The sequence below is a fragment of the Drosophila hydei genome, unplaced genomic scaffold (genome assembly GCF_003285905.1).
Source record: "Drosophila hydei strain 15085-1641.00,03,60 unplaced genomic scaffold, DhydRS2 tig00000250-arrow-arrow-pilon, whole genome shotgun sequence".
NCBI lineage: Eukaryota > Metazoa > Arthropoda > Insecta > Diptera > Drosophilidae > Drosophila > Drosophila hydei.
The window spans coordinates 391,975-513,870 of NW_022045696.1; the positions used below are offsets into that span (position 1 = coordinate 391,975).

General features: G+C 40.5%; 8 protein-coding genes across 18 annotated transcripts; 5 read left to right on the forward strand and 3 right to left on the reverse strand.

The window, feature by feature from the left end:
* Positions 1-18,437: 18,437 nt before the first annotated feature.
* LOC111603365 (fibrinogen-like protein A) lies at positions 18,438-20,782 on the reverse strand. Its single transcript, XM_023320914.2, has 5 exons — positions 20,501-20,782; positions 20,390-20,436; positions 20,218-20,331; positions 18,724-19,275; positions 18,438-18,657 (listed from the first exon to the last, which is right to left on the reverse strand). The coding sequence occupies exons 1-5, from the start codon at positions 20,612-20,614 to the stop codon at positions 18,516-18,518; spliced, it is 969 nt and encodes a 322-aa protein (XP_023176682.2). The 5' UTR covers positions 20,615-20,782; the 3' UTR covers positions 18,438-18,515.
* A 75-nt stretch (positions 20,783-20,857) lies between these two features.
* Positions 20,858-22,446, forward strand: LOC111603364 (fibrinogen-like protein A). Its single transcript, XM_023320913.2, has 4 exons — positions 20,858-21,079; positions 21,299-21,474; positions 21,529-22,134; positions 22,205-22,446. Exons 1-4 carry the CDS (start codon positions 20,978-20,980, stop codon positions 22,347-22,349), a joined length of 1,029 nt encoding a protein of 342 aa, XP_023176681.2. The 5' UTR covers positions 20,858-20,977; the 3' UTR covers positions 22,350-22,446.
* An 83-nt stretch (positions 22,447-22,529) lies between these two features.
* LOC111603363 lies at positions 22,530-38,569 on the reverse strand. 3 transcript variants are annotated; one of them, XM_023320912.2, is made up of 4 exons: positions 27,407-27,535; positions 27,015-27,198; positions 23,624-23,776; positions 22,530-22,768 (listed from the first exon to the last, which is right to left on the reverse strand). In XM_023320912.2, the coding sequence occupies exons 2-4, from the start codon at positions 27,153-27,155 to the stop codon at positions 22,616-22,618; spliced, it is 447 nt and encodes a 148-aa protein (XP_023176680.1). In that variant the 5' UTR covers positions 27,156-27,198; positions 27,407-27,535; the 3' UTR covers positions 22,530-22,615. The 3 variants fall into 3 exon arrangements, with proteins under 3 accessions (XP_023176680.1, XP_023176679.1, XP_023176678.1); XM_023320911.2 differs by lacking the exons at positions 22,530-22,768; positions 23,624-23,776; positions 27,407-27,535 and adding exons at positions 24,071-24,821; positions 24,876-24,971; positions 38,533-38,569; XM_023320910.2 differs by lacking the exons at positions 22,530-22,768; positions 23,624-23,776 and adding exons at positions 24,071-24,821; positions 24,876-24,971.
* Positions 38,570-40,869: 2,300 nt separating this feature from the next.
* Positions 40,870-43,239, reverse strand: LOC111603377. Its single transcript, XM_023320929.2, has 7 exons — positions 42,499-43,239; positions 42,333-42,440; positions 41,811-41,954; positions 41,677-41,745; positions 41,456-41,599; positions 41,323-41,382; positions 40,870-41,211 (listed from the first exon to the last, which is right to left on the reverse strand). Exons 1-7 carry the CDS (start codon positions 43,237-43,239, stop codon positions 40,870-40,872), a joined length of 1,608 nt encoding a protein of 535 aa, XP_023176697.2.
* A 9,539-nt stretch (positions 43,240-52,778) lies between these two features.
* On the forward strand, positions 52,779-74,824 carry LOC111603349 (keratin, type II cytoskeletal 2 epidermal). Of its 4 annotated transcripts, none has more exons than XM_023320891.2 (7): positions 52,779-52,998; positions 56,304-56,473; positions 66,050-66,157; positions 71,986-72,356; positions 73,694-73,838; positions 73,907-74,122; positions 74,187-74,824. In XM_023320891.2, exons 2-7 carry the CDS (start codon positions 56,336-56,338, stop codon positions 74,250-74,252), a joined length of 1,044 nt encoding a protein of 347 aa, XP_023176659.2. In that variant the 5' UTR covers positions 52,779-52,998; positions 56,304-56,335; the 3' UTR covers positions 74,253-74,824. The 4 variants fall into 4 exon arrangements, with proteins under 4 accessions (XP_023176659.2, XP_023176660.2, XP_023176661.1 ...); XM_023320892.2 differs by having other exon boundaries at positions 73,709-73,838; XM_023320893.2 differs by lacking the exons at positions 71,986-72,356; positions 73,694-73,838; positions 73,907-74,122; positions 74,187-74,824 and adding exons at positions 67,344-67,652; positions 68,195-68,220.
* Positions 74,825-76,585: 1,761 nt separating this feature from the next.
* Positions 76,586-78,081, forward strand: LOC111603357 (basic helix-loop-helix transcription factor scleraxis). The gene is made up of 2 exons (XM_030223671.1): positions 76,586-77,682; positions 77,749-78,081. Exons 1-2 carry the CDS (start codon positions 77,441-77,443, stop codon positions 77,885-77,887), a joined length of 381 nt encoding a protein of 126 aa, XP_030079531.1. The 5' UTR covers positions 76,586-77,440; the 3' UTR covers positions 77,888-78,081.
* Positions 78,082-78,954: 873 nt separating this feature from the next.
* On the forward strand, positions 78,955-81,475 carry LOC111603354 (augmin complex subunit dgt3). Its single transcript, XM_023320901.2, has 6 exons — positions 78,955-79,134; positions 79,192-79,520; positions 79,587-79,949; positions 80,003-80,668; positions 80,726-80,903; positions 80,981-81,475. The coding sequence occupies exons 1-6, from the start codon at positions 79,117-79,119 to the stop codon at positions 81,143-81,145; spliced, it is 1,719 nt and encodes a 572-aa protein (XP_023176669.1). The 5' UTR covers positions 78,955-79,116; the 3' UTR covers positions 81,146-81,475.
* A 4,574-nt stretch (positions 81,476-86,049) lies between these two features.
* LOC111603380 (mucin-5AC) lies at positions 86,050-119,523 on the forward strand. Of its 6 annotated transcripts, none has more exons than XM_023320935.2 (12): positions 86,127-86,195; positions 86,799-87,025; positions 103,985-104,048; positions 104,112-104,297; positions 104,459-104,973; positions 105,040-105,225; positions 105,287-105,552; positions 105,620-106,093; positions 106,159-107,142; positions 107,223-108,615; positions 115,545-115,670; positions 117,816-119,523. In XM_023320935.2, exons 2-12 carry the CDS (start codon positions 87,017-87,019, stop codon positions 119,112-119,114), a joined length of 5,502 nt encoding a protein of 1,833 aa, XP_023176703.2. In that variant the 5' UTR covers positions 86,127-86,195; positions 86,799-87,016; the 3' UTR covers positions 119,115-119,523. The 6 variants fall into 6 exon arrangements, with proteins under 6 accessions (XP_023176700.2, XP_023176703.2, XP_023176701.2 ...); XM_023320933.2 differs by having other exon boundaries at positions 115,545-118,496; positions 118,564-118,661; XM_023320932.2 differs by having other exon boundaries at positions 86,050-86,139; positions 115,545-119,523.
* Positions 119,524-121,896: the final 2,373 nt, after the last annotated feature.

The window sequence follows — 121,896 nt, forward strand, 5'->3', positions numbered from 1 at the left end:
AGGTCGTCACTCGGAATTTGGTCTGCGAAGCTATGAAACTACTATTGAATGCGCCGCAATGGGCCGAGCTTAATCTGACTGTTCTCCATAAGTATCCCTAATGAACTTAAGCTTTTCAGTGGACCAAGCTAAATTATAATTCAATACCGAAGAAACCCCATCTACAATCAAGTCTAGTCCCACATCTTTACAAAAATATATAAATAAATTTAATTGTATAAAGAAAAGAGAGCTCAGCCACGCCTCCTTCAGCCTGTTACATGCAAGCAGACTTAAACAACATACCCCAAACTCATAGTATTAATGGGTATAAAGTATAAAATGCAGTTAAGAGAAATCAGTTTATTGCTATGCAATCAGCAGCGCAATTTGCCGAGTTCTTTATTAACACAAGAATTCTTGGGCACATTTGTATATTGATATATCTTGCGATATGGCCATTCATGGATTTATTGATTCATTTTATCATGCAGACTTCACAGATTGTCAGTAGTGTGTAAAAGAAAACTAAATTTGCTTAAGTGGCGAGTCGCACTTCAAATGTTGTGTCAGCCAATGCTTAAAGAGAGGCTCACCCTGGTGGTGTGGATGAGTGCGCCTTAACCAACCGCAAATAAACAGCAATGCAAATGCAACTAGATGGACCGACATCGACATGTGCAAAAAGAGGAATTGGTAATTTGTTGCTGCACTGAGCCAGAAGAGCAGCTTGCCTGTAGCTGGCGTGCAGAGTCCATATTACGTGAATTTCGACAAAATGATTTTGGGTGCCCGAGCTGAATATCCTCATTAGCAGCATGTCTGCATCGCATAATCTAGTTACAGCGCCACTGGAACGCATGCAAATGCTAATGATAAACAAATTCAAATGGGCTGCTAATGATTACCCACTCGATAAAAAATGCTATGGCTGCGGGCCAGATTCAGATGCGGAAAAGTGCAACAAAGGAGCGCAAAGAGCATAGTTCATTAACTCAACCTAATGAATTCGATGCTTCCTCGACTAAGACTCCCCTCAAAATTGATTTATTAAGGAAGCTTTTGATTTAAGCTGAGCTTCCCTTGTGTTGTTGGCCAATTACTTCAACACCTATGCACCTGTGCGACTACGTCCATGCCCATGTCTATATGAATGCGTATACTTTATTTATTCTCAATTATGTCTGTCTGTCGGATATTGGGTTTGCCGACCTTTGTCCGTATTCGCCGAGAGGCAAAGCTTTAATGACGTAGCAATCTGTCGCAGGTAGCTCATGAAATTAGACACGAGTGTCCGGTTTGGGGGGTCGGGGCGAAGGCGGGCGTGGCGCCACGTCACGTGCCCCACTCTCCATCGGCCTCGGCCTCGGCCTACGGCGCATAATGCCTGGTGATTTGTTACGTTTTTTTTGTTGCCTTTTGTTGTCCCTGGAGATTATTTGGCGGGGCGCTACTAAAGCATTCACCTGAAAATTTTACAATGGCAGCGTGCGACCCATGGTCAACCGGAAGGCTGGCTGCTTGCCTGGCAAATTTGCCAGCTATTTGTGGTGAATTTAATTTAATATTTATTTAAGTTTTCAAGCAGCCTTTGTCGCACGCGTACGCCTTGATGGCATCTAAATACCCTTATAGCTGTGACTGGCGAACTATGTTCAAATATTATTATTATATTATAATTTTGATTTCTGATTGGGTCTTCATCTACCTTAGCTAATCTCTCTTGTTTGCACAGTTGTTAAGCTGTTTGCTCTGCTCTGGCTAACCAGTCGGCTACTTGTTCGATTGATTGCGCTCAGGACTTGGCTTAAGAACGGTGCTTCAAAGCAAATTGCATTCGTTCAGCAAGCAGAAGGCATTAAAATATTTGTTTATTTCATGCCTTAAAGTTCTAAAAATTCTGAAAAGCTTCGACTCGATGAACTGCGAATCGCCAGTTTAAGACATCTGTGTCTAGACTTGTGCTGTTGCTCACGTAATTAATGGCGCCGCTAAGAGTCGAATGATGTTGCCCCTTTAAGGGCGCTCCCTCGAGAGATGTTCGACTCAACTTAATGTCGCCGTCACATTCTAAGAAACAAATCCTCTTTGAGCTCGAAACATATTTTGCAGGCAGCCAGCAGGTCGCACAGATATCAAGTCCGAGTTCCAATTGCTGAAGCACATTATTAATAAATGATATATGTATAGAAGAGGGCACAGAGCATAGATGCCTTGTCCACTATCGCTGTACCCGTCTACCAAGGCCAGTCCAAGCTGTCAGTCTCTCATCAACTCATCAGCTCCTCAGCCTTCAGTCATGCTGTGCTCGAGGGATTCGCTTCTATGCCACAAATAGAGTATTGCACAGGTCGGCAAGTGGCCAGTGCAGTGCCATAATTGGCTTTGATTGCCCTCGCTGAGGGAGAACTATGTATGCAAGAATAGCGCTTCACAGTCAAGTCAAATACGCTCGACGTAAGTGCGTAATTAGGAGTTTCAGGTGTTACTACCTGCTTGCTGGGCCAATTCGTGAAATTGTTTATTTGCTAATCGTTAAAATGCAATGCAGAAAAGTTCGCACAGGCTTTGGCTTAGATGAATCGAAATAAATTTAATGCTAATGCCTGAAAAACACTCTCAAGCTCCTCGACTGCCATCTTCGAGTTGGTGGTGGCAAAGCGCGTGTGTGTGTGTGTGTGTGTGTGTGTGCACTTGTGTGTTTGCGTGGATGTGCGTATAATTAATGTGGTTGTTTTTTTTTTTTTTTTTGCTAGCTGCTCCACCCGCTGCGGCTGCTTCTCCGTGTGGCTGGCCGTTTGCTTTTGGTTACACTTTATTTCAAATTATTTGCTGCTTTAGCGCGCTGCCTCGATAGCCACAACAACAAAGATAACAGCGCAAACAAGTAAAAGCGCTTGGATTCAAGTGTGACCCAACTCTGCTATACTCTGCACAGCTGTGGCTAGGCATGGGGAAATAGTGACTGAACTGGGGCTGCCTTTTGGCTCGTTCTCCCACAGCCACAACTTGGAGGCTTGATTATAGAGACAATCTAGATATTGATATTCTGATTGAGCTTTATTTTTATTATTCAATTCAATTATATTTATTGTTTTATATATCGAAGCAGCAGATCCGAATATACCCGCTTAGCAGTGGGCGCGCAGGGAAACAGAAAAACAGCAACATTATTTTCACATCATTTAATTTAATGTGTAGCTAGAGGCTGGCAAAGGCCAGCCAGTTTGTTTGCTTTGTTTTATATATATTATTTCACTTGTGGTGTCGGCGGCGACAGCGGCTATAACACCAAACATAAATTCCAAGGCAACGCGACGTTCGCACTACAAATTTGTGTACAGGAACAAGTGGGACGTCGCACGACACGGCACGACACGACACCCAGTTTAAAAACAGTAATTATATTAAGGGATTTTTTATGCTAAATAGTATGGCTGACATATGTATGTATAGGCACACCCACACACCCTCACACATACACAAGCGTGTGTTTTCCTACGCCGTGGAAAAACCGAAATCCACGTGTATTCTGGGCGGCTTTGACTGCGGTGAGCCAGCCGACCGACTAGTCAGGTGTGAAGTGGCCTCGTCGCAGCATTGAATAATTACATTTTAATAGAGTGTCCGCCAAAATGTCTTCAAAACAATTTTTAACAGACTCCCCCACATAAAACAACATTAAACAACAAAACACAAGTATCCGCAGAGCGAATACCCTTCCTAGTACACGTAGAGAGGTAAACTAGACTTCATCAAGTGTAGAAAGCTTTCAATGGCTTCTTTCCTCACCATATATCCGTAGCTTTACCCGTAACTCCTTCCAGACATCACCGATCAATCTGACAAAATGACAAATTTGGGTTACTCTGAGGTAGGGTATGACGACGTCTTCAAGGACAGCGTGTGCCTGTGGTGGGACACTCCAGCTGCTTCAATAGCCACTTAATGCGCATTTACAAACTTAAACTTTTCAGGAAATGACTTGAGTGTGAGTCGTCATAGCCAAGTGTTACCCAATAACAAAGCCTTATACATGTGGGACGGCGACTTTAGTCCATTTATGGTACAAATTTCATAATTCCAGCCATTTGACATTTCACGCAATTAAGAATGTCGTAGTCGAGGGCCCTTTACTAAGTGAAGATAATGGCTAAAAGCTATTTTGTATTTACTACGACTTAATGGGTGTGAAGTATAAGTGAACCATAAGTATTATGGCAAAGAGAGAGGAAGAGAGAGAAAGACTGGGGAAGATATAGGAAAAGTGAGCTATGAAAAGAAATGTAGAAAGAACGAGATAGATGAGACGGAGACGGAGATAGAGTGTGAAAGAAGACGCTAAGCGGGGAAAGAAAGCGAGAAAGAGAAAGAAAAAGAGAGAAAGAGAGATAGAGAAAGAGAGAGAGAGAAGGAGAAGTAAAGAGAAAGAGAACGAGAAAGAGAAAGAGAGACTGGGAGAGATAGAAAAAGTGAGCTATGAAAAGAAAATGTAGAAAGAACGAGATAGATGAGACGGGGAGGGAAAGACAGATAGAGTCTGACAGGAAAGCTAAGCTGGCAAAAAGAGCGAGAAATAGAGAAAGAAAGAGAGAGAGAGAGAGAGAGATAGACTGGGAGAGAGATATAAAAAAAGATATAGAAAAGACAGGGAGGAATATATCGAAGGAGTGGGAAATTGACAAAGAAAAAGAGCTAGAAAGAAAGAGAGAGATAATGGGAGAGAGGGAATGGAAGAGAGAGATTGGGAGAGAGATAGAAAATGGCATAAAGAGAATCAAGAAGAAAGGGATAGTAGAGAAATAGAGGGAAAGATTGAGAGATTGTGATAAGAAATTAACGAAGAAAATAAGATAGAGAGAGAGAGAGAGGTTAGATGGATAGAATAAAGATGCAGAGAAAGAGTGAGATAAACCACAAGAGATACTGAAAAATCGAAAGAAAGGAGCGAGAGAATGAGAGAAAGAGATGGAGAGAAAGATAGAAATAGTGAGAAAGGAAGAGAGAAGTGGGAAGTGGGAGAGAAGAGGGAAAAACAGTAAGAGAGAGAGAGAGAGAGAGAGAAAGAGAGAGAGGAAGAGAAATGGAGAGACAGATAAAAAAGTAATAGAGCATAAAGGAGAGGAACTATGAGAGAAACAGTTAGATAGGGAGAGAATTACAGAGAGAGACACAAAAGATAGCATGAAAGTGAGAAGAAAAGAATAAGCAGAGAAAATTCGATAAAGATGGAGGGTAAGAGAACGAAATGTGAAAGGGAGTCAAATAGATAAAAAGACACATATAGAGAGAGACACATAGACAGAGAGAGAGCGAGATAGAGAGAGAGATTGATAAACATTTAATTAAATATTTGTTCACAGATCTTGACTTCCATATTGCACGTGGAATCGCATTGAGTTCACTAAACGTTTTTCTTTATAGAAGCAAATGTCTGTTTCATTTTAGGTTAATGTCTCGTATACCTCAAAACATGTCTCGAATTCGCTGCGTTCATGTTATGAGCAATCCTATAATATAGCTATTGAATATTTGAATACAACTGATTTGAGCTGCTGTGGCAGTCTTTCAGTTACTGCAATTGTGTGTCGCTGTGGCTGTGGCTGTGCCTACGCACTTAAGACGCATTTAAGACTATAGCCAAACGGATCAATGTCATATCCTGTCTGCTTCCATGTCAATTTAGTGTTGCTTCATTAACCCATTTTCATTTCGGGCTCAGGCCGACTAAGGCACACCGTGATAACTAATCGTCTTGTTATATTTGAGGTAAAGTCCCAGCCATTTATGATAAGCAGAAAGCTGGGCAATCGCCGCGGAACCCTGCTCACACCGCTCTGTTCTATGTTTGCTAGAGCATTCAGCTTGCGGTGTGCCGTGAAAGCTGCGCCTGCTCATGCTAAGCCTGGCGTGGCTTCTTATGAGGCTGAATGGCTATTTTTATTGGCCATAAAGTAGCCGGCTGAAAAGAGTTGCTGTAACTACCTTTAGCCGGACATAAAGTTGTGTTGCGTTGTATTTGCCATAGTCGGGAATCTACTTTTGTTAAAGCCGCTGGCTAAAGCGCACAAGATGTGCGCCGTGTACGAGTATAATAATAAATTTCATCAAGTCACCAAGTTTCGCAATATGCCACACGTACGTCATTAATCTTCAGTTTTGAGCTAAATTTGATGAATTAGTGGCCAATGCGTGGCCGAGCGCACAATAACCGGCAAAACAAACAAACGGACGGATGGCTGGACGGACGGACGGACGGATAGTTGGACAGCCGGAGGCATTAAGTTTGCTGAAGGTTGCTTTGCCAGTAAATGACGAACTTGGCAGCTACCGACAGCGCTGCTCTGGCAGGATATCAATAAAGCCAAGCGGACAGGCTAAAAGCCACACACACTCACACACACACACGCACACAGGCACAACTTCACACAGAGCAGATTTACTGAGGCTGCTTACGTTTGATTTGGGCTTAAATCTGCGAGCCGTGAGATTGAGGGCCGACCGAAAGAAGTTTAACTAAAATAATAAAAGTCAAACAGTGTACAAACAACTTTGGACTTGCGCAAGTGTCGGAGTGTGAGGCCGAGACTTTATTTGGCTGTGAAGCAATGTTAGACGCATTTTATGTTTGCTACATTTTGCTGCCGCTTACGTGTTGAGTTTAATTGATATTGTAATCATGGCAGCCAGAGCCCAGGAGAAGCACATTTTTATGGCTCAGTTCAAGGCTCAAATTGCCTTTCAATTGCTCTCATTTGCTATTCAATGTAAGATGGAATTTAAGAGCGATTGTTTGATAGGATTTTGCAATTCTAACTCCGACTCTAGCACGTCGGATCTATAGCAGTACTGGACTCATTGCCAGATGTAAGGAACTGCCAGTCCCAGCCTCATCTATTTGTGTGATTCATCAAAGCTAGCCATGCCTTGCCTTTGAGTTCTACTTTATGTAGCTGGCCAGAGAGTTGCCACTGAAGGAGCCACAGAGTCGGCTTCCTGCGGGGCAGCATAAGCTCAAACAGGGCATTGTTACTTGTTGACTTTGTGAGGCGACACAATTTGAATGCTCACATTGCGTCTAGATTTCCCTCTATGAATGCCATAATTTAGCTTTTTCTTAGTTTTTAATCTATTGTCCCATTTGTATACCCCTGCGCTCAAGCTGACTGCGAAGGGAATGCCCAACCGAAGCTCCACTTTATATTTGAAAACATTTAGCATCGAACTGCATTTAAATGTTGTTGACTTTCAGATATGCAAATATTAAGTATTCCCATGTATTTAACAATTATAATATTTAATTTTTGGATTGTTGACTCATGAGTGGGTATGTGGTAGTCACGCACCTTCGACAAAAAGCACTTTTAGTTGTTTTTAATTAATTTTTATGCAAGTAATTAAAAATGCCAGCGGCTTGCATTGTCGTGGCTAGTTTTTGTTTTGGTTCTTTTTGTTATGCAGTGCAAATATCATGCAGTGGAATAAGCATGAAGCGGGAAATTAATTACGTGCCCTCGTTGCGAGCGCACAAATCTCTTGCGCTTGTAGCCAGCCACGAAGATACCCTGCGAAGGCAAACAAAAATGTTTGATCAGCAGCCGACTCTAAGCAGGCTTCGAGCTGGCCACTCTCAACTCAAACTTGTTTCGCTCTCAACTGAATCAATTTGTTACTTACATTTCGTATGCTAACAGTTCACACATTAATAACAAATTGATTTGCTTAGTCTGTAGGATTAACCTAGTCGAGTATGCCCCAGCGAAAGGCACTGTCTGCTCAGCTCCTTGCTGTCGAAACATGCACTCGCTATTACTATATATGTATACATACATACATCCATGCATACATACATACATGCATACATATATGCATAGTATCTGTATAAAATACTATCCGCTGGGTTGCTTTGTGGTCATAATTAAAGGTCTCATAGTATATGACATCGAAGCGTGTGTTAATTCCGAAAGCGCACTGCGATCCCTTCTAGCTGTGGGTCAAGTCGGCGCACACGTAAAATTCTTAACCTATGAACACTTAATTCACATTTGATACCCAACAGTTGTGGCCTAATTGCAGCGAGCTTAAGAAATCGAATAGGCAAGCTCATGGATTATAGTTGAAACTTGATGGCAGACAGGGTGATTGAGATGCATGTTAATCTAGGTATATTATATAATATATATATATGTGTGTGCCCTCCAATATACGCCCATTATTATGCATGGGTTGAACAGATTGGAAAACAAAACAATAACAATAATCTATGTTGAGCTTCACAGAGATCGATAATAGCAAAGCTAAGGAATAGAAGAATCCAATATACTTTGTTAAAGAGTAGAAAATGCAAGCATTTATTTATATGGAAGCAGGCAACACTATTGAGGCATAAAATATTTATTTATATAGATGCCAATAGCATCTAAGCAGTCTAAGCCTCAAGGTGGGAGTTGGAAATGTTTCATTCTATTAAAGCTCAAAGAAGCCCATTCAAATGATTAAGCATAAAAAGAAAAGTAAGAAACTGTTCTCTCCGTGCTCTAAGAACTTTTGATCTCCAAGCAATAGAGCTTAGCTGTACGTCCTTAACATAGAGCATTTAATTTGCTTAAGAAGTCAATTGGATCCACATCCAGTTTTCAGAAGATGAAAACATTTAGTGTTTCGCTAAAGAAAACTTTAAGATGCATTCTTTGCCGAGGCAAAAGCTGAAAATCCAAGTTTTTGGTATTCTTATGTAACTCAATTTAACAAAAATAGTTATTTAAATTGGAGCGTTTCCATATGCTAACAGAATTTCTTTTTCCATGCAATCTAGAATTCTTTGCTCCGTTTCTGTTTCGGACGAGGAAGACCTTTACGCTTCTAATTTTTGCAACGCTTTCGGGTCGAGACCTGAGACTAAACGAAAATTACAAAAAAAAGTGGAAACAAGTACAGTTATTGTTGCAAAGTAGCCACGACTAGCAAATACCCTGAGCTGAACTGCAGCCACACTTTGTTGATTTTCTTCTTCTGTATTTGTGCATTCGTCTGAGCTGCAGAGCACATATAGAGGGGGGAGAGAGTGGGAGAGTGGAAGAATTGGACATGCTCGTGCATAGGTAGTTGGACTCCACATCCACATCATGTACGGTTGTTCTCGCTTTTCTTTCGCCATTTTTAATGGGTACCGTTGGCTGTTAACATTTCATTTTGTTTGCAAATGTTTTGGGCGTCGCAGCAAACATTTTAATTATGAGCCCAGTTTGTTCAGCTCTCTTGTTTGTGGTTATTGTAAAAAAGCCAAATGAAGAAAGTCATATGAACAAGTGGGCCGTCGTTACAGGTGCGGGTGCAAGTGCCGGGATGAGATGAGATGAATGTTGAATGTAGTCTGTACGTTGCCTGTGGACGTGTGGCTATGGCCGGCGCTAAATGAAAAACAAAATGGACGCGTCGCGGCGCATTCTGTGGCCGCCTGGCGGCGACGAAGATGCCAACAATGATAGGGACGGAGGCGACGAAAGTAACCAAATGTGAGACGGAGAAGGACAACAAGAGGGAAATAGAGCCGGAATGTGGGGCCGGTGATGGAGATGGAGTGCTACTCATACTGCCCTTATTGCAGTATTTACAATTCAGAACGTTGGCGAAAAGTCATTTTTTAAACAGCTTAAAACCAGTCAGAACTTAAGGCTAAGTATTAAATACCCTTGTGCTCGTATGAACTCTATGCGTATGCTTTCTATTTGGTCGATACACAGAGTTGAGACAGAAGAAAAATTAGTTTCAAAAGTCCTGAGTTTTATGGAAATTTAGTAGACAGAACAAATTTTGATACTAAAAGATATTCTTTACTCAAATTAAATGTCAAGGAAAATAAAAGCTGGACATATGACATACGCATAGACTCCATACGCATAGACTCCATACCAAGTTAGTTCTTTCTTCGCATTCTGCCTTGCCACTAATGCAATACTTAACTAACTTAAAGGCAGCCAGCCAAGAATATGTTATGCCAAGAATATGTTAGAAAACATATCCTAAAATGAATAAATATATATAATACTATCATTACAATAGATACAGATAGAGTTCTAGACATGCTCGTATTTCCAAATGCTGCTTGGAAAAGTTATTAGAAACAAATGTGACTATAAGATTGATTTATTATATGCCAACTCTATGATATAGTAATCGGACTATAATAATGCCAAATCAGTTTATTACATGAAGAGCCCAGTGCTTAACAATCGAACTTATGTCAGAACATGTTTAAGTAAGCTGAGTTTGTTTAAGCAGAGAGGGAAGAAAAGTAGTTGAGGCCTGAGGGAAGGGTATGTTTCAGTTGGGCACACTCTACTAGGACAGTCGTACTTGGTACTTGTTGTGTATGTGCTCATGTGCATGTATCTTACTTGTCCTTCTTTCTGCCTCTCTCTCTCTCTCTCTCTCTCTCTGCGTGTGTGTATGTAAGTGACATGTTAACGACGGCGCTTAAATGACTTTTGTGTGGTTTTTAGCCAAACTTCACAGCATAGCAGAGCCAGTCCGCGCTCAATGTGTGTCTGTGTGTGTGTGTTGCTTCTTGCGCTGCTCGTTTGCAGAAGCATTTTTCAATTTTATGGTTTTCAGATGAATTGCGTTTGGCCATAAGTGAATGCCATGCGAGGCCAGCTCCCCGTTCCTGATTTAAAAACGCGTGGCAACCGCGTCAGCTGCAGCAAACAGAGAACAAAGAATCAGATGCGCCCTCCGACCATTTGCTGCTTTGTTTTTATGGCAGACGCATAAAGTTATATTTTTTCCGTCTTTTTTTTGCCATTCCGTTTGTTTTGTGGCTCTTGCGGCATTGACTCTCCCAGCAGATCTAAACACGGCCGTCTGCCACTGGACTTCTAAGCCATTAATTAATATACTCGTCGCTATCCATCTATATGTTGTGTGCATAGTCGACTGATTGACTGACTGACTGAATGACTGATTGGTGAATGGGAAAGCCTCAACAATAGAAACTGCACAACTATATTGTTAGTGAAGGTCTATACAAGTCGAGTAGATATCTATTCGACCTGCCAGTTGCCCGTCAGTTGCCCATCTGATATGATCAGCCTCTTTGACCAGACTTGCCCAGACTAAAATGAATTTATATATCTTTTTGGAAATTTGATATCACACTAGATTTCGCATATTAATGAATGATATTTGACAGTTTAACAGCTGGCACTGGAGTAAGACGCTAAAAGGCTTATACCAAGATTATTCTTTCTGGCGTATTAACCTGCTAGGTCTTAGACGATTACTTTTCATATCTATCTACTGCACAAAGAGTTTGCACGACTAGCAGTAAATTCTGTAACCCTCTGAAATCTGATAAAATCATTAAAAGCCCAAAAATAACTTTTTCCCTTTCGAAAACGACTTTTCCCCATATTTTGCTGAATCGGGAACTCTAGCCTCTAATTTTTGTATTTGTGCACGCTCTATTCTCTTTATCTCTCCCACTCTCTATCTCTCTCTCTCACTCTCTCGAAAAGAAGCCTCTTCAATGTCACCAATATTTGTCTTAAAAGTCGTAAGTGTCGATCGAAAGTGATTTATGCGCGGTATATGCTAGTTGGGAACTCCGGACCACCAACCATGTCTCCATGTACACTTAAACCTGCCCTCAAAATCAAATGCATCAGGCGAAAGAGCTTTAGGCGCGGTATATACAAGTCGGTTAATCTGCAGAAGCAAAGATGTGTGCTTATATTTGGTCTTTATATATATCTAGAGAAGTATTTACTTTTCTTAGCGCTTTTTGCTCTTGCAGTGAGCTTTTCCATTTTTTAAGCCGTAAAGCAGACTTCACTTCATAATTTTTGCAAATTTCTGTCGGCTGCAAATGCCAACAAGGCGGATGGAGCATGTTCGACACAGTCATAGTCAGTTATCGTCATGCAGCATGGGTCTGCTGTCCGTATCTAGATCAAATATTGCCAGGCTAAAAAATTAAAAATTGTGTTCAAAATATTTGAAGGAATTCGGAGCATACAAAGCATAATTTAATTTTATACAAATGAACGCTAAATATTTATTATTATTAAATATATATATATATATATATATATATATATATATATACATGTATTTTTATTTATTTATTATTACGTATATTTCTCTGTATTTTTGCACTTTTATTGCAACTTTCTGCGTTTTCAACTTTGATATTTTCCGAAAATATGTAAGGAATTTCTCATGCCAAAAACAAGCAAGGGCATTTAGTCCTCGGCGTGTGAGGATTTTCTTTTTTTGCTTGTTGGCTTGAACCTTTTTCAAATGGATTTTTGAGGTATACTGATTTTGCTAGACAAGACCGACCGCCTTAGACCAGAGCCAAGACAATTTAGCTCATGGTCCAACTGTCTATCCAGACTTTTAACCGCATCGAATTAAATTTATATAAAACCGGTTTTCGGTTCTATGAAATCGATTAATATCGATATGTGACTGCAGTTATTTGAGCTCATGTAACAAATTCTTCTAAAGTATGCCCCATCATGGCACAGCTTGCAGGGTATCTGCGGGTCGCCCTTGGAGCACTCCAACTTGTTTTTATATTGTGGTAGTTTTTATTGCCCGGGCATTGCGCATATCGTCTGCTTATATGGCTGACCACACCCATCCATTAACCGCCATCTGCGTTGCTAATATTATAAAAGTTGAGAGCCGTTTGTTTGGAGTTAAGCGCGCATCAAAACAAGATTTGATGGTTATAGTTTTTAGATAGTGCAGACCTTCAAGTCGAGCTGAATGCCACAAACTAGACGTGTCAAATAAATACAATATCTTTAGCTGCAACTGGACAATGGGAGCACATAATTCTTGATGTAAATAAATCAGAGAATTTCATAAAAACTTGTCTCGCGTCAGTGCGCAATAAATGCCAAGATTTGTCTGCTGTCTGCTACAACAACAACAACAACAACAACAACAAATCATCATGCATCAACGTTAGACTATTTGCTCAACTGTTTTTGCTGGCTCCGGCAAAGGGCAAAACATACACTTAAAGCCAATGACCAAAATGGCAAAAAAAAAATAAATAAAAAAAAGAAGAAAAGCAACGAAAATTTGCGCTAAAAATTACAATAAACGGAAAGCTGAGCTCCGGACTCCGAACTCCGGGCCTGAGCGGATGGAGCGGAAGGAGCTGCTGGCACCGCCTGCTGCCACACGTTGACATTTCACGGCTGCTCCGTCTGCTGCGTCTGTGTCGGCATCGCAATTGTTTGGCTGTCAGCTTGCCTCCCGTTATTTGTTGCAATTTAAGTGACTTGGAATTGCAATTTATTGTTGCCTGTCGGATGCCCGAACTTGGCCAAGCCCATTCCAATTTTCCCAAAAAACCAACAACAAATAAAAGAATATAAGAAAGAATGCTTATGCCTGGCACGCCGAAGCTTAAATGCTCTTTGCCCAACATGCGTCCAAGAGAAGTGAAGATATCATGTGAACAAAGGATTTACCCAGCTCCAGAGCTCTCAGAAAATCAATTTATATTTAAGACCTTAGATTAATGTAGTCTTGCCCTTTTATAATAGATATTCCAACGCTTTCTACAAAATTCTCATTAGTTAGAAACTGTATAAAATATTACTGAAATATTAGAAAACAACTTGATTGAGCCCAGCTGCTGCATGGAAAATTAAGCATACCCTGCGCGAGAGTATGAAAAGTAAGTCAAAGATTTTTTCTCGCCACTGTTTGCCAGGGGAATACCCTGCATAATAAGTTATCCAGCGACACTAGCTAACAAGGCAGCATAAAACATTGTGCAAATTGTATTTTTGGCTGAAAGAATATAAATATAAGTTATAAATATTTAATATGATCTCAAGTAAAAAGTATATATGCAATATAAATGGTCTTCCTCATGGCTCGCATTGAGATGCCCTCGAATCCGCTTTCCGGCCTTCGCAACGAGCATAGGGTATAGTAAGTATAATAACTGGCTACCGCAACTGCTGCGCTCTTTCTGGCCACAGCGCTCACAAAATATAAGAATTTAGTGTAATGTAGTTTTTATTGCATTTTCATGAGTGGAATGCGTAGCGCGGCATTAAATCTACATACTCGCATCTGTTGACTCGCCCCGTGCCGGATTCGTTCACACAGCAGCATATTTTGTCTCAGGTAAGCTGCTTAGCTCCGCCTCCAGCCCATCTTCTTTTGAAAAATATGAATTAGTAATTCCTCCTTTTCCGTGCGAATCTTTCACAATGTATTTTTAATGTACACATCAGAGCAGAGCTGAAACAATGCGTAGAGTTAAGTTCAGTAATCGAAAGCTCTTTGTGCCACACGACAAAATAGGAACTGCATATTGGTTGATGTTTTTGTCAGTTGCATCCATCTGTTGACTAAAATATACCCTTTAAATACAGAAAACATAAAAGATACAAAATAAGCATTAGAAGAAGATAAGTATTAGACACTTCGAGCGTATATATTTTTGGTACGGCGGAGTCATTTTAAGATTCACTCTACTCAATTAGTAGCTAAGCCCATGTAAGTCTGTTTTTAAAAAATAGAAAGCCACGGCCGAGTACAATCGACTGCATAATACTCGTTCAACCAGCAATAGCAGCTACACTTATTATTTAAACCCACTTGACCCAATGGGCAAACAACAATTTGGCTAAATCGACTCAGCTCGTGGTACTGATTAAGCATATACATACTTTATGGGGTCTGCCACGTATCTATCATAAAATCCTGAGTTTACATATTAAATGAGTTTAAGGTTTTTTATTATTAAGTGTAGAGCCTGTACAATTAAATTTAGTACCTTAACAACACATGTATATATATGGAATTAGAGCCAAGCCACAGTCACATTATGAGGAATTAAAAGAAGATAGTTTACAGCATTCCCATCGTTTTGGCAAAGCCTTGTCGTTTAAGGTATTACAAAATTCTCGAATTGTATAGCATAATTGTAGAAACTAGGAAAAATGTTGCCTACTTTCAGGAATCTCGATTTATTAATATCGCTCAGTGGGCCTTGCAAACCAGCTCGCAGCTTATCAGACGAAGGCTGAATAGGTTTTTCTTCTACATCTTCTGAATCACAGGCAAAGCTAAAGCACTAGTAGAACAGATTAGAATAAGCAAGAAATAAGTCCAGACTTAAGATGTTTATGCAGACCTAGAGACCCACTCACTAGTTACGGCTCAGAGCGAAATGCGCTGTAGACTCAAAGACAATAGTGGTAAAATAAACCCATCTCAAGTCTTGCATAAGAATTTCTTTCCAGTTGGTATTTGACTGTGAGTCCACTAGGAATAGACGCACCTAAACAAGTGTCTGCTGCTAGTTTGAGTGTTCTTTAAGCAAAACTATAGACTAGGGACTGTGCGGGACTGGTGATAGTTTTTATGTATTTGTGGCAGTCGCATTGTGCTGCCTGAACTTTTTGACAGAGTCAAAATGTATTAAACAAAAGCAAACAGAGGCAGCGACAATGAATTGCTGCATCCAAATGGTTCGGTTCGCCTGCTTCTTTTTAAATTTTCATAAAACTTTTGCTCGTTTGCCGCTAATAAATTATTTTGCAGAAAGTTTTCACCGAAGGCGACACACCGATGTGGCGGCCACTAAGCTGTCCACAGAAGGGACCCAGCCTCCGCCCCAACACCAGCTCTCGCGCCAACTCCAACTCCAACTTCGACCCCAACTCCAACGCCAACTCTGGCGCTGACTATGACATGGATTCCAATTGCGACTACAAGTCCGAGTGCATATTGCTCCAAGTATTAGTACACGGGTCGTACACTAACTGAACGACTATTATAACGCTCGTTTGCGCCTCTTTGTTGTCCTCGGTGTTTGTTATTCCTGTGTGCTCGCTTTGTTCATAAATAATTTGCGCCACAACTCAATTTCATGAGCGTAAATCACAGTGTGGTCACTTGGTACTCTCCATTGGATTGGGCTCCGGCTTGTGCTTGCTTGGCCATTGGTTTGTGGGGCTTTGGGTTCGTGGCCCGTGGCCCGTGGCCTGTGGCCCGTACCCAACTCCGCTTTTTGACTGTCAATGCTGTTTATTGTTTCACTTCTTCTTTTCAAATAATTTTTCAACTTTTTCTATTTTTTGGTTCGTTGTTAGTGGCCATTTATCATACAATTCTTTATTTATGTCTGCCGACCGAGGCAACAACAAGCCATAAGTTCCCAGCTCTCAGCTCTAAACTTCTTTGTGTGCCGCAAAACTTTTTTGCCAAGCGCCTTGAGGGAGTCCGACCGAATCAACCGAACAAAAGGGAGGTCCACTGATAGTCCGGGGCTCGCTTTGTGCCTCTGTTGTTTGGCATGCGAGTGTTAAATCAACACAAAGTTCCGCCAACTTTTCAATTGGTTTGACAAATATAATGAAATTTACAACATCCCATCGAATATGGGTCGGCGGCATAAGATGACCAACAACAAAAAGAAAAAGCCGCCCCACCAGTGGTGCATATAACGAACAGAGGGACAAAAACCAAATTGACACCAATCTATGCACTAAAATCGTAGCCCATGTCATGAATCACAAGTTGTAACTTTGCTGCTGTTCGAGCCCAGTCAATTTGTAGCTGTATCAATTATACCTATCAATGTGAACTAGGGTATCTTCTTGTTGAGCATTCTGCCGACGACATAACTCTCTTTTGATGCCCACTGATGATGCAATTGGAACGACAAATGTTCTTATTTCACTTGACTTCCAACTCTATGGACTTAGTTTCTCTTATTTACTTACTCTTATTTGTGCCCTTTACTTACTGCCCAGATCGAGTCTGAATATTGCAAACTGGTGTGATCTGATGTGTTGGAAAAAGTGATAATAAATAATAAATAATATATCTAAATATCTCTTTAAACACACGATTTTTAATAAGCCCAATGGAAATCATGTCAAAACATTTTCGAATGAAGGAATATCGAGCGATAGCCCAGCTTCTTCTACTTGACTCTGAGATCGGGCAAAGAATAGCCGAGCCGAGCTAGAGTCTTGCAAAAGTCTGCTTAAAAGATATTACCTTGAAGCTACATCTATGCCGCAATTTATAAAAATTTCTGCGTTTCGAGCGCCAGCAAGAATTGCGAATGATTTAAGACGAGGTCTTTAAGCCTGGCAATATGTTGGCCTCGGCCACTTGATGAGCCGCCAATGCTGTTCTTCTGTCAGCAACAATTGATTCAGAATCATGAACAACATCTTCTGATAATCAACAACTTATGCAGCTGCTTCATTATAGCTATATTAAATAGCAGCACTATTGCTGAACCATCGCATCTAAGTTCCTTTAGCCAAATTTTACTTTTAGCACTAAGCTCGAGTTTCGGCTTTGGCCCCATTTTTCTATCACAAATATGTTTCTATGTGCTGCAGGTTGTTCTAAGCTTTCATATATAGACTTCCAAATTCAGTTCCATTGTAACTTCATGTGTTTCTATCACAGGGCACAGAGTTGTAGTTCATCAGAGTCTGAGTCATTCTCACTCGCATTTTAGAATTTGTATGCAAATGCGCAAAGTTTCCATCTCTCAAGCGCATCTCCTCCGATATATGTTATTGTTCTATAGTACTTTTTAGTATGCCCATCAATAGAATATTATTTGAAGTGAAAAGCTATTGTAATTACTATGATTAAAACCCGTTTCTAAATGCACTCAGCTGTTACATGATGTCACGTTTCGGTTTGCAATTCAGTAAAAGTGTAAATACTAACCGCAAAAATTAATTTAAAAATGAAAAGCAATTCTAGATTTGATTTTCCCATCTGACACAATTCCAAATAGCTAGACGTGCTCTAATATATTTTATAAATTTATATTTATATTTTACATATCAAGTCTATAGCTTTTGGATAGCTCGGGAAACTTCTGATTCCATTAAATACATATAAGTTCAGTACAAATTAACATACCTCGCGATTCCCAGAATTTTATTTATGTATCTGAATGCTGTAGTAGCTGAGTGCAGCTAGTCATGTTAGTCGAGGCTATCTGCTATAGACTGCAAGAATGAAACATATACAAGTTATATATGATCCAAGAAGTAAACACCCATTCCAATTCAGTCCATACATATAGAAGAGTTATTTCTGCAAAACGTCGCTTCGTCTCGCCTCTCACTCTTATATATCTTAACACATGCGAGCATTGCTAGAGACATCAACAGGCCTCCATGTAGACTTAAACACCTTATCAGACCCAGACTCCACTGCACACTCTAGACGTTTCCTTCGGCACAGGCGATTTCTCACTCATGTAAAAAAGCCCTGTTAAAATTGACATAAGAATAAATACTGCCACAAATTGATATATTCAATATTGGATCACAAAGCTCCCATTCTTTTCGCATTATTCAATATCCCAAATATTCGATACAAAGTGAACTTTACTCAATACAAAACATTTAATACAAATATAGAGTGAAGCAACTATTTATTGTGCAATCTAGCTCCACACAGAATATATTTTAAGAGTATTTAGACATTCTTAACTTAGATATGCAAGGCTGGGGCTACGTCCGCTTTTTGGGTCTGATTAGCATGCGTACATACCGCAAGGAGCCTTCGGGACCGGGCTCAATGTGGTCCCACAAGATGCCCTTATGAAAACCGATCTTTCGGCTATACTTGGGCTGGAACGTGCCAAACAAATTACTAAAAGAAACATATATATATATATATAGATATAATACATATAAGTCTAATTGAAGATGGACCTACCAGTGAATACAATTGAGGCCATACCACCAGGCACCCGCATGAATGCCAGCACAGTTCTGTCCGTTGTCGTCGTTGTCCTGGTCGAAGGTGGTGAACTTATTGCCAGCGTGATGTTGCAGCGCGTTGCCAGCATTTCCCTTGTAGGAGCCCAGCACATAGAGGAAATACTTCTCGGCCTCGCTGCCAATGCTGAACTGATCATAGATCGCAAAATACTCGTCCTTCTCATTGCGCATTTTGATGAGCAGCTCGTGATCGTCCCTGTTGGTCAGCCGATGCAGCTTCTCCAAGCCAATAAAGAACTCCGAGTTCAGCGAGCCGAAGCCGGTCTTATACGTATGCCAGTCCCGATAGAAGTCCTCGCTGCCATCGAAGCGATAGGCGATCACTAGCCAGCCGCCGTTATGCCCCTGCTGATCGCAATTCACATAGAAGGGTTCCACATCAGGAGCGATTCGGATGCGCACCTGGCCATGCTTCTGGTTGATGCAGTTGCGAGGTGTATCGTCCACTTCCCTGGCCACATTTGGCACGAGCGGCTGAAATGACATGCTAATGGGATAGTCTGAATCAACACATGAGAACAACAAAATGTACTAGGAATAAAAAAATGAAATTGATATCTTATCGAGTCTCGATAAGCTCTTTCTAAGCTAAATAAATCTCAGCTCGATCACATGAAACTACGAAATGTTCTATCTGTGTATTTATATAAGCCAGAAGAACTCAGTTAGATGAACGAAGTCGATGCCTACGGCAGATTGTGCTTGTTGTTGTTCCACGAAAATTCTTTTCCTCACAAACAACTTGGTCTAAGCCGTAGGCATAAAGCAAGTTGAATCAATAATTGTTCATAGGAACAATTGCCTGAAAAGAATTTAGGCAAAGAAAACGCTGGAATTTTCAATTGGAATCCGATTCAAAATTGTAAGAGTCCTTCGTCAACTTGTACAAAATATCACCTAAAATATTGTATCTATACCATATATAAGTATAGATATTTAAGGCTTCAAGTCTCAGTTAAACCTTATTAAATCGGAACAGATGGACAGACTGACATAGCTATATGTCATATATTATATTTCAGCTCTGCCACGCCTCTTGCTACCTGAAGTAATAGGAAAATATATAGTGCATTGTGTATATACTTTTGACTATGACTGTTGATACATGCACACAGCAATGTGATCCTTGTATAAACATATCTAAATATGTTTTAAAAATATTATTTGAAATTTATAAAACCTAAAGGCATCGACTATTTTCTATAGTTTGGATGCCATAAAGAGTTGCGAGCTATGCGTTGAAGTTGTGTTTTGGATGGCACAAGTCTTCCACGTCTTCCAGGTGTCCTTCGAGATTATCTAAGTGAATACATTGGCATATCGTGTCACCTGGCTAAACTATATAAATCACAGCCTATAGGACAACAAACAGACAAGTCAGACATTAATATCTAAGCGCTTACTGAACTAGTTGATTGACTTAACTTACATGCGTGATTCTATGGGCACGGCTGGCACTTGACTCTTGTGCTTCTCGATGAACTGTTGCACTTCGCTGAGATCCGCGCGCAGAGATTGCAGCTCGTCGGCCATGTGCTGAACTCTGAATGAAATCAACTGTGACATAAGCACAATGCTTGGCATGCTCAGACATGACTTACCGCATCAGCAGAGCTCCTAGCACGGCCGCCGGACAGCCGTCGGTGTGCTGCAAAATATGGAATTCAGGAGAATAGGTTCTTCCTAATCGAATCAGCTTGAAATGAACGTACATTGCGATAGGGCTCTATCGAGTTTGTCAAGATGTTTGTGACCACATTTCCGGGCAGCGTCGTCGACGGGGTGCTCAGACAGGTTAAGGCAGTGACCAGGGCTTCCAGAGTCATGCTGCCAGCTGGTAGCAAACGGCGCTGCAGCACGGACTTGATTCTAAGTTTGATGTGTAGGCCAGTAGCTCAGATAGCCAACTGCGACGTAATCGACCCTCAGTTAGTGTGCCACTCGTAGACTAGTTACGAGCCGCATGTGCTCAAGCTCGACTAAACTAACTTCGAAACTAGTTGCGCCGCCGACTGCATATAATTGAATACTCGTTTGCAAAGCGCCCGAGTGCATCTGAATGCAAAGCTTACTGGAAATATAAGCAATGACCTTTGCCGCCACCTCTGGAGAAAATAACAATCAAATAGACTCAACGACGGGAACTTCGAGCTTAGTATAGCCGCGCTGTGCATCTGAACAGGGCCATCATGGCGCAAACACTACAGCTGGATGTGCTGGTCACAATGCTGGCCTGCCTAACCACAACCCAAACCAATGTGAGCGATCCGATGCTGCCCCCCGACAATGTGGTGAGTCAGCTGACCAAACTACTCAAATTCTAGAAATGAGCTTAGATTAAAAGCGACAGTCAAATGCATTCCCCAGCGTGGATAAACAAGGTATTTACACAGCTGCACATATGCTTTAAGGCACAGGTAAACTGGAGTGCTGCTCTATGGATACGCAATTGTTTAAAATATACTGTAGAAATATTTAAAATAATATAAATTGATGCGTATCCTTTACAGACATCGGGAAACTGTCCACTAGCATCGATTAGCAATCTGAACACAAAGATTCAGTCGCTATCCGAAGAGCTGGCCAGTGCCAGACAGCAAATGGGCAGCCTACAAGAGCAATTGGTAGATCTGCTTCGCCGGGCTGTGCCTGTGGCTCCGTTGGACAAGAGCTTTAGCACGCGCATGTAAGCTGTCCGCTTTGAATATCTTAATGAGGCACAGCTCACACTTAATTCTAGTCTTGATGTGAAGCCACAGATAGTGGAGGAGCCTGTTGTGCCGGACGCAGCAGTATCAGCAGCGGCTGCGGGTCTAGGGGAGCCGACCAATGCACCGGGTACGCCGAAGAACTGTCTCAAGCAGCAACACGGCATAGTTCGCATTCGCTTGGCGGATAATACAGAGCCGTTCTTTGTGTTTTGTGATCAAAATACTCGGGGTGGCGGGTGGACGGTTGTGGCGAATCGCAAAGATGGCAGCGAGGACTTCAACCGCAAGTGGGCCGACTACAAGATTGGCTTCGGGCCTCTGACAACCGAGTTTTTCATTGGACTCGAGAAGCTGCACAAGATCACCAACAGCGAAGACAACGAGCTGCTGGTCGTGCTGGAAAACCGTAAGCAGGAGCAACGCTATGCGCTCTACGATCATTTCAGCATTGGCAGCGAGACGGAGCAGTATTATCTGAATGTGCTGGGCACGTATCAGGGAGATGCCTCCGATGCCCTGCGCCAACACTCGGGCAAAAAGTTTACCACCCAAGACAGAGACAATGATGAGAGCAGCGCCAACTGTGCAGTTGCCCAATCGTCAGCCTTCTGGTACAGCAACGTCTGCACTCTGAGGTAAGTTGAATTTCCCTAAATTTTCCTCAAATGCGCATTAGGATTTTAATGTATTCAATGTATTCCGCAGCAATCCCTTCGGCCTTTATCAGCCCCTGCTGGATCGCGATGTGGATGGCTTTAAGGGCATACTATGGCACGGCTTCCTCAATGGCCCCAAGGGCTCACTGAAGAAATTGCGTATGCTTGTGCGTCCACGATCCAGCAGCAGTTGAAGTCCTCTTTGCCATATCCCCGCAATACAATATATTAATAAATAGAAACAAACCTTTATTTTTGGCAGTACACAAAACCCAAAATATAATCATAAATATATGTATATATATATAAAAACACATAATATATAAATTCTTTACTATTTTCCCTTAAAATTTAGTCAAAAAAAAAGTTAACAAGGCAAACATGACTGAGCTCTGGTATATGATAAGCAATATATATATTGTTTGCTTTGCTGGCTCTTATCAAGTCATTCAGTAAGAGGCTAAACCTCATTTAACTTGTCTGCCTCTTCAGTAGTCGTTGTCGTGCGGCTTGTCGTTGTGGTTGTGGGATCCTCGTAGCCCTTGACTACCAGAGCATCGCCAAAGACGGGCTTGAAGAACAACACGAAGCGCGAGTAACGACGTGCAGAGTTCTTGAAAAGAAATTAATTAAGAGTAAATAGAAATTATATATGTATATATAAATCTGCCTAGTTCACGCTGCAAACTGTGTATGAAATGCTCAAGAATCAATGACTCGATTTTATTAATTATCCATAGGATCAAAGGAACAATCATATATATAAGAGACCTCCACTCTCGTAATCGTACTTCACTCGTTCTGCTGTCTTCAATACTAATAACATTTAGAAAAATCTAATTAACCTCCAACTTGAAAATATAAGCTTAAAGATTTTTTAAAATCTGATCAAATTTACAGTCTTAATATATACATATATATATATATATATATATATATATAATTGCAATAAATATTTCAATACATTTTTTTGTAATATTTGTTTGTAAATATTTTGTAATATTTTAATAAATAGTTGTTTTTTTATTTTTTTACAAATATTTTGTAATATTTTGTAATATTTTTTATAAATATTTTACAATATTTTATAGATATTTGAAAATATTTTAAAAATATTTGAAAATATTTTAAAAATATTTGAAAATATTTTAAAAATATTTGAAAATATTTTAAATATATTTGAAAATATTTTAAAAATATTTGAAAATATTTAAAAAAAATTTTGAATATATTTTGATTATTTTTTAATATTTTAAGAACTTTCTTATAAGCATTTAATAATTTTTTAAAGGTTTCGTGGCTTGCTTTCTTATAAACTGTTATAAGTATATAAATTTATAAATTATTTACCAATCTTTTTCGGAAACTTTTAAATATTATTTTTTTCCTAATGCATTTTACTCTCAGAGTTAGACTCGCTTCGTGCAAAGGGCTCTATTCTTCTACGAGAATTAAAAAAACGACTTACCATAATGAGACGGGAGAACGCTTGCGAGACTTGGGTGACCGTGCGGAAAGATTTGGTGAACAACTCGTCGGGCAACTCGAATGAGACGTTGGTGCGGTCCAGTTCCGGCGCGTCGCTTAGGTCTTTGCCACCGGCGCGGGCCCGTCGCTTGGTCTGGTCGAACAGAAGCCACGAAACGAAATCGAGAAAAGAAGAAGAAGAAGAGAGGATTGTGAGTAAGCCGACTTATCAAGGCATGCTACATATTAAACATAACGCAGACAAGGCCAAGGCTAGCGCTGTGTAGACCCCAGGGTTGCATTCAAAAATCGGGTTTTGGTTTCGGTTTCAGTTTCAGTTTAGGTTTTTCGTTTTCATTTAATGTCTGCTTGATACATATGTAAAAAATCGAGTGTTTAATTTATCGTTTTATTTAGTCGAACGTTACATTATTATATATATGCGCCAATATTTACAAACATGAGTACAATGCGTAGCGTAAAATAAACTTAGATATTGCCCTGACGACAAACAATCGGAAGCGTTTAACAAAATTTTGAACTTAAGTCTAGACTACAACGACAAGACAAAAAAAAATCGTACAAAATTTATATGTCAATGAAAGAGTGCGAGCATCAGAGGAAAACTTAGGACAGTTCGCTCCTCCAGAGTGTGTGGCGTGTGTGGTTGTGGGGGTGTGTTCGTGTGTGTGTGTGTGTGTGTGATATACATAAATTAGAAAACCTCAATGCAGAACGGACAAACGAACGATCCAGGCCAGGTTATCCAATTAGCCTGCCAACCAGTAGCCAGGTGCCAGGTAGCCAGTTAGATAGTTGCTCTAATAGCCCGCCTCATCGGAGTCGGGTGCTGGTGTTGTGACGCCAGCTATGCCATTCACACCGCCCGACGACCCCTGCAGTATGGGTCCCGAAAAGCCCAAGAACTTGGACACGATATTTCCCAGGCCGGCGTTGGGATTGCCATTGCCCGACGAGGAACCGCTGAACGCAGTTATGGTCGTCAAGACGCCGGTCGTAAGATCATTGGCAATGTTGCCAATGGAGCGTATCTTTGGCGACACGACGGCCGTGATCAGAGTCTGGAAGTCCTTAATTGGGACCGGGGCCTTAATGTCCCATTGCTTATTCTTCTCAATATTGGAACGATCCAGCTGCTCAATCACGCGTGTCTTTGTGTCTAGAAAGTTATCGATCTTCTGCAAAGGCAAACATTAATCAAAGATGACCACGCCCCATATGGCACTACTTACACCAAACACAAATCCGAGCACGGCATTTTTCGCCTCAAATGTCGCATCGGGCAGTTTTCTTTTGTTGCGCTCAAGCTCGCCGCCGCCTAACACCTCCTAGAATAGAATTATATAAGAGAGAACAGACACTAAAGAGTTTGGCATGTCAACATTCGAGACGCGTTCCCCCTGCTCCTTGCCAAATCAAAGACAATGAAACAGCTCCAAATGCTGTGCCGAGGAGAGCTCAGCTCACTCAGCTCAATGCCGCCTTGGAAATAATCCAGTTAGCGTAAAGGCTTTCACTTTTATAAATGTACATATATATATTAATATATACATCCCATTCTTAATATAGCGAGCTTCATACAAGCCATGTTACACAAAACCAATATACTCTTTTGTAGTTGTGACGCCTATAACAATGACTCAAATTGTGAATAACAAATCTCGTTAGACTTGAACTAATTACGCGCCTGCAAGAAAACCAATTGAAATACATAAATGTGATTACACTTAACACACACACACACCTGAATACAGCCACGCTTAAGCCACTTACGTCTATTCTTAGACCTTACTCTATTGGTATCGACTGGGCTTTGACATCGAGGCAACATTTCGGCATTCAATATAATTATGCTTGTCCATGCTTAAAATTCACAGCGTCATTGGCAGCCAAACGCGAAACACTCAATATGTATGCACTTCTCGACTGTGCCCAGCTCCAAATGGACTCATTTCTAAACAAGACGCATGCGCCAAATAGCCCAAAGTCAAACCGATTGTTGTGGTTGCTGTTGTTGTTGCACGATTAGTTTATAGTGCATTTGGATGTAGAAGCGAGCAGGTAATTAAGCCGTAGAGCTGATGATGTTGGCTTTTTTGAATAGCTAAAACAATAGACAGCAGCGGGGCCCTCATAAGGAGCAAACATTTTAAGTTTGTCTGTCTAAATATCAATGTCAATGGCGTGGAGAGTTGCGTTTATGCAGTTTTAATGATAAGCTGCTGATAGCTCAACTGTTTACCCATATCTCTAACAGTCTAACGTTCGATCTGCACAGGCATATATACATGCCTCCATAACATTTCACCATTAGCTGGAAAACTTCGTTTCTGTTGTAATTCATAATCGATTTGCAAATTAGCTATAAGTGAATATTCGCATAATGTTGTCAATTACTGAAGCACAATTAACAGCGTTGCAGTCGGGTGTAGTCGACTGCGCAATACCCAGCCACCTTGCGTAATCTGACTCTTCGCATTTCTGCAATATTTGTGCAGTGAAATCAAGTATGGAAACAAGATAATATCTTACTCAAGTCAATATCACAGCTCATGCGCCACTGGCAGCAGGTCGAGTCTTTCTTAACAAGCTTATACAGCTATTAGAGGTAAAATCTTATTTATTTAAGTTGCAAATTGTACACAAGAGAGTTTATTCTATCATCAAAATCGAATTCGAATTGAATTTCTCAGACATTAGAGCTCATGAGACAAGACTTTCATAGTTTGCATACCATTTGAATGAGACTGAAAATAGCTGCACCTCTAGCAGGCTGCGCGGTAAGCTTCAGTCGGGCACTCCCGAGTGTAATGCCCGTCGAACAAATTTATCATGTTGACGTAGGTCGCAGCACAATTCATGTGGCTATATATCGCGTTTACGCAAGCTTTCGTTTCCGGTTCAAGGTCACAATTTCGAAACTTGGATTGATAATTGGATTATGCAGTGGCGTAGATCAGATTAAAAACGGATCGGATCGGTTCGGATTGGAGAGGACTGAGTCAACAGTACGACTATGGCGGAAAGACAGTAAAAGCAGCGACGTCAGTCGACCACAAAATTAGCAAGTGCTCAGCTGCTGCTTACACAACAACAACAGCAGCAGTAGCAGCAGCAGCAACAGCAGCAGTAATAGCAACAAAAATAACAAAAGCAAAAGGCGCAACAAAGGGGCTTAACAAGTGACTTTTACGCCTCAGTAGCAACTGCAGCTGCTGCAGCAGCAACAACTGCAGCAGCAGCAGCAGCAGATGGTGGGGCAAAGGAGCCAACAACAAGTTTTGCACCTCTCATGACACAGTCGCTGCTCATGGACTGTTTGCTTCCTAGTTACTGTTTGCTGGTTGGTTGGTGTGTGGTGTTTACTTTACCTCTGCATTGATGGGGTTCAGATCGGCGGGCTCGCTGTTGTCCTGCAGCTCGAGCAGAGCCTCGGCGGGCGCCGATGTCGTCAGCTGTGTTAGGGCCAGCAGCAGCAGCAGCGGCATCATGCAACTCGTGGTAAACTGCATTTTCGTATGCGTTAGCTTTGATTATCCTGTTGCGTTTACAGATCTGACAAACGGAAACAAATAAAACAAAAAAAAGCAGAAAACAAAAGTTAAATAGCGTTCAGAGATATGTATTTGCAGGCGTAACACAGGGCGCATGCGCAATGTCGACGATGTTAGCGACCTTCGGCCGTGGGGGGCCCTCGAAAATGCTTTACACCTCTTACATACATATTATGTACACATATACTCTACACTCTATGGGCACGCACCAACTGAATTGTAGTAACTGAGCTCCGCTAGCCACAATTGGTATGCAAACTGAACAGCAACGAAGCGACGAGACAACGACAACACACAGACAGGCCAAACTTTTGGAGCAGCTGCCGCAGATATGCGATACTAGCACGTTCACTAACTTTAAGCAAATGACTGCAGACGAAAGTTACTTCAATGATTTAGCAGTGGCCAAAAATCGGTTACACAGCCAAAGCGCAGTCGTCGAAGCTTTTGCAGTCGACGTCGGCGTCCGCATAGACCTCATTTGGCCAACAGCCAAAAATACAAACAACAAATATACGTTCGCCTCTCGGCACATGCCTCTGTGTGTGTGTGTGTTCGATCATACACACGAGTGCACCTGCGCATGTGTTGCGTGTGCAGTACATGTGTATGAATGTGGATGTGGAAGACTGAGAAAACCGAATTGAATTTTATTGCGCGCGCGCGCGCGCTCGAGCTCGCATAGGCGTCAATGGCTCGGCAAACGGGGAATATCAGTATTCAAGGCGGCGTCGGCGGCGACGTCAACGGCAACGTCAACAGCAACGGCAACGGCAACGGCAACGGCAACGCTGACGTTGGCGCCGCTGCCAATGGTAGCCGCATTGAAGCTGCGAACACGTTTTGAGCGAAAACTTTAACAAAACAGCTCAATAAAGTGCAAAAGTTGTAATGAGCAGGCTGCAGAAGCAGCAACAGCAGCCGCAGCAGCAACAACAACAGCAACAGCAACTTGAAAGGCTCAAAAACCTCTTTAATTTGTTGCAGTTGTAATTGTTCGCTTGCTACTTGTTTTTTTTCTTTTTTTGCAATGCTCTTTTAATCTGAACTTTTGTTTTTTAATTAAAATACAAACTGGTCATACACACACACACACACACACACACATACATACATACATATGCAGAGCGCTACATTAATTCGTATGCGCAATCGGTTTTTTCACTCCATTCTTTGGCCAAGCGTAGACGATGACCACATAGATCGGCTCACACTTCACTTAACTTTATGCAGAAGCAGCTGAATATAAAAATCATTTGAAGTAAGCTCAAAAGGTCTCAATAATCGTACGATTTATTTGGTAAACTGCACACACCCATAAAAATGGTCATAAAAATGTTTTTGAATAATAACTGAACCCCGACCCCATAAAATAAAATATATATATGTGCTCTCAGCCAGTCTAACGAGCTGAGTCAATTAACTCAAGCCTGCCTCTAGTCAGCCTGATAATTTCTAGAACAAGACAATTTTGGGCTATCGTATATGATCTCAAATTTTTATATATAGTCTACACTCTCATTTCAAGCCAAAAGTCTTTAAAGATACGCTTTCCTAAAGATTTGATGTGTATATAAATAACATATATGCATATAAATATATATATATCATATAATATATATATATATATTTATTGATTCATTTAATATTATTTCATTTTTATATGTTTCTCCTTCACATATTTCAGTTATAGTAAGCTTCCTTTCTCACGTCAACATTAGCATTGGAAAAAAGTATACAAACATATAAAATCAGTTTTTTTAGTCTTACAACTTTGAATCAAAAGAAACTAAATAAATATATTTTAAGTATCAATAAAATTGAATTTATTCGATGGAACATTCAATGACATTAATTTTTAAATACCAGAGCTAGATCGTAGAAGGCCAAATCTAGAATACTTATTTTCACAATCATCACAATCATGACTATCGACGTTTTTGAAGATATATGGACCAATGTGAACTATGCTCTCTCCAAATGCAACCATTCTGCCAATTTACATCACCAGCCAACCAAAAATGGACACGATCAGTTAGATTTGACTAATAGAGCCATTAATTGAATAACTAATTTTAGCAATTTGCAAGCGTTGCTCCAGTGTAATTCGGTCTACAAACCAAATTCAACTAAACGCTATTAAATAAAGAACTGTTGCCAACTCAAATCTGTCAGCAACTAAAAAACCGTCTTTATCATGTTAACATCAAATAGGCATAAGGAACATGTCCTCTATCTTTCTCTACTAAACCCCGACTGCAAAAAAGAAGTTTATAGCACGCAAGCTCGGAAATATGATAGCATAGCATTAATATATATTATAAAAAAAGTCATAATATTTGCTTACAATTTCTCCCTGTGGCATACACTATCTATTCTCTCAGCAATTTTAATCAAAAGTCTTTAAAGATATTTTTCATTTGTTATATGTGTATCTAAATATCATATATATATCTTATAATATGTATATATATTTATTTATTAATTAAATTTTATTTCATTTATATATGAGGCAGTGCTCATTGCACTTGTACTGCAGATGACCTTAAACTGACTTCGATATGTTGAGCAGAGTCAACAAACTTTCGCTTAAGTGGACTGAAGACTGTTTCAAGTAGAAGACAACAGAAGTTCCTCATTTGAATGAACTCTCTTTTTACTCTTTTGATAATCTATGCTTGATAAACTTAGTAAAGTTCTTACGAAATACAGCAATATGTAAATCATTTGCTTTTTATAACTAAAAGTTAAAGTTTTTTAAATAACGTTACCAAACTGAAATGCTAACTGACAGTCGAAGAAACCAATATACTCTTTCTTTTGATTTCGTAAGCGAAGCGAAAGACACAAGATGAAGCGAAAACCATGCGAACTGCTGGTAAAAATCCCCAACAAGTGTCATCGTTTGTAGGTCGCAAGGTCGAACCAGTTGAGAGAGCAGCCAGCTAGTTGTATTCACAATTCAATGTCGATGTCGATGTCGATGTCGATGTCATAGTCGAAGAATCTGTGCTGTGTCCTACGCATGGAGCTATCTGTATCGCTCCTTTTATATTTTAAAAATATATATTTTACTTTTTAAATTGCAAAAGCTAGCAAATAAGACAAGTTTAGATTGCTTGCAAGCACCAAGCCACCAAACAAGTCGATTGTATTGACATTCAAGCTCTGTCAACTGGCTAAAACTTGTTTAGATCGGCTTAGGTATCAGCTGAGACTATGCTCTGGCACAGGTACAAATGGGAACATCTATTGCAATCTAAGCTGCAAGAAGTCAGTCATCAACCGACATTGATTTCGTATGATTCCCAAACTAACTTCGAGAAGAGGACAAAGGTATGCGAAAAGTGTATAACAAAATTTACAGACTTAGCTCGAATATTTCTCGAGACATTAATCGAAAGAATTGATTGCTTAGGAGTTCAGAGTTCAAGTCAGTCGTCGTTTTATTAAAGAATAACTTAAGATAAGATTTTTATTAATTTGCATATCTCAAATATCAAGCACGAGCCATAAAAGTTATAATAGTCTTAATGGTATTTTTGTTTATTATTGTTTGCTCGAATCCTTTTAAGTGTCTGCAGTAAACGAATGGGTTAATGAGCGCTGTATGAAAATTGAAAATTGCTGTCAGTCGGACACCTCAATTATGCAGAATGGCCATAACAACGTGCAGCGCCAGTTAGTTGGCCATCCGAGCTAATGTTGTTAAGTAACCCGAGCTTGGAACTGGGTGTCTGGCCAGCAGCTTGACTGTTGCTTGTTGCTGTTGCCGGTTGCTGTTGCTGGTCGCTGGTTGCTGTTGGTGTTGACGACATGCAAATGGGTCTTAGCACAGGCTGCACATCACAGACACATGTAACACATACTTTTGTTGTTTGTTTTTATACAGTTAATGTAGTCAGCTTAACGCATCTGCACACTCGTCATAGCGACTCGTTGGGGTATTTGACATGGTCAAGACCCCGGCGACGCTGGCAGTTTTAACTGCTGCAACGGCGCGACGTTGTTTTTATGCTTACATCGACATTTCACCGGCTGGCACATAAAACATAATTGCGACTCGGCTGATAAGCGCGTCCTTGCCCACTTAACCCGGCTTTAATAGATGCGTTATGCGTGCGCCAAAAGTTCGTTGCGCAAATGCTAAACGCTCGATGGGTCACTTGTATAATAAAATCATATGAAAACACTATGCAACGTATGTGTGACTGTGTGTATGTGTGTGTGTGTTTGGCGAATGCATATGCATGTTGCCAGTCATCTGCTACACACATTTTAGGGACCCAGTTATGGCGCATTTAATGTGTAGTAGCTGCAACTTGTTCTCCATTCGCTCGTCAACAGCCATAATTTGGCATTGCCCAATGCACTAGTCTCCGCTCGTTGTCTGCTGCTGCTGCTGCTGCTGCTGTGCGACGTACAAAACGATTGTCATTATACATTATTCAGTTGTTTATTAATGTCACATGCTCTCAAGTTCTTTAATGCATTGCGTTATACAAAATACTCAGTTCGGATCAGGGCTGCCGCAGCGAGCGCACAGATCATGATTATCTAACACAGGTCCATTGCCTAACAAGAATTTCAGCTAAAATATATTTAAGAAATTAAGTAATGCCCATAGAGTGCCCAAACCAGGAGAGAGCTCAACATTTTTACAAAATATTTTTGAGATATTCACAATTCAGAAGGTTCTACTTATGGCATGACTTGAGCTTGCAGCAGGTACTTGACAAGCTCATGAATTATCTTAATTATCATCAACAACTGCATGCCTTGCCCATCTGCCATTGGTCAGAACTTAACGCCTTTGTGCAGACAGCTCAAAATCTACTTATGAAAGTGAAATGAATGAAATGATACGTTCTTTAAGCTTAATTCACAAATTCTTTGTTTTATTATTAATTCAAATTTTCTCACATTCTTATAGAGAGCATTAATCAAACATATAATTATAGCTGTAGAGCCACTTTAATATCATAAAGTTAATCTTTTGCTGAGCTCTTTATATAACCATATCAAAGTGTGCCTTGTGCCTTGCTTGTCTCAATCGATGCCTTCACCTGCAAGGGTATCTGATCTTCTGTGTGGCTAGACTAGTTGCTTGTTCTTGTCCCATGAACAATGTGTGCATATTAAAATAGTTAAATGCAAGTCGAGGTCTGGCAGCTGAAGCACTTTTAGCCAGCTTGTTGAAGTCTCTTTGACTTGATTGCATGTATTAGTGTAAGTTTATCTCAAGCCAAACTTGATCTACGTATGACAGAAGCCAATGCCAAATCTCGACTTAATCTTATCAAGAACTTAACTTGCTCTCAAAGCGAATCAAAGTTCAAGCTATATACTCACTTGATGAGTACAGGGTATACCAATCGGACCAATGGGTATTCCCATTCAGCAGTTGCAGTTGGCAACAAAAGTAATTGCAAAATTGTTCGTGCTGCTCCCAATTACCTTCTCAGACTTAATTTGAATGGGCGTGGCAGCAATCGGCCAAAAGATTGTTTTTACTTATTTTATTACAGATTATAAAGTTTTGTTTTATAAAAATGCAAAGGTTAATTCTTAGTATATGTGGCCAGAGCTGAATTCTTGATGCCGATTAATCGTGTCTTGTGCATTAAGTTCGCTTGCAGCTTAACAATTACACCTGGTCAGCAAAAGTCGGCGTATAAAATGTGTTTGTGCATTAAATACTGGCTGCTGTGCGAGCTGTAGTTAAGCGGGCGTGCCAGCCTTGTTTGGATAATTATTAATTTAATATAAATAACTCTTTGAAAGTTGTCTCGCACCGAGCCGAGCTGCAGTTTCGCTTGGAGTAATTAAAGAAAATGATTTCATGCATTTGCTTTCCAAACTAATCGAGTGGAGGATGCCTTAGATGTCTTTTACTCTATTAGCTGGTTAGCATGGCACATCAATTGAAGAATACCTTAAATGAATGCGGGCATGCTCGAATATTAAATACCCTCAGAAGCATTCCTTTGCCTAGATGAAGAAAGACCACTCAACATGTGAGCATAGGACTAATTTTATCGAATACCTCAAGTAAATTAATATGTGTATTTTGGGCATACTCGAATATAAAATACCCTGCTCTCAGAAGCATTTCTATATGAAGACAAGCCACTCAACATGCGACTAAGGGAGTACCTCAAGTAATGGAATGATCGAATATAAAATACCCTACTCTCAGAAGCATTCGAGCTCTATAATTACAAATATTATTACCCTATTACCATATCATCACCAGCATTCCTATGCAATAATAGTGGAAAGTATAAGCCAACAGCCAAAGCTTCAACTTGAAGCTTTGCTCGTAGAATTACGCTGCCATTGCGAATTTTCATACCCTTTCAATCAGTGAAATGTCAACAATGGCTTTGTGAAGTGAACACGATTTTAAGTCTCCGAAGAGTTCTCTTTTATACTTATTATTTCATTAAGCCAATTGCTTCCAATAAAATTTAGATTTTTCACACGCTTGGCGAGCAGAAACCCTACTCCACGTTATCTAATGAAATGATATGATTTTTGGCCAAGTAAACGCTGTTAAACAAATTGCTATTTGGGTCAGAAGCTTGGATACTCGTGTGTACAATCCTCGAATAAAAAACTACTCCCATATAGAATAGCTAAGAGCATCTTCCTCAGAACTGGTATCTTCACAGAACTTTGCAGTTCGATGTCTATTGACCTGCTCGCCTTTAAATCCATATTGTAATATATATCAAATTGGACGAATAAAGTGAAATGCATTTAGTTAGTATTAATATTTGATTGTTAGTTTTCCATATAAAAGTTTCATAAAAAAGGGAATTATTTACATTGCTGACACAATTTGCTTTCGCCTCAATGCATATCCTAGATAATGTAAAAAGGCAGACAGAAAGGAAACGTTCTTATGGCACTTATTACACTTGCAAGTCGCAAAATATCCTTGTTTGCACATTCAATCGAGTCGAGTAAGAGGTATACCGGTTTGGCCTTTTTACATGAGTTCAGCACATTAAAAGTGTCTCTGAGGCACTTAATTTGCTCAAGGTCGCTGCTGACTGTTCGCCCTGAAGGCAATCTTAATTACAACTGAAGCTTCACTGCGTACGCAACCAGAAGAGCCTGTCGTTGAGCAACTGTGACAAGTTGAAGACAACTCGCACATTGTCATTGCTGTGAGGCGGACACTCACAACAGACTTCCAGCTGACAGTCGAATCAGATCTCTTTTAGAAAGGCTTCCTTTGCCATTTTCCTTATGAACACCTCCGCTGCCCAGCCCGCTGACAGCTGTCCAACACGAGCCCTAAAATAGGATTGCCAATACAATATCTCAGCGACAAGTGCAGCATCCACAGTAGCTGCCGCAGCAGAATCTACAGCGGCGACTGCTTCTACTCGTGTCCTTGAAGCTTGGCACACACAATTCCCAGACTTTGCTGCAGCTGTTCAATGTCAGCTTCGCAGCTCTGTCCGCTGCTTGAAGTAGTGCAATCTGTCCTTGATTCATTCTGACCTTGATTCATCTAAAAATAATGCTGTGAGCTTAACTTGTCATTAACTGCACGAAGCAATTAAGTAGCTCAGCAGATCCTTTTACAATATCCATAAGCTGAGCTGCAACAAATCGTGTTCTCAGATTCAGCAATGCCAACACAGCTTCTGTTCGATATAGAAGCCTCTGCAGCTCGTGGGAAAATTAAAAACAAATTGCTCTGGACCTTAACAAATCTGAGCTGAAGTTGTAATAAAATTTTCAATATGTATAGAGATAGGCGTGGCAGACACCGCAGAGTCTACTTATTGTTGATAAAGCTAAGTCGATCGTGACGAGTCACTCAATCCATCTGTCCATCTCTCAGATACCTCGAAAGCCACAAAAGTATGAGACTTGACCCAACTCAGTAACATACGAATTTGGCCATTTTTTTATTATCGATAATAATCGATCAATACATGTAATTTAAAAATGTTGAATGATTTTAATAATATAAGGCTTAGGGTATATTCTAGTCAGGCAGTTCCGACTAAAACAATTTTACTTGTTTTATAAATAGATGAATACATTTCATAATATTGATGATTCAGTAAATCAATTCATTCAATGCTTTCGATAAGATAGTTAACAAAGTCTCCAGATCAACGAGTCTTATATATATATACGAGTCTTATATATATATACTCGAAATATATATATGTACAAATACATAGCTCACTTCACTTATTTAGCTTTGATTTCCCATAGTCAGATATTGGAAATCTTTATTTCTATCCTTATAAAGCTAGCGACTAATGCCAAGGTAGAAGCAAAAGTATTGCAATTGATATGTTTTCATCGCAGAATCAGAATGCATCAATATCTGTGGGTTCAGTTAAAATATTAGGTCTAAAGTCTATGGGCTGGACCGACTGATGCCAGCTTTGATTGACTAAATTATAGTTCGCTCCGCTGAGTGTTTAATAAATGACGCACCAGCATTATATAAAGACAAACTTAATAAATTTACATAATGCGAAAAAAGAAAAGAAAAGGTAAACAATAAAAGGCAAACATAATAAATAACAGACGAATGTGTTGATGTAAAAACAAAAGCTAAGCGCATTGTTTTATTGCCAATTTGATAAGTTTTTCAGTTGCCCAAACTTTGATTTGCCTAACCAATTTGGGGGCATTGGAAAAAAACTTGAACGAAAATTGAGAGTATTCATTACGAAAATAAAGCCATCAAATGTGTTAAAACGGTCAATAAACTTATTGACCGACTTATGCTTATGCATACACACACGTACACTCAGCCGAGCTGAGATACCTGTATAGCAACGCCCCCTCGCTAGTTTGCCTTCAACGCGGGCAGATTGTGCTCCACTTTCATGGCATTTACTTTCGCTTTTTATATACCGCATACACACACACACGCACACACACTGCTTGCGTGTGTGTGAATACTAATCGCCTCAATACGAGGTTTTGTTATTGTTCAAACTGTGTCGACGCTTCTGCTGCAGCTGCTGCTCTGAGGTTTATCTTGATTTAAGCCATCGCAATCGAGCCCAGTCAACCCGATGAGCGCTCCAAACGCACAGTTTCTTAACGACCTTGAGACTGTTACCGGTTTCTTTAGCCCAACATAAACGTCTGCCTTTACCACTGCTCAATGTGTGTGTGTGTGTGTACAATTATGTGTGCCTTCATCTCTGACTGAGTGTGTGTGTGTGTGTCTGAGTGTGACTATCTGTGGCAGCATCGACGTTTTTATGCTCATCTTCAGCGCTCCACTATTGCATTGGTTAGGATCATTTGAAATAGTCTCAAGTTTTAATTGAATTATTTACCTATACCATTTACCTTTTACGGCGAGATCGGTCTTTGCAGTTGCAACATCGCTATGCCAACCAATTCCGCCCACACTACCTTGAGACATGCAATGTCATCTACCTGTATTCGATAGTTGTTAAAGAGTTCTAGAGCTGCGCTCGTATTCTACTATAGTTTAAATGAGCTGAGGTGATTGCTGGTATTGCTATAGGTAATTAACCTTTGCTAGTTGAGTTCAGTGTACAATAGCTGTGAGGTAAGGTAAGTAGCTGAAGCTCGGATGCAGTGAGTCTCTCTGCTGAACGTATGTAAATGAAAGTCAAACTGAGTTTTGTTTGCTTTAGCTATTGGCTGGGCCCGACTGGATATTGATTTGGGTGTTTCAACAGATGTATGATTTATTAATAAGGGTATGCTAATCAGAGCTGTCAAGCGCATACACACGCATTCTCTAATACACATATTTTGTTTTATATATTGTTTTTATTGCAGGTCTTAGCCATGGCTAACTGTTTGTGTGCGTGCGTGTGTGTGTGTATTAAAACTAATTTTAACATTCGCTGCGTGTTGCAATGCGATGAAAGCGTCACTCGTTTTGCAAGCTGCTGGTTTTTGCTACTGTTATTGCGCTTGCCACCAATGCAAACTTGGCTGGGACTGGCCCATTGCCGAAGCGCCGCTCGTTAGCAAGTTCGTTGCCTAAGTCATTTGATTTGTCACATATATACGTACTGGGCGAATCCGAAATTCAACTGATCAAAGTGAGAAAAAGAGTGAAAATATCAAATATATATGAACACAAAGCAAAATATATATTTTTACTGCATTGAACGAACCTTCAAGATGACCTAAACTCGGTTGTTCGGCCAATCATTAGCATTTGTATTTGGCCCAATGTTTAGCCATTGGCTTTCGGTCGAACTAGACACCATTTGGTATATTATTTAATCGACAATATTCACTTGACACATTTCCTTGTATTTAAAATCTTGGTCAGCTCTTTTGCTCAAACTCTTTGCTATAAACTCCACATATCCGCCTTCGCAAGCCGTTGACCAACGGATATCAGTGCTTTCGAAATTAACTTAACAGTTTGCTGATCACTCTATTTAAGAATATTGTTCATGTACCTGATATACGCAACATAACAGTTAAGATGGGATGCTGCTTTGCGGAAGGACTACCATTCTTCTTCTCCTGATAGTCATCTCTACTCAAGCTTAGAACAATATTCGGCAGTGCATTTTTGTATTCTCTGCTTTTCTTTTTCCTCTCCATGTTCCTTTTTCTCTCCCCCATTTTTCTCTCTCTTTCTTTCTCCAATTCTCTTTTTTCTCCATCTCTTTTTCACTAACTTCTTTTTTTTTCTCTTTCTATTTAGCTCTCACTATTTCTCTCGCTTTCTTTCTCTCTATTGCGCGCTCTCACTCCCTTCCTGTTCCTATTTATCTCTCTCTCTCTTTTTCTTTCCCTTTTTCTATATATATATACCCTTACTGTCTGTGCCTCTCTCTCTTTATTTCTCTCTCCCTCTTAGTACTTTCTTGTTTATCTCTCTTTATGTCATGACTGTGCTCTCTCTCTCTTTTTCTTTCTCTCGCTCTTCCTCTCTCCTTTCCCTTGTAAAAACTATTTGAAATTCTTCCCATTCACCTTGAGCTTTCCATTCGCTATCTCCCATTTTTATATTTATTTCTTCCAACTATATTCTATATTTTGTAACTTTCTATCATTTTCGCCTTTCACATGTCTTCAAAATTTGTTCCGTATACATATTTTGAATATATTTCAATTAAATTATATGAAAAATTTAACAAAATATATAAATATAAATAAATATATGTTATATATTGTTAATTTTTCTATAGACTAACTAAAATATATTTAAGCATTATATATTTAAGTATATTTATGATAAATATAAATATCAATATAGTGTAAACTAAGCATTTATAGTGCACTTTAGTTGCTGCTACTGAGCTGACTATAGCCACTTACAGACGTATATGTAAATACTCACCACATATATTTTGAGTTTCGCTGGCTGTCAAACTTTGTAGCAATGTGAACTCTCACTGGCACTTAGCACTTAACAACAACAATGCAAACAAAAACAACTTTAATATTTTAATAAAATATTTTGTAGCCTTTACGCAAAATCTTGCACTCAAATTTTCTTTTGCACATTAAGAATTTTAGTTAATAGTCGAAAATAAAATAATAACATTCACTAAAAAAAAAAATAAATAAACAGTGTAAACAGCGCCAAGGCGTCCGGAATGTCACTTGGTCTTGTGAAAGATTCACGCGTAACTGAGGCCGCGCAACTGACAGACGAACACGAAAAGAAATATGTAAAAAGCACAGCGCAGTAATAAGTAAAAAGCATGTTTATAATGTGCCCCGCACCGCCCTGCCCCACCCAAATGACATTGTTACATGCAACGAAAAGAAAGTGACAAACTATGCGCTTCACTGGAAAAAGCAGCTGATGTCAAGAGAGAAAGAAGCGCAGAAAGTGTGCGAGAGAGAGTGAGCGAAAGAGAGAGAGAGAGAGAGAGAGAAGCGGCAGCGGTGCACAACAATTGCGAATAGCATTGGAAATTGAATCGGAACAAACGACGACAATCGAACCAAGCCAATCGAACTATCCCATGCTGCTACCATTATCATTTACTCAGTGAAGGGCTGCAGAGCGCGCACTCGACTTAAGCGCACTGCGCGTCACATGAATAGGGCAGCTAGAAATGTGCTCTAAAAAATATATATACATATTTGTATATACTCTAAATATACAATGAAAGTTATTTACTGTGCTCAACGATCTAAATGATAACTATGCACTATGATATTTATATTTGTATATATTAATACCCAAGCTTCTGCTACTTCCAGTCAATTTTCTTAAATTAAATAGAAATTAACACCTGAGATATATCTTGTATTTATTCCCCTTCTTTAAAATTATTACTTTCTTATTATTCGAGCAAAATTAATCCCTTGATCATTTCTTAAGACCATCTATAGCAGGCTAAGCAATTTCCATGAAAAGAATAAGAATATGTTATATATATATATAAATTGTTACATATTTAGCTCTTGTATGTAACGAGAATAGGGCATACGAACAACGCTATGTTGACTCAGCTACTCACTTTGATCGAGATGGGTAAAATGGGCTCAACTACAGTAAGAGGCATTCTATCTGTTGCGCTAAATTCCCATTGTAAATGGACTTCCAGTTATATATGATACGTATATATATCTTAAGAATTTTCTACTCAATTGTAATTTAATAAACAATTCTGCTACTTATTTATTTATCATGCATCACAACTCTTAGATTAATTTTTTCCATTGCCCACTTTATAATAAATTTGTTTTTTTCCAAGCTAATCATATACGAATTAAATAGACACTGCAATTGACTTGATCATACAAATTAAATAGACACTGTTTAGGCAAGTCACTGCCCTTAGATAATGACTCCATCTCTAATGTGGATTATATATAGCTATGTGAACAGACTCTTCCCCATCTTAGCGCCAAATGGTATTCAAGTATCGCGCATTATATAATGTTTTTAGAGTCCAATGACTGTTGTCTATGTAGCAAAGTTCAGATTAAGGCTGGGCATAACGATAAACCCATTTCATAAATCTTAGCTAGGTAGCTCAACTCAAAGTTCCTGACCTTAGCCAACTCGAAGTGGGGAGAGTGTGGGTCAGACGAGAGGCTGGGCGATGTTGGTCTCAGGCCTTGGTTCTGTTGAATATAACACGCTGATTTAACCTGGCAATTAGCTAAACGAGGTGCACTCGAATGGTTTGCCTCAAGCTCACAAAGGAAATGCCAAATTGCACATGGCATATTTGCTGCATAACGACTACAGCAAACCCTTTCGATCTTACTGGCTGTTTGCTTAATTACAGCAGTGAGAGTGAATTTCACTTGAGCGTAACACACATTTCACTTAACATTAATGTTGGAGAGAATAGTTTAGAGTGGCTCGAGCCGGCGTCTTCTTACATCATCCACTCAACTGGCCAGCTGTCCGAGCTGCAAGTCGTCACGGCTTACGCACATCCCCTGCCAGTTAAGAGCCAGGCTAACAACAGCAGACACATCTATCCGCTTCTGCTCAAATAGTGCTTTACGCTTTCTTAACCGCTCAACTAAGCGACTATTTACTATTTAGCATTACCTTATCAGACGATTACAAAACCATGCAAATGTATCGACGGAACTAACTCTTTATTTCTTATGAACTACTTAAGCGAAAAACAAAAAAAAAAAACAAAAAAAAAATTGTTATTAATGCGTTATATGAAGATGCGACTTTCGGTTAGCGGCTGGCCTAGATTTCCGGCCACGACCTGTGTTCGGCTGGCTTCATGTGATGGCTGCTGCTGGCAAAGAGCCCCGTGGAGGCATGTGATGCACCGCCCGAGGCACCCAGCGCCGCATTCAGCAGCAGCCCCAGAGCACTGCTCACCAGGTGCGAGGCGACTTGCTTGATGAAGCCATTGGAATCAAAGCCAGCTGAGCCGTGGGCCTCCTTCTTCTTCTGGCGCGGCAACTCAGCGCTGCCGTGACGCTCCTCAGATGTCTCGGAGGGCCGCAATTTCGACTCCAAAAAGGCGCTCAGAAAGTTTTTGGTAAACGTAAATGGCTGTGGGGGTCCCTCGTCTTCGGGATCCTGCAAAGACAACCAGAGCGCAGTTATAGCCAGCACAATCCACACAGTCTGTCCACTCATCAAGGTTAGTAGCACAAACACAAATTTAATAATATCAAAAGGCATAAGTACTGCGCTCAACGAGGCCAAAACGGTTCCAACAAAGTTGCCCAGAAACTGTCCATTGTTTATCTGAAGCATGCAAATAAATGAAGATAGTCATCATAATGCGATTATCTAGCGCAATCCGCGGACTCAGACATACCGCGCCGCCACCACCGGACAGTCCATCGAAGGCCGTGCCCACGTACTGGCCCAGGACAGTGCCAAAGTTCTTGTTGCCCGCCAGTAGGCCGGACAGCAGCGACGTTGCCGTGCTAATCAGCGCCTCAATGTCCAGGCCGCCCGGCTACAGGTAAAGAAACCAAAGAGAAACTTTAACGTAAACGAGCTGCCCTTGCACCATTATCGTTGCACACAGCTTACGCCAAAGAGCGTCGAAATGAGGCCCGTCAGTGCGCCAATCAGGGCGCCCACATCCGAGCCGCCCTCGCCCTGCATTGAACAATGTGGTTAGTATTACACGATGCTCATTATCCGCCGCTGGCGCGTGCACTTACACCACTTAAGCTGCCGATGATGCCGACAAGACCGCCGCCACCTCCGCCGTTGCCGTCCGGGCCGTCGTCAAGCTCCGTGGAACTGATTTCATCCTCCTGCTTGGCATTGGTTTGAGTCTTGGTTTTAGCTGTAATATTCCGCGACTTCATAGGCGCATTAATGAGGAATTATTCAACTCTTTAGCTGAGATGGAAGTTTTCAATTAAATAAATTGTCGCGCTACTCAAAAAGACATTTCAAGCACTTGATTCATCTTTTTTTACGGTTAGTTTTGTTAGCCAGTAAACGCTTGATGGACGCCTAAAAGATACCCCCTAACTGGATTCGTTTGGAGTGAATTTGTATGAAAGCTAAGCCTTCGTATTGACCTGATTACTGTTTAGGGAGAAGTCATTGACCTGATATTCGAGACATAAATTAAGGATGCAGAACATCTATCTAGTCAGGCCCAGTAGACTAGTGAGCTTATTAGAGTTAGTCACACCATAAAGCTAGGTATAAGTGAAGCAAAAAGTACTCACAACATTATCCAGCTCATCGAACTCGTTTTCCGACTGAGCTGCGCCTTTGCTGTCGTCGTTTTTCTCGAACTGTTGCACCACCAAATTGTCCCGGAAGTCCGTCTCGTCCTGCATATTCATTTCGATGATCGTATAGCACGTTAAGCTCAGCACAAATGCTACTCACCTCTGCCAATTTGGACTTGGCCTCCAGCATGTTATCGATCTGGTCATTTATGTTTTCGGGGCTCTTTAGCTCATTGACTGCCCGCTTGTGGAGGACCTTGTGGCTGGCCTTGTCCAGTGGCCCGCCAGCTGTGGCATGCTTCAGTATATAGTCCAGGCTTCTCTCGATTTTCGTATCCAAATGACTCTTCATCTGCGGCACCTGATCCAGTATGTGGCAGCGCAGCTGCCCCAATCGCTTGCCCAGCTGCTGCTCCTCGCCATGCAGCTCCTGGCCAAGTGTCTGGAGCTGCAGCTGCTGTTGCTCCTTGAGTACTCTGTGCACTTCTTGACGGAACTGCTGCTCGCTCTTGTCGTTGCACAACAAGTCCATGGCGCTGCCGAGAATGTTGAGCGCGTGCTGATCGCGCGACATTTGCTGCTCGATCGCATCGATCTTTGGTAATATGTTGTGGCTCGGCTCTGTCTCGGTCTGCTGCAGCAGCTCCTTGATAGCCTGCACCAGGTGCTGCTCCATTTGCTCCTTGGTCTGGCGTGCGCCATTCAGCAGCCCCAGGCCCGTCAAGGCGCGCAGCTCCTCCGGCGGCAGGCTGCGCTCCAGCCTTTTATAGGCATTGATAGCGCGCAGGAATTGCGCTTGCAGCTTCACTCCGCCAGGCCGAGCGCTGGTGCCGCTCCAGGAGCAGGCGCAAATCAAGAAAACCAACAGCAGCAGCGCCTGCAGCTGCCCCGTGTTGTTCATGGCTTGATCGCTTTACTAAAACACCGCCCAGCAGTACACTGTACTTTATATATGAATCAATTGTCCACTGCAATCGTGGATGTCATCCGCTTCGTTCCGATCAATCCATCGATCGCCACAACTCTTCAGTCAACTTTTTTTCCGCTTAGCCGCATTTGGGCGTACCCATGCCTCCTCCTTCTCAACTCCTCCTGCCCTCGCTTCGCTGCACAATTTGTTTTGTATTGGGTAATCGTTTGTGCCCATAGCTATAGCAGCTACATATATAGCTATATATGACTTAGATATGTATTTTGTTGCCCAGTGATCCATGTCTACATTCGATTGCCCAACTAGCTCATGGTATGCAAATTTCCTCAAGTAAATAATTATTGTTTGAGCTCGAAAGACTTGAAAGATCTGTTGGGATATTCTTATAAGATGCTTAGCTAGACTGGTCTGTGCTTAATGTACGTCGGGCGAGTGCACGGAGATCAGAGTACTTGAATCTAGAAGTGTCACAACATTAGCCTCGATATTCTACCTTAATTGCCATTGCGGGAATGTACAAATTTTCCACTGTCGTTTCAATAAAATAACTCAAAATGTGAGGTCAAAAGTCGCAATCTGGCTCACCCCTTGGCCGGCAGTAAACGTGTCAACGAATCTACTTATAGCAGCCAGCTTAATATGTCACCCTCAATAGTCGGTCGTTAGTCTCAGCCCACTGTCAATCAACGACTTTTAAAGCATGCGATTTCAGATTGCCAAGTCTTCACGATAGAAAGAGACCCGACAATTAGTGTTTGGCTGTCAATCAATCAACATAAATCTATGACACTAATTGTACAACATTATCTGCATCGGTTAGGATCGCATTCACAGCGCTGTGAAATGATCAAATTGAAAACCAACTCAAGTCGTTTCTTTCTCAGCATTCTTGACTCTCAGCATAACATATCAGAAAGTAGATCGATCTGAAATGCAAACTGAAGCAGCAGCTATCTATTTCCGATAAGTATAATTGTTTAAGTTATCGATAACATCTAGCTGCTATATAATAAGACCTATCAGCAAATCCCAGCTCAGTTCCTGCATCACGTTCTACACAAGTGATGCCAGACTAGAAGTTGTGCTGCAGTAATTTGGCGATTCTGATTGAGCAACCCTCGCTTGGTTCCCTTGTTCCAACTTCAAGCTCTCAGCTAAGGCCAACAAGCCAAGTGAAACTTATGATTGAAAACAGCAAAGCCAAAGCGACAATTTCTAGTCTAGAATTATCCCAAGTCCTCTTTAGTCTGGCTGTTAAGTGCATCTATTTAACCTTCAGTTTAATCTGTTAACAGCCAGGCCTGGCTTGGAGTTCACATCAAAACGTAGACAGTTGAAGCTGAGCCCTGAGGACTACCTTCTGTCTTCCTGTGGTGCTGTCAAGAACTATAACAACTTTAGCTTATCAGCGAAAAAATGTCGAGCTTTTATCAATTTTATGTGACTTTTACATCGTTACACTGACGGCTTGGGCTAGAGTGGAAAATATTTACATCAATAAAATTTGATTTGATTTGATTTGATTTGTTTATTTCGTGATTCGCCGTCAAGCGCACAGGTAACTAAAAAGAAAAAACATTGTAAGCTGAAATTGTTATTGGGCTTTCCGCCGTCGAAGACGGAAGCGGAAATAGCGTAGCCAAGTCACGGTTATGAGCAATCAGCGGCGGCATCAGCACTTGACATTGCCGAGCCGAGCCGCACAAATTGCGGACCACACAAAGATAACAGCTTTATACTTACATACAACGACGCGTCGTTGGCTTTGGCTTGCCATTGAGGCTGGAGAGACTTAAATCTCTGAGCATTAAGTGTAAGTGCGGAGATGTCAATTAAAGGGCGAGCAAATAAACTAGTTTTTAGCTACGCTAAATGAGATCTGGCTAAGTGCCCGACCTTACGCGCTTCAAATCGAACGATAATCAAAAGATTATTTACGAGGAATTGCTAATTTCCAGTCTGCCTTTGTCTAGCTCAGGAAAGTGACATCTAAGCTTTATCTATGATCCAAAAATTGATCAAAAATATTTGAGATGTTCTGAGTTTCAGCAGCTGCATCTCAAATGGACAAACATTGCGAACGAGCAGGGAAAGAAAAGAAAACGAATAAAAGTAGGTGAAATTTTGCAGCTTTTTACTGACTCTGGAGTTGGTGGAGCGTTGCAAACGTCAATCGAATGTCGCTGGATACCAAATAGGAAAATAAGTTCAGCAAAATCAATTAACGAACAGGCTAAAGCCAGCCTGAAGGCCGCCAGCAGCTGGCTGGCTGCTTGACTTGGCCCGAACTTGTGGTTATGTGTGTGTGTGTGTGCGTGTGTGTGTACGTGTGTTAACACATATCTTTGTGCAAGAAATAATAACCTTGCCAAATCGTTTGACTTTGTTTTCATTAGTCGCCGAAGCTTGGCAAACCCAAGCAACACGCTGCATTGCAGCTTGACAAAAATAAAAAACCAAAACCAAAATAACAAAAATACATAATATAAAAACAAAAACAAAAACAAATAAAACAACAAAAAACTTATAATTTTATTGGCAAAATAGCTATAAACTTTGCACTGGTTTTAGCAATTTATGATTGCATTTAGTGTCTTATTGATAAGCGAACTTTGAGTTGTGGCAGGAATTAGAGCGGGGCCACACACACAGATACAAATTCACACAGCCACACAGACAGAGAGACTGAAACATATTGCCATCTGATGTGTAATACCTATAGAATCTAAGCTAAGTTGATAATTGTTTGGCAAATTGCTGCAAACTTCAAATTGACAGCAGCCAACGTTGTTATACCCTATGAAAAGAGAACTCTTCAAGTGAGCTGTATGCAGCCAGACTTAATATGCAGCTATTCAGATAGAGTTAACCTAGAATATATATGATATAAGTTGGCTAAGTTGGCTGTGCTTCGTAGCCTATAGCTCTGAGTATCATAAGATTTGCTGGAAATTCCGAGATAAAATGAAATTTCAATAGAGATACAGACCTGGCCGACCTGGCAGACCTGGCATGAAGCATACTTAGCCGATCAATAGGCAGTGTAGTCAAAACAGATGTTGTCATCGATGTCGGTCACGTGTGGCGCCATGCCATAGCTTGTGGCTGGAGCATAAACTCTGCAACGTTTATAACGCTTAATTGCTGTAGTTGTATGTGATTGAAGCTCGTAATTCAAATCATTTTTAAATATCTATGCATGAAACAATTCATATGGCCAGACCGCTTTTAATGCTATAGGCCCTGACTGTTCAGGTTTCTGGACAATATGCATTATATTGCCAAATGTCGATGTGGCCATCAGGCCGCAATCCCGCGCCTCCGGCAGACTGACACAACAAAGCCCGCATACAGAGTCAACACTTATATAGAGCGAGTGTGAGTCCATAAAGAAGTAGGACTTGCAAGACATTCGCTTTTGTATCTCAGCTCTTTGGCATGGCTTGAGCCATTTGCTGTCCAAGGCCTGATCAATTTTGAGTGATTTTCGAAAGAGTTTTACAACTCATCCCAGTGCACTTCATTTGTGGCTAAATCGCAATTATTTTGCTTAAATTATTTAACTTTCGGTGCAATCGATTGCCGGACTGGCGGAGCTCTGGGCCTTTCTAGTGCCTCCTGCCAACTCGACTCAAGTAAACATAAACGCCAACTCATTGGGAGATTTGTAATTGAATTTTTTCTTACCAAATCATTTCAATCAAAGTCAGACGGGCCAAAGCGAAACCAGATTTCGCAAGTCACTTAGCTATTCTTGGCCAGTCTAATTAGTTGACGCTCGCAGCTGACCCCAAGCGCTTGGCAAAAGCCGTGAAATGTCGCCGAGTTGCCGACTTGGACTCGTGGACCCAACGCAACCAATGAAGATAATAAAAATGTTGCGCGACAACTTCAAAATCAACGAGACAAAACAACAAAAAAAAACAGTATAAAGTGCCAACCTGATCAATATCACGCTGAGCCCTTCGCAAAGTCACTAAAAAGTCGAGGCATGATTAAAATCTGATAAATCATCAATTTTGCTCTGTTCCGTCACATGTGATTATCTGCGACAAGCAGAGGAAATGTGTCAGGAAATTTTATGATCTTAATTAGCACACAGAGCAGACCCAAGTTAACTCGATTTGTTCGATCGGAAAAAATCTTTTTGAAGTATATAAATTAGTAATTTTCATATGAATCTATAAAGACCTCCCTCAGTTATTCCAGAGTGCCTCAATACTGGGTAACTTCTAGTTGGACACGCTTAACTAGCGTAGTTGTACCTGATTTCTTTTGACACCTTAGTATAACGCCAGACAGACGAGATCCAATTTTCTGTTGCTCACTTCGGACTCTTAAAACGGGTCTAAAACTGGTACGTGGACTTGTGTGCCAATCACCCAAATGACAGCCCAGCCCCAGCAACAAGCCGCCAAGTTAATATTATGTATTATACCCTGTACTACTATATATACCCAGTAAAAAAAATCATGCTCTATTTGGACAGATGTATATTATTTGGTTGGGGGCGGCAGTTGTTTAGGCTACAGATTATTGACTCAGAATTAGCAGTTCAACGTATGCTTTTTTTAGAGTTACATAAGCTTAAGTCATAGTAAAAGAAATAAATGTATTTGTAATATCAATGAAATGAACTTTGTTTAATATAACATCTCAGGACATTTGACCAGTATGGCTGGCACTTAAGAGGATTAATCTAGCATGTTAATTTTTGCAGTCATCACAATCATAACCGTCGAAGCCTTTGAATACATATGAACCAATGCCTCCGTTGGCACATAAAACGCACCAAACATTAATTTATTGATGCTGTTTCGACAACGGTTTGTGACTTATAATCCTTTCTATGTATCCACTCAACCAAATATGGACGAGCAGAACCATCATTGCTAGTGTTGCTCTGGTACACATCTATCCACAATGAAATCTCAAGCCATACTCAAGAAAAAGCAACTAACAGCTCCTAAATGGGTTATCAAATAAAGCAGTATTGCGAATTCAAAGCTGTTAGGCACTAAAACAGGCAGCCTTTTCAAATAAATGTCTTCTTATATAAAGATTGCATTGACATAGCATTGCAAAGTATCTCTATTTCAAAGGATCTCTCAAGCCTTTATTGTGACTGAGACATAAAAAGCGATTCCTGCACAGAAGAGAGTTTTGTTCTTCCTTAAGCTGTCAGCTTAGATATATATATATATATATATATATATATATATATATCTATATATATATATATATATATTTAAATCTATCTCAACATAGTTTTCCGTCTTGTGAAACAACTTTTCAATTCAGAATGCCTTAGCTTGATTAAATGCAGAGCAATAAAATGGCCGACTTCGACGTGGCGTTGTCACAAACCGGAAGTTGGCAATCGTAGCCAGCCGATGTGTCGAAAGAAAAAAAGCAAATGAATAAGTAGGTAAATTAAAGCGAACGACATCAAGATCGATTTTTGGTTATTTCTGTTTTTGACTTCATTTGATTGGCTTTGAATGAAAATCGGCGCTGCCAAGAGATCACAGCGCGAGCTCTTTACCTTCGGCAACAGGTTGTGTGTGTGTATGCGTATGGTCTGAAGGATAACCAGTTGACTAGCAACAGTGGCCACAGTCACTAAATTTGCTCATGTCGCTGCTTTGGGTTAACGACACAGAACAGCGGCTTGTTTTCAAGATATGCATGGAAAACTACAAATTACGCATACGCCGCATATGCTGCTGGCTTGGCAACAGCCATAACGCAGCGCGCAGATAAACTATCTTGACGTTTTACGATTACAAAATGAAGGCAGGCGAGCAAAAATAAATCCGAATCTGAATCTCAATCCGAATCCGAAACGCAACTCAAACAAGTCGAAGTTTAAGTCGACCCACAAAATGTTGCATGTGTTTGAAATCAGTTTAAGGTGAATTAGATTTTCACACACACTCACACACAGAAGTCTCACGTATATATAGCCACTGCCTGTGCTTTGCATATGCGCAGAATTATGAAATTAGTCTCGGTCTCCATTCGCTGCCAAATCGAAATGGCATTAAATGAAAACTAGTAGCACAACAACGGCTGGAGCTGCCCGACTACTAAATACCTCGCACCCAAAGACCAGCTATTTTTAAGACGTGTCCTGTTAATAACAAGGTGCCAACCAATGTTAATTAAGTGTCACCAGATCTCATTTTCCCGAATTTGTGATAAGAAAGTCTTATTTTTGAGTTTTTAAATTTATAACTTATACTTTTTTTAAATATGATAATATGGAAAACTATTTATGTCTATTATAATGTGAATGTCAAATATTTAAAGTAAATATTTGATCTATATATATTTCATAATTTTGCAAAAAATATGCCCATGCTTGTGACTTTTCAGTGGGTTCAAGGTGCAACAACTACATGAACTTTAGCGCGCGTTGCGTTTTCGTTTCGTGAATGTTGCGTTTGGCTTGGGATTCACGTTGCCACGACTGGCTCATTCCCTGCATTTGCATTTCAACATTTTTCTATTCTTCACATACATTAAAAATCTCAAATTTGGAATCTTCTTCTGACAACGAAGTACAACTAATTCGGATGCACGGCGAAGAAGGTCAGTGCCGTAATAATAGGCTACGACATGTTTTAATGGACTTAATTGATGTCGATTTCAAATAAAAACATCCGCATTTCAAATATATGCAGCCTTTAAAAGTACAATTTTATTCATTAGTATTTATCTGACTGCATTTGACAGCCTCGCAAATGTGCTTAACAACATTCTTCCTTGACGTTTATCAGATTTATTTCATTCCAACAAAATTCCTTGTCTTATGTCTTTTGCTTAAATACAAAATAAATAAATAAGAAATAAAAAAATAGATAACTCTAGTTGATTCAAAAGCTCAATATAAAACAATATAAATAAACATAGAAAAATATATAAATAAAATTGAATATAAAAAAAATATATATACATATATATATAAATCAGAAAAAAATTATATATATATACATATAGCTATTATAAATAAAATGATTATTATAAAAATATTAGTTTTATAAGTTTTGCTAATACAAAAATTTAAAAATATATCACAATATTTTTATTTTCATAATTGAGCAATTTTAATATATTTCAAAACTGAATTAGTTGGCACTCCAACAAAAATGCTCTGCTGTCATAATATAAAATTATATTATTTATACTTTAGTACCTTTACTTTAAATATGAAATCCCGTATACCATATATACAGAACGACATTGTCATTCCATGCCCATATTGTCGATTAATTTATTTGAACTTGCATAAAACCAAAGCTGAAGATTCTATATATACTGTGTAGAATATAATGAATGCTGTGTATATATAATGAATACGCAGATTGGGAATATTCTGAATTTTGGGTAAAAATAACTAATTTAATACCCAATTGACAGCTTACATTTTTTCTCATTATTTTAATCTGAGTTAAACTAGATATATTAATTATGATTTACGATATACGATATGCGATATACGATATTCGGTATACGATATTCGGTATACGATATACGATATACGATATACGATATACGATATACGATATACGATATACGATATACGATATACGATATACGATATACGATATACGATATACGATATACGATACACGATATACGATATACGACATACGATATACGATATACGATATACGATATACGATATACGATATACGATATATATATACATATATATATACATATATATGATCATAATATATGATCAGAAACTGAACGATTGAATATTAATATGGTGCTATTGTAGTTGGCGACATGAAACTTAAAAATTATTAATGGTGTAAGCCCGCATCAGATAAAAAATCAGAGATTATATGGGTATGCTTAGGTGTCTGCTTTTGGGTAGGGTCGTAACTTGTTTTTTGTCATCGAGAGCTTCAACTTGAAATATGTACTCTCGTTACAAAAGGGCTAATATGTTTTATGTCTCTCATAGTTTAAGCGATACAAGCCGGAAATCGAGCATGGAAACTATTTTACTGAGGTCATTCAATAAAGATCAAAGTCGAATAGCTAAAATTATATTTAATTTTCCTTTAAGCAGCGGAAGTGTTTATCCCTAGAGCTTGATAATATTTCTAGCAGATAGTATTCTGAAACTTATCTGTAATTCGATTCGATCTGTGCTGTGTACAGAGTATCAGACAGTCGGAAAGTCTAACCTTCTGCTGTGTGTATTTAAATTGTCATTTGGGTGTGTTAAAACTATTTCAAGTTGTTAATTGGAAACTCTGTCTGTCTGGATCGTTATAAATCCTGTTCAACGGCTCGACTATATTTAATTATATTATTCAGTTCAAGTCATTTTTCTATCAAAGTGTTCCACTTCTTATATATACATATATCTGTATTATAACTCCAGCTAAGCTCGAGCTTAGCACGGGCTAAAGAGCTAAGTAAATGTTAAGAAAACAACGATTTGCTAAGCTGCTGAAGTAAAACTTCTTGAGAGGGAGAGAGAGAGAAAGAGAAAGAGGACGACTCAGACTTATATTCGACTGTTGTTTATGATTCTTAATTATATGCAGCACATCTTGAAAACCCGTATAGTCCCATGCATACATATGAGTCTATATATAGTTCATAATGTATGCAGACGTCTACAGATTCTTGCTCAAAAGTTGTTTTGCACAGTTAATAACGTTTATTAAAGTTGAAAGGGTTTTGAGCTGCACATGGAATGCGGAATTTGGCTATTCAAATGGGTTGAGTAACTAGTTAGTTGAGGATACTCGCAACAATGCAATCGATAAAGAAAACGCGGCAAACGCAACGGCAGACTAACGTTTATTACCACATGGACGAAGACGAACAAGAGCTAGCTGGGCATTAAGTGTACTACAAATCGTAAGGTGCAATAAAAATGCAAGAGGTGCGCAGTAAGATGGAGATGGAGATGGAGATGGGCAGCAGCTGCAGAGATTGTGTAAGCCTAATCCTGCCTGCAGCCTACACTAACTATCTGACAGACTGTCAGTCGCAGCAAAGTGCGCAGTTGCAGCCGCAAAGCGGAAATTTTGTTGCTTGAGCGGTTAACGGGCCAAAGAGATTCGCGAATGATCCATGCAGCCCCAAAAGTCTTCTGTGCGATTCCACTCAATGCTTCCACTCAAAGCGCAACAGCCAGCGGCGGCGTCCGTTGCTTTTCGGCTTTGGCTCACTTTCGTTTTTCAATTTTTTTGAGTGCAACGTCACAGTCAAGGCGTTAAGCGTCTGACGCCGAAACGCGAGCAGCGACCAGCAGCAGCAGCAGCAGCAGCAGCAGCAACAGCAACAACACCAGCAGCAGCAGCAACAGCTGCTCGCCTCCAAGCGTCTGCTGAGCAGAGCTGAGCAGCGTCAGCTGCTGCTGCTGCTGCCCGCTGCTCGCTGCTGGCGTCGCAGTCACTTGCGGCGGCTCAGCGCTTTGTTCGAGCTTTAGTCGCTAGTGTATGATAAAATCACGTTAGTAATCAATTGCAAGCTCACCAGCCAAGACCGCATAGCCAGCGCCAGTTGCAAAAAGGTCCCAAATATTAATCAAAAACCAAAAAAAAAAAACAATATATATATATCGAAAAAAAAAAGAAAGAAAAAACAAAGTTTGAAATCGTATATAAAGCATAACCAAATTATAGTATTTAAACAACAAAAAGAAAAGCGCTTACGTACTCGCCGCCGTTGCTACCCGTCGCCGTCGCACCAAACGTGAGGATATACTTTACACATACACACACAAGCACACGCATATACATACACTTACACACACACACACACATAACGTCACTTTGAGATAGGTAAAACAAACAAACAACCACACTGCAACTAATGCAAATGCAACAACAACAACAACAACCGCCAAGCCGAAAATAGTTACAACAAGCGCAAATTCCGCAAGTTTCGCCCAACATACATATATATATATACTTATATATGTATATAAACATACATAAAACAAGCCAAATCCGAAGAAGAAACGCTTAAAGTTTATGACGAAATTCATTTAATTAAATTTACTTTTTTTTTTTTTGCATATTTAAATAGTTTTTATTTTATGTTATTTTTTTATTTTTTTGTTTACATTTTTTTTCTGTGCTGTGCATATTTTTATTGAAAACCCGAAACAAAATTTACGCGTGTGTTGAACTGTTTTTTTTTTTGTATTTCTTTTTGTTTTTTTTATTCGGCCTATGCCGTGCCCATACAAATGGATTAAAGGGTATAAGAAGACCTTGCATTACGAACGAACAGACAAGAGCCAGGCGAACACGAAATCAAATGTTTATTCAAGCCACAAAATTGCCTAAAACAACAAATGCTTAGACTTCCAAAGAGATTTGATTAGATGAGCATATAGAGCCAGAAGAGCGAAGAAGTGATTTCAATGGGTATTGCCATATCACGGTGTTTGAATACACAGAGTGATGGAGAGGGAACGAGATATTAAGAGAGAGAGAGAGAGAGTGATAGACTTCCCAATCAAACTAATTGGAAATTTGATTCATTACTGCTATCCTAGCAAAGACCTTGAGCGCAATCAGCAATATCTTTCAGCTTGAAAGACACAGAAACTAGAGTAGATGATAATTTTTTATGTACATCTCAATGCGAATTGGTCCTAGCTCATGGTTGGGCTGTAGCCGAGTCAAGTAGGCAATCAAGTAGAAAAGTATTGAAGCTCAGCTCTGGCTTTCGAAAACTCAAAACTCTAGCCATGGCACGATCGCATCATTATACAAATTGTTTGGTCAATGCGAGGCTGCTGCTGCCGCCGCTTTAATTGCAGAGAGACAACGTTTCGAGGTGTACGTGGACAATGACAGGAAGTAGAGGCTTTGGCATTAATTAGAGGCAACAACAGATCGGCACAGCGGCACTGTAACAAAAGTGTGCAGCGTCACTGTGGGGTCCGTGTCATTCAAGCCACGCCCAGTTGCAAAATCACCTTCAGACTGTGTTGGGCTATGCCCCTTGAAAAGAGGCACAGTTAAGGGGTATCATGTACAAGATGAAGATAGAGCAGTTGCATGATTATGATATTATATCATTGTAGCTAGATACGAGGCATGTCAGCTCACACTCGACGTGCTCATAAATCAGTCGGTAACTACCAGTCGATCATGCTCACTTGGCAACTTTCGGCACTTTGCTGGTATTTATTCAATATATTAATAGACTAAACACTGTGCTCACCTTATAAGCAATACTATGTAGGTCATTTTCGAATATATATTTATATATATTTATATGCACATATGCATTAAGTGGCATTTCAATGCCGACCGACAAACGAAATCAGTTCAGTATACATATTTATTTATTGATGCCAAATTAGCAATAGTAACTGCAATTGTTAGTGTGCCAAAAAAGATAAACGATAACTGCTCGGGGCTCTAGTTGAAAAGTAAAAGCAGATACATTAAAATTTGCTGCCAGATGACATAACCATAGCAGCCAAGACGCCAAGCGGGCTTCGTTGTCGTTTATTGCCGGTTTCTGACAGCTCTCGCAGTTAACACTCCACGCTCTCCCGTCCGGTGTTGACAACCTTCACTCTCCCTTTCTACGCAGCCCAGCTTATTTCGGCTCCCTCTGCCTCTGCCGCCCCCTTCTTTCTCACTCTGTCTCTTTCCAACTTGTTTTGTTTCGTTTTCATTTGGCTTTTGGCGCTACGCCCTACTTAATAGTCGCTGACCGTTGGCCGTCATTGCATGTTGCCACGCACGACCAATAGTCAACTAACATAACTAATAAAAGATGTGCCCAGTACTGCGTTAGCTGTAGACCAGATGAAAGTTACCTGAGCTCGCGAGGATCCGGGTTAGAGTCCCAGGCCAGCACACGGATGTACCCGTAACTCGATATTCTCCCACCCGAAGGTCACTATAAAAAGCAACAAAACAGAAAATGAAAGGGCGTTGACTTAGGCGCGCCAACTAAAGTGTTGAGTCGTCTGGTCTAAGGTCTACCCACCTACCTGTACCCCTCCTCTGCTGAGCTAGTCTACCATTTGCACTGATCTCTCTATGTCTTGGCTAGAATTCCACAATAGCTAAAGTCTCTTGTTGAATTTGCTCTGCCATTTAGATACATGTTATAAAACATAAAACATGGGTCATCATCATTATCCATCTATGTAGCCTATTGCAGCTATCTCCCGCGTAAGATTGCGTTATAGTTATAGGGATATATCCATTATCTTTTCGCCACATTTCGTACACTTTTAATATCTTTATTTCTCTTTCGCCATCGTCTATTCAAAAGTTTAGTTTTTCCATTTTGTTGATTTCCAGCGAATTTCTGTAAACTCAGCTTAAAGCTTACACACACCACTCGCTTAACGCCGTCGGCGTCGCTGTCGACGCCTCTGCCAACGTCTACGCTGTCTAAATAAAATTACATAATTCTTATAGCGGCGTTTTGTGTTGTTATTGTTGCTGCTGCTGCTGTTGCTGTTGCTGTTGTTGTGATTTATAAATTGCTTTAACTGTTGTTGTTGCTTGGCTGTTGCAGTTGTTGTTGTGCACACTTTCCACACATACTGCGCATTACTCATACGACGTGTTGCCCAAGAAAGGTTCAATATTTAAACTTGACACACACTCGAAAGACACGCCTAATCGAGCCACTTAAACGACAGGGCACGTGTTACGGACATGCAAAAGAATTAAAACTTAGCTATTCAATTTGCTTACACCCATTAAACAGCAACAACCACAACAACAACAACAGTCCAGTAACAAGGCATTAGACCTTGCACCGACCCTAAAACGAAAAAGTACCCAAAGTCGAAGCAAATCCAATCGAGACTTGAAGATACTGTGCAAATTGTTGCTTCAACTGATACAGACTCACTCACACACACACACACACACACACACACACACACACACAAGACAGCGATTTCTTTAAGAATGACTTCAGTGCAGTAATCCTAAGCGAGCTTAAGTTTGAGAGTAGTCCAACTGGTCTGTGTTGTTATACTAAACACATACTTATCTTATCCATTGCAGATCCTCCTTTACACTTTGCTTTCAACAACAAAATGTGGCAGCCGAGCACACAGCATTTTCTGGCGCTGATCTTCTGCAGCGCCGTCTGCCTTATCAGCGCAAGTCCTCTTCCACTGCCCGCTGGCAATCAGGAATTAGATGTTCTTCAAATTCCTCTAGCTAATGGAAAGGTAAGTCGAAAACAAACTTCTATATAATATATATATATATAAATAATGAAGACTCAGGAACAGAAGAATGGATTGTGTGGAATAGACAGGCAAAGTCAAAGCTGCTCTAGAGAGAGAGGGAGAGGGATTGAGAGAGAAAGAGATTGTTAAATAGTACGAAATTTGAAGAAAATATTTAATGCAGTACGAACCTAATGACTAAGCGAACATCTTAACCTACTCTTAACAAACTGAAATGCTACTTCATTTAATCAAATATTTAATACTTGATACAAAATGAAGGAGTAGCATCTACTGTTAGTTAAGTGCCAGAGATATTATACTATAATATGAAATAAATAAAGAAATGCATTTAATGAACGGAAAACTGAACCCTAGTTGAGGTGTATAAAATCCTAGCCATATGACTTTTGATCATATAAATGAGCCAGGAAGCTATAAGAGTCAAGTGTTCAGTGTAGCCAAGCTTCCCAACTACTTGAATCACGACTTTATTATTGGCAAAATTGTATTCAGTTATTGAGGATATTTGCTGCAATACTTCCTAGTTGGTTGCCAGAGGAATGACAATGATCTTCAGCGGCCCAATAGTAGCTTTTTCGCTTGCGACTGTGCACGCGCTCACATTACGTATACGTCGTGTGCTCCTGCTGCCCTTTCAAGCAGTTGCTGCGCGGCAGAGCTGCGCAGTCCGATGGGTAGGCGAGTGACTTAATGGAGTCGGTTGTCCAACGAGTTTGTCGAGCTGGCAACAAATTTTCCTTTTACTTTTCGATTGCAGCTGGAACTGTGACTGGAGAAAATTCAGGTCTTGGGGTCTATATGCCACTAAAGCCGAAACCCGCGCAACCAGTTTGCCTGATACCAATTGCAAGGAAGTTGGCACACTTGTTACCAGTTTGCACGGCTGGCTTTAGACCAATGGACCAGACATGTCGCTCCGCCTTGGGTGTTGCCCCAATCCGCATAATCCCCGCTTCAAATGCATTCAATTCCGACTGGCTGCCTGGCTGGCTACGTGTCTGGCTATCTGTCAAAATGTCCATGTCCAATCACAGCATTATTTAATGGCCCCAAAACAATTATGAATTTAGAGTCCATTTCAGACTAATTTTGCTTTCATATTAGACAATTTAATTGCGCTTTCAAAATCTGAAAAAAAAATGACACAGCCCAAATTAACAGCCAGTGGATAATTTTTGCATCCAACGAAGCCAGCTGCAATTTGTCTCATTCATACACTGTGATTAGCACCTAGGTCACAGCTTAATTGTCGATTATGCACAGATTTGCTGGCCAAGACAATTGAGACAATTGACAATCAGCATATCCCAAACCAACCAAACCAAACAGAGTCATATGCCAATTACTGTAGCTTTATTGAGTTCTGTTACCCTGTTTGAGTTGGACACGAGAATGTTTAGTTTTTGGGTTGAGTGAGAAGGATATTCAAAAAGTTGAGGTACTCCTGCCTTGTGTATACCATTCCATATAGCTTAGGACGCACGAACGGATGGACAGATGGACAGATGGACAGTTGAAGAACGGACGAATGGATGGATAGATAGAAGGACGGATGGGTGGACAGAGGGACGAACGGAAAGATTTATGAATGGACGAATGGACGAACGAACGGAAGTACGGATGGAAAGGTGGATAGATGTATGGAATAACGGACAAAAGGAGGGGCGGGAGGTTGTACAGACCAAAGAACAACTGTTCGACTGTATATTAAGAGATACAAGGCGCAGGTAACTCTGCCGTTGATCCTGATCAAGAAAATTCGCAATTTGTGGACTTGGACACACCTCTTTGTGCGCATCACACATAAGCCTTACACTGTACTTAACTATTATCCTAGGTACAAAAGCTGTGTAGGCAGATGTACTCAGCTGCGCAATACTCTGCTAACACTGCCAGAACAATTCAATTTAACACAAGCAAACTTATTGCCTTACATGCTGAGGACAGACTATATCCTAGTCAAAAGTGATTAGTACAGTAACTTCTCACTTGCTGGCTCATACTATCTTAAGACCCAAACAGATCAACAAATGAAGATTCTCGATTCTCGACCTTATAGAATCCTTCGCGAAGACTTACATTCTATATTCTAGTGACACTTCCCGTTCAGGGTATTCATTAGCATTTGCAGTTGCTTTTAATTTTTTTAGCTATATAATGATATAACTTAGGCAAAGGCAATGGAAGCGCAGCGACTTTCATATGGAAACAGCAGAACCAGCTGAAGCAGCAGCTGCAGCAACGCGGCAGCTCAGACAATCCAACAATTTCCTCTGTGGGATTGCCCCCCAGTGACACACACAGCCAAGTCAGTTGCCACAGCTGCCTTATATAATCTTTCAGCTAGCTGCTCGTCGAGCAACAAGCACACATCACGCATACGACGCGTTGTACGCGACGCGACGCGACGGTAACCACGGCAATTGCAGTTTGTTGTTACCATTAAAACATGTTGGTAGTACGCAGTAGCAGCAACTAGCACGCAGCTATTATACTATATTGTTGTTGTTATGGTTGCTGTTGCCGTTGCTGCTGATGCTGCTATTGTTATGGTAGACAATTTGTTACTAGCTGCATTTTCAAGTGGCAAACGAGACGCGCTTGCCAGTCAGTCATTAAGTCGCAGCCGCTTGCGGTTGCCGTTGACGACAAACAGCGAATCAGAGTGTTCCAGTCGGTTGCAACCGACTGCGAAATACTCGTTTACAACATTCTAAGGAAATGGCAATTGATATTAGATGTGGATGATGCTAAATCGTTTGACAATTTGATCAATACCAGAGACTAAATATGTAATGGATTTTCTTTAACTTAATGCACTGAGTGCGCAGAGTTTGGCATATACAAACTCTTTATTAGACACCCAATATACCCTCTCTACTCTTTGAGCTGGTAAATGCAACAAAATATAGCTCTCAAGTCTGCTATAGCTCAGCCGGCTCTGGTTTACTATATGAACAATTTATTATTAATATATTCTCTGGGTTCGAAAATTTGCGGCATGATTATAAAATCTGTATTTGATTAGTTCAACTCAACAATGTCTTTTGCTGCATAATAAGTACATTTGTAAGACTAAAGTCAGGCGTGTCCAACTAGGAGATACCCTGCACTTAGCCTGATTTCACAACGAACATCCAATAAACACAAAAGTTAGTCAAGCATGAGCTTTCCGTAGTGTCGGACTCAAGTGTAGAAAAACCAGCTAAACATTCTTGCGTGTGTGTGTGTGTGTGTGTGTATTTTGTTATAGATACTCAGCTACATATATGGAGTAGGTATGTAAGTTCGAATGTGTTTTCAGATTTGGACTTAATACAAATATATTTTTGGTTAAAGTGGGCGAAGCGTTCGGTTAAACATTTTTCTCTTTGGGCTTATTTATCAGCTGTTTCCAAGTATTTATGAAACTGTTTGCCTTGAATAAGTAGATCGACTTATGGGGAACACGCTTACCCAAAACATTTGTATGTAAATTTATGTGTAATCTGATTTATGTCAAATGGCTTTTTATTAACACACAAAATGCAGTTTTTTTTTTCAAATATCTGTAAGATCTGAGATCTATGTGAAAATTAGCTTGAAATGTGACTGCAAGTTGAAACTTTGCCGAGCAAAGGTTGGAAATTCATGTTTAACTCAGGAAATGTTGTCTTCTTTTTAAAAGATTTTTGAAGGCGACTTCAATTTCAGTTGCAAAATATTGCTTAAAATATGAAGATGAAGTCGACAACTGCATGAATATATCTAAATTTGTTAAGTATACTAATTTTTAGTAATAGAGAGAGAGTCAGCTAAGGTTGTGTCAACAGCCAGACTACTAAGTGGTCAGCTTGTAGGCTCGCCTGTTACTACGCATATCAAGTTTGTTTCAAACTTTGTACCCGAGCGTTCTGCCACAGGCAGACTGCTCATATTCCACATAATGTGTGCGTCCTTCACATTTCAACTGTGCCATTATGCCGCAGCATGGGGCACTCGCAATGCGTTCCGAGCTCGATAATATTGTTGCTGCGTGATTTTAAAGTACTCCAAGCGAGTTAGTAATTGGACTTGGGCAATGTCTGATCAGCTCAGCTCAGCTCGCCATTATGCACCTCTAAGCGTTAACATGAGCATTTATGTATTATTTATAAAGGCAGTTAAGTTTATACACTCACGTATTGTGTAATGCAGGTCGATCCTTTAAATATTTAGCAGTTATTGCTTTTATATTAGTTTCTAGGCTAAGTCTGTCTATAAGCGCTAATTGAATCGGTTAGCTGATCATTTAAGCTGTCAGAAAAGCTTTTATAATATTTAGGCTAATGGCCACACACTAATTTGGTGAACTTGAGACTGCGAAGGCTCTCTGCTAATAGCCAGCTCAGCTGCCTTTGTTACCTGAGCTGAGGCAGTGTGCTCGAAAATTCCACCTGCAAGTGGGGAAACTAGGTGGAGCCTGGTCTGTGCCTCGTTTCTTTTCCGCTTCCAGTTGCTACACTGACAATTTACTACAGTTACAGTTTTTGATTCACGCTACAGTTTTAGAGCCACTTCCACCTTGCTTATAATTGAGTATGTGCTTCCCAAGATATCTTGACTATATCTCACATCTACTTTAGAGACAATATTTTTGCCTGCCTTGCAGAGTATCCAATATTCGTTGTGACAAAGTTTTCTTACTATTTATTTTTTATTTTTTATTTTTTGTATTATTTTCTGTTTCTCTCGTGCATTAACATATATTAAGTTGGTTAAGGTCAAACAACTTATCCGAACAGACACAGATTAATGTGTATCTTGAATTTTATGTTAATGCGTGGCTGAAGTTCATTAATGAAGTATGTTTTGTCAAATTCATTTATTTGTTCAGTCCAATAAAATGCGATGGTATCGAGGTGGCAAAGCTGAAATAATAAAATTGTCATCCAAACCAAGACATCACAATGGGTTAGTCTTTGGCCCTCATTTCTCACTCATTCATGAATTGGTAGTAATACTTGTCTTCAGTTCGCATTTCATCCATTCAGCTTAACTATACTTTCGGAATGCCGAGCCAGCTTAAGCGGAGTCCTCTTCAGTTGGCATCGGTTACCTTCAGGCCTAAGCCCCAACTAACTTTCAAACTGTTTCGCTATGAACTATTGATTTTTGCAAATTGTTTGGGTGAGGGTGGCGTAACCGCAAACAAAATATGGGGGCCCTTGGTCCGAAACTTTGAAAATATATCGCTTTTTGCGGTTTCCCAGCTAATTTACGTGGGCTTGCAATTTTAGCACTTTGTCTGATGCGATTATATCCAAATATATGTGCGCAATCACATATGTACATACATCTGTATATATTTTTAATTTACAGTCTCGAGCTTTAAAGGCCCTTGAAATAGCTCTGTTCGAACAAACAGTCGGACGAAAACATATAATAAATATAATTTTTAATACTACTAAAACAAGTAGTGATTAGAAAAATAATAATAATAATAATACTAAAAATAATAATTAGATGAGCAATAATAATTTTAAAAAATTATTTTAATAGAAATATTTATGGTTTTTTAAATTTATAAAAAATATGTTAATGTTAATTATAATAATTTTAATGGTTATATACAATAATAATATTAAGAGAAGTGAGTTAAAAGCTGGTTTAATATAAATATTTTAATTACTATAAATTATCATAGTTAATAAAAGTATTTTTTATTATTATTATAGATATTTAAAAAAATAATAAAAATATTTTTATTATTATAGATACTTATATACTATTATATATTAATAAAAACATTTTTATTATTATAAAAATGCTTAATAAAATCATTTTTAATCCTATATTATTATTGTGCTGATTCATAATTGATTTTAAAATAATGAAAATATTATCATTAAAATTATAAAATAAATTAAAAAATTAATATTAAAGGCAATATAAATTATATATCGGTCAGTTCGTCACTCTGACAGGTGTGTCGCAGGCAGCATTTGCCGCTTGCTGGCTAAACAGCCTCATTTTTGTTGCCATTCCTAGCCCCTTGGCACCTGTGCTGTTTCTCTTCTATAGTTTCCACTCTGACTGTACTGACAAGTTTCTTCATTAATAGTACAGTTAATGGTGATAACTCTTCAAGTGCTTGTTGGGTCTAGACTAAAATGTAAAAATGTTATTTTCTATTTAACTTTAATATTTAGCTAAAGTTTCCTAAAGCATAATTTGTATATATAATTTTACTATCGTAAACTTCTCTTATTTAAACATATTTCTGGTTGTCAACCACTGTGCATTAAAAATAATATTTTTTCCGATTACCTTATTGACAAGCCTCTTCCGTCCTTAGTATTAATTAGTATCCAGTTTAGGTACACAGCAGCTATGACTGGGGCTGCTATTTAAAATGCACAGTGTTTGCTTTGATGACGTCGCCTAGAATATATATATATATATATGTATACGTGTGTGTGTGAGTACTACTAAGTCTTAATTGTATTCGAGTGAGTTCGGCCAATTTGAAATTCATTAAGACTAGTAATAAAAATCAAACAACTTTGGCCCAAGAGTTGTTCCTCTGCTCGTTAAAACTTAACAATTGTCGCACTAAGTTGACAAACTGCTTAAATATGATAGATCATTAAGGGCAGTGGCAGGGGCATAGAGTGGGGCTGGGGTTGCGGATGGTTAGGTGACGGTGCACAATAGAGAGCGGCCGGCAGCTCGGAGATGACAATAGCAAAACAGTTTGCTGCCCAAACTGAGAAAAGTTAGTTTTTCTTTATAGCTGCGGTCGCTGCCGCTGGCATTAGCTTCCGTCGGTGTATAAAGGCAACTTCCGCGCTGACTTTTGAGACAATTAAACACATAACAATAACAACAATAACAACAGCTGAGGTAACTCTCAGATTAACGTTGCTCTAAGCAGCCGGCAGCCGGCAGCCGACTCCACCTGGGAATAGTATTGATAGTGGCGAAACAATGGACTCACATTAAAGTGATTTCGCTATTTAAAACTACTGCGACTTTATGCAGTATTTCACAGAAATCAACAACAAATGCATATTCAATGATACCCTACAGCCGAGCATTCAAGGCATGCTCGCTGCACAAGCTCGAAGCGAGTGTATTAGCTTTCTAAAATGTACGCTGTGCTCGTCTAACACTTGTGTCTATAGACCATAAGGAAATCAATTTTCAAGCTAACTCTATGATATTATGATTCCAATTAATAATCCAGAATATAAATATCATAGTTTTTAAGCCTACTTCAGTTGAGCTAACAACTTTTCTGAAGCACAGCCTACCTCGCTCTCTCTCTCTCTCTCTATCTGTCTCTTTCTCTCTCTCGCTCTCTCTTTACTTATGCCTCTCCTTTGGCAGCTTCCATTTGCTGCATCTTTATGCTAATATTATTGTTATTGATCTAATTTGAGAGTCACATTAGCACTCAGCATACCTCAATTGAGTCTCGATTACAAATCTTATGGCTTGCCTTTAGATAAGTAAACTCTGCTTACTATATAATTACAGTTATAATAAATTTTGAATGCAGCTAGTATTTAAAGTGATCGAAGTCAATATTAATAATATTTGAATTTATCCATATCGATATCAATGAGCAAATCAACTTGAAATTTGAAAAAAAAAAATAAAGCAATATTTATTTATATGTTATATATAAGTATAAATACATATATATATAAATTATATATAACTTTATATAACAGTTTATGTAACCAGTTTTTTTTTTATAATAATTGGGGTAAAAGCCATGAGAAATATAACGGCATTTGCTCTGGGAAAGATTTATGTAGTTTTTCGCAATTTCCTGGATTTATTGTTCGGCATAGCCAAAAAAAATTAGTTGAGCCAGTAGCAAGTCCAAGTTAAATATATTAACGATAAAAACGGTTAATATTTAGACGAGCCTCAACTAATATGCTCTTCATGCACTTGCTGCCCGAAAACAAATGGCAAAAAAAAGAATAAAATTCAAGTTGAATTGGTACCTGCATATTAGATTGCTGCTGCTGCTGCTGCTGCTGGCTGGCAAATGCAAAAACAATTGTTATAATAGGTAAATGCAATTATCGTTGCAGCTATTGCATGTCCAATGACTCGTGCTGTTGATTGTCCAAGTCATCTCGTACGGCTGCCGTGCAAATTGAATGCACTTAAAATATTTTTGTGCAATATTTTCTTGGACTTAGCTTCGTCGCAATTGTCATTAACGTTTACAACTTTTTGTACCAGTCATTTACCCGGGATCCCTCTCTCTCTCTCTCTCTATCACTCTCGCTCTCTCTCTACTTGTGTGTACCTTTAAGTAGAAACTGTGCAAGTTATAAACAACTTTTTGTTGTCCAGTGGCCAAAGTGACTACAGACTATCGAGCGGGCGCCCTAACTGGGACACTGAAGAGCGCTGACTGAGTGGAGATTAAGGCCGAGTTCGTCTGTTGAACAAAAGAGGAAACACAACTTGGCGGCTTACCGAAAGCTCACCAAAAACTAAACACTTTTGGGATCTCTTTCGAATACTCTGAAGCCATTGAGAGTAGTTGAAAAGGGATATAATTATGAAATCCATGAAACAGGCAGAGGCACGTCTGGGTTCAGGCTTAAAAGTTTACTCTCAAATCAAACAACTTCTCGAAGACTATAAACTAAAGGCTGCAAAGAATAAAATCTAATTTATAATTACCTTTCACTTTTATTAATGGGTGACCCAATAAGAGCAGTACGAAAACAGATGCATATCAAACTGAGGGAGTATTAGATATAGCATAGTTTATTGCTTCTGCTTAAAGCTATATGGCTGCCATTAAGTTTTAAAGATCATAAAGATTATTGCCGTCTTGAGTCTGCTGGCTATGCGTTCAGGTAAAGTGGTAAAGTGCGATTGGGCTGGAGCTCATCCTAAGTAGTGGGCTTGAGGACTTGTGGCTTGCCTATAAGCAAATGGAAAATCTTATTGAAAAAATCAATGTCTGCATGTATCGAAATATAGTTAAAGAAAATGGGTTCACTCTCGTCTAGCTATAGGCTATAATCAGAGCTTCACAAGCTGGCAGTATTGCCAAATTGGGGTCATTTGAATGCGCGTCAATCAGAGCTGCAATGAGAGCGTACTACAAACAATAAATATAGACAGCAGACGTAAACATATAAATGGTAAGGCTCTAAACAGATTTGCAAAGCTTTGGCTTTGGCTTTGGCTTTGTGCTCAAAATTATTGCAGTTTTGAGGTTTGATTTTGAAGTGTGCGTGGACTTGAGACGTGATTTCAACTAGCAGCCAGCCACAAAAAGACGCGACGAGACCACCGACTCATTGCCTCACTGTACAAAGTGAAAGTTCGTCAATTGTTGTCTGTGCTGTCTCTGTTGTCTCCGTTGTCTCTGTTGTCTATGTTGTTGTTGCTGCTGTTGCTTGTGGGCAGCAATCTCTGCGTTTTGCTGGCTCATTTTCTGTTCAGTTTGGGGCCACGATTTGTCTGTGTGTGTTTGTATTTTAGTGGCACTTGGCTTACGTAACGTGCAATACATTTAATTGAGTTTGTGTCTGTATTTTTGCCTTGCAGGAAATCGATGTCTTGACACTTGGCGCCAAAGATCAAGATCAGTTGATAGCCGATCGGAACAAGAGAACCATTGGACTGCTGCGCGAGCTGTTCCCCGACATAACAAAGGTGCGTATGATAATGGAGAATAACGAGTATGTCCCAGAGAAATCCCCCCAAAGCCCCCATGTGTATATCGATCAGGTTAGGTCTATATCGATTTAGATATTCACATATGTAGCTACGTAGATCTTAGCCGAAACGAACGCTGTTTAGCTATGCGGAGCGGTGTTCGGCTCTGTCATTGTTAATTGTTGTGTTGCCCGAACATTTCCTAGGAAATCAATACGCAAATCAATCGTCTAGTCAATAATATCTTGCAACGCGTCGGACCCGTCGTCTTGGGCACAATTCTCAATCCCGAATTAACCCAAACTGCTGCCCGCAAGCCCACTGCTGATGCTGATGCTGATACCGACGAACGTGACGTGGGGCAGCCGCTCGATAAGGATTACGAGAATCTACCCGATGAGCTCACCAACTTCGAGCCCGATAAGGACTTTGACAGCCAACCGAAGGACACTCGCAGCCCGTAGATTGCGTAGCTCTAGCTTCTATTATTGGCTTTCAATTGATCTATAAATCACCTATCAACTAGTTGATTATCTCATTTGTTCAAGCCGCATGCCCTCCCTATAAACTATACTCGTATCCGTATCTTTAACTAGACCTATGCCACTTCACTTGTCAGTAGTTTGTGCACGTATTCAATACCCTAAACTAGACCACCTATGCCTATGCCTCTACCTATGTCAACGCCTATGCATGCCACCTATAAAAAAAGCTTGACCAACTTTAACAAATACACGAAACCAAAACCAAAAAACCAAAACACCAAAATCCAAAGCCCAAGCCAAACAGTAATTTAGAGCACATTGAATTCAACTACACATGCATCAGACAATTGGCCAATCATCGAGTTGCAGTGCACAAATTTTTTAAAGCGCCTCAGACAATCAACCACAAACAGAAATAACCGCAACAGGCACCAAAAAAAAAGAAAAATAAATAAAAGAAAAACCAAAAATAAAAATAAAATAGAAGACCAAAATCGAAACAAAATTGTATCATCTCAGCAGCAATTCATGGACGCCAACAGCGGCTAAAGCACAAAAATAAAACATAAACAACAAATGAACAACAACAACAACAACAACAAGAACAAGAACAAACAATTATCATCTGAATTCATGGCAATTGAAGGCAGTTAAGCCTGTGACAGTTTTTTGCATACCTCTCTGTCTCTCATTCCTAGGAAATCGACTCGATTGTTAATCGCATTATAGCTCAAGTAATACGCGTAGCCGGACCAGGTCTGCTCAATAGCATTCTGGCCGGAAATCGCGGCCCGGGTGGCAGCACCACACCCTCCAGCAGCTTCGACGCAGATTTCGACGACGATAGCTTTGGCGACGATGATGATGATGATGCATCTGCATCGGCATCGGCATCGACTTCGGCATCGGCATCGGCATCCGCATCAACGCCGCCCGCCTCAGACGACATCGGCTCACGGATCAAAATTGATTTGCCCACAGTTGCGCCAACGACAGCAGCAAACAAAGTGAGTGCGCGTAAGAGGCAAGACAATGTAACAGCATCAACAGCATCATCATCATCAATATCAACAAGTACTAGCACCACCTCCACTACTACCACCACCACCACAAGCACCACCACCACCAGTCCCAGTCCTAGCCTTAGCCCCAGCCCCAGCTCCAGCCCAGCCAACAAGACATTAACAATTGGAACTGAGATGCCCGCCGGGCTGCTGTCACGCGTTCTGGGCATTGAGCCAATAAGCACAACAGCAGCAACAACAACAACAACAACAACAACAGCAGCAGCAGCACCAGCAACAACAGCAGCAACTGTTGCAACTGAAATGCCAGCAACAGATGCAGCGGCGGCCACTGTTAACTCCCAATTAGCACCTACCTCCGACATCATTACCTCCACCCAGTTTCCCACAAACAATGACAACAACAACAACAACAACAACAGCAACTACAACAATAATAATATCATCGATGAACCACAATTGCTTACAATTATATCCGATATAAATCGTTTATTAAACTCTACCAATTATTTTATTACAACCAGAGATAATTTAACAACATCTCCAACAACAACAACAACAGTGGCGCCAACAATTGACAACAACAACAACAACAACAACATTACGAAACTATTGCCCATCTATGAATAACAGCAAATCGAGACACAAAACACACACAACACTCGACAAATTAGCAACAACAACAACAACAACAAGAACAACAGGGCTTTAGGCCACATTGAACATTCGCTGTCCCATGCAATAGCCCCAGAATTGGAACTCATTCAAGATATTTACGCCGCAGCAACAGCAGCAGCAGCAGCAGCAGCCGCTTTTACAAGTAGTTTGCTCGAAAACTCACTCTGTTAATTGTATTTTTATTGTTTCTCTAATAAGCTAAGCTACTGGTGAAAGCAATTTAGTTGTCAACTAACTAATCATCAATATTAACATTAGCTCTAAGCCAAGCGAGCAAAAAGCAAGCATTTAGCCACATCATTTGTCAATAAGCCCTTTGATCGAAGGCAGTTGCCGAGCACCCTTTGAAGCCGTCTCTCAAGTGTTTTGTCTACTCTGCATCCCTGTATCTCTGTATGTATGTATGTGTGTGTGTTTGCGTGTATTTAGATGCACAATGTGTGTGTGGCAATTCGCTTTGTATAGTTCTTAGTCGAACAGCCAAGAACCGAGTCAAATAAACTAACCGTTCTCTAAAATGTACCCACCAATTGCACACACGCACCGCAATCCCGAACCACAACAACACACAACAACCCACAACATTGCACACCGCAAACCGCGCCCGAATCCAAATCCAAATTTGAATCCGAATCGGCATCCGAATCCGGCCCTAAATTGAAACCTGGTTGTTGTAGCAAATCGATGAGCAAGCGAACCGCATCATCTCCAAGCTGCTGCGCACCCTGGGCCCCACCGTGCTGCGCACGGCCATCCAGGGCAACAGCGCGAATGCCGCACGGCAAGACTTTGATGCGGACTTCACTGACGACGACGACGAGAGCAGCAAGAGCGACAGCTCCTCTTCAGGCTCCAGCAGCAGCAGCAGCAGCAGCGCAAGTGGCACTCGGGTCACCATCGAGCTGCCCACCTTTGAGCCGGACAATGACAACGAGATTGATGCCGATGAGAAGAGCAGCAGCAGCAGCTCCAGCACCACCATCACCATTGCCAGCACCACCGAAAGCGGCAAGCGACGATAATGAAATGTGCGTGTAATTTGCTACAACAACTAAGCGATGCATTCCAAAATTTCCATATAAATTGGCATAACTTTTAATGATTATCAAATTTTGTTCCGTGTTTTCAAAACAGCAGCGAAAATTGGCAAAAAAAACCACAGCAACAGCAACTGCAACAACAACCAACACCAACACCACCACCACCACCACCACCACAACCACAATAAACACTCCACTAAAAGCAACACAAAAAATTTAATTTGGCAAAATAGGAATCTAAATTTTAATGAAAATTATGTGAAATATTTTATTGAAGCGGGCATTCTTTGTGCACTTCAAAATCTTATGTTAAACCACTTTATTTACTAATATATGCCAAGCTCTCTTCAACTCTCCTCTATCTCTCTCTGTCTCTCATTTACTCTAAATCTCTTTTTCCTTTGAGACTCTATAAGTAAATTAAGTTTCTTTTTACGTATCTCTCTATACTCTTAGCATTTCAATTATTGTACATAAATCTCTTTCTTTATACATCTCTCCCTCTCTCTCTTTCTATGTATATATCCTTCTCTATCCATCTCTAACTATATATCTTTTTATATTCATATAAATCTCTTCTTCTATTACTCTTTCTCTTTCTTACTCTCTCTCTCTCTTACTGTCTTAATCTGTCTCTTACATTCTCTCCTTCTTCTCTCTCTCTCTCTCCCTCTCTCTTCTTATGTATATATATCTCTATTCAAATTTATCATATCTATTGAACTTTTTATATTCAATTAACTCTCTCTCTATATATATTACTCTATCTCTGACTCTCTTCCTCTCTCAATCTTCTTCACTCTCTTTTCCTCTCTCCCTCTCTCACTCTCTTACCCTCTCATTCTATCTCCTTCTTTCTTTTTTGAGCTTCTCCTTCAAGTTTTGAGCGTTCAACGCAGTTTTTTTTATTTAAATTTAATAGGTGATTTTTTTCTATTAACATTTAATTTGTATTAGTTGTTAAAGTCGTTGTACGTATGTCCTATATATCTATATAAATATATACATATATATATATCATTGTGTATATATCTGTGTATTTAAAATATACAAAAATAATTGTACTCGTTTGGCTTTTTGTTAAGCTTAAGTCTTAGTGTATATAAGAGCGTATTGAAACAACAATCGAACAACATTCATAACTGCACTGGAAACATTCATGATTGGGCTTACAATATTCACAGCTGCATTCACGATCTTCACGAACATTCCCTGATGCTTATCGCTACACGATTGGTAATCGACTCTAAGCAGACCGATCCACATTAGACCTCATTAGCTCGCATTCTCGACATCATCTAGGCTAATTTCGAGGCATCAGTCGATGCCAGTTGACCGGTTCTATCAAGTCACATAACATTTGAGCCCGAAACTCGTTGCAGTATTAGCCGGAGAAAGATCTTTACTTGCGACCACTTCATTCAAACTAAGTTTTCCAATGAATTTTGAGTACTATACGGATATAGTATTAGACAAAGTTGAGATTGAGAAAATGATCTCATCTCTCTCGAAATTGTCAATCAGATTTTAGAAGTTAAAACTTTCCACTTTCAAATCAGCACTCTCTCACTCTTTCTCTCTCTCTCTCTCCCTCTCTCTGTCGCCTTTCCACTCTATCTCTCTCGCTCTCGCTCGGATATCCATGGGCTAAGCTTAGAAATTTTGGGTATTCTGCTGCAGCACTTGCGCTCTTCCGCCTGTGCTCTCTGTGGCTTTATTGATTGCTCATTTGTCTATCTGCCTTTGTTTTCTTTTTTGTTTATTTTGAATCTTTTTTTCTTTATTTTCATGTTCCATTAAACCGATTCGATTTGTGCAAATAACCAAACAAAAAAAAACAAATAATAATAATAATAATAATATAAAACAAAAATGCAAAATGTTATAAAACAAAAAACACAAACAAACCAAATCGAACAACTCTTTCGCAATGAAATCACCAACTGCAATTGTAATCAATCGAAACAATAACGTTATAAATCGAAAATATTGTAAAATGTATACATAAATACACCAATTGCATTTGTGCACGTGCATTCTCTCATCAACAATTAATCAAATCGAATTCGAATTCGAATGGCAAATCGGATCCACAAAACAAATACGAAAACTGGCTAAAACCCAAAACTCATAATGCCAAAACGAAATGTGTGCAACAATCCCTTCAATAACATTCAACTCCCGCCTAACCTTATATAACTGATGAACTAACTAACACACACACACACACACACACACACACACACAAACACACACACACATACACACCTTGACCGACCGATGTCCGATGTGCCTGTGCCACCTACGCAATACTGAAAACTCTGAACTCATGCTACTTCACACACCCACACCCACACACATAACGGAACATTGCGCCAAATCCTGTGTTATGCAAACCAATCAATACACCGCAAAACCGCACACACACACACACACTTACACACACGCCAAATCGTAATGTCTCACACACACACACCCACACACACATACCAAATGCACATAATCAACTCCAAATTCGAAATTCTTTGCAATGCAACAAATGCCCATACAAATGAAATTCCGTTGCAATTCTGCGGGCCACCCTGTTGCGATCGCAGAGCGGCGCCACCGATACCAAAATCGATCTATCGGCGATCAATAAGCAACTCGAGGAGACCATTAGAGTGGCGCGTCAGGTGAAAGAGGCCGAGGCAGCGGCCGCTGCCGCCGCCCAATCGTCTGGCTCGCCCATCGCCCAGGCGCCCATTCCCCTCAAGTCCAACGAACCCATCCAGCTGAGCTTCAACAATGAACTCTCCTCGGTCAGCGCCGGCAGCAGCGGCACCAGCAGCGGCAGCATTGGAGCCACCGATGTCAAAGCTCTCAGCACCAACGATCTGCAGCTGTCCGAGTCCAAGTCCCCCGCCATCGACGAGCTGTCCCTGGACTCCGTGGAGGACACGGCCGATTTGGATGATCGCAACAAGAGGTAAGCGGCAGACCACGCCCCATTCGCCCACATACCACTACCAACTACCTGCCACAACAGCCACCTATCACAATTGGCCGCTTAGACACTGCATCCCATTGTCGATCCAATCCAACATGCACTAGATTCAAATTCAGATTCAACTGCAAACGTCATGTCATGCTAGTTAAATAAGTAGAGTATTCCATATATTCCATGGAGTATTTCTACCTGACTTTACAATACTATATATATATTATATATATCTATATAATCTTATATCAAAGGCGTTTTAAGGCTAATCCTCGGATTCGAAGCTGCTGTAGCCATCCCTCTTAACTCTCTAACCCCAGGAGAAACTTTTGGCGGTATCAGCATAAATTTCGCTAAGAACTACAAATATTTTTTAGCGGACTTTGCGCTGAATTCACATGCCAAACTGCGAAGGATACAGTTTTAGCCGATTTGTCAATAGGCGTAAACATATATATACTATATCTTTTTGATCTAGAGCTCTCAGCGCGAATAAATGCTCCAAATTTCAAGTCTCTAGCACTTTAACTAAAAGTTTCCCAGCTCAATTAATACCCGATTTATCAAGCGTATCGGAAAAATCTTTGCACTTTATCAGACGAGGATCCTCTTATATATAATGAATTCAAATCTAGCTTTAATATGGATATATATTGCATTCATATGGATATACGGACGGAAGGGCGAACGGATGGACTTACAGACGGCAGGACAAACGGACAGACGGACGACCACTACTCAAAACCAATATACTCAGCACTACGTGAATGAGCATTAAAATCAAGTTTTTTGAGGTCTCATATATTTTTTGGCTATGCAAATCGAAGACTACGCAATTCGCAGCTCTAAAACGCAGCTGATAAGTTGCTGAGCAAAGATGAAAGAAGCTGAAGTTCTTGCCTTAAGATGTTAAAAATATGTTGAGAAACTTAAATTCTGTGTTCATTGACTGCCTATTGGTTATATATGGTACTAGTTCGCCAAGCATCTATAGCATATATCATAGAATATCGTGACTATAAACCAATATATCCTTAGGCAGTAGAAGGCTCTCAAAACTGATCAAGATCTATGTTTATAAGACACACTCAGCTAAAGGCATAGAAATAACTTAAGTTTGTACAGACTTATATGGATATATATTTATAGAAATATATAGATTTATATAGAAATATTAGGGATCAGAAAGCATGTTGGATTCGTTGACAGTGGCATTAACCAATCGATAAAATAGCTGAAAATTATACCCAAGATACTCGACTAATCGCACACAATTTCCTCCACGTTTACTTCAATTTTTCCGAATTGCAATCGACAAACATAAGTAATATATTCAAAAGGTTCCTGAGCTTCGGTGGTGCCGGCCTGGCTGGCGGCTCTAGCGGCGGCGCAGCGGGCGCCTCGCCCAGTGGCAACAGCCTGGGCGGTGGCGGCGGTGGTTCCGGTAACTTTTTGCTGGACGTGGTGCGCGTAAGTAGAAACCGTCAAGCGCATGTCACTGGCAGCTGAATGACGCCCTTTCCGACCTTTTCGCTCAGCTCTTCTCGGGCAGCGTGCAGACCCAGCAAGGCGACGAGGCTGCCAACTCGGTCAGCGGAGGCGCCAGCAGCAGCAGCAGCACGGATGACACGGATGCTGGCAGCGACAGCACGCGCAACGCCGACGGCTACACCGAGGGCATTCCCGGCCCAGTGACGCGTCTCGTTGTCCTGGCCAATCGAGGTCTGGCTAACCTGGTGCAAGACTTGATACTGGTAAGAAACGCCGTCTCAATCCTTTGTTCGATCGATAACATTTGTGCTTGAACGTCTCTTGCAGCGCGTGGCCGCCACAAGCGAGAAGTTTGTGAACTTCAAGGCCAAATTGATAACGGCACTGATATAAGCCAGCTTGTCGATCCTTGGCCAACTCCTCACGGCCCTGCCTTAGTCAAGTCAACCCAATTGTACAGAGTCAACGCAGCCAACTGCACGCCCACATTTCAACACCAACCCCAACACCAACACACGCCCACGCACAACACCACTCGATACTCGTCCACTCGTCCATCACATTAACGTTGTTGTGTTCTTTTCTTTGACAATGGAAGCTCATCTACAATCTTTAGCGAAATTTCTATTTCTTATATAAATACATATATACATATATATATACACACGCATACTATATAACTCAAGCTCTAAGTAGAGAAGAAATGTTTATCAAAATTTCCAATACAAAAAGTGAAAAAAGAAAACTTTTTATTTATTTTTTTTTTATACGAAAATCGAAGAGGAAGATAAACACACGCCCACGCACACACACTTAAATACGATACGATCCTGCTTTCCTTTTTTCTAGAACTTTTGCTCTCGCTTCACTTTTGTAAATATTTTGCTATCTTAACTTAGTTTAAACGTTCGCGATTTTCCCCAAGGATTTGCCTCAACATATATATTTTTTCGATTACTAAAACAAAATCATGACTGTGGTGTTTTATTTACTATTATTTTTAAAAAATATAATTTTATATAGTCGATGTAAAGAAAAAACTACAAATTTCCATCCCACATAATATTTTTTTTTTATTTTTTTTCGCTTTACCTTTTTATGAATTAATTGAAAACGAAAACTCGAAACGCAAATTAGTGAAACTTTCTCAATTCGTTGACTACCTAATCAGGATATGTTTATACGGATTCAAGAGCACGAAGAGGAAGAAGAGAAAACTATTTTTAAAAGCAAACTGTTTTAAACTTATTTACCGTTTTTATTTACACGTAAGCAAATGTGTTTCTATGATTTTTAACAGTTTAAGTAAAATTTTACATGTATATAAAATAAAAAAGTTTACTTAAAATACACGCACAATGGCGGATCTTCAAATGGGAGGGGGCGAAAGACAGCAAATAGATCGTAAAGCTCCTCATCTATTGCTTATTGTTGACCTAGTCGGGAAGCTAACTTTTATAATAATAAATGCTTTCATTTGTCACACTCTGAGCTCATGGAAAGTCGCCTAACCGATCCCATAAGGCATATCAGGATCATATCGATTCAAGCTGTCGGAATTTAAGATTGGCAATTCCTTTGCTATGGATATCTGATCTCATTTGCTAAAGATCGATAAATATCGATAGTATAACATGGCTTTCATAGCTCAACTGTCCCTGAGCATACATCAATTATATATTACCGACTTTGCTTAACTCTCTATAATTCATTTCTAATTGTTGAGTCCCGTTTGGATGTCATTTTTATAACCTGCTGATTTTATTACGATCAAGCCGACAGAACTGAAGTTATGCAATCATATATTCACCACAGGTAGAACACGTAAATAAATATAAATATGTCAAAAAAGCCAGTTAGAGTCTTAGCAGCGTTTCTGTGGAGGCTTCAGGGTAGCTGCTAGTCGGACACTGCCCACAAGAGAACTCTATAGAGTGTGCAATTATTTTTCCAACTGAAAATTATAGTGATTTGAAAAAAAACCAATTTATTTGCTTTTTGTGGTTTTGTCTTTGACATTATCGTAGTTGAAGGCCGTGCATAAGGTCGTCCGTCAAGATGAAGGAGAACCACTCGAGCTGGCATTGCGACAGTTGCTTGTAGAAACAAATCGAGTGTCAATATATATTCAGATATGTAAATAACTTTGATAAAAATAAACAAGAATATAGAATAATATATCTAATAAAGGAATCGAAAACATTGAACTATATAAATATAGCTATTTTCAAGAGCTGGTATTACCTCGTTTTGGAGGTGTCCTCAAGAGATAGTCCTATAACCTGTATAAAATATCAATTTATAATTGACTCATTTGGAACAGTGAGCCAGTTGGCTGCATCCAAGAGCAAGAATTTAATTGATTTCCACACCAATATCTCACCGTTTGCTCAAAATCTATATGCATACGATGGATTTTGTAGAAGAACGCGATAATTATATGAAGTATAGAAATTGTTTTTACGTTTTTACATGCACATCAGGAATTATACACATAATATATTATATTATATATATCACCTATTTAGCTGACATTTCGAAGGCACTTATGCTCACTTAGCCTTTGTGTAAATGTAGTTAGGGTATATTCTAGTCGGGCGTATCGCAAATAATACTACTAAGATTACAATATTAATATCTCCTATTTTGACAGGCTTCGATTACGATATTAAAAATCTTTTGGGTATACAAAGTCCAAAATAACAATTCCCCTGAATATATTTTTTTGCTTTGAGATCATATAGAACAAACTGGGTGTTCCTATAGATAGATCGTTAGCAATTTCACTCTGGTTACGCTTTTCAGAGATTGAACTGCAGAGAGTTGAACGTGAATGTTGCGCGTGCGCCGCATGTGGCGCAAGCCGCATTAGCAACTAAACGCACTTTAGAACCACTTCCGGTTAGGGCTACTAGGCAGGCAGAACAATGCAAACAAACAAGAACCAAAAACAAAAACAATCAAATATATAATTTTAGTGCTTGCAGCGCTGATGATGGTCAGCGCAGATTGGTTGGATTTTGAGTTGAATGTGAAGTGGAATAAGAAAGAGAAGCCACAAATATGTGGCTCGGTGCTTATCCTGCGCCGCGTCATTTCGAGCGGCGTACGAGCAATTAAAATTGCACAATTTAAATGCTTGTGCAAGCGGCGGCACGCGTCTTGTGTGGCAGAACGGGACGGACGAACGGCCAATGCGGGTGTAGCCAGAAGAAAGAGGGAGAGAGGACAAGGAGCATTGCGTTTGTTTTGACAAGTGCGCACAAGTACTGTTGGGATATTTAGTTGTGTTGTTATCGTTCTTGTTGTTGTTGTTGTTGCTGCTGCTGTTGTAGTTACGGCTGGCTCTGTACATGCCAACATACATACATCAATGTCTGTACATACATATGTAGCTGTTCATGCACAATTTGTCGTCACTTGCGACGACGATGACTTAATTTGTTTAGCAGCAGCCCACAATTATAGCAGCTGAGTCCCAGAGCTGACCAAAGAGTCAGCCTCAGCTGCCGTCGGCTGCTCATTCGCACTCAGAGCAGCGTACAGCGTGCACATACACACATGTGGGCAGATTACCAAATATGAACATGGATATGGATATGGGCATGCACATGGATGCGGATATCAACATTAACATCAACATCGACGCCAGCGAAACCCTTGAGTTCTCATCGTATCTCCTGTCCTCGTTTGCCGGCGCCGACAGCAATGGCAGTGGCAGCAATGTGGGCGGCGATTCCGAGGACTCGCTTATTGGCCACGCTCGCAGGCAAGCACCACCTAGACAGAAGATTAATGCACGGGAGCGCCACCGTACTTTCAAGTGAGTTATCATTTTTGTATTAATAACGGAGCACACTTAATTCAATTGGTATTTACATTCGTTCAGCGTGAATGCTGCGTATGAGGCGCTGCGCGGTTTGATTCCCACGGAGCCTGTTAACCGCAAATTATCCAAAATCGAAATAATACACCTGGCCAGCAGTTATATAACGCACCTACGCAGCACATTACACGCAGGCAAGTAAAGTTATCACTTATTCATTTAATTGTCGCTTGTCCTAATACACAACTCTCCTCCCACATCCTCTCCCACAACCAGGAACCGATAGACAACCCTGTCTGCGTCAGAAGTGGGCGCACAAGTGCGAAATCGATGGCAACAGAGTTGCGGAGCGCGTTAACATTTGCACATTTTGCATGAGGCCCAAATTTTCACAATCGACGGGTAATTTAGAATAGTTTCAAGTTAAGGTAATAAAATATAATATTTAATATGTACATATATATACATATATATATGTTATTTGTAAATCGGGTTGCCTTCTACCTTCGCGCAATTTTTAAACGCCATCTGTGCACTGTTAAAAGTACTAAGAAAATTAAATGGTTAAATAAGAAAAATTTAATAACTTAAAGTTTTTTTAATTATAATTTTGCACATGAAATAGTTTTGAACGACCAACATGAAAATTATGATGTAAATGTATAAAAATTAATAATTAAAAAACAAATTTATACACATTTAATATTTGTGTAGCAGTTTTGCAACTGCTGATGTGTACTTTTTGGAAGATTAAATCAAATAAGTGTGCTTAGCCCATTTGTGTTCAATTTAATTTGTTCAGCTATTTAGTTTTTAGTTAGTAAAAAACACTTTTAAGTATGAAAAATATATAAATAAGACCATAACAGTGCCGTAATGAGCAAGGATGAAATGTCTTAAATATGCATATCGATAGCTCGATAAGTCACCAACCAACGTATATAAATTTCAAAATATAAATTGAAGAATTATGTATTAATATTTATATAGATTTGTTGTATATATATTATCACTCTTTTATCAATCTACTGCTTAATTTCCAAATATGAAGTGCAAACACATGTAGCAAGTCGCGAACACTACATTTGAAAAATGAAATTGAATCTAACGTGCATTTTTAGGTGTGTTCAATATTCGATAATAATTAAATCATTTAATCGATAGTTTGCCAATCACGATGGCTTACCGATAGTACAGAGATATAAAACTTTTATATCGATGTTTACTCACTTGACACTGTAAAGCCAGTTATATTTGACAGTTAATATTTAAACAATTAAAAATCGACTCGTTTTGGCACTGTTAGCGTCAATTTGGTATATCGGCTAAGCTATTCGATTGCCGTGTTTGGCATCACTAGCGCGTTCCCCTGTAAATGGTAGCGGGATCTATTTAATTTTTATTATATCAGTTTACTTTCGCTTTTCGAAAATGGGCGATATGCTAAATGTAAGTATATATATATCTGCCCATCTTGTATGATTATATGCATTGTCTGACTTTTAGAATTCGGAGATGCTTAAGAAGCTGGGCATCGACAGCTCTAATCAATGGATCATTTACGACGAACAGTTTGAGAAGTTTTTCAACTTTTTGTCAGAAAATATTACAGACTCCAACATTTTAACAGAACAGGAAGTACTGGAAAGTGAGGAAATGCAACAGCGCGGCACATGGCTGAACGAATCAGCGCGTATCCTCAAGCTGCAACAAATAGAATCGGAAAATCCTGGACTGCTAAAATACACGACGCATGACGTTGACGCACTTGCCCTCGAGGTGGAAGCCATTAAAGAAGCAACCAAGGATTATTTCATACTAATCGACGAAATGCAGTAAGCAATTCACTAACAACACAAAGCCTCAGTCTTGAATAGTAATACAGCTGCCATTAATTAAAGGAACACAAAGCACAGTCAAAGCAGCAAGCTAAGCGAGCTGGAGTGTTCGATTCTGTCATTGAGCAATGGGGAGAAGGAACTATTAGGCGAGTGTCAGACGAAGGCTCGTCAACTGGAGGATGTGCAGCGGGAGAACTCCAAACTTAGCGAGGATGCCAACAAGGGCTTCACCTTGCAGCAAGCTCCGCCTCTGTTCATGCACCAGCTGCCGCTCGAGCAGTACTTCCTGAAATGTGACTCATTCATGCAGTACTTTACGCTCTACATGAAGGAGAACTTCAAGATACAGGAATTTGCGGAACTCGAGGACGCCGAAGTGAACATGCAGCATTTCAATACCAATCTGGAGAACTTGCAGACGTCGTAAGTAGGACAAACACTCCATAAATGCAATAAGTAATACTATTTACGTACAGCATTCAGTATTATACACTGGAATATATAAAGGAGAAGGCCAAGGCAAAGGCCACACAGGCGTTGATTGATCACATCGATCTGAATAAAATTCACTGCATCAGCTTGGCGGACATTGTACGCGAAACACATGAGCTGCAGGTGCTCAACAGGAATCACCTGACTAGCACCTGCGACACTCTAATGAATGCACTTGCCATGCACGTGCAGCAGCACACGCAGCAACGCATTGAGCTGGTCCTCTACGAGAACACCAAGCTGAAACTGGAGCGGGCCATGCGTCGCCGCGAAAATGACAAGCAGTTAACGACTGTCATTTCCGATGCACTGTCCAATGCTGAACTTATTTGGATTGGGATACAATTGGACCTAGAGAAGAAGCGAAACTGTACGGACAGCTCCATCGGTCTGTGTATGCAGGCGCAGACTAATTGGCAGCGTATACAAGCGATGCGCTCGCTGAATGCCTGCTCCAGGGGCATCAGTGCACAGTTTGTTCACGAAATCGCCAGCCAACTATCAACACATCTCGGCCAGAACATTCGATCAACGGAGGCAAAGAGCTGCCTGTATGAGTATGAAAAGTTTGGCCGTCTCTTGACTAATTCTCTGCACAGCATGTTAAGCCGGAAGTCACAAGTATATGCATACGATCAGTTGGCCGAACTGTAAGTGCAAACGTCAGCAGTGATATGAGCTCATGGCTAATCCAATTGTATTTACAGCAAAGGTTTGGAGCAACTGCTGAAGCCCTTCGTTTATAATTCGCCGCTGGACCAGCCCATGTTAGAGAACGTTCGATATTTGTATCCCATGTTTGATGTTCGACAGCAGCAGCTGCGCTTCGAAGAGTCGCTTCGTCAGCTGCGTACTCAGTTCCAGGAAACGATCTTAGAGCGTATGGTTAGTCAGCAAGGAGAAAATATTATCGTACAAATTGAAAGAGTTTTTAACGTTTTGATATGTCTTTTCCACCGTAGGACAAGGAAAAGCTTTGGCGCTATAGTAAACTCTTGTGGATTTGGTTTCTTACCGATCCGCAACGCATGATTCATGCCATTGATGAGGTAAAGAAGAGCTCAGCCAAGATCCCGGCGCTAACGACCGCCATGCTGCGTCCCGTCGGAGGACTACAGCGCAAATGAATCCAACAGTTGCATGCACATCAAAGCCAATGCAATAATATACATATTAGCTAAGTTACAATATAAATAATATCAAATATTTATAGTAATGAAATCAGTGATTCTAAATTGCAAAATGTCTGATAGAACGATGGATATTGCATCTAATACCTAAGTACCTTAAATGAATATAAGTAATGTTTTGTTATCACATGAAACGAAAGTGAAATGAAATATTTGGCAACTCGAAGCTCAGCATTCTCTACTCTTCTAATTTGTGCGATAATCCGTCCCTCTCTAATTGAGTTGGTTTGAACCCCCCCTGTGAATGAAATAAAATATTTGTAGGCATGTTTTGTATGTTATTTTTATATCTTAACTTATTATATTTAAAAAACAAAACAACTAGATAGTAACTTAAAATCGATTAAAATTTCAAAAACAATTGAGAAAGCGCATTAATTGTTCTTATTGTTTACGGATAAATGTGCTTTAAAAAAAGAAAAGTAAAGAACTAATATTTTTTGTTAATTTAATTATATCATATACTCAAACTGATCGAAAGATTATAAATCGTAGTCATCATACCAGCAGTGTGTTTAAATACATTATACAAACTAACGTATAGTAATGGTAGTCACTACTAGCTATTGCAGTAGATAAGTAATCAATCACTTACATATAAGCGCTATCATATCCACAAATTAACTAACTACAAAATTCAATTGCATAAAGACATATAGTTTGCCTCTGTAAATATGAAAATACTGCACACATATATCATTTGATTGATCTAAGAGTAGTCTATTATTTGTAACTTATTGTCTACTTCATGTATTCTTATTGAATAACAATTTTCTTTTTATGTGTAAAGCACTGTCATATAAACTAGAGCCCTATCCTTTTTCACAAATTGCAAACTTCCATATTTAAATTCAAAACTTTCGACTAGCACCGCCATCGACAAGAAACTAAGCAAGTCTGAATAGCTGACAATGCAGGCTGATATGAATTGATGCGAATGCGTCATGAGGCCTAATGATTTATTTTAGGCATATGCTCTGAAGACTTAAAAAGTGTAATAAAGGAAAGCTAAATAAGCTGTAAAAGACTTAAATCAAATTCTCGTTTTTCATAATAGTCGCATTAACCAGAGACTTAAAGACTTGTAATCAAAGAACGAATTAATATCACCTGCACATGTGGATACTACATATAAATGAAAACACATTCTTATACTTTTTTATAGTTCACTCAAAAGATGATATTCACATATATTATTTTCTGCAAATCATGCTCGAGCTATACTCCATATAAATTTCGCTCTTAAGAAGTCAAAAGGCAACTGCGTCTCAGTCACAGTTAAATATAACACAAAAATCCTCGAACTTATTTTGTTACAAGCCAAATATGAATATTCAGTTTGGAAATGATAATCTTAAGTTAAAAGAGCTGTATCATTATTTACTTCCTTGGAGTTGTCTGTTCAAGAAATCATAAATAAATATAGCAACCGACTGCATAATACTTCTTTCTTAACGTCCCAAAAAAAAAAAAAGTTGCTTAATAAATTATATATTTCCTGATTTGTCATGCTATGGGCAGGGCAGGTCATTTATGGATCGATTAGTCGATTAAATCAACAACTGATTTGTTAACATAGTAGAAGTATATATTGATAGATATGTTTCACAACATGCCAGGCCTCCGAAACTACTCTTATCTTAAGTGTCCTCATATGGACAGACAGACAGAAAAACTAAACATAAATATATGAAAAGATATGCTATACAAAAAAGAATTTGAAGTTGATGAACACCACTTTTAGATACCGTTACTGTCTTGTTGAAATATTTTAAATTGATATAGCGAGTTAGTCTCGAGACTTTTCTGACTTCAGATGGCTATTCAAAGTGAATGGTGTAATTATTGGTCAAATAATTGAATGAAATTTTGTTGGCCAGTGTAGTTTGCAGAACTTATCATCGGCAATGATTGTTATTTCCTAATTTCAATAAAGGATGCACAGGTACACAATCGTGAGCAGCGGCTCATCCAATGTCCGTTGGCCGGAAGTAAGCTATCAAACACCTTGAGAGGACTCCACACTGGCCGATGCCTGCGATGCGTGCTTGGCATGTAATGTGCATGGGACGTGCAGCGGATGCATTAACCAGCAGCTCTTGCCACTTATGCCAATGTTAGTAACATCATAATTCCCCAATGGCTGATAACACCTCGCAACATGGTAGGCGACAGAGACATGCTCTGTTCGAAGATATTCTTAGAAATAAATAATTAAAATGAAGAAATGGAATGAAAAGTAAACATAAATATTAAAAACTGATAAAGTTTTCCTATTCCAATTTTGGTTATAATTAGCGTGTTTTTTGTTTTGAGTCTTACATTAAATTGGCAATATTCCGTTATTTGATAGCACATTAAATTTGGTACAGTTTGGTGCGCTTTGTGAACTGGCGAAGTCATTGGTTCACATGCCTTCAATAACGCTGACACTCATGATTGCAATGATTTTGAAAATTATTTTTAAAGTAACAGCCATGGCAATTACGTGGTCAAAATCCAATTAAAATATTAATGTCATTAAATACTTTATCCAATAAATTTAATTTTACTAATATTAAAATTATTTTTCCTAATTTTATTTTGATTTGGACTTATGTAACTTTAAACAGAACAAACGACATATGTGACAGTCGAAGAGAAATATGTCGAGGGATTCTATAATCCCTGATTGGTAACTGACTTACCTTGATTTGGAATATCTACAAGTGTGTTGATCTTGAGAGATATTCAAGTTAAAGTTGCTTTTGGAAACATATAAAAGATTATATAAATTATTTTTTATATAAAGTCCAGATTTTAGAATAAATTTAAATTATATGCTATTGATGATTCTATGTGCTCCATAAAATATTATTTAATATGGATCCAGCAATGTACACAACCAATATGCCCGTTTGCGCTAAGTGAGATACAAAAACGTCTCTCGAAATAAGTCTATTAACTGGGTGCATCGCTGAAAGCAAACGCAAATAGATATGGAAAGAGTTAGAGTCTGGGTGGGGGAAACGGAACTCGGGTCGATGTTGCAAAGTAAATAATAAAAAAATATAAAAAAAGGCGTGTGTGTGTGTGTGAAGGGGAGAGAGAGGAACCAAACAATAAAGAAGAGTAAAAGCAAAATAAATAAAAACAACCAAACGACTTGATAAAATATTTGAAATTCATTTCGCGCCGCCACTTCGATCGGCATTTCGATGACAGCATTTAATGGGTATTATGTAAAGGTTTTTTGTTGATATATTTGGACGTCGGCCAGCAGCGGTAACAAAGGTCAACCACACGCATGCGCGCCGTCGCAAAACCTGTAACAGCAGTTATACCAGCTATATGGCTGCATACATGATTTTTGGTTCCGGCCAAGCCCTAATATACATAAGTAACTCTGCCCTCCTCTCTCTCTCTCAAGTCAAGCAAGATTCATAACGAAGACAACACCTGTTGCAATTGACCCAGTTTAATATAAGACCCAAAGATGATTCCAGCCAAATGGCAATAAAAATATACTTTAATAGTCTCTAGAAATCTATTTGATTACACTGACAATACTTTTATTTTTATTGCCAATTTTAATTATTTTTATTTGCTTCCTTTTTGTGAAAGCTGAGCTTAAATACAAATCTTGCATTTGTGTGGAGCTCAATCAATTGTTAAATACTTTTATAAGGAGTCTACGAAGTCTTGAAATGTCTGAAACTTTATGTTAACGTCGAAAACATAGAAAACTAGCCTGTCGTTCAGATTCGTATCTGAATTATAAATAAACATAAATTATAGTTTGATTGATCAGATTATATGAATATATCATAATACCTCCATAAATAAAACCGGTTAAGTAAACTTCGAACTCAGAATAATTTTGTTATCATTGAAGGCCAACTACATAGCAATATATTTATCCATTATTAAAGTTTTTGTTAAAATTTAACATATTTTTTAAATATTTTTAAGTTGCTTTTTTGCCTGATGTTATCATTGGAAACATATACTCGTATAAGTCTGCTTATCCATGCCTTACCCAACATATAAGATTGTTGACAAAGCCGAAAAAAGGTGTTCTCAACCTTCATATTATTCATAATATATATGTATATCAAATTTTAGTTATATAATTTTTTCTTGTCAACTCTAAAAAAATCTAAAATCACTAAAATCGTCAAAAACGAAGCCAGATTTTTTCATAATTCTCTGCTTCGCACTCTACTCTAAACTAAAATTGAACATCAGTTTATTTGTCAACGGTAAAATTTTAATTTTATTTTAATTATGATTCGTGTAGAGCAGCAATACTATTTTTCTGAAGACTGGTGTTTATTTTGCTTGTAATATTTTTAAAAGTATTTTCTTCATATCACTCAAAAAAAAAAAAAAAACTAAAATATAAGTTTCTTATATCCTTTAAATATATAACGGCTAATCAGATTTGCAACAGCTCTCTGTTAGCAATATACCTCTGTTATATCCGTGTAGTTACAAGTGCATACATAAAAATGTTAGCTACTGTTGCATTTGAATACGCAATGAATTTAGCAGAGCTCTGTTAGCTGAGCTCTAAATCCTTAAACACATTTGCATACACAGCCAGCCAGCGCTGAAAGAATTTGCAAGACAATTAACAGTGATCCGTTAGATGCCGCTAACAGTAACTGCTAACAGTGCTCCTTTTAGTCACATATACACATATATAAGTACTGCTGCAAATTGAATTTGCAATAAAATTAACAGTGCTCTGTAAGCTACTAACGGCCGCTGTTAACAGCGCTCTGCCGACGTCGCACGTCGCGACGCTTTGCGGCTGCGCAGCTCGAAAAACGTGTTGTTGCCTTATGGCTGACGGCTGGCTGGTGCGCCTCTCAGCAATGGGCCGACAGCGCCTGGTCTACGCTTTTTGGCCACAAGCGCGAATTCAGTGCAACGGCAACTCTTGAACGGTAATGTTGGCTTAGCGGTTTTCATCCACATTGCTGGAACATTTGCTGATTAATTTGTACGCGAGATGAAATTCAAATTGAAATAATAACCACAAATTTGACTGAGATTGATTTATTTATTTTTTGATTATATTTTGTTTGTTTTTTTTTTTTTTTTGAGTTGTGTGTAAATCCAATAAAAGTCAATCACAATAATCAACTACTCAATGCGAAAGTGTTTTTGAACAGAAGCAAAAACAAAAACTGAAATGAAATCAAATCAAATGAAATGAAATGAATGTGCAGAATTGTGGTAAAAGCAACGCCTGCCGAAAGTGAAAAACTAAATGCGCAGACGCGTGTAACAGTTTTTGTTTTCGATCTGGTTTCCATTGTTGTTGCTTCAGTTGTTGCTGTTGTTGCTGCTGGCTTAGCGCTGGGCAGCAGAGCATAAACGATCGCAGATCTGCGCAGGCGCCGCCGATTGCACAAAGTTTTGTGCAGCAGCCGCAAGCCACCAACAACAACAGCCACAAATGTAACAACAATAACTTACTTGACCCAATTTTAACATGCATGCTCTTTTTGCTTTTGTTTTTGTCTCTGTTGTTTTTTATTTGGGTACAAACATTTTCGCAAATTTTTGGAAAATTACAAAAAATTCAAATTGATAAATGAAGAAAAAGCTTTTGCTGGTAGTAGCGCCGCCAAATAAGAAGGCCAGCCCGTTGACTGCGTTTAGCTGCAACAATCAACAAGCAATAACAGTTACAACATAAACGAAGTGGTCAAAATCGGTACACACACGCGCGCACAACACTCACACACACACACATACATATTGAACTGCATACAACAACTACGCTCAAAAGTTGGCCATAAAAGCCTCGCCGCCAAAATGCTTCCGGTAAGTTTTGCAAACAAAAACAAAAATAAAATAAAAACAACAAAGACAAAATCACTTTTGCTCATTTCGTCTTTCGTCATGTCATGAAAACTTGTTGCGCTTGTTGCGTTTAGCAGCATTCCAACATTCGAGTCGCGCTGATTATATGATCAACAGGATAAACGCCTCGAGCAACCTTGAAAGTGCCCCGAGGCGAAAGTTGTCGCCGCTCGGCCCATCCCAAGGGCAGAGCTGCAAACGGCAACAGTGCTGCCCAGACATATGCATACACATGCACATACATACCTACTCATATGTATGTCTCTCTGTCAGCCTGCCTGCGAGCTTGCTATGTAGATTCGCCACGCACATCTACATATCTAATTCGTATATCTCTGGCCAAAAAGCCAAATTCGAATAAAAAAATAAAGCTGTCAAATGTTCTACAACAGGTTTTCTGTAGACCGCATCTTCTGCTATATCTGTGTGCTGTTAATTTGTGATTTCGTTTTCAGTTTGCATTAATTTGCGTTGCTTAATTTTGGTCGAAAGAATTTGCGCTTCGATTGCATAATTTGTAGCCAGAGGCGAATGGCGCGCTTCAAATGGACATGTTCAGCTTTATTTTGTTATTACCTGAATAACGAAATACGTATATAAGAATTTAGACTGATATTGGTCAAGCAAATGATTTGAGTGAACTTACCAAAGCAGTGCTAAACTGATTCCTAACATTATTTTTTGACTAAGAGTTAAATGGCTTTGAGAGGAGCTCTATCCTTGGGCAGACCTCTAGGATCGCACACTTCTAGAAGCTATGTGGATATAGAGCTACGTGAAAGATAAGCCAGCTCTTGAAGTCTATCTATCTAAAGCGACTCAAAATATTAATTTTGATCGATAAAATGAAGTGAGTTATCGAAAATAGTGATCAGCTCTTATTGAAGTTTGATATGTAAGGCAAGAAGAGGGAGGACAAACAACTTTTTTCAAGCTTTTACAACCAAAAATCTGACTCCATACTGCAACTGGTACAGCTCTATTAAGCATTTCAACTTGCAGTCCATTTGAGAATCTGTAATACTCACAGCATCTGAAACTACTTCTTTCTTTCCCTAAGCGCCTTTGTCAGCACAGCTCTCCTCAATCTCTGTCAGCTGAACTTATGTCTCTCCTCAGACAAATCTCCGCAAAGCTGAATAGACAGAGGCAATCGAACTTTACTTTTGGATACAGCACCTCCAAGTCGAGTTTGATTCTTTATTAATAATTCCTGTTGATCTGTCTAATTATTGTTTTGATAGCTGTCAATTTCAATGATCGAGAACTTCCCGAGAGACTGTGAGAGTGAGGGAGAGACGCAGATGTGCTTAAGATTATCTGCACTGGCACTCAGCAATTCAACGCAGATCGCAACATCATGACATCATAAATACATATATCAATGTCTGGGGCAAAGAGTCCGAACTTTGAGCAAAAGCAAAGCTGCGCGAAAAACTAAAATAGAGTTAAAAGCTTTTCTAGCAAACCTAAGATTTATATAAACTTATCTAATTAAGAGACAATGCTATAAAGATATTTCCGTCTCTTCCTCTGTCGGTCTCAATGCAAACGAGGCTTTCAGGTTTTCATTGAATTGAAAATCAATATCATATCGGAACAATCGCTTGATTGACATTATTGAAGCGTGCAGCTGCAACTAAGGCAGTAAAGCCTTAATAGACAGCTAGAGTAACGTCTGGCTATCCATATCATAGCCTGTCTGAACTGCGTAATTGAGTGGCCAAAATGTCTTCAAACTCAAATTTGTTTATAACTTTTTATTTATATTTTATGGCTGTTTGTGCGGGCGAGTTGTGGGATTCCCCAAGTCATCAGTCATCAGTCATCGCCTATCGCTGACTCTTTCAGCTTTTTTCAGCTCTTCCCTTTACCACAATATTATTATATAAGCGGCGATTAATCGACCTATCTTAATTAAACTTTCCTGCTTCACATGAACTAATCATTTATAAATATTAAAAATTATTAAGCCAGTCGCAACTTCTGCTCGCATGGAAGCTCGCATTCTTTAGGCTAGTCTTCAAAGCCTTTCTGCATGGGATTTATTGGAGTTAGGAATATTTATTGTATTGATTACTTTCGCCGCAGAATTTGCTGTCTTACATAATGGCAGTCGCTGGGCTTTGTTTGGCCAGCAAACGCATTTCCCCATTAACACCTATTAAAAACTTTCGAACACGATTCCTACTCAGAAATCAAATTGAATTTGCCGTATTTATCTGTATCTGTATCTGTATCTCGTACCGAGCAGCTAGCGTGCATATTAAAGATTTTTGCCAGCAAAAAAAAATTTATTTGCCCATGTGCCGAGAGATATAAATATCAAAAGCATGCAATGCATACAAGCAAATACATACATATTTATAAACACATATGTATACATATATATACTTTTACTTTACTTACGTTCGATTTCGAATTCGATTTCGGTTTCGTTGACGATTTCTGATGGTTTCTTTCACATCCGCCTTGTGCGTATGCGATTGCTCATCACATCTGGCCAGATGCTATTGATGGCCCATCGACGGCTATTCACGGACCTTTAACTGTCATGCAAATTTTTGGTTGCGCATTTACACAAATAATAGCAGCAGCAGCTGCTTGAAGAAGATCATAGCTGCGCGCATGCGAAAATAAAATCATCGAACTAAACTTGTTTCGCTTTTTGTTTCTTTTTTTGTATTTGTATTTTTGATTTGTATACGCTTGGTAGTCAAATATTTTGGACAAGATTTCGGCGTTTAGGGCGGGGGCGAAACAAGTTTATTGCGACAAGTGTCCAAGACTGAAAATAGCTGCTCATCATTGGTTCGGCATTTGATGTCAGCTCCGAAATATGCGTGCGACGTGCGTAAACATATTTCAGCAACAAGCTGCATACGTGTGTGTGTGTCTGTGTCTGTGTATGTGTGTGAGTGTATTTCATGGCGACTCCAAAAGGCGGAAATGATGCACCTTTCAGTGCTGCCCAACCCTCGTCAGGTTTCTGATTGACTGAGGGCGTAAGAATGCACTTGCAGCACGGCAACACTGCCAACGCTACCTTTTATATAATCTCGCCCTCTCCCCCTCTCGCCCATGCACAGCTGCTTAGCGTGTGGCGTTTATTTGAGATTTTTTAATCGCACGCGCTTCTATCTGATAGCTGATTGGCGAAGCTTGGCTGGCTGGCAGCTTTGTGCTGATTGTCTTACCGGTTTGCCAATTAAGCCACGTCGCTTGAAACGGCAACAAAATGCCTGGCTCCATTGCTGCATCCACAGCTTGTAATGTATCTTCCAGAAACAACTTTGTTCAGCCCATGGCAAGCCGCTTCGTTACGTATGCAGCACAGCACACATAAGCCCAGCCGTATTTAGATGCAGACATGCTCCAGATACTGCTTAGATGTGATTCAATTTCAGTTCATTCGGGACTTGGGCCCGCATATTATTTACCCTTTTGCCAAAGCCGAAAGCCACGCATACATCCGCATCTCTGCACATGTGTGTGTATGTGTGTATGTATGTATGTGTGTATGTAGGCGCAGTTACATAGCTTGGCCTGCGTTTATAGTGCAAACCAGTTGCGCGACTTGGGCTTGTGACAAAAGCTTTGGGTTTATCTGAGCCAGACTCAGAGTGAAACAGTGAAGTATTCATAGCCAAAGTGATTTTAAGCAGATGTCTTTTCTAATCAACAAATCAAATTTGATCAAGATATTAACTTGGCTTGTTTTATAAACCCAAATTCCTGTCTATACTAAGCTGCTTACCTTACCAGCTCTGTTCACCTGCCTGTTATTCGGCTCGCTGGCAAATATATCATCACAAGATTTAGTAGAGACAAGTGAGAATCGAATCAGCTGTCGTTGATGAACGATCATCTTGCTCGTAGAGCATATTATAAGATTGTTCTGTGCTCCGCTCTTAAGCTAATGAATGATTCATAGTGATTCACTGTTGGCTGTTAGCCAACTGCGGGTGTTCAAGCCAACTTTTCCCTTCTTTCATTACCAAACACAATCGCTTTACAGCAAAAAGCATTTAGCATTAAGCAGAGTTCCCTCATATACTTAAGTTAATCTTTTTATGATTTATACATGCATCTGGGCTGCGCATATGGGCCTTGACAAGCTTTCACCCACACATTGCAACTTGTGGCAAGCCAACAAACTGCCTCTAAATGTCAAGAGTAGTCGCGGGAAAAAGACAATAAAAGAGCTTACCATTTGCCATAGATCAATATTTTTATGCTCTTTCAATTTGTCGAGTGACTCGAGTTTGAGGTAAACACATTTCTTTGTACGCCCACAGCCTGAGGCAGTTGAAATAGCTCGCACAATGCATCACTTGCGGATGCTCTTGCTCTTGGGCAGAGAGTCAACAACCTCGCGTCAACTGTGAGCAGAGTATTTGGCAAGTGTTAATACCCCATTGCCGTAACAACCGGCCTTGCCCAGGTGTTCTACTCTCACTTTTTGTCACTTTCGCATAAAGAATATCGCTCGAAACAGGAATGAAAAGCAAAAACATATTCCAGTTTTCGAGTCTATACAAGTCTCACGAATGTGTGATATATATATAAATATATGTATGTTAATAGACCTCATTCAGGTCGTAGAAATATGCGATAAATGTACTCTGATTGTGTTAACTGATTCTGCAGAGGTGTCTCTCTCTCTGTCTCTCGATACAACATCGATCAACAGGCTATGCTCGTTGCAGAGGTCAGAGAGAACAGTTGAATTTGTGTCACGACACACTCGCAACTGTAAATGTGCAATTTTTTATGGCTTGAAGGTCGACCTGCTGTGCGAGTGGAATTGAGGCAAAAGCAAAGTTATAAATTAATTTTTTAAGCAAAGCTAACTCGAGAGAAAACACATTAAAATTGCCTCGCTGCTGGCATTTAAACTTGTTTTGCTCGCGGCCTGTCGACAACAACAACAACAACAACACCAAGTGCTGGCTGCATGCAGCTGAGTGCTGAAATTCCTGAGATATTGAAGTGCCAAATGACCAACAAGCCAACTGACCCTCAATTGGTATTTACTTAAAGAATGTGATTTCACACAAACGATGAATCAATCCAAATCAGCCGAACAACTGAACAATGACTGCACAATACCCATACGCCTGGCTTATACAATTTATTCAAATACATACACATACATACCCATACATGTGTGTGCGTATATCTTTATGATCTTGTGCAGCAAATATGCCGCGGCCAATGATATTTTGCAACAATTGTTAACTGACACAATTCAGATAGGCCAAACGTATAAGGCTGATGAGGGTCGAGTTTTCCTGCCCCACAGCATGATGACTTGGTCAATTGCTAGCAAACCAAAATTGCACTCATCTGCATAGAAAATATAATGGAAATTGTAACAGTTTAGTTGCTCGCTGAAGATCTTATAAAAGTTTGGCTTATATACGAGAGAAAATATTTATAAGCTGAAGCGCAATAATAAGAATGAAATGCTTAATAAATGTTACGAGAAACGAAATTATATATAAATATAAATATATATGTGTAAATCATAATTAAATGTACATATTCAATATATATAGAATACAACTATTCGTTTTTTATTAGGAACTTATATAATTTCGATTTTTAAAAAATTACCTCTATCAATTAATTTTGCTGTTGAACATTTACAGCACTACTATTTTTATGAACAAGGCTGTATTTATTTTTAAGTATTTTAAAATTAATTTTTTTTAATTAAGTGATGAAAGTAAGCAAATATTTAAAAATTATATGCAATATTTAGTGATAAAAGTAAGCAACTATTACGAAAATATATGTGCACAATAATTGTTCATAAAAATAGTAGTGCGATTGAGCACTAAATATTGGCCAACAAGTGATAAGATATACAATACAATTATTTATTGATATTTTTGTATAAATATAAATTGTACATTTAAGCATTTATATATATATATATATATATATATATATATATATATATATATATATATATATATATATATATATATTTTTTTTTTTATTAAATATTTGTAAGAAATTCTCTGGCTATATATATATATATATATATATATATATAATAATGTTTCTATGAATCCATAATTTATTTTTGATTAGTCCGATAGTTTCAAATTTATTAATATTATAGCAAATTCTTATTAGAATGAATTATTTAGTAAACAATTAAATATATGAAAATAAATTCATCATATAAATTCATCACTATATTAGGAAATTTATAACAAAAACTTCAGTTGCCTATCAAAAACAACTTTCTATTTGAACAGTTGCAATGTATTTGGCAATTTAATATATTAGCATAGAAATAAATCAATATATCTCCTAAATATTGCCTTAATTGGCTTATTTTTTTCAAACTGAAAGTTGCTATGCACAGACTTAACAGCGCCTTTATTTTTTCAGTGTAACTATATAAGTAGCTTATCACGAGTCAAAGGAAAACCTAGTGCTATCTGAATTAACAATGGTCAGCATCTTTATGGTGCTCAAATTAGTTTTCACACATCTTCCTCTTCCTGTGTTACTCTCAAACACGCTCTCTTTTTTTATATGGTAAATGACATGCATAATCCACGCTCTCTGACTTTACGAGACTTCTTTTTTACTAGCGTTCGTTGGGCTTTCCATAAGCTGAATCCATTAAATCTGTGAGCTCTGAGATTGTAATGGCTTTGAGCAGATGTAGGTAAGAGGCAGCAGGAGGCGTGGCCGAGCTTAAAATATATATACGCGTATATCGGAACAGCAGCTGACTCGACCTGGCTCTGTCCGTCTCTTTGCTCGCATATATAAGCAGGTCGTAGATCTTTCAGATCAACATTTATTGCAATCAATAAAATGTTATCTAGCCTATGTTATTAACATAAGCCTTAACAGCTAGCGTTACAAAATCATTTACTGTTCGTATCTGTGGACTAAAGGTTCACACAGTTAACAAATCCAAAGAAACCGAGAAAATATTTTAGAAAATTAGGGTTTGTAAAGCTGTTTCACACTCTCAACTTTTACCTAATATGCAACTTTGTTGTGGCTCAAAATTTCATTTGGGATGGCTTGAAAAATTACCTCATTTGACATGACTATGACATGATTTTAACATAATTGAATATGCTGAATGTATGTAGTCAAACAATGGCAAACACTTTTTAAATATCTTTATATATATACATATTATATATATATATATATATAATACACATATGATAAACCAGTTTGTGAATTAAAAAGGGCACACCGCTTACGTAACTCTCGTCTGTTTCTTTCTCATTTGGTTTCTGTTCATTTGTTGTGTATGTTTCTTTGTAGTTTTGTATATTACATATGTTTGCTGTAAATATATTGCATAACTGGTGCAAACGCCTCTTCAATAAAAGACTTATAAAAATATTTTATTTGGCAAAGCTTTGAGGCTTATGGCACCCGGGCTCGGTGCTCGCTAATTTGCTTGGCAGGCGTCGAATTAGCGCAGCTAATTATCGTTAAGACAGCGATCGTAAATGATAATTGGTGAGCAAATGAAGAGGCTGCGGCAGACTTCGCTGGCTTTGCAGAGTGCAACTTTCGATTTTACTTTGTGGCATGGAAATCGATGAAACTTATACTCATACTCTGACGAGACAAATTTCATAGTCCGTCTGGTGGTGATCTGTTGATCGATTCAGATCCGTATTTTGAGACATTTTCACTCGTTCTACCTGGCCTTTCGCTTTTCATTCGCATCTAGTTTTTGTCTGCATGCTGAGCGGCTTTCTCCGATCATGATGTATTCATTAAGCCATTCGTGCTTTGACGTAATTTCATTGCCATCGGCCCGTGCAGCGACCGTTAATCCGGTGACTAGTTGTCAAATTGTAAGTCAGCGTTTAAGCTCTGCCAATTTCACCTGAGACGTTAACATGCATCATTGAAAAACTAGTGAGAAAGCTCTGCTCTGCAACTGGATGACTTCGGCATACTCCCTCAGATTTTCCTTTTTATTATATTCGCTTTGCAGCCAAGGCTCGCATCGAACAGGGAGTTACTCTATACAAACTTGTGGTCATAGATACTTGCATAGTTTAGATAGATTCCGTCACATTAGTCACACAGTCTGAGTTACTTTTAGTTGGTGATGCAAATGGGAAAGTCAGGCTAAGATCATGGAAGCAAGTCTTTGCTTCAGCCTGCTGACTTTGAAGAGCGCAACTTGTAAGAGATTCAAGCTATGTTAACTTGAGCTAAATGAATTTTACGTTCTCACTTTCAAAGTTAAAATAGCATTTAGCTGCCATCATTATAGTCGCTAGTTAACTTTCAATAATAGCTACACAACTGTTTGGCTGCATCCCTTGAAAGTTAATTGCTAATGCAGGTCTTGTAATTAGAATTGTTTTAATAGCCATTCTTTGCTACGCTCTGCTGCCTGAAGTCCAAGCAACTGGTCTGGTCGGGTCGTGTCTGATCTGGTCTGGTCGGGTCTGTTCGGTTCAAACGGAATTGCGGCAGTCATTGAAATTCCTCACCCGTGACTCAATGTCTCAGCGAGTTTTCTTCAGACCTCCGGTTGCTGCTTTGAATAAATCAGTTCATTTGCTTGTAGTGCAGTGTAGCTTTGACATTTAAAATTGTTTTTTTTTTTTTTTTTATATTATTTGTTTTGTCATGAGTTGGATTTGAAGGAATCAATAATTGAAGTGATAAAGTAACTCTGTCAACCAGTTCTTTTTATTAATTATAAAATCTTATTTACTATTAATATATATAAATAAACATATATGTATGTATAAAGTCTTGTATATATGTATAGAAAGAGTATTTTTTATAGGTTCACAATTTTAAATTGGCAAAACTGCTTTATTTGACAACCCATTTAACTGCTGATGGCTATTTTTTATTGAATTTGGCTCGACATTTCATTATAGATTGACTTACAGCAAATCATTGAAATTTGTTATCAAAATAATAGTTATGTTTGTCAAACTAATCATAGACTTCGTGCATGGCGGACATAGTGGCTAAGCTAAGATAGTTGGCTGGGTAGGAAAAAAAAACAGTCAGGATAATCCACATTAGTCCGTATTGGTGTTACAAAGGCCGTCTTATATGCATTAGGCATGAGAGTTACATAGCAAAAATTATATTTCAACTGATTGTCAAGCAATTTTCTATTCAAGAAAGTTAATTTTTTAGATATTAAAATGTTATTTATTTACCTTATGCTAGTTTAAACTGCTGTAACTCTAAAGAAAACAATCATTATATTCATATATATGTATCTCAATATATTTACTGGAATCAAATATATAACGAAACCTTTATTATAAGCTGAAGTTCCTTAAATTCTTATTCTACATTTTGAAACATATTTTAATACTAAGGATATGTGTCGAGCTAAAAAAGGAGTCCGAATTGTCAGGCTCACTGAAACATGTTAGAACAAAATTCCTCAAAAACACAGTCAAGATGCGGAATGCAGATATGAACTTCGAAATATGATACTTTTAAAAGAGTTAAAGCGCCCTGAACATGAAATTTTCGAGCATTCTCAATGTACGAAATGATCGAGTTTTGGCTCCTATAGAAATGGCACTACAGATAAGTTATTTTTAAGAAAAGGTATATAAGGACTTAAGCATAGATCACTGTAGTCCAATCAGCTATCTATCAGCTGTGATTTCCATTAAATATTAGAAAACGTGTAAATATTATAACCAGTTCAGTTATCAGTTATCAGCTATGAGTTTCTAATCACGGCCAGTGATTAGTGGCTGATTTTGGTGTTTTAATGATGTGCTCGGCCTTGGCAACATCGATCATTAGCAACTTTCAAGCGACAGCAACGTGTTTGACTCGAACTCTGTAGATAGTCACTGGATGGCACACATGAATGATAATGCATCGAGCAGACGGGTTGTGTGTGAGAAACCGCTTTGGCAAACATTAAAAATGGAAATGGGACTCGAGTTTTCTTTTTCGTGTGCGTCGCAGATATTGACCCAATCGGCAATTGCCAAGTGCCAAACACCCGAAAAGCAGTCTACCGTAATCTCACCCTCATCCATACTAACTGACTGGCATGTTCATTTGCTAGACATCCGGCGATATCATCAATGCCATAGCTAATGACAACTTTCGCTTTTTCGGCGCACTGCGATTAAGAAAGCCAAGGAGTATCCAACTGGTTGCATCCAGTCAAACTCTAAGTCAAAGTCAAAGTCAATGACTGCACTGACTCAGTGACTCCTGCGTGGTCGTTGTCAGCTGCAGCATCTACTAGCTCGTAATTGGCGTTTTAGCCACTGCAACTCTTTGTATTTGGCGTTCATCTAGAGAAGACAGGATCAGCTGAATTTCACCAGCCACAGCAGCGGCAGCAACAGCAGCAGCAGCATCAGCCGATATGGCAAACCGGCGGCCAATAATGAAAGTTCACACGATTGCAGGTTTCTAGATCTGTCGTGTGGTGTTGGTGTTGATGCTGTGTTACCATCGTATCGTTAAAGTCATTGACGTTGACGTTGGCTCAGACGATGTCATTGCCTAAGTCTTTAAGTCAGCTACTCTGTCCATGATTTATCATTATTCATATTTAATATTCACTAAAGCAAACTTGAGTTAGTTTGGTGGAAGCGTTTGGCGACCTGAATACCAAAAGAATCTATTAGTGTATATCGATAAATATCGATTTTACACATGATTTTTAAAACAGTACTCCTATACATTCTGCGTTTGTCTATGTGAATTTATATTCTAGACTCATTACTGCATATCGATAAATATTCCATAATACCAAAAGAACCCATACTCTAGACCCAATAATGTATATCGATTAATATCGATATTAAACATGATTTCATAAGCAGTATTTCTATACATTGTATGTTTGTCGATATGAATGCTAAATGAATCTATATTCTGGACTCATTACTGTATATCGATAAATATCGATCTTAAACAGATTTCCTTTAGCAGTGTTTCCTTACGTCGTGTGTTTGTGGAACTGAATACTAAAAGAATTCATATTCTAAGCGCAGTACTATGTATCGATAAATATCGATAAATTTGATATTTGTATTTGTATACTTCCCAATATAAATTATCGCTTTGCATACAGTCATGATCGGAGCTGTTTTGATATGTGCAAACATTTCTTGGTTATCGATAATTATCGATCTAACAGCAATTGTTTGTCTGAGCTGTAATCTAACTAAAATACATAGAACTAGCTGTGCCCAGGGTAGATCACAGTCAGGGCCTCCCGACTGCGACACTCTTGTCTGTTCATTGTTTCTTAATTGAAAATACCTTGGGTCAAAATTCGGAATGGGCCACCAAATCTCTCACGTTAATATTGCATCTTGTTGGCTTGGATTGGCCAACAATGGGACTTTTGGATTCACACGGCATAAATCTCGACAAAATGCGATGCTAAATGCACCACCTTATCGCCCGTGACCATCCACTCATGTTAGCAATTTTTTTGTTCACTTTTTTTTGTACAACTGGCGCACCTGCACCCGAACCCAAAGTGCAACAACGGCTGTGCTCTGGTGGCTGCACTTCAAACCAAATTTCAAATGTTAAACTTTTCGATTGCACAACCCGTGGCGAGGCGGCGGCATCGCTTCGAGTGCTTTCGATCTGCACATGTGCCGCGCCCCTGGCGTATACGCAATTCCGCCAGACATTGATCTTTTTGGGGCGTTGACATTGCGAGGCTCGGGTGCGTGAAACGTGACGTTACGTGACTCGGCGTACCGCAAATTCTGGCCCGGCTACGTGCACCATCGAAAATATCAGATAGTGCCGTTATGCCGCCCATAACAGCGCTCAACTGTCTTCAAAGTATACAGACAAATGGAAAACAGAAGTACAATGTGTCTTGCCTGAGCTTAGAGACTTCAACGCCTCAATGACATATTCATGTATTTCTATGAATGTTAAGAGCTTATGGCGATGCCTACCTGAGCTGAAGGGCACATCTTGATCACCCAAAGTCGCCAAATTGAAAAGCTTGACTACTTCTCATCAGCTCTACAGATGAGAGATCATGTGACCTGACAACGTTCATATTTATGCTTAAAGTCACATGCAATGATCATGAAAACGCCTCGAACTTGTCACTATGAATAGAAATCAGGGGCATACAGAATGTTTACTTTTGCCCACTACACAGCTTTGCAGCTTCTGTAATACTTTTGTAAGGATATCCTTAGCTCTTTTTATATCCTGAACTTATTGAAAATGGGATGCTAAGTTTTAATGCTTTTGTGAAAATATGTGTAACAGGCAGAAGGAGGCGTGGCAAATACCATAATTCGTATTTTTGATGAATCGACTATCCATGTCCGTCCGTCTTATGTTTGTCCGTCTGTCCGTTCGTTCATCGTATGAATACACCGAACTTGTTAGCAAAGGCAAGCGATTTAAGACTTTAAATATAAATCCTTTACTTACATCATTTGCCATATTAGTGAAATCTTGGAAAATTCTTTTCATTTTCTTTTTCCAGTTAACTCCTACAGCTAACACTTTTCTTTGAACATGACAAAACCATTTTCAGCAGATTGTTGTCAGCGAGCATCCAAATTAATTGAAGAACATAGTCTGAATCTTTGCTCAACAGATGTAGAGCTGCCTAGCTAGCAACAATGTCTGCAGATCACTGCTTAAAAACTATATTTGATGAGTCTGTATCAATTAAGACTTGGCACTATGAGATCTTTCGTTAATGTGACCAAAGATCTTTGATTCAGTCAGCTTGGAGCTGAAGCCAGTTTCAAGCAAGTCTGAGATAGATAAAAGGAACAATTGAGCTATGTCAAGGACTGATCTATCATATCTTAGTTGACATTGCCAACCACGAACTGAAGTGTGGGTCGTTTAGGTTTCATTGGCCATTGCCAGTTCTAATGCGAATTCTCAGCGGGCTATTGTGGGGCAATTAAAGCTGCAAAGGCTGCGTACATGCATGTGCCTATGTATGCAAATGTACAGGCATATATATATATATATATATATATATATATATATATATATATATATATATATATATATATGTAAATAGCCAGCTGAATTTTCAAGGCCAGCGCGAGGCAGACTTTATGCAAAGCTCGATCGGCGTTAAGAGCAGCAACAAGAGCAACAGCAACTGTGGATGAGATATTGCAATTATGTACGCAGTAACCATATACGAAATCGTTTTTGCAGGCGTAACGCAAAGCTAAGAGCGACTGCCTGACTGACTGGCTTACATAAGAAACGAGGTTCCAGCTGCAGTTGCTGTTGCAGTTGCTGTTGCTGTTGCTGGCAACAGAAAAATATGCCACAGTTGTCCAGTTGCCGTTGCTGCGTTTGTGTTGCAACTTATCGACATCATCAGCCAACTGGCTGGCATAAAAAGAAGTTGTTATTTAGTAGCCAGCCGACGGCGTCTCTCTGCGCGGCTCGGCACTCTTTAAAAAGTGATTCTCGAATTGAACCTGTTGTCTGTCACCCAGCCAATGAAGCCAATCGATATGCCTTTAAATGCAAAGGACTTGGCTGCAATTGTCGGTCCGATTTGGATCGATTGCTGCGGTTGCCCAAAAGTTGCATGCGTACATGTACTTGTCGCATGCACTGTGAGTTTTTCATCTTTGGCGTCAAATTGACAAATTTGTCGACAGCCTCTGGCCAAGCATTGTACAATCTGAATTGCTGGCATTTTATTTAGATATTTTGTTGCTTGAATTTCAGCTGCAGCTTGAGCTTTTCATTTCGCTTTGCAATTTGTACGCAATACAATTTTGTTTTTTTTTTTTTGGCTTTTTTTGTCGATTTTGTGTGAGCAGCTGCCTGCTGCATTTGCTTTTCGTTTCGCCATCGATAATAAAGAAATGTTAAGCAATGCGTGCGACAGACCAAATGACAACAGCAACAGCCGCAACAACCAATGTAAATTATGGCCATGTATAAATGTAAATTAAAAGTCGTCTTATAGACATTTACTGTTGCAGTTGTTGTTTCGCCATGCCCAATCAAATATTTTTTGGTCTTCACTCAGGCACTCAGTAAATAGACCATTACCTAAATTTACACACAATTATGTATGTGTGTGTGTGTGAGTGTGTCCCCTCTGCAAGTGGATCGACAAAATGCTTTGTCCCACAAGTGGCTTGCAAATGGCACACTCCAACTAATGCCGGATATGGATACGGCTAACGACTTACGGCTCTGGCTCTGGCCTGGCTTTGATTTTGGCTTGAGGGGGAAAGCGCTTTGGCCCAAGTAGTGCCGCTTGTTGGCAGTTAGCTGTTAGCTGTTAGCTGTTTTGTCGTCGTTTGAATCGCCGAGTGCCAGTCGCAAGTGCGTTCGAAATGTTACCCAAACACACAGTCCACGCCTCCAACGATTCACTGCTGTTTCTTTATAATCAATAATCGACGCACTCAGCGCTTCTTATGCACAGACGCATTAAGTGCACATGACTTGGACATATATCAACCCATCTCCAGTTCCACTCTGTCATTAAAACCGAATTTAAAAAAAAAAAACATTTTTGCCTCGTCACTCGATGGGCTCAAAGTAATTTGGGTAGAGGGCATGTAGCTTGAAATATTTTTGATAAAGCGAAACCCGATTTCAGTTCATTTGTAAAAAATCGAAATGAACTTACATTTTCAATCTGTGCTAAGTTCCAATATAGTCAAAGATATATTTTTTAGATTTTATATCAATAAAATGAATTCAAATATAAATAAAAATAAGTAGTCAGAGATATTTTTTGGAGATAGTATATTAATTAAAATTCAAAAATATATTTTTTATATATTATATTAAAAAAAATTAATTAAAGTATAAATATACAAAATATATTTTTAAGATATTATATTAATAAAATGAATTAAAATATAAATTCAAATAAATATTAAAAAATATATTTTTTAGATATATTAATAAAAGGAATTAAAATATAAATATAAATAAATATTTAAAGATATATTTTGAAAATAGTATATTAATAAAATTCAAAAATATATTTTTTAGATATTATATTAAAAAATTAGTGAAAATATAAATATAAAAAATTTTTTAGACATTATATTAATAAAATGAATTAAAATATAAATATAAATAAATATTCGAATAAATAAATAATAAAAAAATATACAAAGTTCCAAGCTAGTCAAAGACATTTTTTTTAAATTTTATATTAATAAAATGAATTAAAATATTTATTATTTATATATTAAAATTTACCACACTCTTTTTGTATAATAGGTTGCAGCTAACAGTAAAGAGCTTTCGATAAATGTAATTGAAAATTGATTTTGAGTCTTTGGCTTTCATTTTGGGCGCTTTTTACACAGATCATAAAATTCAGCTGAAAATGAGTTACTTTGGCCGCTGCTTATACAATCAGCTCATAAAAGAAAAAGTTAGCTTCCTGCTATTTCCTTCAGCTTCAAATTTATAAATAGAAAACATACATGACAATGCTGTGAACCATATATACACACACAAACACACACACACACAGACATATGTGTGTGCAGCTGTGCTAATTAGCCAAAGACAACATCAAATTATTGCAGATGATGGTGATCCCCACTTGGCGTTTTTACCGCTTTTCACTCAAATACAAATCTTTCAAGTTTTTTTTTAATATATTTTTGAGTGTGTAAAATTAACTTTGGCTTCGATCAATGAATGACTGAGTGTGCGTGTGTGTAATATAAAAACCGGCATGACTCGCATACACGCACATTCCATGCACAGGCAGCCGCTATTTGTTGCCGTCTTGGCTTTCTTATATAATTATACCCTGTGTTTGAAGGCATATTAGTGGGCGAATGAGCTTAAGAAGAAGAAGAATAGTCTGCTCACCAGTAAAACATATTATATGAATACCATAAATAAAAAAGAGCTAATTTTCTGATCTGCATCTGCTTTGATTCTACGAATATAAATATTGAAACTGTGCTAAGTCTCTGCATAGATTCTGGAGTAATCTAGAACAGTTTCTTTCGCTTACTGCCAAGCTTTATCCGCCACACACACACAGAACGAGATGATTAATTTCGCTTTAATTAAAGCAGCGTAAAAGTGAAAGTTTCAACAACTGCAAGCTAGTTACAGGGTATCTTGCTGTCGCGCAGATGCTTATTGGGCGCTGCTGACCAAAATTCGTAGCGTATGTAAGGTAGTCAGTCCGTAAGGTATATAACACATATCTGTAGTGTAAGCTATGATTGTTTGTGGGCTTTGTTGCTTTTATGATGTTACCAAACTTTGGCATTTCGGTATTTATATTGTTGAATGCGGACCAAAGAATGTCAGGTGCGTAATACTTGCACCTGTTCAGCTTCAGTTGGGCTAGCACCTGGCCTCAAGCATAGCTGGAGTCCTGCTGAAATGAATTTTAAACGCAATTAGCCTTAGCCAAATGGTTGAATGACAGACTTCGATCTCCATTTATACCTTTGCCCTAATTGCTGTAAAGCAACTTACGCAATGAAGTGAAACAACGAGTTGAATTATTGGCACCCGAGCGCAAGCTGGCGCTGCTTCCTCATTGGAAGCGCCCCAAGCGACAGCGCAGTGACTTCCCAGCGAATTGAAAAAAAAAGATAGGAAAGATGAAAACCTACAGCAAGAAAGCAACAAAAAGCCAACATAAAGCTCGCCTGCTGCTGTATTTCATTAAATGAAATTTGCATATAAAAGTCATAAGGTTGTGTAACGCGTTTTGATAGATGGTGGTGTTGGGGTCGACCTTCATGGGAATTTGACATGCCTGAATTGCTTTGATATCTTTTTGTCACCGGGTCTTGTCTCCGACGTCCGCATCATAAGCCAAGTGACATCGATGTCACTGTGTCAATGCTAAAATATGATTATTTAAGTCTGCGTTGCTAATGCTTGGAGCTTTTATTTATATTGTTTCGCTTACAGTTCCGGCCTGGAGCGGCCTGGCAAACCCTCTTGCTCCTCTGCGCACTGGCCTACTGCATGAATGGTAAGTTTGTCAAGCGATTGCTTTGTCCTGATTGATTTGATATGCGATTTTCTGTCATTGCAGTGGCGAGTGGCGAGGGCCGAGTGGTGTGTTACTACACGAACTGGAGTGTCTATCGACCGGGCACTGCTAAATTCAATCCCCAAAACATAAATCCATATTTGTGTACACATTTGGTGTACGCATTCGGTGGATTTACCAAGGATAATCAAATGAAGCCGTTTGACAAGTATCAGGATATAGAGCAGGGTAAGCCAGACACGCCCACAAACACACCCACACACACACACACACCCACACAGACACATACCACTGCATAATAAATTGAATTTCATTTCAACTCGACTTCAATTTCCGCCCTACTCCCACCCCGGCTGCCGTTGCTGCCCGTAACTTCGCAACTTCCGTAGGCGGCTATGCCAAATTTACCGGGCTGAAAACCTACAACAAGCAGCTGAAGACGATGATTGCCATTGGCGGCTGGAACGAGGCCTCATCACGCTTCTCCCCTCTGGTGGCTAGTGCCGATCGGCGCCAGCAGTTTATCAAGAACATCCTGAAGTTCTTGCGCCAGAATCATTTCGATGGCATCGACTTGGATTGGGAATACCCGGCCCATCGTGAAGGCGGCAAGTCGCGCGATCGTGATAACTATGCGCAATTCGTGCAGGAACTGAGGGCCGAGTTCGAACGCGAAGCGGAGAAGACAGGCCGCTCCAGGCTGCTGCTCACCATGGCCGTGCCAGCCGGCATTGAGTACATTGACAAGGGCTACGATGTGCCGAAGCTAAACAAGTATCTGGATTGGTTTAATGTGCTCACCTACGACTTCCATTCCTCGCATGAGCCGTCGGTCAATCATCATGCGCCACTCTACTCCCTGGAAGATGACTCCGAATACAACTATGATGCTGAGTTGAACATTGTAAGTGCTTGAGAGCACCACCAACAATTGCTAAACATAAATTCATTCATTTCTTTTGCCCATCAGGACTACTCCATCAAATATTACCTAAAGGCTGGCGCCGATCGCGACAAGCTGGTCCTGGGCATACCCACGTACGGACGTTCGTACACGCTGATCAACGAGGAGAGCACTGAGCTCGGCGCCCCCTCCGAGGGACCAGGCGAACAGGGTGATGCGACAAGAGAAAAGGGCTATTTGGCCTACTATGAGGTAGAGCAGCGGCATATTTTCTCTGCTGGCCAACATGTACTAACTGACTCTTGCAATATAGATTTGTCAGGCACTTAAGGAAGACTCCGAATGGACTGTGGTGCAGCCAAATGCCAATGTCATGGGCCCATATGCCTATAGACGCAATCAATGGGTCGGCTATGACGACGAGGCCATAGTGCGCAAGAAGGCCGAGTACGTAGTGGCCCATGGCTTGGGCGGCATTATGTTCTGGGCCATAGACAACGATGATTTCCGTGGCACATGCAGCGGCAAGCCATATCCCCTAATTGAGGCTGCCAAGGAGGCCATGTTTGAGGCATATGGGTAAATATCCACAGCCGCCACAGACTCTGCTCACACATGACACATTTGTTGCTTCAACTATCCACAGACTGGGCATCAATGAAGTCGCTAAATCCGTTGGCCCCCAAAAGCCGTTGCGTTCGAGAAGTCGCGAGAATGGCATCAGCGGCAGCAGAAAACATCTGAGCTCCGAATCAGAGGCAAGCACTCGTGGCTCCAGTGCGACTAGACGACCTGCCAGTAGGGGCAGCACAACGACAACGCCGGCTACGACCACTTTTAAGCTGACCGAGCCCAAAGGATCGTCGCTGTACATTGGCGGCAGGGGCTTGACGACGCCAGCGCCGCCGACAACGCCGGATCCCGGCTCGGACTTCAAGTGCGAGGAGGAGGGCTTCTTCCAGCACCCGCGCGACTGCAAGAAGTACTACTGGTGCTTAGACAGCGGTCCGTCTGGCCTGGGCATTGTAGCTCATCAGTTTACATGTCCATCCGGACTTTACTTCAATCCCGCGGCCGATTCGTGCGATTTCGCGCGTAATGTGCCATGCAAGACTAAGAAGTAAGTAGCTGCTAGCCGCGACTCGAAGCGACTCCCTACTCACGGTATTCCCTGTCCAAACATAGATCGACAACTGCTGCGCCAGTGACATCGACGACCAGCACGACAACAACAACGCAACGAGCAACCAGTAGCTACAATCGGGTTACGGCAGCGCCAGTTGCTCGACCTGTCTACCCACGCGTCACTAGCACCAGCAGCACGACAACAACCACAACCACAACCGCATCGCCAGTGGAAGAGGAGCTCGAGTACGAAGAGGAAGTCGATAATGCCCAAACATCGAGCAAGTCCAGCGATGCTGAAGAGGATCCCCAGGTCATCAAAGAGCTAATCGATCTTATTCGCAAGGTTGGCGGCATCGAGCAGCTGGAGAAGCACTTGCTGCGCAACAAGGATGGCTCCATAACGCTCAAAGAGAACTTTTCTAGCGGCGCACCCACAACACCCTCGACCATCAGCAAGTCACTGTATGATCGTGTCCTCAATCGCCCAGAGACATTGGGCACATTTTCACGCAATCGCTTCAATGCTGTGAAGGTACAGTCGACCGAAACTACGGTGGCCGAGGACAGCAGCTCGCAAGTCGGCAATTCCAAATACTCTTCGGTGCTGCGCGGCAACAGCCGGCAGGGGCCACAGAACGAGGGCCTGGAAAAGCTAGCCGAATTCGATGGCTTCCTCAAGGAACGTAAGCAGTACGTGACCATAAATCGCAATCGGGTTGCCACGCGCGATGACGAAGAAGGCGAAGTCTCCTCGAGAGACGAGACCGAAGCAAGCGAGGAAGAAGAAGACGAACGATTCCATACAACCAGGCGTCCGATCAGCTCTGCCACGCCATCCTACACCAGCTTGCGACGCTCCCGGCCCACCACAACAACATCGGCAACGCCTGTCGAGTCGGTGACAGAGCTGGAGCAGACGTTCGCCAGCCGGGAACAGACGCAGACAAAGCAATATGCCACCCTCAGCCGCAACCGTGGACGCACCACAGAACGTCCCCAAAGCACAGCCTCAGAGCCAGAAGTTAGCTCGATAACCAATCGGTAACTGAACACACTGAACATCGACATCGACGTCGACTAGCAAACACTAACAACTCGCTCTTTTACTCTTATCTGCTTAGCTACAAATATTTGGAACGCACGCGACCCACAAAGAGCAGCGCCGATGTCACTGTCGGGATCGATGCAAGTGAACACGATGCCGAGGAAGATGAGGACGAGTACGAGGATGAGCCACAACAGAAAAATGTAACGGTACCAAGAAATAAAAGCAACAACACAGCAACAACAAATACACGTAAATACGCGAGCATTGGCCGCAGAACCACAACAACAACCACAACAACAACAACAACAGTCACAACAACACCAGAAACAACAACAACAACAAGTGTCAGCGGCGCTGAGACAGCCAAGGCCAGCACTATCAACAACAACAACAACAGCAGCAACACTGTGAAAATTAACAACGTAGCCGGAACCACACCAGCACCACTCAGCACCCAACCAGATATAACCACTACAACAGCCACTATCATTAACGAAACCACTGAACCAATTGAGAGCACCATCACTACTAATATCCAAACTACTAGTACCACCAACACCCACTCGCCCACACCCACACCCACACCCACACCCACAACCACAACCACAACCACACCCACGCCTACTGTAGCATCCACTATCCAAGTACCAACCACCAACAGCATCGACTCCTTGAGCTTGGCTGAAGGCATTAACGATATGTTAGAGCTGCCATTGAGCACTTTGCCGCCAGCCAATGACCCAAGCGAGGACGAGCAGAGCCCAGCCCTTGACTTCAAGACTAACAAATTAACAGAAGCTGCGGCACCGACGACAACGGCAACTGCAACAACGACGCAGCCTGAACTGCTCAAGACAGTCAACAACAACGACAAAGACGACGACGACGGCGACAGGGACAACGACAACGACAACGACAATCAGATAAACAATCTTGATAACGAGGTAACAACAACCACAACAGCAACTAAGACACAATCTAAGTACACAGCCAGTCGCAGACGCATAAACACAAGCAACAACAACAACAACAACAACAACCGTAACAGAAACAATGCAGCAGCAGCAACAGCAACAGCAACAGTCAACGATGCTAGTCTCAATGTTGGTAACTCTCCTGGTTTGAGTAGAGTCGATCCTAGTGTAAATATCATTAGAAACACCTACTCAGGTAGAAGGCAACAACAACCACAAAGAAAAACAACCAAACAACCTGAACAGAACACAACCGAACTACCTTTGAGCCCAACTAACACCGACTCGCTGGGTGGCATATCTAGTCCAAGACCCTTTGGTTATCCCAGACGTCGCACACGTCCCACTAAACCACAATCCGTAACCATAACAACAAACAGCACTGTTAATAATAACGATAACGATAACGATAGCGATAGCGAAAACAAGACACAAATTGATGATGTTGCGAGCATAGGCAAAACGCGTCTGTCCACTGTGGATAGGCCCAAGGTGAGTGACAATAATAGTCAAGAGTTGTTGGACACCAGCACAAGCACCCCGCCAACAACAACCACAACAACAACAACAACCCAATCTAACACAACAACCAATGTAGTAGACGTAGACGTAGACCTAGCTGGTAATGGTGGCAATAACTTAAGGCATGACGTAGTTAGCTCCTCTAGTTTAAGTACCACAGATGACGATCAAACAAACACAAAGGAAGTCAAGTACATTTGGCGCAGAGTCAACAGCAACTCGCGAGCTTCCACAGGTACGGCCAAGCTGGCTAACGCGCTCGACAGCAATGACAAGTTTTCGCGTAGGTATGCTGGCAAGCGTCTGGCAATCAACGATACTGAGCAGGAAAACGAGTCGAAGGAGGAACAGATCGAGTCAACAGAGAGGACAACGGAAATTAAATCAAGCAGACGCAGCTATCAAGGCATCACTCGCACGTCGAGTCGCGTCGCTGCGAATGCAAATCTCGCAGGCAACACCAAAGCCTTTGCGAGCGATAGTCAAATTCTTACGGCCAGTCAAGCGGATGGCAGTGGTTCTGAATCAATTACCGCTAAGGAGGTAAGCCTAGATGGGAGCCTAGCTACAGGATCAGTCGCAGCTGGCAAGCGTAACTACCAAAGCATCAGCCGTAATTCCAGTCGTGGCCATGCCAACGAACAGATTCACTACGCTTCCATAGTGCGCGACACCAGCGGTGCCCACTTGACCGAAGGTCAGAGCTCTAGTTTTATGCGTAATCTGGATGAAGCTGAGCGGCAAAAAATCAATCTGCCCGTACGTCGGGGAGGCCTCATTGTGGAGACAACCATTGAGGACGAGAATATTGCAGCTGAGATAATTGACGACGAGCCACGTGGCAAGACCATTGCGCCCGCTTCTACCGGCAGCTCGGACGACAGCAACACAGCATCTGAGCTGGACTCCAGGGAGTTAGCCAATGAGCATATTAAAAGCCTTTTGACCAAGGACGTAGCAGCTGCGAGGCAAAGTACTCTCACAACTGCTGTTGATGCTGACACTGAAGTCAGCTCTACCCTTAGTCCAAGCTCCGACGATGTTGAGGAAACTACTATAATACCAGCAGTCAATGATATTAGCACCAGCTCAACAACTGAACAGCCAGAAACTTCTCAAGCCTCGACAGCTACGACTACTGCAGAGCCTCAGGTGACTAACAGCGAATCGGATATGGAATCAATTGATGGCAAACTGATCCAAGCTGAGCAGACTGCAACTACGAGCTCAAACGACACATCCACTACATTAGCTTACCAACACTCACGCTTCTCACATAGAACAAATATAACAAGATCAAGAACTTCAAACGATACGTCGAGTATTACTTCAGCGGATCAGCACTCAAGTCTCTCCCAAAAGACAATCGAAACAGAGTCAAGAGCATCGAATGATGCGTCCAAGGAGACAGCGAGTGAGGCACAAGTTGCTCAACACTCACGTTTCTCACACAGAACAGGCAATACCAAATCAGCTGATCAACACTCAAATCTCTCCCAGAAGACAATTGGTGCAGAGACTAGAGAATCTAATGATTCGTCTAATACGTCATTAGCTGGCCAAAACCTATCCAACGAGACATCGAGTGAGGCATCAGCTGCTCAACACTCACGTCTTTCCCAACAGACAAGCAACACAGAGACAGCGCGAGCGAACACTAGACGATTTTTCTCTCGTGCCGATAGCAACGCTAAGAAAGCAATTACGAGCAGCACAGAGAGCACGGAGACAGCTCAGGATGCCGATGTTGCAAGTGGCAGCAGCACACCGCTGCCAAAACGACGTGTCGTTGTCAGAGGCAAGTACCGACCGCGCAAGGAGGGCGATCTCTCATCTTTGCTGGCCGCTGATGCAAGCAAGCGCGTCAAATACAACCACCAGGAGGCAACTCAGGAGTCTCTCAATAGACAGCTATCGGCAGAGAGTGCTAACAACTCATCTGTAGCTTCAAATACTGCAGATGTTAACGCTGCACACGAAGTGAAGTCCGATGATGGAGAGGCGAGGCGCTTAAAGCTAAACAGTCGCTCGTCCCATGGGGTAATTCGCAATCGCACAACCAGCCAGACAGAATCTTTGGGCAATGGAATCACACGCACTCGTACGACTTACGTACGTACACTCGATGCCAACAAGATCGTTAAGCGTGTTCATACCAAAATTGTGGAAGAGAAGCCGGCAGAGTATGAGTATATATATGATGAGGTTCATGAGCCGGCGGCCACTACAACGCCACGAACCGTTACGCGGAATCGTGGCTCACTGAAGTTCCGCAGCAACGATCTGTCCTCATTGCTGGCCCTGGACTTTGCCACCAAAGGACAGCGCTCCAAGCAACAGCCATCGACTGTGACCAAGACGCGCAGACGTCTGCTGAAGAAGCCCAAGGAGACTATAGAGCGCGAAGAGGTCAAAGAATTTATTTACGAAAACGATAATGACTTAGACGGTGCGGACGTTGAAACCACAACCAGAAGCCAAGCTAAAGCGACTACCCCTCGCCTACGCACTAGACCAACAAGGCCAATCAGAAGGACAACAAGCACAGTGAGGACCTCTACGACAGCTGCAACAACACTGCCAACGTCCGACGTGGTGGACGATGAAGCAACCACACGTCGCACAGTCTTTCGTCGACCACTTTCGAAAGCAACGACAACGACAACGACAACCACAACAACACCAAGCACAACGACAACAACCACTAAGCAACCTCAACCAGCGACGGTAACCAAACGTGTGCTGACCTTCAAGCGACCCATAACAACAACTGAATCGACAGCCGAAATACCAGAGGAGACAACCACGACAAGCAGCTCCTCAGCAAGCACAACAACGACAGCTAAGCCTGCAACCACAGACAACATAAAGGATCTGCAAAAGAACTTTGTGAAGGCATTGAACAATCTGCATGAGAATGACCAGAAAAGCGCTGCAGTGGAGACAACGCCAATTGCTGAAGTCAGCCAGGAAATCAGCCATGACGATCAGCTCTCACTGCCAATATATCATCGTCGCAAATACTATCAATACGTGAAGGACTCGCCGATAACCTACATTGACAAGACGCCAGCGCCAGCGACTGGTGGCGGCGTCACCGTAGACATACAGCAACAGATACACGATGTCTTCAATGTTAGCGATAATGGCACGCCAGACAATTCGTTGGAGGCGGAGGTGGATGAGGACGATGCGGCCAACGAGGATCATCGCAGGGCTATGGAGCAGGCGCAAGAAATCAATTCTGAACTGAGTCATTTTTTATTGAGTACCCCCGGGTCAGTGTAGGTCACCCGGGGGCCAACTTGATTGAGCAGTCTGAGAAGACAAATGGTGAGAGCAGGCAAGCCACAAAGCTGCAGTTAGACACAGCTACTAAAGCGCTGGCTGCTGACGCGGACGAGCTAGACAGCTTGGCGCAAACTGCATATCGACAAGGCAAAACTTTCAAAACAAAGCTGGCAACGACAAGGAACAATGAAACCTCGCGCATTGTTAAGGTCTCCATACTGGAAGAAGTCAAGGACTTACATACAAATCGCACTCGAATAAACTCAAGGCGACCAGCGCTGACAACTAATGCGGATTCAGACGATGGAGATGACGCTGAAGACGATCTAGAGACAGTCACGAAGGCTACGCAACGCTATCGAGGCACAGGAAACAGGACGACAACGACTGTAACACCGGACAACAACACGCGTCGTGTTAACGCCAGCTTAAATAGACTTTTTTCAACAACAAAACAGACGACATCCCGTCCAAGTAGCGCTCCAGGGACAAGCGATGACCACGATGAACTGCAAGCGGAATTGGCTGATGAAAATGAAGTAGCTGAAGATGAGGACGAAACTAAAACCGGAACGGATAATGGCAGCCGTAGCACACTTTTGACAGCGCGACGTTACAATGCGAGCTTAAGAATCTCTCAGCTGGAGAACAACGCAAAAGCCACTGAAAGCTCAGAGAGCAGCACGCGGCGGAGTTATACGAACTTTAATAGAGCCCAGTCAACAGCCACTTCGACGGCTAAGCCCACAACTCGTCCCAGATTTAGAATCAATCAGAGAGTTACAACGGAAAGCCCTGTCGAAAGTGAAGAAAACGATGAGCTTCAAGCAGAAGTGGAAAATGAGAGTGAAACTGTCGTTGATGAGGATGACAATCGCACTAAGGCGACTACAATCGGAAGGGATAACAGGAACCGCATACAGCTTTTGAAGACTCGTCGCTTTAATGCAACAAATACGCGCTTAAGAATCGCTCAGGGTGAAAGCAATACAGCAGCCACTGAAAGCACAGAGAGCAGCACGCGTCGGAGCTACACGAACCTTAATCGAGTTCAGTCGACAGCAACTTCAACAACTCGTTCCAGATTTAAAATCAGTCAGAGAACAACTACGGAAAGCTCAGTAAGCAGCGCAACGGATTCAGAAGCTTCAAGCGACGACGATGACAATGAACTGCAAGCGGAATTGGGAGAAGACAATGAAAATGTCGATAATGAGGACAATCCTAGTGATCAGAATTCCATCCGTAGTCAAGTTTTAAAGCCTCGTCGTTTCAATGCAACTGCCACAAGCTCAAGATTCTCGCCGCGTTTCCGAGATAGAGAAAACAATTCAACAGCCACTGAAAACTCAGACAGCACCACTCGTCGCACTTATACGAGCTTGAATAGAGTTCAGTCGACAGCAACTCGCCAAAGAGTGAGGTTGAATCAAAGATTAAACACGGCAGAAGTCGATGAGCTTCAAGCTGAGTTGAGTGATGAAAATGAGGAAGTCGATGATGCGGATATCAGTGGCACGACTGCGTTAAGTGAGGATGCAACACTTCGCAGGCAGCTTTTAAAAACGCGTCGTTTTAATGCAACAGCCTCCACCTCCCTCAACGCTCTGCGAAAGGAGGTAACAGAAAACTCAGATAGTAGCACCCGTCGCACTTATGTCAACTTAAATAGAGTGCAGCCTTCAACGACATCGACGGAAAACCCTAGTGAAAGTGAAGACATCGATGAGCTTGAAGCAGAATTGGATGATGAAAATGAACTTGGGAACGATGAGAGCATCACAACTGTTGCCAGTCAAGCAGCAGCGACCACAATTCGCACAACAGACACAGTCAATAGTGCAAAGCAAACATCGGAAAACAGTCAGGAGGTCGGAAGTCTTGACTCCAACAAAGATGCCACCAGCAGCCCAGACACAGACACGACGGCCGAGCCGCCCACACCTAAACGGAAAATCTTAATACGCAAACGTATCATTGGAACCAAATCGAACTCGACAGCAACAAATAATGTGGTAGACAGCGAAGTCGCGAAGGACGTTGAGAAAACAGGCAAAGGAACCTATTACAAAGCTCCAACTGCTGAAGACAACAGCAGCAATAGCCCACGTCGTCGGCTTATAATACGCCGTCGCAACAATTCAACAACGGAAGTCAACGAAGAAGACGATAGCTCCGTTGCCAAAAGTAGCTCAGCAGATGGCGAGACTAACAGTGCAGCCATAGAAACAACCACATCCAGGCGCAGTCTTCTAATACGCCGTCGTTTTAATGCAACCGCAAGCACAACAGAAACGAGTGTGGATAGGGAGGCAATTAGTGACGAATCCACAACAGTTAAAACCGAGCGATCAAGACAACGACCGCAGAGCTTTGTGCGCCGTCGATACAATGCAACAATAACTTCAGCTCAAAGAAATACTAAGGATGAGGATAGCTTAGAAATAGAAAGTAATTCAGATGATATCAAGCTGACAACACCCGCGCCGAGAATCAACAGGAATCAACCCACAACTATACGTCAGTATATAAAGCAGGAAACATCAACTCAGGCATCAGAAAGGGAAGCAACTAAAGACATTACCACGCGTCGCCCGTACTCGACCTTGAGCAGGACACGTAGTCGCTTTGGAATCAACAGAGAAACGACGACGACCACCGAATCGGTGAGCGATGCCGAAATTGAGGCAGACACTGATGATGCCGATGGCGATGCCAATAGCCCACCAGCACGCGGTGGTTTCCTGCAGACAAACCGACATCGAGCCTTACTCGGCTCTCGCTTAAACCAGGTTCCCAGCACCAGCAGCGGACAGCAGGACAGTCGAACGCGAATCGGCTTCAAAGCACGTCCAACTACAACGCGGCCAACTGCACCCAGCTCGACAACACGACGTAATATTGTGTCCTTCAATAGAAATCTATATAATCGTGCCGAGGAAGATCAGGAAAATGATGAATACGATGAAGAGGAAGAGCACGAGGAAGAAGCCGATGATCAACAGGATGCCGTTGCCAGCAGCACAACTCCCCGCTCTATTCTAAGCCAGTTACTTGCCAGCAGACAGCGCACAGAAACCTCTAAGACTGAAACTCTGACAAAGATACTTAACCCGACCCAGACTAGAGACAAAAACAATGACGACGACGATGAGGACAATGAAGATGACGACGACGATAACGACGACGACGACGAAGATGAGGACGATGAGGTAGAGGTATCCAAATCTAACATAAGCAACAATACAAATACTAATCAGAGCACCTCACCTAAAGTAGCTAGTCAAGTTTTTGGCACAACACGTGGTAATAGCACCGTAGCAAACTATATAAATAATCGTTTTAAGTTTTCTAATTCTAACAACAACAAAAACAACAACAACAACAGCACCTACAGCAAAAACATTTACACAAACAACAAACAAACTCAACAAGTCACAGTCGGTAAAGCTAATAATAATAACGATGAAACTGAAGATGATGATAGACTAGATGCAGTTATTGATATTGAGGAGACGGATAAGAATGATAATGATAATGAGAATGGGGCACCAGAGCGTGTTTTAAATGACCTAGGTAATGACGTTAATTCTAAACGACGTTTTCAGAATCGATATCAAGTGAGCCGCACTAGAGGCACCACGACCACAACGACACCCAGAGCAACAGCCTCAACGACAGCGGCAACAGCAAATACACGACGTTTGTCCTTTGGCTCACGCAGCCGCGTTCAGGTAACTAAATTATCTATAGTCGATGACGATTCATCACATGATGATGATGATGATGATGATGATGATGAAGAAGCTGATGCCACAGAGACGACAACTGTTGCTCCAACAGTGACAACAGCAGCGACGCCGAGCACTAAGCCCACATTGAAACGCATACGAGTACTTAAATATCGACGACCGCTTAAGTCTATTGATAGTAGCAATAGTACAGCCACCACCAACACCAGCACCACTAATAGCGCCAATACCACATACACTGAGAACAACACAAACACAATTACATTAGCAAACAACACGACGAAACGTTTCCGGAAAATTGTGCGCAAGCTTAGGCCAGTTGCGGTAAGCACCGAGTCAACTAAGCTGGGCAACGGGGAGCCATCTGGAGTTGTGGGGGAAACCACTACGACCACACGCAAGCCGTTCCTACCCAGCCGCTCCCGCTTCGGCGGTGAGTCGCACAACGATGAGGACGAAGATAATAAGGACGAACAGAAAGTAACGGCGCCAGCAGAGCGACAACCCTTCGACTTGCAGCGGTTGCGCAACCGACTCAAGAGCCAACAGTCCCGAGGTGAGCCGGCCGATGGGGTGCTCAGCAGTAAGCTGCAGGGTAGCGAAGAGGAGAATGACGGTGAAGGCAGCTCAGCATTGCAGCAGCTGCGCGATAAGGTCAAGGCCGAGCAAGCACGTGGCAGTGGGGAGCAGGGTGTTATAAATGATAAGCTAAAGAAACTGTTGGTCGAGAAGGCCACTGCCAGCAACAGCAGCAGCAGCAGCAATGCCATCATTGATGATGCTGAGAAGATTCCCAGCTCAACGGCCAAATCCACTTTACGTCCGGCTTTCCGACGTAAACTGGTGGCCAAGCGACCCTATGTGCCGCCAGCTAGCAATACGCCAACCAAAGCCCCTCTAAACCTGAACAGCACACGGCCCACACCCAAGTTTGTGCGTCGTAAGAACGGACGCTTCGATCCCTTCAACTCGAACGTGCGTAACAAGGGCGAGGGCTTTGTGCGCAACGATCCTAGAGGAGCGCGACTACCGGGCACCGATCGCTTCAAGCAGCAAGACACCGAAGAAGAAGGCAACAACGACGAAGCTGACGACGTGGAATACGAGAAGCAGCAGGAACATCCACCGGTACTCATTAAGACTAGCCTGCTGGGCAGTCAGGCGGCGGTGAGAAGACCTTTCGCTCCCAAAAATAAACAACCTAAGACAGAGGCAAACAGTGATAAGAGCGAGGAAGAATATGAAGACAACGATGATGCCGATGACGATGACGACGACGATGACGACGATGACGATGACGAGGACAACGAGCAAGACGATGAGCAGAATGCCAATCAAACGGCTTCCGGCCAGGAGCCACAGCCAGGCGACAGCACGAGCAAGCCGCCAACTCCCGCCTATCGAGCCAAGGACAATCGCGTACTGCCCGGTAGTCGACCGAGCTTCTCGCCAACCGCCAGTGGTGCGAGTCCCAGTAGTGGCAATGTGCCTTTCAATCCGCGCAACCGCCAGCCCAATTCCAGCCAAAGTACCCCCTCGGCACCTGGCAATCGTTTCGGCGGCAGCAATCGCCCGCGAGTGATAAACCGTCCTTCCGGCGTGGCGACACCCAACTTAACGCTGCGTCCTGTGGCCAAGAACTATGAGCGCACCACTCCGCTAACCCCCATCAAGCCAGCGCCTTTCATACCCAGCAGCAATCGTAGCTACGAGCGCAAGTACACGGGTCCCTCCACGGAGGCACCGGAAGTTGCCAGCGAGAACTCGTTGATCGAGGACTTGAATATCGATGCGCTCAATGCACGCAACAAGAAGATCTTCGACATAAACAGCAAGAAGCATACGACCCTTAAGCCCAAAGCGGCCGCTAAGGCTGAGGCAGACCTAGAAAGTGAAACTGAAAGTGCTCTAGAGAGGGAAGAGGACGACGAGCAGCAGCAACAGTATCAGGGCTATGTGACTACCACACCAACCACACCAACAACAAATCCAACATCAACACAGTCAACAGACACCACAAACACTGAAACCGCAAACGAAAACGAAAATGAAAACGAACAGACACAAATCGTGTCCCATGTTCCAATGCATGCTAATGAAGCCACAAACATCTCTTCACTCCCACAGGACAAAGAGACGGGCACGTTGTCGTTGACAACGCAGTCGCCACCGCCAGCGACGACGCTGCTGCATGTCTTTACCCTGGTCGAGGGCGAGGCCGAGGAGGAGCAGGAGCCCACCGGGCGGCCATTGGGTAGTAAGACCACCGCTGTGGAGCCCAAGCACAAGCTCATCGAAATCAATCGCATTGTAGAGATTAACTCGAAGCAGGCCAAGGCCGCCCAGCGCAAGTCCAAGGCCAATCAAGACTTCGGCACGCTGCGCGTCGAGTCGCTGCCCCACGTCGAGCAGCTAGGTGAGATAAGTGTGGTGAAATACGTGCATTTGGTGGACGGCAGCGATATCCAGATAAACGACGGCCACAGCACCGTTGCGGATTACACGCCCACGGAGCCCAGCGTGGCCAAGAGCTCGGCGCCAGTGCGCAACAGCCTGCCGCAGAGCGAGGGCGACAGCGAGCCGGAGCGCAATGGCAAGTCGCTGCTGCCGGAGGTCATACGCGGTGCCTTCGAAACGTCGACCATATCGCTCGAAGGACTATTTGACTCGGAGCGTAAGGCCAAGCAGCTGAGCTTCAATAGCATCGGCCAGGAGAGCAACACTGAGAATCAGCTGGACGTCGAACTGGATACGATTAACAGCACCGAGCTGCCAACTGTGGCGCCGGCATTGCCAACCCTCACATACGTAAGACCCATTGTACCCCTACTTCGTCCCGAATCCAATGAATCCTCACCCCTAATCATCTCGATAGCCAATCTCGACAAGGTCATCTTAAGCAAGGTGCAAGCGCCGGAGGGCGAGTCAGATGCCAGTGCAGCAGCTGCGAACGGCATCGACGACAGCAGCAGCAGCACCCTGTTGCCGCCAACCAGCAGCGCCGAGCATGCCACCGACATTCCCTCCGATTCGAATTCAGCGTTTTCTGTGCGGCATGCGTCCGTGTTGCAGGCGCCGATCGATAATCGGCTAACGGACCTACACAAACAAACGACAAACTATACACTAGACACAAATGGCGCTATTAGTGGCATTGATAACAACAACAACAACAACATCAACAACAACAACAACAGCAGCAACAACAACATGAACAACATGAACAACATTCATACAGCAACAACACTTACCAATAGTAGCAGCATTAGCGAAAAGATCAGCTACAGCACCGAAACGCATGTGGTGCGTCGCAAGAAGTCGCGTCGTGGGCGTGGCCGGCGACTGCGTCAACGTCACAATGCAACAACAACAACAACAACAGCAACAACAACAACAACAACAGCCACTACCACATTGGCGCCCTAAGTCTGGTGCAACACACAAACAAAACGTAGTTATTTCTAGTCTTATTTTTGTACAGAGAGAGAGACGAACGCATTAAGCTTCACACACTGTCGCCCTGTAAATATTCGGCTGCGTAACTCTGTCCTTTAAATTTAGCTGATTTTTTGCTAATCTTGCAATAACAAAATCAAAAAAGAAAAAGTGTTTTTCCATTCATTTTCCAACAACAACAACAACAAGAATTTGCTGCTTTTTGAACGCTATTAAACTTTGTATTCTTCAAGCTGCCATTTAAGAAATAACAATAATATACATACATACACACGCCCACACATCTACTTACACACACACACGCTCACACACACACACACACATGCAGTAATGAAATGCAATGACTTTTCCCCAATTGGTTCAATGAAAACTCTAACGATCCCACAGCAGAAAAGCTGTCAAATTAAATTTTTTATTTAATTTTTTATTTAAGTCTCCTGATTTTGATAAAAAAAAAAACTATTTTATTTTATTTTCATTTTATTATTTTATTTTTTGATTTGTTTTCCTCTTTGAACAATCCGAATTCCAAATAATAACTTTTTCTCTTTTGAATTATTTTAAGTTTATTGCATTTAGTTTTAGTCGTAAAATATTTATGCACAATAAACCTAAATAAACCCAAAAACAAACATACTTATTTTGTATATATGAAAAGCAAAACCAAAACATCATACTATATATGTAGATCATAGCTATACCCAAATACCATACACTATATATATCTATATCCATATCTATATATATATATATATGTATATATATGTCTTGTTATTCAGCCTTCAAACTGAACAACTCTGTACAGAAATCTTAAATCGTTTCTTCTTTTTTTTTGTATATAGAGCAAAACTCTAAACAAAATACAATATACAAAATACAAAATACAAAATACTATAAACAATATACATATACAAATCATATTATAACACCAGATGTTGCCCTTCTATTTATTTTCTTACACTTTCAGTTACAGTTTTCAAAATTAAAGGAATATTTATAGCTAGAGATGTATTCACATTATAATCAGGTCCCTTTAGCTATATTTGAATAAAGCCATTTGCCTTTAAGATATATAGAGAACCAGTTCACAACTCCAAAATCCAAAAATCAGGTATAGAACTTACAGAATATATAGAACCAGTTCAGAGCTTCAAAATCCAATTGCTCTTCAGATACATATAGAACCAATTCGTAGCTCTTGAGATTTATATAGAAAAAGTTGGTGACTTTAAAATCCAATTACTCTTCATATATATATGAACCAGTTCGTGACTCCAAAATCCAAATGCTCTTCAGACATAGAACATATAGCACCAGTTCATAGCTCCAAAATCGAATTGCTCTTTAGATATATATAGAAGCAGTTCACAACTCCAAAATCCAATTGTTCTTTATATATACATAGCTCTTGAGATATATATCGAACCAATTCGTGACTCCAAATCCAATTGTTCTTTAGATATATATAGAACCAGTTCACAACTCCAAAATCCAATTGTTCTTTATATATACATAGACCCAGCTCGTGACTGCAAAATCCAATTGCTCTTCAGATATACAGAACCAATTTGCAGTTTGTAATTTCAAATATCCAATTGTATCTCAGGTATATATATATATATACATATTACATATTTGGATACATCGAAATCCAGTTCGCAACATCAAATGCCAAAAACTCCTCAAGAGCCACTTCATAGCTCAACAATTCTATATCTATTCAGACTTTAATATATTTCAACATATCAAAAACTAGTTCAACCTCTTCACATATATATATATATATATATATATTTATATATATATATATTTAAATACATCAGTTATTATTATAGATCATAATTTCCATGTTTTCACTTAGACAACGATTAAGAGTCTAACGACAATCGTAATCGCTCGTCTCCGTCTCATAACCGAGCTTGCATTGTTTGCTAAATACCCGGTTGAACCGGTTAAAAAACAAGTGAGCGATGCAACCGGTTGTCGAAACGGTTTGCTTTGGGCCCATAAAAACCACCGTTAATTATTCGTTTGAAAGGCCATAGACGCTGTTGCGCATGCCAAGCGCTTCGCTTACAGATTTTGATAGCCTGCGAGCCCATTCGAAAAGCCAATTACTGGAGTCACAACTAAAGACCAGGCAGACGACGCTCACATCGCCTGCATTGCAATTGTTCACTCGTAAAAGTAGTCAACTTTCAATTTCAATTACCTTTTTCTAGATGTTTGCAGTTTGAAATAATTTGAGACAAAAAAAGTTAAAATATTTCGCTTAAGCTCTGAGCTCTACTTACTTAATCTTTGGCTTGATAAAATTGTAATTCCTAACAACATTTGAGAGCTGTGATCCTCAGACTTTCCCTAACTGGGCCATTGCCTTCGGTATACAAGGCTTTGCCAGCCAGCTCAAGTCGAGGGGTCCCATTTCGATGCCCTTTGGCAACTGAGCAGCTTTCACTGGCAGCCTGGCTTGAGCCAGATAAATTGATTGTCTTTTTTTATGTATTTGCATTGGCAGCAACTTTCTCGTCTGCGGATGATGCCGCCCTAGCCAAGAGGTGCTTCTAGCTGCGATCGCTTGCGCAGTCCACAAGTGAAGATAACCAGTTTGGCATGCAGTCAACAAATATTTCAGCAAACAGCAGAAGCTAAAGCTAGCAGGCTGTGAGCCATAAGCAAGCAAAGCGCACATCTTTCAACCAAGCCAAGAGCTGAGCGTGCTCTTATGCAATCACATTGGCATGCAGTCGCC

Coding starts and splice junctions, on each gene's coding strand:
- LOC111603354 (XM_023320901.2), top strand. Junction 80,669..80,725: donor TACGATCAGTTGGCCGAACT/GTAAGTGCAAAC, acceptor TTGTATTTACAG/CAAAGGTTTGGAGCAACTGC. Junction 80,904..80,980: donor AAACGATCTTAGAGCGTATG/GTTAGTCAGCAA, acceptor TTTCCACCGTAG/GACAAGGAAAAGCTTTGGCG.
- LOC111603377 (XM_023320929.2), bottom strand. CDS start 43,239: ATGAACAACACGGGGCAGCTGCAGGCGCTGCTGCTGTTGGTTTTCTTG. Junction 42,441..42,498: donor CCAAGTCCAAATTGGCAGAG/GTGAGTAGCATT, acceptor ATGAATATGCAG/GACGAGACGGACTTCCGGGA. Junction 41,955..42,332: donor TCGATGAGCTGGATAATGTT/GTGAGTACTTTT, acceptor GCGCCTATGAAG/TCGCGGAATATTACAGCTAA.
- LOC111603364 (XM_023320913.2), top strand. CDS start 20,978: ATGGCGCAAACACTACAGCTGGATGTGCTGGTCACAATGCTGGCCTGC. Junction 21,080..21,298: donor TGCTGCCCCCCGACAATGTG/GTGAGTCAGCTG, acceptor TATCCTTTACAG/ACATCGGGAAACTGTCCACT. Junction 21,475..21,528: donor AAGAGCTTTAGCACGCGCAT/GTAAGCTGTCCG, acceptor ACTTAATTCTAG/TCTTGATGTGAAGCCACAGA.
- LOC111603357 (XM_030223671.1), top strand. CDS start 77,441: ATGAACATGGATATGGATATGGGCATGCACATGGATGCGGATATCAAC. Junction 77,683..77,748: donor GAGCGCCACCGTACTTTCAA/GTGAGTTATCAT, acceptor ACATTCGTTCAG/CGTGAATGCTGCGTATGAGG.
- LOC111603363 (XM_023320911.2), bottom strand. CDS start 27,155: ATGCAGTTTACCACGAGTTGCATGATGCCGCTGCTGCTGCTGCTGGCC. Junction 24,972..27,014: donor TGAACCCCATCAATGCAGAG/GTAAAGTAAACA, acceptor ATTCTATTCTAG/GAGGTGTTAGGCGGCGGCGA. Junction 24,822..24,875: donor TGCTCGGATTTGTGTTTGGT/GTAAGTAGTGCC, acceptor TTGCCTTTGCAG/AAGATCGATAACTTTCTAGA.
- LOC111603380 (XM_023320932.2), top strand. Junction 107,143..107,222: donor GTTAGCTCGATAACCAATCG/GTAACTGAACAC, acceptor TTATCTGCTTAG/CTACAAATATTTGGAACGCA. Junction 108,616..115,544: donor CCACTGTGGATAGGCCCAAG/GTGAGTGACAAT, acceptor CGACGTTTTCAG/AATCGATATCAAGTGAGCCG.
- LOC111603349 (XM_023320891.2), top strand. CDS start 56,336: ATGTGGCAGCCGAGCACACAGCATTTTCTGGCGCTGATCTTCTGCAGC. Junction 72,357..73,693: donor TTGGATGATCGCAACAAGAG/GTAAGCGGCAGA, acceptor GACAAACATAAG/TAATATATTCAAAAGGTTCC. Junction 73,839..73,906: donor TTTTGCTGGACGTGGTGCGC/GTAAGTAGAAAC, acceptor CTTTTCGCTCAG/CTCTTCTCGGGCAGCGTGCA.
- LOC111603365 (XM_023320914.2), bottom strand. CDS start 20,614: ATGACTCTGGAAGCCCTGGTCACTGCCTTAACCTGTCTGAGCACCCCG. Junction 20,437..20,500: donor CGATAGAGCCCTATCGCAAT/GTACGTTCATTT, acceptor CATATTTTGCAG/CACACCGACGGCTGTCCGGC. Junction 19,276..20,217: donor GTGCCCATAGAATCACGCAT/GTAAGTTAAGTC, acceptor CTATCCCATTAG/CATGTCATTTCAGCCGCTCG.